The sequence below is a fragment of the Engystomops pustulosus genome, chromosome 4 (genome assembly GCF_040894005.1).
Source record: "Engystomops pustulosus chromosome 4, aEngPut4.maternal, whole genome shotgun sequence".
NCBI classification, from domain to species: Eukaryota; Metazoa; Chordata; class Amphibia; order Anura; family Leptodactylidae; genus Engystomops; species Engystomops pustulosus.
This window is the reverse complement of record NC_092414.1, coordinates 151,591,052-151,706,547: the sequence shown is the minus strand read 5'-3', so window position 1 is coordinate 151,706,547 and position 115,496 is coordinate 151,591,052. Positions and strand designations below refer to the sequence as shown.

Genomic DNA, 115,496 nt, shown 5'->3' with positions numbered 1-115,496 from the left:
TCATGGAGACAGCTTGCCACTCCCCAAATTACATCACGGGGAGCGACAATCTTAGCCAATATGGCGGCGCGTTTACCATTACGGGCAGTTTTGCTGCCCGCGGTGCTAGCACTGATCATGGGCGTAACAGGCGGGTGTTTTCTGCAATGTACAGCAAACACTCACCTCCTATGGAAAGGGCTCAGCCTGTGAGCCCTCTCCACACAGCGGCAGCTGATAGTTATAGTATGTCACATGTTGGTAAGGGGTTAAAGTTTTTCCTACGCTGGAGTTTATTTTTTACTTTTTCATACATCCACATTTGGATTTAAAAAGATACTGAAAAATTATTGCCCTGCTAACTGTAAAATAACTAATTTTGGGCAAACAAAAGACACAAATGTAATAGAAAAAGAAATGTTTAAGATAAATGAACCACCTATGGTTTCTGGACCAAAACAAACATGTGTCAAAGCCAAATGGTCATAGATCCAAGTAGAAAATTCTGTATGTTCTTAATCAAACTGCACTGGTCGAAACAGCACACAGATGTAGCACTAAATAACACAACTGGCTTAATCCACTAACCAAACATGATAACTCAGTCTGCAGTGTGAGTGAATGGAGGGAACCACCCATTTTGATAACTAAATGAGTTAACTCCCTTTAAAGAGGCCCTGTCACCCAAAAAAACCCCACAGCTATGCCATTTTTAGCAGTGATGAACTGCTATCTTTATCAGAAACCTCTGATACAATGAGCAGACACTGCAGCACCATAGCCTCAGAACGCTGGACCAAGCTCAAAGCGGCCGGGCGTATCCATGTGGGGGGCAGTCCGAGGCGCTGCTTCTTCCCCAAACTGCCCTTCCAACTCCATAATCCAGTGGTAAATGCCACGGCTTCATGCAGCAGTCGCCGCCTCCTAGTCTCGCCCCCCCCCCCATGAATATGCCCGACCGCTTTGAGCTCGGTGCGGCGTTCTGAAGGCACGGGCGCTGCAGTATCACTGCTAAAAATGGTGTAGAGTTAGGAGCTGCTTACTTAAGTTTTTTGATTGACAGGTCCTCTTTAAGTCATGTTGACTAGTGCTGCATCTGTACTAAGACATGAAGTATTTTGTTTTTTCTTATGAATTTAACTCCTTAATGTTCTATGACGTACCTGTAGGTCATGGAGATGTTAAAGGGGTTTTCCCATGAAAGAAAATTCTCACATTTCAATGCCCGTGATGTCATGTGGCTCATACCTTTCTGCTCAGCGGTCTTTGGAGTGCGAGTCTCTGCCCAAGGTCTTCAAATAAGTGAGTGTCTATACTATTTGACTATGGACTACGCTGAATATGCGAACAAGATGTATGTTTTATAGTGGCAACCCCCTGGAATAATATTGTGTAGCAAGCTCTATTTTTTGAACAAAAATATGGAGAATATTGCAATGTATCTGTAAATATGATGCACCTACGAATATTGAGGTTTAAGAAAAAAAGTTATTTTTGGCTATGGTCTATATTACTGGACATTGTTCAAGGATGCGTTTGTGTGAGGAAGTGGAGATCCTCTAGTCCAGTGATGGCGAACCTTTTAGAGGCCGAGTGCCCAAACTACAACAAAGACCCGCTTATTTATCACAAAGTGCCAACACAGAAATGTAATTTGTGATTTATACTCCCTTCTCTGTCACAGTTTTCATTGATACCAGCACCTGAGGACACCAAGAAAATAGTCCAAGGTTGAGCTGTCACTTTAAAATAGCTCTGTGCACAGCAAGTCCTGGGCTGTCTGGGACTGCAGGAAGACACCTGGAGTCATCTGTGGTGATGGCCTGAGTGCCCACAGAAAGGGCTCTGAGTGCCACCTCTGGCACCAGTGCCATAGGTTAGCCATCACTGCTCTAGTCCAAGACCAATTTTACTCTATTTCCCTCTACACATCTTTTGATATTAGATAACTAGTGGGCTATCATAGAAGACACAGAGGTAGATACCAGGTAGGTAAGATGCTCATAACAGTAGAGGACAGTTATAGTTATAAATATAGCGAAAATTGGAAATGCAAAAACAAAAAAAAGTGCCAAGTCATTAAGGGGTTAAATTGTATAGCACAATACATGAAATAATGGAGCTCTGTTAAAATAATACTTTTGGAGTTCACCTGTATATTACCAACAAATTGCCCTTTTATGGCATGAACCCCTTATATAGAACAAAGGTCAGGATCGGTTGCCATTTTGTGACCTTATATTTGACTATTAATATATATCCGGAGATTGAAAAAAAATTTGAATTATTAAAATTACAGGCTTTGTATATATTAAATATAATATTAAAAGAAAATTGTTACTTACCTTGCTCAGGCATTGCACATAATTATTTATTTACATAAATAATTTCAAAAGTTGGAAAACCGTATCCCCAAACATAACACTTAAAGAAAAAAAAATTGGACAATAGAAAAAGGAGATGATGACCAAAGAGGACAATTTCTAGGATCAAAATCTTTAGTAAATATTTCAATAAATTCTCCATAATTTAATATTTTAAAATCAAGTCTATTTATTAAGTCAAGTTTCATGGAAAAAAAATGAAATTTTTACATATGTTTGCACAATACTTTTTATTTATTTTTTTGCAATTTTTAGTAAAAATTTCAAAAGTGAACAAAAAAAATACTGTATAAAACACAGTGGACATTAAATTGACAGTAGTATTAGATTTAATTTGCTGCGCTTCTGCTTTGTTTCCCACAACTTGACATACTGTGGAGAGGTTCAGTGCATTTCTGTTCAACATTACAATTAGAAAATAAAACAGGGTTTCTTGAGTCCTTACCACCGAGAAAAAAAGAAAATAGAAAAGAAATCTGATACACAGTTTAAGGATCTATCACATTGACAAAGCTACGAATAAACCACCATGTTCAAAATCAAAATCCCACCTTATCCATTCAGAAACAAATGCATTCAATTTATTTCAAAACTACACTAGGTTTTTTTTTGTTTTTTTTTAATAATTTTTATACTTTGCACTTTTTTTTCATAAGATTATTCCAGAATTCTTTATAGTTTCCTATCTACCAGACTGGGATTTCATGTACAAAATTGTTTCTAAAGTGTAGAAAAAGATGTAAGTTTCTTTTTTGGGAAAAAAAAATACCAGACACTGTACAATTTTACAAGGAAGAAATTGTGTTTCTGTTTATCGTTGCTGGCATTTTGAGATGAGAATGGAGGTGTAAACCTTTTAATTTATCAAGATCTTTCTGCCAGACTAAAAGAAACTACCAAGTCAAGAAATAAATGAAAAAGACCAAAGTTCTACACACAAAAAATTCCATTTTGTTGTCAATACCATAGCCACATGTATGTGGGAATTGAGAAATTAGAAGGCTCTTGGTAATGCCCATACAAAGACATGCAAAGCAATGAATGCATGAAAAATTATATCTCTCCATATTAGAATTATGAGATGAATACAAACTTGGGTATAGTGGGGGAGTATTTTTTTCTAAATCTAGTGACCAGGTAATAAAATGTAATAAAATAAGGTTACCTTTTTACCAAGCATTAGTGGTTATGCATACAACAGCTTAATGCTGAGGACACTACCCATAGGTAGAGGCAGGGCAGGTTACCAGATCTTCCCACTACAGCAGAGAATCTACATGAACTTCGTGCAAGCCAACAATCTTAGAATAGGCTTGCTTTATTAAAACACACCCCGTAAAAATTCTCTCGACTTAGCACTAACAACTTAACGGAATTTTTGAGAAAGGGCCACAAAAAAAAAAAAAAAAAAACTTTATCAAAAAACCAAAAGAATCCTGACATCCAGAGTGGTTGTAGGTTTCATACACTTGTAGTCAGCTTGCAGAACATTCAAGTCTGTGAAATAATAGAGGCTCATTGGAAGAAAAAAAAAAGTGTGAGCTCTTCAACCACCTCTGGTCCTAAGACGTTTAGTAAGGAAAATGCAGATGGATACTATTTCCAGCTAATGAAAGCATCTCCCGCAAAAAATAGATATATATTTTCAGTCGCCTTTATACACCAAATCCTCGGTTATCCTGAGTATGTCACTTAAACAGTAATGTCTTCGTTAACAGTTGAAAAAACCCCAAAACAAGATTTATAATACAAAGTAACATATCCATATTGCAATTATTGTTTTTTTTTACAATTGCACATAGACTTATGCTTGTACATTATAATTACATGTCTGCATATAACAAAGTATGTACATTGGCAGGAGATGTTCTCCAATGCTGAAGTGGCCTCTACCTTCCTTCGCCATTGATTGGCAAATGGGGAAAAATACAGGTTTTGTCTTCAGCGAAGATCCAGTAAAGACAATTATCACTGAAAGTGAACTGGAACTGAAGAAAACATAAAGGGCATAAAAACAAGTGGTGACGGTTCTAATCTTTTATGCCGTTAGATAGGTTAAAAAAAAAAATCTTAAAAATCTCTAGTTAATTTCTTCATCAGGAGATTGTAGTTAAACAGTTTTAAGAGAAAATATGTTACAGAACTCCTCCTGTGTACGCGATGGTAAGTTCCTGACTCCGCCTCCTGACAGGATCCAATTCTTGGTTGCAATAAGGGGAACAGTGACGATTTGTAGGTATTTCTTTGGAGTGATCTTTCCCATGGTAGGCACTAGGAAGAACCAAAGGCAAAAAAGCTGCAGTTAACGTCTCATGTGTCCCATCTGGTATGTTTCCCGTGGTCTCTGGCGTGGAGGTTGTTGAGTTGTCTGTGGTGGCCGCCTTCTCTTCAACGTGCCTGTAAAAAAGAAAACATGCAAACTGTTAAACACAGAATAAAAAAAATGTATATGAAAAATTATAGAGGATTGTTATCTAAAAATTAACAAAATAAAAAAACTATATAAATTACAACTTCTCAAAACCTGTAACCAATGTTATTGAATGGCAATGAAAATGGTTATTTCAAGGTTTTTTGTGTAGATTTTGTCATTAAAAAATTGTATTACATTGATACATGGGTGTCAGGACAATAGTGTAATGTTCCTCCCAGGCACATGTCAAGAGGAAAAGGATTACGCTGTTAGATTTTGACAAGCCCAATTTTGTTGTGCATAGGGGAGATAAGATGTCATAAAAGGTTCCTTTTAGCGCTTTTATACTTCCCTCTTCCTATGCAGAATGCAAGTTTGGTCAGAAGTGCATCTGTACAGAGCGGTCAGAAGGAAAAGCCAAAGGCCAAACAAGTATTTGGCTGACATCTACTTAATAGGTAGTCTTGAAAAAGATAATCAGATGAAAAGGACTATAAAGTAGAGGTAGTAGGCAGGTTATGCAAAAAAAACTCAGACATTAATCTTAGAAAGCTATAGAAAAACTTAAAGGAAACCTACCATCAAAATAAAGCATGATAAACCAAGGACACTTACTCATAGATCCAGGCACTGTGACTGTGGTAATCTTCTAATATTTCTTATTTATGGCCTGCTTCCTTCTAAAATCAACTTTTATAATTATGGAAAGAGCCAGAAGGGCTCCAGGGGAATTACCAGAGCCACTCTGTAATCAAGCTTCACAGGCTACTACACTGTCTTACCCTTCCCCTCTGTAATCTCAAACAGTGGGAGGGGGAAATGCTCCTTGCACATTGTAACAGCCTGCCAAGCTGCAGCAGGGAAGGGCTCTGGTGACGCCCCCCCCCTCCTTCCTCACTATTCCTGAACAAATATAAATTGAGTACAATGAGTACAAGCCAATATAAGGATTCTACAGAAGCTATACATTTCCAAAGATTAGTACTTATATTGGAATCTGTTATTATTATCTGTGTTATTTTATGTCCTCACCTGGTAGAGGTTTTGGTGGAGGTAACTTGGGGTTGCTACTAGGTGTATGAACACTGCATATCTTTATAAACCCAGCCATCAACATTATCAGTGCTATCCCCATTAGGAGTACAGCCCACCAGTGCGCCTAGAAGAAAAAGAGGAAAGAAGAATCCTTAAAGCACAAGCAATACATTGAATGCAAAGATTTTACTATTAACAATGTAAACTGTAAACCAATTCCTTAGAAAGAAAAAAACCCAAAATCAATACAGATTAATTTCAAGTCAGTCACACAAGTTAGTTCCAAAACTATTTTAAGTATAACCAAAAACAATGTGGGTTCAAGGTGAAAGACATCCCCTGAGGAGTCTACTGCTAACTTACTCAGGGAAGTCCTACTTGCACAACATCCAACCATCTTCTGAGGCAACGCAGTAGCCGTGATGATTTTTTTGTTGTGTTAGTGGCACATTATTTGGCGACTGTGCTACATTTAGGAAGCAAGTGCCATAACTTTATATTTTAACTACTCTACATAGACCTTTAAAAGCGTGCCAACTTATAAAAAGGACATATTTTATAAATTATACATTGACTTACACATATATATTGTGGCTGTCTCTCATCCACCAATTTGGCAACATTCAGCCAGGGTTCCTGCTACAGATATCAATGTTCAACCATTGTAAATGACCTGGTATAAATTCCTACTTACTGATCCTGTTCTAATCTATATTGTCTGTAAGGAGCGACATTCAGCAGCGCGTTTATCTACAAAATTCTACAAAGACTTCGTAAGGCTCTTCAGATACAAATGATTTAGAAAAGCAGCAGAAGAAAACACAGCAATACGTTTAGATACAGCAGCTTTGGGACACATAACTGTGACTGTACATAAAAATGACTGTACACATCGCACACAGATGTTTAATACTTGCCAATCTGGCTTTTGGACAGGATTTTGAAAATTGGTTTACAGATTGCAACAACAGTTACATGATAGTAGGGATTGTATAAAAAGTAAAGGTTTGTCCCACCATTGTAATTTAGCCCCTATCCACAGGATTAAGGCATGAGGTTATAGATCAATTAAAGGTCCGACTATTGGGAGAAAGGGAGACACAACATTCACCTGTGACTGGCCTTAATAATATGATGTTGAATTAACAGAATGTCGGCCATTGCAGTCCCTCAGCTCTCCATCATAGATCTGCAACTTAAGGCGTTGTCCAGGATGAGAAACATATGGCTACTTTCTTCTAAAGTCCGCACCACATTATTCCATGGGAGGCGAGCTGTATTCATTTACACGGGACTGAGCTATGTTTTGTTGACCTCTTTAATGTCACGTTACACCAGGAAGAGGGTCAACGGAAGGCTCAACCAAAATTATATGACAGTATATGATGCTTAGTACACCCAAGTGTTCAATTAGGTTTTATTTAGCTGCAAAGCATAAAGCACTGTATTCTGCAACTTTCCGTACACATGAAAGGTATAACAACATATAAACAGCCACATAAAAAGCCTGACTGTGCAGCTGGTCCCTAAACACACTGACTTTTATATGGAAGTACTTCTCCACTGAAGCTGGAACATATCCAAGTTATTACACAGTCAATTAATTGAACTTCATTTGCAAGATTGTTAAAAGCTAATATTACAAACTTAATATAAAAAGGGGTAAAAACTAGTAATTAAAAAAAAAATTGTAATAATAATTTCCATACATACCACAATCCATTCAGCAATGTTCTCATAAAGCTCTGGGTTGAAAATGGCTTTTTTCAACCTTGCTAGTGGACCGTCAGCATCAACCAACCGGCAACGCATGAACACATCACAGTAGCCTTTAAACTCATTGCACGGAGATCCAGGCTGTAGAGTTATCGTTTTCCCTCTGAAGTAGGACCTCCATACCTCAGAGCCAGTACTGGCACATGTATGGGGCTTCACTGCAAGCGAATATAGAATATCAGCAAGATATAGTAAATAATGTGTAATGCAACCTAAAGCATTTTGTAAAATATGTTACAACTGAAACCAGACCATGAAGGACCCAATTTTAGATGTAGATGGCCAATGCTTAGAGCTAAGTAACACTCAAAGACTGTGAATTAGCATATATACCCAATAAGATTGTTCTCTGAGTGGTTAAGCCATCTACGAAGTTATTTGATAGCAGCCTATTGTATTCCTCCTACGGAGAATAAACACTTGGTCTCCTTGATTCAACATCTATAGAGGATGTTTTGGTGGACTTTATGACAGCCAAACATGCGTTGAACTGAAGTATAACAGTTAACAAAATTGAGGATAAAGGCAGTGTACACCACACAGATTATGAACGCTCCTGGGCCAGTATATGGTGGGTGTCGGATACACAGCTATTGGCCAGGACAAGCAAGTGACTGATTAATCAAGTGTGTATGGCCAGCTTAAGACAATTGAGCTCATCTATGCCAAACATACATTGTCCAAATAAGTTTGTAATGGCGTATTAAACTCACTTTTTTCCATACAGCAGACATGGCACAACTCCTTATCATCTTTCCCATCAGTACTGGCACAGGTGCATTCCTCCAATCCATACTTCTCACAGATGGATCCTGCACATTGCTGTGTAAAGAGAAAAGGAGCATTAATAAATGTCGTCACGGTCCTATGCTACCTTTTAGGTCGAGAGCCATAAACACAAATCATGATCTCGGTGGGATATTGCAGGTTTGTAATATGGAGTACAGTATACATAAGTTCTTAACCAGCATTATCCACCATAACCTTTATGTTAACATTTTCTGTATATATTCTTTTACAGTAAAGGTAAATTTACTGATTAAAAAAAAAAAAAATTAGTTTTAGCACAGCTGGGGAGAGCCTTTGTTAACTTTTGCACTGATACCTGTACCATGCTGCCGGCTTCTTCCTAGCTTTAGATACAACTTGGTATATCTATCATCCCTTCTTATAAAATCATACAGAGCTATACCAGAAGTGGGTGGGACTTCCTAGTTGTGACATCAGCTAAGGGCAGCAGGACAGCATGTTTCTAACTGGCTGACCTGAAGCATGTGATAAGTTGCATACTTGTCACATCATGACTCAAGGTCCTGTTTCCTTAGTTGGAATTGCTATTCTCCTGCACACAGCAAGCTGCAGAATGCACTCCTCTCATACTGCCCATCCCAACAAGCTTGGCCTACCATCCAGCCGTCCTGTACGGATTCACAAGGTTACAGACAGAAGGTTAGAAGCCTGGGGGGATAAGAGCAAACCTCTGCTAGCAGCCAAACGCCAGCAGATAGCGAATTAGAGTGATTTATTTATTTTTTTTAACTATGATTAAAAAATATTTTAATAGTTTTCTGTCATTTAGCCATATAATATAAAGCCATAACAGAGTAATAAAAAGACAGAAAACAACAGCTGTTCAGAGTAAGGCTGACTTGCCCTAATGCACTCCAACACATTTTACAGGTTCTCTCTAGATCCAAACTACATAAAAACAAAAATATTGTAAGCCTCCTGTACTATACTGACCTGTACTGACCCAGAATTTCAAGATTTGCATGGTCAGTATTTGGACTATAATAGTAATTCACAACCAGGAGTGGAAACTGGTTCTCCGGGTACACCAGTCACTCCAAGGTCATTCCCTAAAAGAAAAAAGATCTTGCTTCCCAAAAAATTTATGAAATGGCTGGTCATGTATGGTGCTCCATCACATTTATGGAGATAGCCGATTGCTTGGCTATTTTGCGCATTCCAATTAATAATGAGCTTAAAGACAACCAGCAGCAGTATTTACTTGGGTAAAAGAGACCTTCTCATAATCATGCGCATAGGGAATAACTTGAAATAACTGGGTCTATCACTTTTAAGTAAAGGAAAAAAAAAAAAACTAAAATTTGTTCTGCAATTAAAAAAAAAAAAAAAAAACTCAATGACCTGGAAAAAAACAAGCCAAAGTGATTTAAAAGTAAAAGCCATGGGGTTGAATTATGTTATCTGATATTTACCCCCTTGATGCAGACTTGGGTTTCACGGTTGCACTCAGTAAGGTTTTCACGGGGCTCAGAAGGAGGACATTGTGCAGAAAAACCATTGCAAGTTCCCATCTTTGCACAATCCGATTCTTCACGACATTTCTGAGCACTGTCTTTGAAGACACACTGGGCTGTACAGCATGGGCCCTGACTAGGACTAAAATACATAATTTAGATATTAAGTACAATCCATGAGAAAAAAAAGATGATGATCAATACAATACTTAAGAAGACTATCAAACATGAGTAGTTATCATACATGGTGCGGTCATTTATGGTTTTATACAAGATGACTGCCGTTGTCTTTAGGCAGACATGCCCTTTTTCCCAGTCAGAGTTTGCGAAGTCTTTTCTGACTTGCAGGCTGCTTTCCTGAGAAAGTCAGCTCCGATTAACAAGAGACCCACAGGAGGTGGTGAATAACACAACAAAGGCACCAAGCCTAGAATGGAGGGCACCAGGTCTGATAACTAATCATGTCCAATAGAGGGTCACTTTTCTTTGTTCTTTCCTCCACAAGACCACTAGGCACATACATACCTGCAACGCTTCCCAGGTTTTAGTTTGCACTTCTTGTCTTCTGGTTGGTTGGCATCATAACAACACTCGTCTTTACACTGGTCACTGTATCCACAATCACACTCTTCTCCTTGTTCAACCAGACCATTACCACAGATAGGCTGGCCAGACTCTGTAAGAAACATACTATAATTCAATATGAAAAAATATACTATATTAAACTTTATCAAGTATATATTCAGTTCATTCATTGATTTTGTCTGTATCTAGGAACCAAGAACAAAATACTGTCCCCGCATCACATCTACAGTGTGTATAAAGAAACCCACAAGGTGCCATGCAGTTGTCATCCTCAGTTTTTAACTTAGGAACTGCATAGATATAGAGCACATGTTCAAGAGCTTCACTTTATTTTTTTTACAGATTTAAAAATAATAGGAAAAATTTAAAATAAATGTGTAATTTACAAATGGGTCCAACTGCCAAGGACAGAAAACCTGTCCGGAAGACAGTACTTATCGTGTGAATGGTTCCTTGCTGCAGTATTAGGAATTTGATTCCTAACCTGGATGACAGGCTATGAAGATTATGTCAGAGGAGTTGTAAAAGGTAGATTGAGAGCTAGTTGGCCTATCTGGTGATGAAACTGTTAAATTAGGCTCTCTACTATCAGATGGGTGGTCCTGGGATAGGGCACAAAGCATGGGGTAGCCCATCTGACAGTAGAGAGACAAACGTAATATAATTCAGGAGATATAGGAAAAAATTACAACCACGAAAAAAAAATATGTCCTCAATTTTTAACTGTCACAACTTTTGTCCCTTCACAGGGAAAAAAATAATTAAGGAGGTGGCAGGAGGATTTTGCAACTTATTCTGTGTGAAACAGTGGAGGTAGAAACATACATACCAACGAAACAAAAGTTCCTTTTCTTCTCCAAAACTTGGCTTATATTACGGACACTGCAAATCGAGAACTTGTTGTTGTTCAGCTTGTCCCCGGATGTAGCTCTGGCATACATGATAAAGTTACCATTTTCCTTAAATCCCACATTCTTAGACTCTCCTGGTGTGCATTCAGAGCCAGAATCATGCTGCGGAGAACACACAACAAGTGAGCATCTCAACACAAGAGGAGAACTTTGTTATTCTGGTAAAGGAAAATGCAAGATTCAGAGAAAAACAAAGTTCATCATGCAAAAAGCAGAAAGGAATTTAGATAGAATGAGAACGTACAAAGATGTTCCAAGTAACAAAAGCTTCACATTCCTATTTTCCAAAGACTCAGGCAGGTGTATAAGAATTACAGCTCTATCACGTAAAACTAGAACACGGCAATGTATGCAGTAACCAACATGAGCGGAAAGATGAACAGAGAATGGAGAATAAAATGATTTATACAAAAACGGAATTGAAGGTTTATAAGGATCCTTCTTCCACTTGTTCAAGATCAATGTAGTTTTTGTGTATATTTTACTTGCATTTGTTCTCATCAATGTATGTGAACCCACTATCTATGGAACTTTTGATAGTGGGTTCACATACATTTGCAATATGCAGCAAATACTTAACGGCTATGGAGAGGGCTCAGCCCGTGAGCCCTCTCCATGCACCCGCACCCGGCATGTGACGTAATACTACGTTACATGTCGGTAAGGGGTTAAGGGGCCACCAATTTTTTCACCAAAAAACTATCAGCCCCCACTCAGGTTAGGTATAAAATATCCCCTGTAGAATTGCTCTTTTATGTTAAATCTTGCCAGTTTACCTACAAAAGTATACCATCTTCAGAGTGAAATGCAATGGAGTCTATTTTTCATTGAGACAAAAAAACGCATCGTACGGACACACACATTGTGGAAGACGCTATGGACATGAATTAGTAAAGTAAATGACCGTAGACTTGCAGTACAATATCCATACTACAAATTTGCCTAAAATAAATTGATAGCACCACAAAAGTAGTAGTGCAGCCCTCTGAGCCCCCTAAGCATTTTTCATACTGAAGACCTATCCTCCCATACTTATGGTCCATCTTGAAGATAGGTCATCCGTATAAGAATGCCTAGAAGTTCTGAAAAGTTCCTTAAAAGGCTACACAACATCCTGCAGCAGATAATCCAGGTACTTACAGTTTGTGGCATACAAGCCTTATTTAAAATGATCTATAACACCAGCGTTTACCGCAGATGTACTTATGGCACAATAGGGAATTACTGTACTGTATGTTCAGTTCAGTAGAAAAGTCTGGGATCTGAGTTTTGTATCAAGAAAACAGACTGTTTAACAGGGGCACAATAGTTCAGTGAAATAAGGCCTTAATATGATGGATCCACATGAAGAACCACATAAATATTTCACTTCCAATGTCCTATTGAAAAAATTATGATCAATAAATACAGCACAGCTTTCCTGCTATGGGGCCCCCAAAGGTAAATTAAAAGGTCTTTGAAACATAATTTGTTGCATACTTACTGGGGAGCCAAAATTATGTCCGACTTCATGCGCAAACGTGATATGAGAGACTTTGGGGGGAACATGAGAACCATAATTCTGTACAGTGATGATTCCAGTGTTCAAAGACTTTTTCTTTCCATCTGAGTAGAGCTTACTCTTTTCACATATTCCACCCGAGCTTCCTAAAAGTAAAATTAAAAATAATATTTTACACCAAGACCATAATCATTACAGCAAGCTCAGAAATATTTTGTGCATCAGTCATATTTTCTTTTGTAGGCAAATTGCACATGTACTCATCAATAAAGCCACAGAGTATTGAAAGGAACGGACAGATGACAGCTCCGACACCACCAAGCTCCCCACTCAAGAAAAAAAACAAACATAAAACACATAGGCCATAATTGCAGCGTTAAACTCTCAGTACAGGTGGTCCCCTACTTAAGAAAACCCGACTTATAGACGACCCCTAGTTACAAACGGACCTCTTGATGTTGGTAATTTACCGTACTTTAGTCCTAGGCTACAATAAACAGCTATAACAGTTATCACAGGTGTCTGTAATGAAGCTTTATGACAATCCAACATTTTTAAAATCCAATTGTCACAGAGAGCAAAAAAAATTTTGTCTGGAGTTACAATTATAAAGTATACAGTTCCGCATACAAATTGAACTTAAGAACAAATCTACAGAACATATCTTGTACGTAACCCGGGGACTGCCTGTATTCTCTTCATCTGCATGTCACACTAATGAAATGTCCTACACAGAAAAAAATGTGCATGAAAAACTGAGAAACCGAACAAACTTTGACAGAAATCTGATGGAACATGCAAGTTTTTTTTCCTTTGAAACACTCTTGTTAAAAGGGGCCATAGTCCCTTGCACACAAATTAGCATACAACCGAGTACAGGAGAAAGGAGAGGTGAGAACTCCACATTCCTCCACCGAAAAGTCGAGCGGCTGCACCGAGCTCACCGCATTGTGACGATTGCCATAGACGTCAATGGGAGCCTTAACATGGCCGTAGCAATAGCCCCCATATGTTTCTATGAAAAGGGCCTAAGGCTGTGTTCCATGTTGTTTTTGGAAAAGTTCAGCAAGGAAATCTATCAAAGCCTATGGAGGAACGGATGCCACTGCAAAGTACACTGACAGGGTTCCCATAAGCAGCAGTAAATCACTAATCCTTACAAAGGAGGCAGAAAAGAGATGCCAACATAGCCTAAAAGTATCTTTACCCACAAAAACAAGCCACTATACAACTACTTTGATGGAAAAATAAAGTTATGGATCTTTTTTCCCCACTGCCACGTACAAAGCCACTTTCCATGCTGTCAACCCTTTCTGCCATCTCCTAGTTAGGTCTCCTTTGTGTCTACAGAGACAAATTTTCAAAGATTGGCTTTGGAGGATTGGGCTTATCCAGATTTTAAAAACCCGTCAAGCAAATTAGCCCCCCAAAACCAAACATATTTTCATAATCTGCCTTTTAAAAGCATTGCCCCCATTCCTTCATTGTCCCTCTATATGCCTGTAAACTTAAGCAATCAGGTACTAAAGCTGTATGCAAATGACCTGAGAGATGTTCAATGAGTCATTATCATATTCAGCTTTCCAGCTTATTCATAAGTAAGAGGCCCTAAACCAGCTCTGTCAACCAAAAAATATTAAAGTTATATCTCCGAAAAGATGGCGATGCAAAAACAAATGAGATTTTCTTTATATTCGTTTTTTTCCTGTAAAATTGTAAAATATATAAAAAACTATATAAATGAGGTATCACCGTAATCGTAGTGATCTAGAGAATAAAATATTATAGTATTTTTAGTGTACTGTGTACGACCCCCAAAATATACAGAAAAAAGAACCCAAAATTGACAGTTTTCTTTTCCTCCATACATTAAAGAGTTAATAAAATCTCATCAAAAAGCTACAAACCCACTAAAATGAAGTATTTGTAAAGTGCATCTCATGTCACAAAAAATAAGCCCTTATATGTCCAAATTGCCAAAAAAATAAACATTGTATAGCCATTATAAAGTGACAATGCATAATCTGCTCTGAATGGTGCAGCTTCTCTTCGATGCCCTGGCATGTGCCCATACAGCAGGTGACCACCACATATGGGGGATTGTTATACACGGGAGGGATTGGGTATCAAATTTTGTGGAGCGTTTTGGTATTTTATCCACTGAGAATTTTTTATGAAAAACACATTAATTTAGTAAAAAATAAAATTAATTTCAAAATTGCATCCGATTTTCTTTTAACCCCTGTAAACCAATTAAAGGGTTAACAAACTTCATAAAAGTTGTTTTACGTACGTTGAGGGGTGTAGTTTCTATAATGGGGTAATTTATGGGGTTTTACTTTAATTTAGGCCTCTCAAAGTGACTTCAAACCTGAGCAGGTCCCTCAATAGCAGGATTTTGCTTTTTTGGTGAAAATGTGAAAAATTGCACCTAACGTTCAAAGCCCCATAACAGCTTACAAAAATTATAGTATGTATAAAAAACCATGGAGGTATAAAGTAGACATTTGGTGAATGTTAGTTATTATATTTTCTGGTCTTATGACTCATGTGTGGAAAAAGTAGAACATTTTGAATTTCGAAAATTGCGAATTTTTCCAAATTTTCATCAAATATCTGATTTTCTCATAAATAAATGCAAAACATACCACCAAAATTTTGTAACTAACATGAAGTACAATGTTTCACAAGAAAACAATTTCAAAATCACTTGGATATGTTAAAGCGTTCCAAAGTTATAACCATTTATAGTGACACAGGGCAGATTTAAAAAAATGGGCCGTGTCAGGAAGGTGAAAAGTGGCTTCGGCGTTAAGGGGTTAACATAATGGGCCTTTCATGTAAATTTGGATGGCTACTGTTCATCACTACCTGTGCCCTTCAGTGAAAACATATGCTCAGATGTGGTTGAAGGTTATCTCGATAGCCATGATGGCTTTTATTTATCTTCATGAGCCAACTTCTTCAGCAACAACCTCTACTGAGACTTCTGTCATGTATTCACAAAGGCTGAATACACATTTGTCTGATAGTGTGTAAAATGTCACTTCATTAATGAGATCCTCAAGTCTTCACTTTCATTCTGGCCTAATACACTAAGAGCAGGCACCTCCACACCTAGGCAGGTCCACAATTGATTGCAGGTCTACAAATAGCAGCAGCCCTCTAATGCCCTCTTCACTTTATACAGAGAAGTAGCAGGAGGAGCAAACCATAACAAGATATGAATTATTTTAGTGGGAACAATACAGCATTGCACCTTAAGGCACATCCCTGCTATAATGTTAGGATAAATAGCTGGAGAGCCACTTTATACCACTACATCTGCTATTGAGTAGAGAGCAGCGAGACAATTTCCTAAAGAGAAAGCAAGTCATTTATCCATCAGTAGTCACATGCTCGTACCATACCGTACTAGCCTGCGCTACAAGTGGAAAGTCGTAAAACAGAACTTGCATTGTTCAGGAGTCATCTCTCAGTGAGAGGCTCCCGTAGCCTCAAACTCGGAAAACAGCCTTCCCTGCTGTAAGAAGACACCTGAAGTTAGCTCATTTTTATTCCTAATATGTGAGCCGAACCATTACAAAAATGACTGCACTATAAATTCATCCTTCCTGTCAGGAATAAATTGGATGATCACCATAGAAATAGTATGAAGGGTTTCAGGATAATAAAAAGCATGGTTCTGTCCAAAAGACACATTTTCATGTAATTAGTAAATTGTGAAAAATATATTCATTAAAGAGAACCTGTCAGGCATATTAACCCCCAAAATGAAATATACGTATTTTCATAAACTGGCAATAGAAGGCATTGCACCTACCCCTACACTGTCCATCTACATGCCTGTAAACTTAACCAATCAGGTCCTAAAGTTGTATGCAAATGATCTGAGATGGGTTCAATGAGTCATTATCATATTCTATAGTCTAGATTATTCAAGAGTGCGAGATTCAGCCACACACCCAGTGCTTGACTGACAGCCTTATAATGATGTGCCACTCCTGGTGCTGGTGGCCATACCCCCTGAAGTCTGTATGTATGAGATACTCCAGTATGCGTCTGACAGCCTGTATAATAATGTGACACTCCTGGTGCCCTCCTCTATGTGCTCCCTGGTGCTGGTCCCCCCTGCAGCCAGTGGGTGTATGAGATACTCCTTTACAAATGACTGACAGTCTGTATAATGATGTGACTCCTGGTGCTGGCTCCTCTGTCTGCTTCCTGGTTCTGGCTGCCACACCCCTTGCAGCCTGTGTGTGTATATGAGATACTCCTATACACATGACTGACAGTCTGTATAATAATGTGACACTCCTGGTTCTGGCTCCTTTATGTACTTCCTAGTACTGGCTCCTCTATGTGCTCCCTGGTGCTTGCGCCCCCTGCAGCCAGTGTGTGTATGAGATACTCCTATGCTAATGACTGACAGTCTGTATAATGATGTGACATTCCTGGTGCTGGCTCCTCTGTGTGCTTCCTGGTTCTGGCTGCCACATCCCCTGAAGCCTGTGTGCATATGAGATACTCCTATACACATGACTGACAGCCTGTATAATGATGCGACACTCCTGGTGCTGGCTCCTCTATGTACTCCCTGGTCCTGGCTTCCACGCCCCCTGCAGCCTGTGTGTGAGATACAACTGATACAGGATGCAGTCATATGTATAGGAGTACACAACATGTCGGGTACTTCTGTAGGCGACACAGCATGTCAGCAGATAAAGCACAGACACTAACAATGCTTTACTATACATTACACACAGACATGAGCAGGGGGCTGATGGGGGGGGGGTGGATAGCAGGGGTGACTTTCTCCATGTGCTGACCTCATTTACGTAATAAAGAAAATATGATTTTACAATGATTAAGTGTACAAATTGACTAGATAAAGCCTGGTGAGCTGTTCCATCAGGTAATGTTGAGAGAATTAGTCACAGAGACCTGATGACAGGTGTCCTTTAAAAGAGATATTGAGGCAGATGCATTGTAGCCAGGACCTACCCATCTAGCACCAGCATATAATAAATCCCCCCCCCCATATTTATAATTTTAAATGCAGCTGTTTAAGTATACGGCGGATACTGTAGATTTTCTACAGTAGAATTGTAGGTAGAAAGTGCACATTGTTTACAGGGATATACAGGGCATCGGTGGCAAGGAGTTAAATTCAATCGACATTTTAATGGATCCGTTAGAAACCGGTTATTGTTTTAGTGGCTTTAATAGCAGACGTCCGAGTACAGTCGGGAACTGGGCCTAGGTTCGGTTCAGCAGAGTGGGATTCAGGTCAGTAAATCCCCCTAACACATGTACCAAAGTGCAGCAGTGAATTCTGCTGTGTGACCCATCACTAAATGCAAGTCATATCATGAGAATTTTTTTTGGTGCAAACCAGTCTTGAAAAAGCATAAGGTAATTTGCAAGAAATTCTGTCAGTTCCTACAGCGGTTTGACAGTAATTCAAACAGGCAAAAAATATAAGACTAAGAATCATCCAGCTCAGGTTGATTAGTCCTGTCTGGACAATTCGGAAAACAGCAGACCGAAGCAATCCAGCTTTCCCAAGGTCCCGATTGTTATTATTTTTCAGCAAAACCACTCAGCTCAGCGATTAAACAAGATATGTTTCTGCATCAGTGTAGCTACAGCATTTTCAAGGTATGTTTGGTTCATAATGCATGACATCAAATGGTAGATTTCTTAAAAAAATAAAATAAAATAAATTCAACAGTGGTCTTCCATCAGTGCAATATTGTGGCTCACACTTTTTAAAGCTACAGTGACAGAATATATATAGGGCAAGCATGGGATCATATGAACAACAAGGATACTCCTTCCTCGATATAACTAGCATACAATAGCAAAAATTGATCAGTTGATCAACAATAGTGCATTTTTATGTGTACAATTCATTTTATAGTTCATCCTTTACCCAGTTTGGGCATGTTTTAATAAATGTTTATTCACATTATACCTGACTGCCACCTATGTGTTCCCTGACCAAATATTTATATTACCTTACGAATTGTCCATTATTATATGAATTTTACACATGCACTGTTAAACTGAACAAGTTTTTGCACTGCATCCATTTTAGAAATTTGTAGAAATGTTAAATATACATTATATTTGTATATCTACAGTACCTGATGGGGCTCCAACCCATGCAAGCCCAAGGACACCATCATCAAAATCTCTGTCTGTAAATACATAGGCCAGGCAGTAATCGTCATGGTTCTGTTCAGAGTTGAGCTCCAGGAACTTTTCAACTCCAATATTAGGAAATCGAAAGGGATTTGAGGGATCTCTTTCATCAGCTGTAGTGTTTATCTGGAATAAAAATACAAATATATTTACTATGCATAAAACATACTTTCTTGCTTGAAAAGGAAGAATGGGGAAAAAAAACAAAACTATGGAGCACTTGGCTTTCACTCCCGTCAACGAGATTTACCATGAGAATGATTTTTGAGTCAGCTTTGCAGCACTTTATGAGATTCTTCACATGTGTCTTTATAACTTGTTTTTTGGCAAAAAATAAAGTATAAAACCAAAAAGTTGCACGGCCCTATTCTACTACCAGAATCGTAGAGCAACTAGTAATTTTTCTGTAGCTAGGCTACAGAAAAGGGTTTTTTGTTTTTTTTTGCTGAACATGTGATCCAGAAAAGCATGGCCTCAAGGTGCATAACTAGTAACATATGGTGGATGATATGGGATATACATGACGTATATTTTTATGTCTTGCAGGGCATCAGTTACATATACTTAATTTTATAGGCATATGAGTAATATGAGGGATTACAAGTAACAGGGTCCTACAAGAAAAAAAATAATCTTTGGATCAAGTTTCAGATCTTTGGTCAGTAATAATTTACCATACAGTAGGTTTCTTAGCCATCACTACTAAGAAACAGGCATTAGGTTCCTGGTGTTTACAGGAACCTAAAGTCTTTCCATCTCAGAGTGACAATTCTTTGTAACAAAAAAAAAAACAAAAAGAAACCTTAAAACAATGGCGCAGACTATAGTACTTACTCGAATACGCTTCACCATGAAGCTAATGTTTCGAATTCCCATAAAATCTGTTGATTGATAAATTGTATCAATTGCTTTCACGTGGCTGGATATCTGTTAAAGAAAAAAAAACATATATTTTAAAAAGTTAAACCATAAAAAGGACCAGCTGACAAGTGAGATTGTGATACTCAAAATTTTTGTATCCAATTCTGAAGCTGAAATCTGCTCTATACTACAGTGCAGCACCATTTAGAATTGCATACAAACAGTAGCCGGCAGGGACGGGTGGTGTTGCAGCAGAATGGGAGTGTGGAGAGAGGAGAGTATAATAATAAGCTCTTTAATAATTTAAATATATTCCTAGACAACTTTAAATGGACATGCTATTCTTCCCTTTAACAATCATTGAGATCCTTTCCATGACTAATGAATATAATGGGGTCCTGGGTTCAAGTCCCATCCAGGTCAACATCTGCAAAGAGTTTGTATGTTCTCTCCGTGTTTGTGTGGGTTTTCTCCGGATCCTCCGGTTTCCTCCCACACTGCAAAACATACTGGTAAGTTGCTTTGATTGTGAGCCCCATGGGGACAGGGATTGATTTAGCAAGCTCTGTGCGGCGCTGGGTAATGTGTGCATGCTATATAAATAAAGAATTATTATTATGGATATATACCATCAATTCCCATCAGATTTCAGAAGGACATTTGTCCCTCATATAAATGGCCCTACTCTAAATCCATGGTAAAACGCATAGCCGGTTCAGGCAATACTTAAAATAGGTTCCATTCAGCTGAAAAGGACTTAATGTAGTACGTTCTTCTACAAGATCCATCCTCCCTTTATGGCTGCCACTTTTAATTTAGCTTTACGTGTTAGGATGAAGCATAACACAGTATTATTTTATAAGCCTTTTACCCAAAGGACGTCCAATTCTAAATGTTCATAAGACCTTTCTACATTTTCTTGTGTGACTGGGTTATTTCTAGTAAGGAGACATGCTAAATTCATCCCTTGACATCAACACACAGAATGAAGGAGGAAACGGCTCCAGCAAAGAGCACAAAACGGAAATTCACACTTTTCAATATAAATTACCAGTGAAAAGCCAAGCACTGGTCTGAGCCTACAGTCCATTATAGTAATGATATCTCACGAGACACCAACTGCAGCCGGATGATAATGTGCTCAGAAATACTAAGGGTCAGAGATATTAAAACTTTCTGCACTTCGGGAGAGTTGCATCAGGGGAACACAAGACAAGAAGAAAATGAGGCAGATTAAAAACGATAGAGGAAAATGTTCAATCTGCTGAATAAAGTGGATACAAAAGGATAGTAGAGAGGTGTTCTATACAAGCCCTTCAATTGTCAATGTAATTATAGGAGAAAAGATTCTCCTAGATAAAGACGCCAGCCATTGAAACTTTATATAAAGCAAGGTAACCAGCTTATATTAACCTTGCGTTTTGTCTTAGTTCAGCAAGAATCCAAAGTCAGTTCCTAATTTACATTACATTATAGACAAACTATCAACTCTCCAATGATGCCACAGAAGACCTATAGATTCTTTGCCTAGCAAAACCTAATAGAACAACATTGAGGACATTTATCTACACTAGTGGTAGATGGGGACTGTGCGTCATCTAGAGAGTCTCCAACCAGAAAACTATAAAAATTAGGCATAGAAAGACAATATACTTGGTTCTAACTGTCAATTTGTTTACCTCCCCAAACAGGTTTTTACACATGTTTGTGCCCCATACATGCCCTGAAAACTGACAATGGAGGTGAAGAATTTGTGGCTTACAGACGGCATCCAGGAAGTAGCTATTTTAGGAGAGAGACAGGGGAGGTTGGTAATTCAATGGAGATATGTGGAGCAGATTATATGGCATCAGTTAAAGGATATCATATGCCACCATACCATGCCGACGCTGAGGAAAGAAAAAACTTGAGCATTGCCAGAAATACAGCACAGCTGCCCAGCGCAATATGAAAGGGGGAGGGGTGAGGAGGGCTACACCTTCCTTTTCTCCTGTAATAGGAATGCTACCGTGGTCATGAAAGTGTTAATACACTTATTAAACATTTGAATCTTCTCAGATCATTTTTGACAGTGAAAAAAATAAGGTGGTGGGAAGATGGGAATATGATGGTCTGCTATTAAAGCCCATAATGCTACAAATCAATACAACAAAATTCAAGTAATTAATCTCAGAATGGAGCTTAAATAGTTTGCTTTGATGATGTACAAAAATGTATGGGCTTTCTTAAGTAGGTGCAGTTAACTGCAAAATGGCCGACGACGGCCACAGGATACAAGTCCCATGATCCCGCAGTTATCAGTAACTGCTCCTCCCTCTTATGCTCTGCTCCCAGTGATAATAGACTTTCTTGTTCTCTTACCATAGTAACTGCCATCACTACACATTACCCCACTGAGATGATGTGAACACCATGATGATCACATGACCTGCCCAGACAGGTGCAGGACATGTGATGTGGACATGTGACCAGCAGCCACCTTGTGTCCTGTGTCTCCTCCATGGGGACAAAATCGACAGACTGATTAAAGCACCAGTAGCTTTTTAATTCTTCATTATAGTGTATGTCAACACCATTTTTCTGCTAAGGGAAGTAAATTTTTAAACAACTAATTATACATTTGCTAATATTTTAAAGACTCATTTGAATATGAATTATGCTTATTATGGAATACCCCTTTAACCTGGTCGCACTGCAGATAATTAATGTAATACTAAACCTAAATAAATACATCCAATCAATATGCAACATGTATATTTGAACAGTATATCAATACCATGGCATACAATAATGCATAATATCTAATTATCTGAAATCTGGAGCAGTTGTCTGTACTGTAGAATTATGCTTTGCAGAATGTAAAATTATTATTAGGCAATCCTATGAGAGATGAGACCTCTTTTAAGCTGGGGGTCTAGAGTATGAAAATCATCACCATAGATAGAGAAGACTTATTTTTTATCAACGTTTTTCTTACAAAATTGATCATAATCATATCTCAAACATGACATTCCTCATAAAAAACCCAATCAAGTTGCACGTAGCACAGCTCTCTCAATATGCAAAAGATGTTACCTGGGCAATGACAGCTTCCCTGGTCTCTCCGTATCTTCTGAAGAACAGATGGTCAGTCTGGATGTAGAGCTGGCAGGTATTTTTCTCTGCCTGCGCTGCTCGTTTCTTCCTAAGGATGACTGGACCAGATTCTTCATGCTCTTCTAAGTGTTCCTAATGGCAATTGCAGATGAAAGGAATAGAAATCACACTGTTTTCAATAAAGTCAAGGTATGAATGAATAGACTGAGCAAGCACAACTGCCAAGTACCAAAACTGGTATTAATGAGAGAGATCAGAAACATAAATAGCTCTGCTAGTTATAACTAGCTGGAAAAAAAAAACCTATGTAAATCAGCAGTATGTGGTTTATGTTTAGGTGTGGATGTGCCCTAAATGTTTTTGCAGTTTTGTCCATTTAACAGGTGAAAGACATTAACTGAACGGGTGAATTTGATTTTGAAGGGGGAACCTACTCCACAAGTGTCATTCACCCGTTCAGTTCATGTCTTTCACCTGTTTAATTGAAAACAGTTTTATCAATTTCACAGGTGAAACATTAACTGAATGGGTGAATTTAGTTTTGAAGGAGAAAGATGTTCCACAAATTTCATTCACCTGTTGATTTGATGTCTTTCACTTCTTAAACTAAGTAATACCATCTAAAACCACCCCAACACTAATTGCGATGCAGTTCTAACTGCAACGTGTAACACACCCTTAATCCTCTTGCATGAAAATGTTTTTTTGGGGGATTACAATTGGCCCTACATGATCTCGGACCACTTAAAAGATCAATGAATAAAAGCTTACAAATATTTCTTGAAGATTTGAGATATGGAAGATGAAGTATTATGGAAGTGGAAGAGATGACACATACTGGACTTCCTGTCACTTACATCTGAAGAAGTCTAGTATTTATTACAAGCCACAGCCGTTAGTCTAAACTACCAAAGCAGTTTTAATAACAAACACCTTCAGCATGGGAAAAATAAAATGTAGATATTACTGACGAATACTAGATTGTGATATACCAGTATACGAGTTCATCACCAACAATGTCCTACTGTGCATCAAATAAAACAAGCACTAAAGAAGTGGTCTTACCTGTCTCGCCAGTTCGCTTGCTTCACTTTGAGCCGACATCTGATACTTTTTCATTCTTTCAAACACAGAGTGATCCGCACATCCCCCCTGAGCTCCATATTTATGAGGATATTCTGAAAAGCAGAAATTCAAGAAGGTTACACAAACCTTCCAAGTTTGACAAAGAACGAAAGCACAATAATACCACTTTCACAGAAATTGTCCGACTATCTAGAAGAGCGAGAGGCAATTTACTTCATTTAATAAATAGCAATCCCATAAGCATACACAATGACTTGAATTGTGTTTATAGTCATATATATGACATCTGCCAACAACCATACAGGGTGACCACAAAAGTATGAAAACATCACGTTTTATTTCATAAATTTGTAGAGAGTATACAATAGGAATGATATTAGCATAAACAAGGGACCATATAAGCATGGCTGGCATCAGCATTTGGCTTACCCCGGCAAGTGCCGGGGACCCAGGGCTCCCATGGCACACGCTAGCCCGATCATAAAACTCAATTACATCGGCATCCTTGTGTTGTCGATGTAATTGAGAGCTGGCGTGCTGGTGAGGGTGACGGGGGAGCGGTGCTGCAAGCTTATCCTAGGGGCACTCAACTGCTTTGACAGGCAGAGCGTCTCTATGCAGGACACCGGCCGGCGACGTGAGGAGTTCACGCCACCAGCGCTGAAGATTGTGGCCCCAGAAGACATACGTGCTTGAGGTAAGTTAGCATTTATTATTTTTCTACTGCCCACTATATGGTACTTAATGAGCATTTAATAAATTCATGGGGCAGGGGGATGTATATTCCTAATTAATTGTGCCGGCTGTTACAGTTAAAAGTTTGAGGGGCTGTATATTAATTGATGGAGCAACTGTATATTAACCCCTAAGGATGCAGTGTTTTTGTGCATTTTTTTGGTTCCCACTTTCTAAAATCTATAACGTTTTCATTTTCCCCCCATGTACAGAGCTGTGTGAGGGCTTTTTTTCTGCATAACAAACTTTACTTCTCAGTGATGTTATTTATTATTCCTTGCCGTGTACTGGGAAGCTGGAAAAAATTCTAAATGTGGGGAAATTGGCGAAAAACGCATTTGTGTCACTTTATTGTGGGCTCAGTTTTTACCATATAGGTTTTATTGTATTTTAATAAATTTTAAAAAATGAAAACTTTTTCAAACTATGGTGTAGGAGCCTGTGGTGTAATTTTTGCTAGATGAGCTGAGGTTTTCATTGCTACCATTTTGAGGACTGTGCGACTTAAAATCACTTTTTATAATAAAAAATGTTATGTGATGTAAAATGGTGTAAAGGTGGCGTTTTAGATAATTGGGTGCCATCTTCCATTATGGGGTTCACCGTTAGGAATAACCGCTTTTTTATATTTTTATCAGGCATTTTGAGAAGCAGTGATGCCTGTTTTTGTGATTTTTTTTACTGTTTATTTACCGGTAGTTATATATCAGTTATAGGAAAAGAGGGGTTAATCTTAATTTAACCCTAGATGGCCTGATCACTCACTCGTACCATATACTGCAATCCTACTGTATTGCAATATATGGCATTTTTACATAGGATTCGTTACAATGTGCGCATGAACGGTGTAGTGTGCCGTTAAGAGGTTAATTCTTGGAGCAGTGGTCTATTTATTCATTAAATTGTGTGTTTTTATTGCCGCCACATGAGTTTACTGCTAAGGGGCCCACTTCGGCTCCGTTGCCCAGGGGCCCACCGATTCCTGGAGCCGGCCCTGCATATAACACTTGATCATTACACACGACACAACACACAGCATTATTCTGATCGCTATTTTGCATCAGTATTTGTAAGCCAAAACCAAGAGATGATCATGCTGAGAGAAAATACAATCCAAAGTTTACCACATTTCTGTGTTTAGGATCTATTAGTGGTTTGGCTTAAAAAAAAAAACAAATGCAAAATACGGATCACAATACTGACAGAGAACTGGACTTTCATACTTTCAGCCCTAGAAAGAAAACAGCAATTGAAAAGTGGCCTATTGTGGCTTTCAGAACCAGTTCAAGTTCCATTAACAGAAAAATGACATTTTTGCAAAAATCTCTTCATAAAGTTAAAAGTATCACAGAGGCTGAAGAGCAGCAAAATTCATATTAAATCAATGTTTTCTATTTATCTGGAGAGCTCAGGCTTACCCCTTTCTGCCTTGATAATAAAAGAAGTAACCATTAACAGTTTATTGATTTCACCAATTTTCTTTCCTTCCATGCAGCAGACATACTTAACGAGAAGCATGTTAAATAAAAAGAAATTTTGTTTTCTTATTTCTTTCACTAAATTTTTGTTCTATTTAAAAAAGGTATTTGTGATGTGCCGTACCCCCCTGGGGGTATCTACTGTCAGCTTAATAAAGTTTTCACTGACAACCCCCAAAAACCATCCTTCCCCGGAGTAGCCAATGCGACCTCCGCCCTGGCATAAAGGTTGCTCACAACCCTGAAAGCTTGAGAGACCTCTTTTACTAGCCACAGTTGGAGGGAGAGGGCAAAGAGGAAGAGCTAGGAGAGCAGAGAGAAGATAATAATGATGATGACAAAGGAACTCTGATGTTGACATGATTTGATGGCGTTTGCTGGCAGGGAGTCAGGTATACTTTTATATACTTTTGTTAATTATAAAAGCAGACTGAGGATTAGTATTAGAAAAAAGGGTGAAAATGTGTGATCCAAATAACAAGGTTCCCTTTAAAACACCCCCTGCAGCCTCTAAACTTGAATCCTCTCTGGCACAATAGGACTCGGCTCCTTTTCACGTGACTTTGGAGGATACTTTACTAGGTAAACAAGTGAGATTTCACATACACACATGTGGAATTCTAGTTAGGACATTTCATTACCCACCTGAAGATGCTCACCGTTTCATAGAATAAAATCTGGTTAGAATCTTTTTTTAAAATTATTTCAATGTTAAAAAACAACAAATCTTTTTAAAGTCAATAAGTATTTTTTCCTTTGTTCATTGAAGCAGTAAAATGTAGATAGCCATCTAAGAGCCAGTGTGTTATATGAGCTAAAGAAGCACTCAGAAGACTTTACATCCCTTTATCTTGTTACTGTAATGTTGTTGTGCATAATTGCACTGTACTTGTCCTCATATGACCCAAAATTTAAATAATGTTATGGACAGAATGAATACGGCCTGCAATTTAGAACTGTACGCGTGCTCATACGGATGACTGCCATCTCTCTTGACATGCATACACTGGCTGTGAAGCCAGAGCACAGAGGGCCTCTGTAACACGCCCATAGCCCTTCAGGCTCATTAGCATGATTTTAGATGTTGATTTGTGATATTTAGCAGGAAGGAGGCCATGGATAACAAGTATTAGAAGATTACCACAGTCACAGTGCCTGGATCTATGAGTAACTTCCCCTGGTGCATTAGGCTCGACTTTGACGAGAGATTTCTTTTAATAGGCAGCAGTATCAGAATATATGCCACCTTATTGCTGGCTCAGGAACTACGACAAAGACCATGTCTATAGTTACATATCTTTCAGCCATTGGAGATTGAGTCATAAGCCTATTACTGCTTCCAAACATCACAAGCTGTGAAGAAACATCAGTTAACCTGGGAGACCACATTATTAGTAGCTGTAATTGGGCTGCTATCATTCTAACGATTCTGTCATGGCAACCGCTCACCCTCCTCTGAGCAGACTTTAAAAAGCACACCCTTTGTGATCCAAAATATACACATACTGTGGCCTCTCTATTTGATAGCAAACACAAAGCCATTTGCAATGTAAGGTCTCCTCCCTAGCAAATAATAAGATTTCAACCATGTCCAATGCAGTAAATACTTTAGGAAACATAGTCCGGTACTAAACCTATAAACCATGGAAGGAGGAGTACATTGGTTCTGGAGCATGTGGAAACCCCTTTAAGACATATGCAAAAGAGCAGTAACACCGCCATGCCCGCTGGCACCTATAAACATAAGATATGCCAATCTAGTTTTCTAGTTCAGGGTTATTTCAATCTTGGTTATGAAATTCAAGTAAATGTTGTGTGTAAAATGTCCACTGTGTGAATATAGGCTAAAAAACGTACAGAATTAATTAAGCTCTATGGCACCAAAATATTAACGCTTAATAGGTTTGGGACCCTAAACACCAGCTATAAGAAGTCAGGCAGGCAATTTAGTGTTCCTAGGGGTTCTGACTTCAAGCAAGATGTGAGAAACTTGGGGATATTATCATGTGCATTATTTTTTTTATTTATTTATTTTTTTTTAGTGATTGGTTGTTTGTGAACGAACCGGCACAAAAAGCCAGCTCTTTCAGGAGTTATGGGAGTCGTCTCTGCCCGAGAGCTGACGTCTGCTCGAGTCAAATAATCCCGCCCCAATAATGTGGCCACGCTCCCCTTAAACCTGAAAATTTTAAGTTAAAAATTGGGTGGGGATAGGTAGCTGGCTGCCTGAAAACGACTCATTATATAATTACATAAGGAGCTGTTCAGGAGCCAGAAGAGCTGGATCTTTTTAATGAGTGGAGCCTAAAGACCCAGAACAATATAAAGAGCTGGAATGCCCATCACTACTGTTTTTGTCTTTTTTGAAGAATTCTTGCTACTGCTATTTAATAAAAGCTGCAACTTTATTGTAAAATGTGAGCAATGTTATAATTGTGTAGTGAAGTTAGTATGTCCCTTTTTTTTTTTTAAAGGATTTTGCGGTTTCCTATGATTTATGTAAATCAATGTCACTTTTTTTCAGCTTGTTTTACATGACTCTGGGAGAGGAGTCATGGCAAGGTAATCAATACTCTATTTAAGCAGCAGAACGTCCTCCATTAAAATAAAATGATGAGGTCAGTGCAGAGACAGTGGGTTGCAAAAGTATTCATACCCATGAATTTCTCATTTTAAAAAAGTTACAGCCACAAACCTAAAGTATCTTAAAGACTAACTAAACATTTGAAGCATATATTATTGCAGAAATCAATGGAACAGGTGATAAATGTAATCGTAATAAATTCCATCCAGTAAAGCAACTTCTCTGCGTCAGATTTCTTCTTTCTCCTCTAGTAAGCAGTTTATCTGAAAGCCTTCTGAGGTATGCCCCATATAGACATCTGGGAAATTTGCATACAAGATGGGACAAGGAAAACCACACCTCTTTTGCTGCTGTATAAGGCAGCCCCCTTACCATCAAGCATGACTTTCAGGAAGCCTAATGACATGAGGGATTAAAGCCAAACCAGCTTATCTATTCCAGAAGAAACAGATTCCGAAATTCAGACAGCACTGTTTCAATGTGGTTGCATCTCTTCAGTAAAGTGTAGGGAACTTGTTTAGTTGAGTGAGAGGCTTTTTATTAGAGTCAGGGAATATGTTTGACTCTCAAAGAGTATGACTATTAAGTCATGCTTGATGGCAAGGGGGCTTCCTTACAAGGTAGCAAAAGATATGTGGCTTTACTTGTCCCATCTAGGAAAACTTATATGATTATTTCCCAGAATCTGCTATTGGAGCATCAATGGCTATTAGTCTCCACACGCCTGCAAGGCGGCCTTAACTGGCAAACTCTCTTTAAGGAGAACTCTTACCCCCTGACCCCACTACAGACATCTTCATATGGAGGTCCAAGATTAACACTTTAAAAAAGAATATTTCCTTTTTCTAAATATTTAAAGGATACCATTGAAACCCAGAACAATTCCCATTTTAGAGGTAGGAGTTGGACAAACATTGACAATCTATAGAAATAACCCATTTAGCAACTTTATCGTTATAGTCATTTAGTTGCAAGCATAATGCCATGACTGGTATTCACAAAGTAAAATATTACAAAGTACCGTATTTTCCGGACTATAAGGCGCACATAAAAGCCTTGGATTTCCTTGGAAATCCAAAGTGCGCCTTATAGTCCGGTGCGCCCTATATGAGGGCAGCGGACCATACTTACATAGGTCCCCGCTACCGGAGACAGCAGATCTCCAGCGGGAACTGCAGACCACGCGGCACAAACAACTTCTGCCGCGTCGGTCTGCAGTTCCCGCTGGAGATCTGCTGTCTCCTGTAGCGGGGACCTTTGTAAGTATGGTCCGCTGCCCTCCTCCACCTCCCCCTCGTCGCCGCGTCTCGTCGGGTCTCGTCTTCGGGTCGCGTCGCGTCTCTTCTCGTCGGGTCTCCGCTCCGCCCCCGGACCCTGCGCCTTATAGTCCGATGCGCCTTATATATGGAATTATTCCATATATAAGGCGCATCGGACTGATGCGCCTTATGTTCCGGTGCGCCTAATGGCCCGGAAAATACGGTAGTATTTTACCCCTGAACTACAAGCTGGACAATGAGTTTACCCATGAAAGAAAGTTCTCAAATTTGATTCCTCTAGTAAGGTTTACACAAAGATTATATTTAACCTATTACTTTGCTATTTTAGTCAGTTGTATTGGCGTTTTTGGCCAAATCACTCAGTGATGGTTAGTGTAAAATTACAGAGTGTGGTCGGGGACTCCCTAAGCAGACCCTTCATTATTATTGTGTGCTTTAAGATTTAGCTACCCTTTCATTTAGCTTCTGAACGTTCTAATAGTATCAAACACACAGAGAGATTAGTAAAAAAAAAAAAAAAAAAAAAGTAAAGTAAAAAAATTCATCTTTGTATCCCATATCCCACATATTTTAGAGCTCTTTACAAGCAAGTATAGCACAGACAATGTAAAAGGAGTAAAATTTGGATTCTTGGAGCACATTCACTCATTTACAGATTTGAATTTATAAATATGCATAGGTTCTAGACTGGGAACGGAGTTGCTCATATAAGCACCTTAGAGTTGGAAAGTCATTCAGTGTTTCAATGTTGCAATGGTAGTGAAATAAATGTCTAAATATAGCAGGGGATCAATGCAATCTTCCATAAACCAGGGAGACTGTGTATAGTAATTGTTCTCTTTTCAGCGCAGTAAGTTTTATCAAGCTGTAAAATTCTGGATACAAGAATGACTGGCTTGATTATTGTACCCTTAAAGAACAATAATATAAAATAAAATATAATTTCATCTTGGAAATGTTCCCTGATCTACAGGGTGGGTCAAAAGTCTCAGGACACCCTTTTTTTTCCAGAGACAAGAGGGAAAAAGAATTATCTGACGACACAAAGCTGCAACAACCAGGAAAGTTCTCTGTGATGCACAGCTGTGTCAAGTGAAGCCGAAGGAGCTGGAACCAACCGTTTTGAAGCTTCATGAGAAGTTATGGAGAAGCTCTGGGGGAGATTCAGTCAACTTTCAGATGGAAAAAGCTTGTAAAAAGCCCCAACTCCACCTGTTTTGAGCTTTTCCGCCTTAAAACTTAAGATGGCATCATCTAATATTAACTGGATGCTATCACTCCCTGGTCAAAGGGGTGTGTCCGAAACCGTAAGCATTAATTAGATGACATTTATGTACATTGTAAGTAGTAATCCCAGATTCATATTGTATTTGTTTGTTTAATAGCACATAGGGAATAAAATTATTTACCAATAGTCTTGGCAAACCCTATTTTTTGGAGGTTTTCAAGGATTTTTTTAATCACATATTTTGGATAGGGCATAAATAGTGATCAGTTGCTTGAAGAGGCTGCAATGCATTTCGAGCCGTGATCGCGCTCAGGCAAGCACACCACAGCATGATGTATTGTGGGCTCTGCAGCTCAGTTTATACAATAAAGAGGTGAAAGAACGGCATGACATCGAAGGCCTGTGCAGGTAAATGGATTGCTTCAAAACAGCTGATCCGCAAGGTTTTCTGGTATGGGACCCCTGCTGATCCGATATCAAGGATCTTTCCATAGGATGACAAATTGATAAAAGTAGTATTTCAGGATAGATTTAAGTAAAAGGCTGGAAAAACACACTATATACACACATATACATACATACACACACACACACACACAGTGCAGACCAAAAGTTTGGACACAACACAAAGAGTTTTCTGTATTAACGCAACAATCAAAGTTGTAGATTAACCCTGAAGGCATCAAAACTTTGAATTAACAAATGTGGAATTAGATACTTAACAAAAAAAAGTGTGAAACAACTGAAAATATGTCTTATATTCTAGGTTCTTCAAAGTAGCCACCTTTTGCTGTGATTACTGCTTTGCACACTCTTGGCATTCTCTTGATGAGCTTCACATCACAGGTGCCCTGTCAGGTTTAATAATTGGGATTTCTTGTCTTATAAATGGGGTTGGGACCATCAGTTGTTGTGCAGAAGTCAGGGGGATAAACAGCTGATAGTCCTATTGAATAGACTGAGGGTGCAGTCACACATTGCAGTTAAAACTGCATCACACTCAGTATTGAGGTGGTTTAGCTGCAGTTTTGTCAATTTAACAGGTGAAAGACAAACTGAACAGGTGAATGGGATTTGTGGAGTAGGTTTCAGTTCAAGTCTTTCACCTGTTAAATTGACAAAACTGCACCTAAAACCACCACAATACTGATTGTGATGCAGTTTTAACTGCAACTTGTCACCGCACCCTTAGCTTTTTTTCTAGCAACAATAAAATTCTGAGTAAAGAAAAACGAGTGGCCATTATAACTAAGAAATGAAGGTCAGTCAGTTCAAAAAATTGGTAAAACTTTAAAAGTATCCCCAAGTGCAATGGCAAAAACCATCAAGCGCCTGTACACTTCCCACTTTAGTAGTTCTAATCTTTCTCTGTGCTACAGTCATTGCTGTTCTCTAACTATGATCACCACGTTTTGTGTAAAAGCTGTTTTAGTAGTATGGTGTACCTTGTGCAAAAAAATATCCATCAATTTATGATCAATGGAGATAACATTATTTTTGAGGGAAAAAAAAATAAATCAAGTGATCATACATTGTTCTCTAATTTTGATCTTGTGTGTGTAATATATACACATACACTGTACTCTAATATACAATAATATAATATTATATTTCTGTATGTCCCCTATGATTTGTAAAGTGCAGCAGAATTTGATGGCGCCATAAAGATTATTATTATTATAGACACAATATATATTATATTACATTACAGTTTATTAATAGGGATAAAACACCTGTAGTAGGCTTAGAAAGCTTACACAAAATTCTTAGTACATCCTTTGAAGACAGAAACCAAAAGCACAAGTCTGAATTGATAGCAATTTACCTCCTAAGGTGGAGTTTTCCTACCACAAACTGCATTGTACAGAAGGATTGTGAGAACAAGACGAGAACCAATATCAAATGCAGCATGCCAGCAACCACAATTGTCGTTGGTTTATCTGCTCGTATCAAGCAGTGGACCTTCAAGCACCATAATGTAATATTAACTTGTGAAGCAATACAGTAACGCTCATGTACCCGAGACTCTTTACCGCGCAGGAGATTTGTACAACAGAAAGAAAAGTAAAAGTTTTTTCTTTTTAAGATGTGATATTTTCGATATGCTCCCTATAACCTCTGAATGGGCTATAGCTTCTTGGTATTGCAGCTCAGTTACATGCAACGTGAAGGATTAACATGACATCAAAGGCCCGTGAAGGTCACGGTACTGCTGCAACCGCTTCAAACAGCTGACCAGGGGGGTTATGGGACCCCTGCTTATGTTATCGAGGATCACTTACATTCGTTAGATAAGTAATCAATTTTCTCAATAATCAATATAAACACAATTCACTCCTTGGGAATTAAAGTTTTTGGCTATTTTGGGAAAAAGAAAAAATAAAAAAAAATTTTTTTTTGCCTTCCCAGTACTTTATGTCTGCCTGGGTCTGCTGTATTGTAGGTCTGGCTTGGGGGTCTCCAGTATTATACCGTCTGGTTTTATGGGGAGAGGGATGTTTCCAGAATTATTCACGTCTGGTTTGTGCACTGCATCTGCCGTCTGTTAGTTATTGGACAAATACAGTATTCTGTGTCATTTGTGTTGCACTGTGGATTTCTGCACATTTAGGGTTATGGAGTCGGCAATCTAAGGAGTCAGCGTGAGCAGATTTTTGTGGAAAGGCATGACTAAAAATGCAATTCAAAACTTCTCTATTATTCACCCCAAAAATGTGTGAATAAATTGAACAGAATATCATCATTCCCTTATAAAATTTTCTTTATGTAGCCCATGTGACCATTATTCATGCGACTTCTATCATTTTCAGCTTAGGGCATTACAACTGTCCATTTTTCATCACAGTGTTAAAAGAGTTCTGTCCGATTTCTGTTGTTCCAAGTTGGTTGGCGGTAGTTCTCCCAGTAACTATGTGTATATGCACATGTGTCATATACAGAACACAGAAAGGGGATATTGGCATAGCTGCTTCTCTTCTTGCACTCACTGCATAGCCAGATATAATCACCTCTGCCCATATGGCAGTAATAATAACAATTAAAAGACTTCCTTGCATTGTTATCTCTAGTCATTCTTCAATATAATTCAGAAACAAAAAGCCCCGGCATTTACAACAATCAAAAAAATCTCAGGTGAGATACTAAAAACAACCAAAAACAAACCACAGAAATTCAGATGGAAAATATGTCTCTTACACTTGCATGCGGGACAAGGAGTGAATAAATTAAAATTGGTCAGGGTCTCCGATGACACCCGTAGAGCCATTAAGGCTCTGTGTAGCGCTGCGTAATCTGTGTACGCTATAGAAATAAAGGAATTATTATTATTTAAAAAGGTTTTTAAAGCCATTTTTTAGCAAATTGTGGGGATTCAATAATATAACAAACAGTTCCAGCCTGAGGCACACATATAAGTGCAGGTGGTCTACTATCAGTTAATGTGATGGTAAATTTACTTTAAGAGGAAACCTACCACTTCTGAAGGAAGGTGTGAGATGTAAACACCGGGCACCAGCTCAGGGTGAGCTGGTGCCGGAGCTTACCTTAGTGAGTGTTTTAAACCGCTATATCGCGGTTTAAACACATTTTGATTTACGTCCGCGAGGTAGCTTCGGCGCTGCGCGCGCGCCTCCATGCGAAGTGCCGGAGGCGTCACGCGTGCACGGCCGCGCGCAGCGCCGAAGCTGCCTCGGGGCTGTAAATCAAAATGTGTTTAAACCGCGATATAGCGGTTTAAAACACTCGCTAAGGTAAGCTCCGGCACCAGCTCACCCTGAACTGGTGCCCGGTGTTTACATCTCACACCTACCTTCAGAAGTGGTAAGTTTCCTTTAAAAGCCAAATTAATTTTATAAGGGTCAAAGTCAAATCCAGCAGGAACCAATAACTGTTGAAATTATGACAGACTTTGGTGTTTAGTAGAAAAATGCTGAATTTGAAGCTAAAAAACGGTCTATAAATAAAGTGAACATATTAACATGCCTTATCAGTCCATATGTTTACATGTCAATGTGCTGTCCCTGTGAAGTCCACTGTCACACAGACTTAATGTCAGAGGGCAAGAGACACTGATTGAGAGCAGGGTTCCCAATTAATGGATTGGCAGGTCCGGAAAGTGTCCTATCACCCAGAGGCCACACTGCATTTTTCCCAGCAGAGTAAAAACACTTTCCAGCATTTTTGGGGATATTTTTAGTCACCAGGTGAGTTTGCAGCAGATTGTATATAGTGGACAAGACACTGAAGAATCACCAGCTGCCACAAAATAAAACTCCAGGAATAGGATTTCAGTGGACGGGATCTGCAGTTAGCAACACGTTATTTTCTCTTTATTATACATCTTGGAAAATACATTTAAGAGTGTAATTGATGACATGCCACCATCCTCTTCCACAAGATAGGAGATAGGTGTATAGTCGCTGGGGGTCTGACACCGTGACCCCACCTCAGGAAACTGCAGGATATGGGAGTTCGCTAGACCAACACAATACCCGAGGGTCTTCTCGGGTGCTCCTGGATTGTTTTTCAAAACAATTATGATAACAGGAACAGAAGGCTCCAGAAAACAGTCAGGCCGGCGCCACACGTGGCGCTTTTGTCTGCGTTTGCAAACGCCATAGAAACGCCATAGAAACGCCGATGCGATCGGGCCGAGGCCCGCCCCGGTGGGCGCGACTTTGTCTGCGTTTGCAAACGCAGACAAAAGCGCCACGTGTGGCGCCAGCCTTAGGGATGCCAGGGATGAGCAGACAAATATTTATGGACACATTACACTCCCTGTGAAAGCTAACAGGCTCCATAGTTTATGTGCATGTTCCTATATATCCATGTACATCATTATTTCACAGATGACGACCTCAGATAGTAAGGCAAAGTAAGCGCTCCATAAAAATATGCAGGGAAATTTTAGAAAAATAAAGTATAGTAAAATAAAAGTAGGTATACAAGCATCTAGCACAATACTTACTGATATCATCTTCATGATACATAACAGAATGAAATGGAACAGCTTTGCCTTTGAAATATCTTTCTGCTGGCTCCACGTAAAAGGTGCCTTGAGGGGTCTTTATAAATCCTTCAAATCTGCCGTTCAGCACAGATCCATGAGATAAGGTCCCATGTTCACCTATTAACACAACATAGAACCAAGTCAGCATTGTGGTAGCATACAGGAGTGTGCAACATATATTTTTTTTTTCATATATAAAATTGTATTTTTATTAAAAGTTGAACAAACATGATGTGATGGCACATGTCAGCAAATAAACAGGCAGTAAAAGATTTTTTCTTTTTTTAAAACAATACATACAAATAAAGAAAGGTAGGAAATGTCGGATCCGAAAATACAAGTTTTCAGCAATTTGCTTCTTTAACTAGGGATTAACCCTTCAACAAACATATTTATTATATAGCGATTCTCCGGTCTAAGCCCTTACCCTATAAAATGCAGACAGGTCTAGGACCTGAACTTACGCAACCAATAACCGTATGTGGTGCCTGAAATTGTTAGCCTCATAGAGTGTGCAACATATTAACCAAATGTAATCAAGAAACAGAGAAGATAAAGAAACCTTCACATTCAACCACAAATTACAATACTGGGAGAATTCTCTAAGGAAAGACATCACAACAGAGAACAAAAAAAAAAAAAAAGATTGTATTAAAGCACACTGTACATGGATACCTGGCTGAGAGGTATGGGCTTAAAATAATTTAAAATAAAATGTACATTTTAACCAAAGAGACATCAACAAAACATGTACAATGCTGGACTGCGGACTTTGCAGATTATGTTCCAATAATCAAATTTTTTGATAAATGGCCAAATGTATTATCCCATTAAAAAGCAGGTAGACTATTGTGTGTAATCTTACAATTATATGACCCAAGTTTTATTTATACAATTGTGTCATAAATGTGTCAAATCCTGGAGAAAGTAAATAAGCAACAAGCTAAGCAATTAATATTTATATATAATTTATTTGTTAAAGGGGTTTGTATTCTGTCCCAAACCATAGGATGGATCAATAATAGTAAATCAGTGGAGGTGCGACAGGCATTATCCCTGCTGATCATTGCCATGCAGACAGCGCCCATTCAGGCGGTCCCCTACTTAAGAACACACGACTTACAGACAACCCACAGTTACAATATTGGATAACTGGATATTGGTAATTAACTGTACTTGTATGTAACCCAGGGACTGCCTGTACTTTATAATTTGAGTAAAAAGCATACCGCTCCGTTCCTAGTGCACTGGCTGTATGTAATCTGGCTTTACACCACCAAATTACTAAAAAACTTAAACATTTTCCTAGTAACCAGGGACAGCTAGTATTGTGATCTTAAAGGGAACCTGTCAGCAAAAATGAAGCCAATAAATATATGGCAGTAATTTATCAAGACAAAGTGTGACCTGGTCACACAGGTGCACAACTCGTTATATTACAGACAATAATCAGAGCTGTGTGATATAACGAGCCGTGCACCTGTGTGACCATGGTCTGTTATCTATCCACTAGGAGTAAACATAAAAGCTTCCTATAGAATGACAGCAAGCAGAGGATCTAGAAAACCCTGAGGAATTGATACAGAAAGCATATTGGAAAACTGTATAACTTTTTATCATAAAAGGAATGACAAATGTGCTGTAATGGAAAAACCTCTTTTAGTGGTAGATTCACACAAGATAAATGTATTGCAGAAATTGCTTATACTTAAAATCAGTTCTGTTTTATCTGAGAGTCTGTCAGGGACCCCGACAGCCACAGTTTTCAGAAGTTTTTAATAATGGCAATATTGACTAAAAGAAATAAATCATTTTGGCTACACCACTGTTATACCTACTGCAGGGCATGACAGAGCCAATAAAACATATTACAAAAGCTTCAGTCACTAGAGCTGTAAATGTTATCACAACTACTTACCAAAGAGCTGCCCAGTGTATATGTGAGAGGTGTCATAATCTAAAACCTCTCCTCCCATTTCCACCTTTAAATCAGAAGCGAATAGAGACATATCCCTCTTCATCCGAACATTGAATTGCCTGGAAAATAAAAACAGATGTATGAAATTAGCGTGCTGAATTATGATGTAGATAATGTACATAGTGTTAAATGACACGGGATAGCGCCTTTCCCCTATTTTATCAAGGCCAAAGTCTTCCAAAATATCGGCAATATTGCAGTGGGAAACTATTACAAGTGCAGTATATACTCAAATAGAAAGAGGATTGTACAATGGCTCTGATAACCTGGTCATCCTAAATAATTCAGCACAAATCCCATACCATAATACAGTAACAAGTGATCATTCACACTGGCAGCACTTGGTGGCCAGGACTCTTCTTAGAGCACATACATACAGCAATGCCAAGTGACCACCCTATAAGATGGTAGAGCACTCTAAATGACTTGGAAAGACGTACGGAGACAATAACATTTGTGCACGGTTTTGTTTACGAACATTAGATATCGGCTAAAGACTGACAAATTTGTCATCAAAGCCATATTCCTGTACGAGGACATTAATATGTAGATGCGGTGGTTGTGTGCTGGAGCTGGGCGCAAATGTATGAACCAGGAACACTGTCGCCTGCAGCTGCTTATTAACCTGCTACGTCCTATTGAAATGCAGAGAATATAAGTAATTGGATTGCTTCAGTCACAGATATGTTATTTACTATATAAATATGGCTTAAAAAGGTTTACGTTTTAGCTTTTAAAAATGTTCTACCAGCTGAGGTCCAAGCATTTCCCAATCACTGCTCAGTTAGGCCTCCTGCACACGGGCATTGATTATGGAAATGTGCTAGCCATAGTTTCATCAGCAATGTATTTATATGTGCAGAACACCCAAGGTAAAGTTTTGCCGCAAGTTCTATTCCTGTCTTGTGGACCTCACACGCCGATAACCAGGGGCGTAACTTGAGGGGATGCAGAAGGTGCGGTCGCAACCGGGCCCAAGAGGCTTAGGGGGGCCATAAGGTGTCACTTTCCCACATGAGAAGACTAGTACTATAAACCATACATTACAGTATAGTCCGGGGGATCTGGCACAGACTTTGCACTGTGGCCCATCAGCTTCTAGTTACGCCACTTCCGGTAACATGTGGATCACAAACAATGGGTCACCATTCCACAGTTTGCTGCCCATCAACGTACACGTGCACATAGCCTTACTGAGTTTTATAATACTTGACCTCTTGCCACTGCTGGAATTTTTGAGTTTCTCTCCCCACCTTGAAAAATGCATTTTACACCTCTAATTTACTCTTTCGGTTGATATGATCATGGAGATACCATATTTATATAGGTTTTATAAAGTTATAATAGATAGGAAAAAAAAAAAAAAAAAATTTTTGTTTTTAAAAATGTATTTGTTTTGCCATATTCTAACGCCAATAACCTTTTCATATTTCGGTGTACGGTCTGTGTAATGTAATTTTTTTGCAGGACCAGTTGACGTTTGTTTTCGTTTCTACAATTTTAGGGACCGTATAACCTTTTGATCAATTTTTATAGAAATTTATAGGTCTTGGAAAATAGTGCCCAAAACGCCATTTTTTCGCCATTTCACATAACAGGGCTCAGTCGAGAATAACAGGATTTTATATTTTGATAATTCAACCCTATGGAACACAACAATACCAAACATTATTATTTTGTTCGAATGGGCGTGATTTGTAATTTTGAAAAAACCTACATTTTTTACTGTATTTATAGTCTCCCCTAGGATACTTTAAACCTATACAATCTATTGTAAATTCATTGGGTCTCACAGAAGGCTCCTTCACAGAACCTGCTATGACAGCCATGGAACCCTGTGCGTTAGGGTGCTGGCTGTCATAGCAACCAGCTAACGCCCACCAATTAAGTCAGAGCTAGATCCAACATTGTGCTGCCCATGTGACGCAGTTATAGCATTTCATGGTACTTAAGGGCTTAACACCCAGGATCAGTGCCAGCACCGAACACAGCCGTGAGCCTTGGCTGTTAGCTGCATAATACAGCTAACACCCACTGTGTATGGAGTGGGCTCAGCCGGTGAGCCTTCCCCATACATCCTTAACAGACATATGACGTACATTATACTCATTTAACTAATTAGCATGATAATTTGTAAAAGATGCCGTTTTGGAAAATAACATGTAGACTTTTTTCCTTCATGTAAATTGTTGCTCAATGCGGAAAATAAAATAATGATCCCGTCACTTTACTTTTGCGGATTTCCCATTATAGCAGGCAATGGCAGGATTATAAAATTAAGTGACTAACGCATAAGAATCTAAAAAGCATGTGTAAAGAGGCAATTTTACTGGCCAATGATCATCTGAGTAGACTTGGATAGGATCAATGACTTGCGTGGCCTTGTCAGAGACCGGCTTATTAAATGATGATACTATTTTAGAATCGCTTACAGAGGAAGCACACCCCCCTCCCCAAGGAGCTGGAGCTGCATATAAAACGTATGAAATGATAGACTGGAATGAACACAAGCATCCCTCAACTTCCACATCATGTGGCAACTAGCATGAGAAGGAATTTTCATGTACTTATGCCAAAAATTAAGCTAGACAATCTGCAGCAGAAATCGAAGGCCATCACATTTATGGGATTAGCCCCCATTCAGTGGAACTAATCCGCTGGCCTTTTCCCTGCAGAATCCACACGGATAACAAGAGAATGCAAATGACTAGCCCTGAATTATCATATCTGCTGCGGCTGTCTGTGTTCTTGCTAATAAAGATCACACTTTAAACCTCATAAATTGGTGCGAGTCAGACATCATATCTGGCATCGTGTTATTTAATAACCCAAAACTGAATTCTCTCAGTTATTACAATAGAAATTGCCTACACAGCACAAACACCTTGGGCAAGCAACAAAGCATAGCCTCTGGCCCTTACAGATGTTCTATTAACATGCTAATTCACTGTATATTCATCGGGGAGATAGAGGATGAGATACATTATAAGACGGAAATCACAGTTTTGGCTTTTCACGTTAATTATTCCTTTTGAAGAATTGTGAATTAACTCAAGAGTGGTCCAAAGAACACAGCCATGTCATCTGGTCGGGTTTAGCTTTTAGAAACGTAAACGGTTAAATCTGTACAGGAGGCTGCCATAATGGTGGCCGATTGCAGTAATAAACAGGCATTCATCCAGACAATTATTAGGCCTTCCATAAACACTCAAATATAGACATGGAAGCTACAATTACAGAGGGCCTCTCAAATGAAAGGAACAAAGAGCCAAAGGAATGAGGAGCCCCCGAGTTGCCATGTAACGGTATCCCTCTCATGTCCTGCCGTTCCAGATTACAGTTACAAAGCTCCAAGGTATGGCGTTACGCCCCGCAGAAGCCCTCTTCACAGCAGGAGAATATTTCACAATCTACAGCCCAGCAGAAAGAGCAAGACTCGCTGCTGCTGCCATCTCCTCCCAGCAATGCGGCATCCATCATATTTATATACAGGCCAACAGAGACTGTCAAAGGGCGAGAAGCCGTAATGAAAACATGTACAAATAGGTTCAGGCCAAACATTATTTAGGAGACTGGCTACGCTTTATTGATTTGACTTCAAAAGGTCAATAAAAACACTTTCAGAATTACCTTTAGACGTTCCATAAAAAAATGATAATTGAAAACGTGCCATGGGTAACTTGACTTCTAGCGAAACTGATATAAAAATAAATAAACAAAATAAGGAAAAGGAAGACCCGGAGCAGAAGTGTTCTCAATATCAATTTGCCAAACCTAACTGGTCTTTCAGACAGACAATATGTAAGTTTTCTGGACAACACAATGTATTTGTTGATGATATCATAAAATGATAATTAACCTCTCGAAAAAGAATCTGATTTTCTACACAACTCTATAGAAGTAAATGGTGTAAGTAGGGGATGCTTGATTAAGTGCGACATTCCTTAAAGGACACCTGTCATCAGGTCTGTGTCACTAGTCCTGTCACCTCTACCTGTTGGAGCAGCTCACAAGGATCCCATCCCAGCCTTTATCTAGTTATTTCATACATTAATCATTGTAAAATCATCTATTCTTTATCATGTAAATGAGGCTGGTCACATGGTCAGAGGCAGTGATGTCACCCTGTTACCCCTCCCCTCTCTTCCCCCTGCTCATGTCTGTGTGTAATGTATAGTAAGGCATTACTAGTGTGTGCTGCATCTGCTGACATGCTGCATCCTCCTAATATACAGGTGAGGGACAGACATCAGCTACACATGAATCTGGCATGTTCTGCTGTAACATGGCTGCCTGGAGCTGCTGTATCTCTCCTATACGCACACACAGGCTGCAGGGGGCGTGGCCACCAGCACCAGGAAACACATCATTATACGGGCTGTCAGTCATGCACTGGGGGTGTGGCTGTGCCTCCCACTCATGAATAGAGTGGACAGCTTGAATATGCTAATGACTCATTGGACATTTCACAGGTCATTTGCATACAGCTTTAGGACCTCATTGCTTAGGTTTACAGGCATGTAGAGGGACAATGAAGGGATAGAGGCAATGCTCTCTAATGGCAGTTTATGAAAATATATTTAGTTTAGGGTGGTTATTTTGCATGACGGGTTCTCTTTAAAAGGGTTGTACCAACTATTTAAATTATTCAAATGCAAAGATTAGGAAAAAACAAGATGTTCAGTGGAAGTTCCGTTCTCACTAATTAATGGATAAAAAGGTTATTCATGTGTTCCATTCAATTGTTCATGCGTTCCATTCAATTGTATATTAGTTTTAGGGATACCCGAGCAGTGCTCTGCAATATCCAACACCTATTAAAAGGAGTCAGGGGATGCAGGCGACCCTACCCAGTCATCCTGTGGATGGGGGATAACAAAGGAAATCTACCATCAAAATTCAGCCTGATAAACCAGGGACACTTACTGATAGATCCAGGCACCAAGGCTGTGGTAATCTTATATTTGTTATCCATGGCCTCTTGCCTTCCAAAATCAACTCTTAAAATTATGCTTGTGATCCAGCCCAGAGGGGCTCTGGTGAGCATTTGTAGAGCTCATCAGGGCTGTAAATACACAGGCTGTCACAATGGGCAAAAAATGTCTCATAATTTTAAAAGTTGATTTTAGAAGAAGGGAGGCCATGGATAACAAATATAAGATTACCACAGTCTTGCTGCCTGGATCTATCAGTAAGTGTCCCTGGTTTATCAGGCTGGATTTTCTTCACACAGGGAATTCCTTTTCAATGTATTTAGAAAATATTATATCATCAGTACGACCTAATGGCTTTTCATCATTACCTTAACACCCAAATATTCAAATAGCTGTGATTTTCATATAAATTCATGAAATATCATTTTCCAAAGACTACCGAGACTGATAAAATGACACACATGTGGTAATCCTTTGGCTTCCTATTAGCCGTGGATAATTGAACTTTTAAGTGCCCGACTCTTAAGTATTCGGAATAAAAATAATAATTTTTCCTAAATATCTTTAAACATATGCAAAATGTGACTGCTATTAACATCAAATAGCGGCACTTAAGTAAAAGAGTTAATTTGAATATAATTGTACAATGTTTCCTCAGAAATCTCATTTACCCAAGTTATATCCTGGTGGGATTGGTAAAAATCACAGGGTTTGCCTGCAGGAAAACAACTTCATTTTATGTACATGTAGAGTCATTCCCAGGAGCCTCGTCATGTTGTCTCCCTCTAGAATTTCTCCTGGTGAATGAATTTCATCCAGTTTTTTTTAACTTGCTTACAAAAGACAAACAAACAAAAAAAAGATCACTCTTAATATATCTTTTTAACCTCCTAAATGCTGGATCATTTTTTAATCTAAAAAGGTTTACCATTTAATAATTTAAAAAATGGATTGTTCATTTTATTTTTAATACTTTGTTAGGATCAGGACATTATTAATTGCATAATTTACCACACGTCAATTTATGAGCTGGTGCATTGTATTCACCCCGCTGGGCACATTGCGCACTGATAGGCTCTGGCCTTGGATTGTGCACCATGATCAATTCTCCGCCAGGTGCTATATGGCATAGAATTGTGCTATATCTTGTGCCTGATATATAAATAGCTGACACTATACAAGCTCCATGATTTTTCAGCCAGATTTAAATTTTTTTTTGCCAAAAAAAACAATTTTTTTAAGAAATTCCATATTTGCCCCTCAGCATGCTAGTTTTTAATATTAAGCGGTGTTCAATAAAATCCATTTCTGCTGCAGGCAATAAGAATCCTTGGATATGACTTACTGCAATTAATCAGGAAAACAATAGATACGGAACAGAAGGCATAACGTTTTAGCCGCCATCAGGGAGCCCAAATACTTTGCCATTCATAATGTGATCTGTAACCTTTCAGTGAAATGTCACTTATTAGAGAGCACAGACTTGTCTGCATGAGGGGCCAAGCAGGAATTTCAAGTTCACATCTCATATACAGAAGTTGACACAAAGCACTAATGGTAATATAAATGCAGATCATTCCTTTGTTTCACAGGATCCAATCATTTGTTCCCTGAATGTACTTTGTTATGTCTTCAAATGACAAGTCAATATTTATAAATAAAAACCAAAAACAATTCGACGTCGTACATAAATAAATACTGTAGAACATCTAACAATAATATGTTCCAGAAGAGCCAAAAAGCCTCTTTGAATAATCACATAAAATACCAAAAGAAGAAGCAAAAGAGGAAAAGAAACACAAGGCTACAAAATGAGTAATGGAAAAGTGATAATCTTTATTACATATCAAAAGACATAAAAACTATATAAAAAATAAAAGATAAATGCATCACAGGATGAGATGGATAATGCACGCCAGGTAATAAGTCCTGATAAAGTAACGTATCAAAAGAGTAGTACAGATAATAAGTAATATAAGGTCACAATAGCACATATAATATAGCAAGAGGTAATAGACCATAGACACTAGTACACGTATACATGCTTACAAAAAGCAATAAGGTGAAGAGTGTACCATAGCTACCAACAGATGTACGTCCAACGTGACAAAAGACATAACATGATCAGTGACATAAATAAACGCCAAAAAGTGGCGAAAATAACACTGGAGAAACTATAGCAGATTATTACCTGGTGTGCAACCCCGACGCGCGTTTCAGCCGCAGCAGGTCTTTGTCAAGAGCATGTAAACATAGATAGCTCTGGTGTCATTGGTCAGCACCAGGCGCTTGTGATGAGGTGACAGGTGGCAGGTCCCGCCTCCATCTTGCCGATTGTAGTTTTTTTGAGAGCTGGAAACCCTGGTTGCTATGGGCCAAAAAAGGTACTAAATGAGGACCAAGAGGAATGAATACTTTGAGGAATAATTCCCAGGGACACCTGGAGCAGAACTATGGGTTTTATTTTTTTTTGTGTTTAGAATGATGGTTACACTTTAAAGCTAAAACATGGACCTTGAGTGTTTCTGGCTCCAGTCCCTTATCTAGTCCACTCTGCAAATCACATCTAGAATTTTAGCAATGTTAGGATGGACAAGATCTAAATTAGGGTCCTGATAAAACGTCCTTCCAAATTGTGAAACATACTGTAAAGCAAACAGCTTCCCTACTATTTTGTGTTGTGGAAACAACCCTATCCGAAAGGCCTTTCCTTGAAAGATTAACCTTTCAAGGGTCCTACTCTAAGAGATCCGGGATGTCTGGTAGAATCCCCGGGTCTAAAAGAGAACTCGCTCAGAACCAAGCCCTCTTTGACCAAAAGGGAGCCAATCAGGATGATCCTTATGTGATCCTGTCTGACCTTCTTCAAGGCCCTTGGGAGCAGGGCTAATGGTGGACAAGCGTAAAAAAAAGGAATGTTTTCCGGCTCACCTCCATCCTACAGGACATCGTGCTCTGGAATGTGTACAGACCCTGACATTTGAACACTTGCACCAAAAAATGTAATTTACTCCGGCACTGGCTGTATTCTGTTTCAAGTCTTTAATTTTCTTATAGTCCAAGCATTACATGATAAAAGCAAATATCAAGCCAGGCATCACCGTGTGTATCAGCAGGATACAAGCCTATGCATTTTCAGTGTACCGAGCACTCTTAGTAATGGTATAAAAGACAAGTGTGGATACTGGCTTGATATGCTAGTTACCCCACTGTCCTAGGCAGACCACATGTTAAGTTTGCAGTTCTGGTATCTGCCGGAAGTGGGGCAAGGAAGCAGCCAGCTCCATACAGCGCCCGTAATAAAACATGGCTGAGCCGCTTAGGAGAGGTGCTCCCCAGCTCTCAGGCAGGCACACAAACCTGTGGCCACCGAGCCCCCATCTCTGTTGTGACTCCCAACAGGGTAAGTGCCTGGGAGTAGCGAGCATACAACCAAGATACAACACAAGATGGCCGCCGACCCTAAAGTCACAAGATACAGGGCCTGGAACCACAGGCAACTGAAATTGTGTACACCAGGACTGATAGAGGTTGGAATTTATCCGTGAAATGCTGTATTTTTGTTAATAACAGTGAATTAGAGAATGTATTATTTTGTTATCCCAAGTACATTTAAGAAGCTCGTCTTCGTAGGGATACCTCTTTAACTCAACAGATATTAAGCATCAATGGCGCTGAATAATGAAATCTGCCAGGTATAGCACTTGGCAAGTTTGGTTGACCCAACAGACATTAAACAGCCATAATATATACATTACACTCAGAGGGGAGCATTAATTACTTGCAAGTTTTTCTTGTTATTCTTGTTTGATCAATTCTTGAGCTCTAGGATTTGGCTGGCGTTATCAAAAAACCTGAAGAATATACATAAATTTTGTATAATGGAAATTAAAAAGGCGCAGTTGCATTTTACACATTTTTAAGGCCTATTGAGCAAAAATTAAGTGCAATTTTAACAGGGTGCAATTGATTTACAATTTGTGTGAAAGTCATTCCCACTATTGTGCGAGGCGGTCTGCTAGGGTCTCAGGTGTTCGATTCCTGCTATTCTCACATTGATCACCAATCTAAAGTGTGCCTTCACAAAAAAGAGTCAATAGCATTCTGTGTAGTGAAAAAATAAGTTCATTTTGCCTCTGTGGCTTGCACGGCTGTATAAATATTAGGTGACATGCCGTAATCATATTCGCACCTAGAGGCGGGTTCTAAGGAATTAAAAAGCTCAACTACAGTTTGAAATACAACATGACACACAAAGGTCACATTCCCCTGTATTAAATCAGAGGTACAGTAGGGCCCTATATACCACAGTGTACACCTAGCAACAGCTAGAGAAGATGTTATACACAAGGTCAAATCCACATTAACAAAACAAGTGATCATAGAAAACAGAATAAAAATCCAGAAAATGGAGCCAAAATATATTAAAAAGCTATTGTGAATAAACTCAACTCAAAGTGCCTAGGGTTTCATAAAATGCAATTCTCTATGGATGATACAGGAAAAGAAGAGGGTTGCAGGCACATAACCATCTCATCAATTTTGCCATTTACCAAAGTTAAAATGCCAAACAGTTCTTACAACAAGTCTGAACAGGGTCACAGAGCTGTATGTGGTTTGGGATGTTACACATCCGCCATCTGTAGAATGATATGTATCACACATGAAATGCATCTATATTACATCCTAATCTGACAGACATCAGATAACCTTGCCGCTACTGTTAATGAAGCATCACACTGGAACACATTTTAGATGAAGTTATCTTGTTGAACTGATTATAGGATAATGTAGCTAATAATAGAAACTGTGCGACCTTAAGCAGCAATGTCAAATGCAGACACTTTCTCAAATCAATGGTAAAGCCTATACTCCATGACTACAGCTCGTACATGAGGTCTGGACCAGCAGCAAGTATTACTGTATTCCTGCCTGCAGCACCAAAACTAAAAGAATAAAGTTATTAACACTAAAACATTAACTCCTCCTATAGACCTTAAGCTATGTTCACACTGTTTTATATTGTCAGGAAAGTAAATCTGCCTCTGGTGTCCAAAACAACCATTGTAACCAAAACATTTTAAAGTTTCCCTGTGGTATTTAGTCTTTTTTTACGAATAAATGATAGAATGAAGCCACTCCCTCTTGCTCTAGGCCAAGTGTAAGCTACTTTCATCCACTACCCCACATTCACACTTGAACCAGTTACCCACAGGAAAGTCCGATGCAATGTCAACAGCCGTCAACACTTGCGTTTACAAAACATGCGCATCAAATGCACTTGTAAATGCAATGTTAACATTAGTTAACAGTTTGTGTTTTGTAATCGCAAGTGTTAACAGCTGTTAAATTAGGCAAAACTCTTCAGATGTTGCAATGAGTTTTGAAATGTTTGCGTTAAAATACAAATGTTAACATGTTAATTCTTTAAAAATCAGGTTTTCTAAAAGCAAAATGTTAAGTACAATGTTATTAGGCAAATCTCCCTTCCACGGTTGTATTGTGTCACAAAATGTAAACATCAGGTGTGAACACAGCTTTAGGCAACAGGATATAAGTTGCTTCAAGCGAGCATTGCGGAATCGTCATTGTCATCAGTATCAGAAGTGGCGTCCTGACAAATGCGTCTAAAACGTATGTCATGTTACTGTGCATTTTCCAGCTTTGAAAGTTTTGTTTCATTGATGTGTTAACACTGCAGCAATAAAGAGACATGCTTTCAAAGCTGTAAACCGCATGGTAACATACTGCACGAGTCAGGACACCACATGTGAATACACCCTCAGTAAAAAAAATTACACATTTTCCACCAAATTTCTGTCAGATTATGTTTCGTTGGGGAGATTTATCAGAACAAAACTGCTCTAGTTGCTCATTGCAATCAATCACAGCTCAGCTTTCATATTCCCACAGCGGTTTCTAAAAAGAAAGCTGAGCTGTGATAGGTTGAATTAACAACAGTTTTGCATTTTGCTCTCAGATAAACTTCTCCCCCCCATGTCATTGTGTCATTTGCCATTTCAATCAGTTTTAGGTCTCTCGCCCATTAATGATATCTCATACGAGTGTAGTCCTAGTTTACATCAGATCGCAATGGACCAGAACTCTTGGGTGTAATTAGCATGCGATAGCGCTTCATGTGGCGGCCTATACTGAAGCTCTGCCCCTCCAGCTCCACCCAATACATCAGGGGGTCCAAGGCAACAGATGAGGCTGCGCTGATGTATTTGCTCCCGGTATTGCCAATGACCGTTCAACACGAATTGCAATTACTTCAGGGCTTGTAAGCTAGAAAACTGGCATACAAACTCTGATAAATGTGTATACTTACACATACAAACAGAGTAATGTGACTAGTTCTGACAATACCGTATTTTTCAGACTATAAGGTGCACAAAAAATCCTTTAATTTTCTCAGAAATCAAAGGTGCGCCTTATAGTCCAGTGCGCCTTATATATGAACCATACTTACAGACAACAGCTGCTTTGAACTGTGCACAGGTCTGCCACCTGCTGGCCATTCATCCTTATAATCCGGTGTGCCTTATAGTCCGAAAAATACAGTATGTAATGGGATATTACTAGTACTGCAGTACATATAGTGATAGTGTATATACAGGGGCACTACTAGTACTGATAAAATATATACAGGGAAATTACTAGTAGAGTAGCATAAATAATGACAGTGTATAAATGGAGGATACCCTCCCCCTAAAAGCGGAAGTTACATCACTGGGGAATACCCAGAGTATATGCTCAGTGGAGGTTGGAGATGGATGCCATGCAGTTGCAGTAGTTGTAGTTCCTCCATTATATCCCCTAGTGCCTGCTGCAAATTCACCTAGAACTGTACACTAAGTGCATACATTACACACCACAAAAGATATTACAAAGTAATAAAGTAAACACTTGGGTAATGAGCCACCAGCGGTTACAAGAGTCAGGCAGCTGAACGCCATACACCACATCTGTGTGGCTTTATAAAAATGCCAGACATGTATAGTGTGAAAAGAGGCTGTGCATATTCTGCAGCATAATGAGAAAATCCATTATTCAGTCTGTATACATAAGAATCAGGAAAAGTGTGGACAGGATCAAAAAACGGAAGGAAAACACAGGGCTAATCCACAGAGCATTGCATGGATAAATAACACGTACAAGCCGCTATAGAGAGAACTAGAACACAATTTGTACCGACACATCATGGTTTGATCCAGTCGCATAAGGTAATGTTGTTACACATTGTGGAACTGGATTATAACTTTCCTTTTCAAAAAAAATGTTTTTTTAAAAACCAATAAAAAAAACCTTGTGCTTATTCCACTATGTGTATCCAAGAAATTGCTGCTTGTCAGACAGTCTGCTAGGGCGATACGTCTCATGTGCATACCTGGAGCTAGAACACACTGTACCACGCAGAACCGTACAATCTCTGGAGGACTCATTTTTACAGTGTATGAGAGACAGTCAAACACCAACCACAAAGCCATGGGGCAAGGATAATACCAACCAGGAGGTAACAGACACAAGGCGCAAGGGCAAATGGTTACGGGATTACAATTTTAATGTGCCTTAAAAGGGAACCTGCCATCCAAATTAACCAACACACCCAAAATAAATACTTCATAAAAAACTATGATTAAAAAGCATTGCCCTTATTTTTATATGGTTCCTTTCCACGTTTGAGATGATATTTTAACAATTTGTAAACTTACATGCATCTCACCTGATGTGAGTCCAATGATAACAATGAAGTCCTGCATATTTAATATGACATGTACTGCCCTGCTTCCTTGTCACTGATTGACATGTCTTTCTACAAACATGCTGCTATATGGAACTAGTACTTAGGAACCAGCAGCAAATATTCCACTACAGACATACAGCTTCCTTCATTTTCCCCTACAGGGGCTGTAGGTAAGGTAGGTAGAAAGGTGTACACAATTCCTTGCGGGAACAGAGACAGACAGGGTCTGTGTGTGACTCAGCATTGCTACACGATTAACCACTCCCTCAGAAAGGTGGGGGCCGAGAGAGACCTGGCTATGCGAAGAGAAATCAACCTCGTGCTACCCTCAGAAAGTCACATGTGTGTCTCAAAAATGAGGGGGGGCAGGGTTAGCAGTGTCAGTAAGGAGGTGGGGTATACAGACTCTACTGCATCTCCCCACCTACACATGGAGTAAACCCAGATACACATTTTAACAATATATACCGTATTTTTCGGCCTATAAGGCGCACCAAAAATCCTTTAATTTTCTCAGAAATCAAAGGTGTGCCTTATATATGAACTTGTACAAAAATGTACTACAGACAAGATGTACTGTACATTTACCAGTGTTTAATAGCTCCATCCTCAGAAATTTCCTGCACCTTCCCACACAGTATACAGGGTCCCCAGCCCCTGAAGTGCCCTGGCACCACAACTAACAATGTGCCCATCCTGCCCTCCCCTAGCACGGAGAGACCGGAGCTGCCATAGTGCTGACCACAGGCAATCATCATCATCATCATCAGTAAACAATCCCCCATACCTGACAGCCCTGTAACAGGGGAAAGAGAAGGAGCCACAGGGAACCCCACAGGAATAACACCCTGGCTGAGGAGGGAAGGAGAAGGGTCAGAGGGAGACCACTTAACCCCTGCTGCATCACCCTGCATTAACCCCCAGCAGCCCATACCTCCGAGATCGGAGCTCTCTGACACGCTGAAAACAAGTTTCCCGGGAAGTGTAGCTGGCTTGAACTGTGCACAGGTCTGCTGGTCATTTTTAGGTACTGCATTTGATCCTGCGCCTTATATTCCAGTGCGCCTTATATATGAACCTAGATGTCTTAGCAGGCATTTATTAGAGGTGAGCCTTATAGGCCTAAAAATACGGTATATATGCTCCATGGGTATAAATGTTAAATAAAGTTATCAGGGGGACCTGTTGAGGCAATTATAAACCCCAAACAAGCCACCATTTTGCCAAAATAATAATTGGGACAACGATGGTTACACTTATTTTATTCAATTTTATGCGGACAAGGATAATCCTAATACAAAGAATCCATCAGATAAAATGAAGGACATTTACCAGTTTTCTGTTGTTCAAGCCCTGAAATAATCACAATGCATTGTGAAACGCCAGGCACTGTAAATAATTTTCCCTTTATGCCACCTCCATGGCAAGTGGGCTGAGGGGCCTGAAGGCGGCATGGTTGGCGTTGGAGTTGGCCAGCACAGGGCTTTCCTGACCCACACACACTCGCTACAGCCAGCAAGTGTGCAAGCCTAAATGGTTCTCTTAGGAGAGAGCTCCTGCTATGTGCTCCAGGATTCTTCCTGTTCAGAGGGACCTTGGAGGGATGCTGCAATAATAATCCAAATTTCCCCTTCCCTTCAACCATATTGGTAACCTTGAGGTGCTGATACGATTGAAAATGCCAGCAGAGTAGTTCACAAATTGCAGCTTCACCTGCTGTGTTGGCACTTTGCATGGGTTTTGGTTGTTTTTTGTTCTCTAAATGGTTCACCATCAATGCAAGTATGGCTTATTTTACAATTCACTGAAAAAATTTATATCTAAAATACCCCTTAGTTTATTTTTATTAATCTGAACAACCATTAAAATGGGTTGCCCAACTGATAAAAAAAGTTCAGCGGGGGTGGGTAGGTTTTAAAAAAAAAAAAAAAAAAATCCTGTACTCACATTGCAGTCCGGTTCCTGCACTAAGGTCTGCTGTAAACAAACATGGCATGGAAACTCCACTCCAATGACTTTGGGGCGGCCTGGTTGCTCACCTCACTGCTGTCCCGGTTTCTAAAACAGAAGACGGATGGACATGCTAGGCTATCCTGAAGTTGTTGATGGACCTTGGCGCGGGACACCAGGAGTGCCGAGGCGGGCAAGTGCAGGTTTATTTTATTAAGTCCTCCCCAGCCTGGCTGATAAATATTTATAATAGTCGGACAACCCATTTAAAAGTAATGGTAAATGGTCAAATAACAGAATTATGGGTGGGTTCATGTTTTTGACATCCATACAATTTTTCAGCAGTACCAAGCATCTAGAAAACTAGACAACTTGCACGGAGAATGATATATCAAAGGACTACAAACCATTGGCGAGCGACACATTCCATGTTAGATTAATGCCCTCTAATTACCACATTATTATTGTAATATCTCAATCAAAAAGAAAATAAAGAACAAGAAATTGTACAAAATTGTCTTAGTTCAACTTTTTTTTCACTCCAACTTCTAAAATACCTTTAATGAGCAGCGCGGATAGGAAACCAGATGAAATCAGAGCTTTGATGTAAAATGCACTCTGTCTTTTCACCTGATTAGAACACATGACCCTACCTCCACGACGCTTCTGCGCCCTAATAACGCTCCGTCTCATCAGAAAATGGCAGGCTGATTAAAAACACTTATGATAAGGCGCCCGTTACTACCTGCATTTTGGTACATTGCAGATTGAACAAAGTGACAGGTTGTGATTTATTCATAGATATGGAACTTAACCCAGCAGATTTTTAAACAATATGACAAAATATTCCAGCACCATATACTAGAGACACCAGAGCAAAAAAACACAAATACTGGAAAACCTCAGAGCAGACAATGCTGGAGATCCCCAGAACATAAACTATTAATACTGGAGACCCCCAGAACAGACAAAAAAATCATCACCTTTTCTGCACCTCCCTGCAGCTTTGTCTCTCCTCCAAGTGCATGAATCTTGAACCCATTACATCACAGGTTATCAGTCTGGTGCCTTATCAGCTACTATCATTTTCCAAGTAGGCTGTGGTGTTGAAACTTTGCAGGATCGTGTTAAGAACTCTGAGTGATCCCAGTTTCGAACTACAGATATAACAGGTAGAAAAGCAGAAAAGAACAGATCTTGTTCTTCTCGTGCCGTGTGGGTGTGAAATTTTCATGTAGCCAAACTCTCAATAATTCACAAGTCACTTTAAACTGCAAAATAACATCAGCGTTCTCACTAGCTCTAAGAAATAAGCTGGCGACATGAATCATCTCCATACCATTGCTTCCATTAACAAGCACCAGACACAGACTTGAATACAGTAATAAATGTCGTACAATGGTTGCATCCCCAATTCTCAATCGATACTCTGACTGATCAGCCGTGGAGATCTAGATTTATAGTCAGAATAGATTCATCTTGATATATATTTATATGTTGGTTAAGGAGCATAGAGGGCAAAGAAAAGAAATCATAACAGAAATATAAATCCCTGACCCTCCTAATGACCCTCCTCACCATAATAGCCACTTAGTGACCAGCAATTTTTTCAGATTTTCCTTTGTCATATGCCAAGACCCATAACTTTATATTTTTCCATCAATGTGGCCATAGTTGGGTGTGGCACCATTGTGGGGTTTATGAAACCATGTGGAATAAAGGTTATTCTTTGGGTTAATATGATTAAGGTAGTACCAGTTTTTTTTTTAGTTTTTGAAGCTTTACATGATAAAATCACATAATAAAATTGTTTGTAATCAGCGTGTAGTTCTGAGCCCCATGGACAGAGCGGGATGAGATAGCAATCCGCACGGAATCAATCTCCCGAAGACAGTATTAAAAATCCAATACTGATTTATTACTGCTACGCATTTCGGTCCGGTACCAGGACCTTCGTCAGGTCTGACTTTTGTTTCCCTTCCCCCAATTGGAGTTTTGAGGTCGGTAAACCTGCCGACTATCCAACCAAATCCCCCTTCCAGGTTCATCTTCATTTAAAAATTGTGTCATCCTCCCCTTCAAAGGCCCATAACATTATTTTAATTTTCCACCAAAAGAGATCTGTGATGGCTTGTTTGTTTGCAGAATGAGTTCTTGTACATATAGACATTTTGATGGCTTTTTAATTCTACTTTTTTGGAGATGGCAAATCTTTTTTACACCATTCAGTGTAGTGGACAATTAATACAACGGTCGATTTGGTCAGGTTGTTACTGATTATGTATAATTTTTTTGTTTTTTTTGGGGGGGGGGGGGATTTTTCTTTTTTTTTCATTTTAGACAAATGCAATCATTTGATTGCTTGTATAATACACTTAAAAACTTCTAAATTGCATTTTATTAATTATACAGTATACGGCAACCTATTAAAGAAATCATCTGAATGGGAACATGGCAAATCCTTTGGCATCTGCTCACAATAATGTAAATTTTGTTTTTATGTGTTGGAGGTATGGAGGACAGGCTGTGCTGTGGATATGTAGATGCCTATTGGCTAAATGGTCTTACACACATATGATGCCTGAACAAGATCTAATTATATCCTGCTGCAGGAAGAAATAGCAGTGTCTCTATATGTACAAGCGAAAAATGGAAAGCAGCATGAGTCTCCGTACATTCTGATAGCCCAGTAATAGCAGTAGTAAACCCACTCCAACACAGTTAGTTAGACATGTAATGAACTTGCTTTCAAGTAATTATTTATGCACAATTTAAGGGAAAAAAAAAAAAAGAAACATCGACAAACAGCGGGAATAATTGCCATGTGTTTAACATGAGCTTCCGTTGGCACCTTAAATACAGAATAATTTTGCTATTAACATATAAAAGGACGATTCTAAGATTACGCCTAAAGGTAAAACAGAACTCTACATCATACAAGACCCTCTTTTATATCATAGGTTGCAAGGATTAGAGAACTCATACCATCCACCATGTGTCATGTCATGAGACTAAAAGCCCCGTGAGAAGTCATGTGGTTGTGTCGAGCAGCTAGAAGAGAATAAAACCAGCAAATGTGCAGCTGACTGAAGGAGAGCCAAAGTTACATAGTTCATCAGACATGGAACCGCTATGAACTTTCTGTAAAAGTTCCACAAACTTATTAGTATGAACAAGAGGCTGCATATGACGGGTAACCAACAAAATAGAGCTTTGACCAGTCTCCAAAACATAGGAACTGCCACCACAAGGTGGCGTCATTCTATTACTCTACTGCTACATTAATATATGAATCCGTTATATGCAAAGCAGACTTGTGGCCAGGTAGTAAGGAAAGTAAAAGAAACCTCTGCCAAAAAGGTTTTTACAATTGGATAATTCACAAAAAAGTACAGGCGCATATGGTGTGTTCAGGTTCAGAAGCGATTGATGCGGGAAATGGTATATACAGGGGGCAGTTTTATCAAAGCAGTAAAGTCTTGTCACAATACAAAAACCCATCCTTTAGAAAGGGATAACATTGATGTTGCAAACCCCCTTCACTGCAGAGGACAGCCCTGGTCTCAGGTTCCCAATTGAGTATAAATACTATATATGCACCAGGCTATTCAAGCGCATGCACAATTCAGCCAGAGGAAAGGTCATGACTTTATATTTTCACTACACATACATTGGGTATATAGTGATGCTGCCATACTCTGTAGAAAACAATTCAAAGGGGTATTCTCATCTAGGCACAAAATTTGATTTAATTCACAACAGAATCGAGATAGCTGTCCTTGGATACGACCACCTCTGCAGGAGAGATTTCACAAAGAAACAAAATCATTTTTGCATATGAAATGACTGTGGGGTACTGCATGTCCCACGGCTGTCCTGTGTGGATGGGAGCTGAATCCAGGTTGTCAGGAAGGGGTATTTAGCGCATGTCTGGCCACCCTGCCATTTCAGTTCAAGGGACAACATGCCCACATTTATGGGAAAATTATTTTTTAATAACATCCAACTGAACACATAATTGAAGTGTGAATGCCGATATGGGAACACCCTTTAATGCTTTATTATACATGCACCAGCACTTGAGACCAAAAGTAGAAGACATATGATAAGTGACTGGGGAGAATTTTCAACCCAGTCCTACAGTCTACAAAGAAATACAACTAGTTATAGAAATGGTAACTATCTGATAGAATGTCATTTAATGAATATTTTTATTGTACAATTTATTAGCCAGTAAATCATCATTTGCAAACATTTCTCCCCTGCTGGACATCCCCTTTTAGGACAGGAAAGCCCCCAAGTTTGCTAAAATGGTTAACAGTCTACCTACCAGAACAGTGCCGTCAACAAAAGCTGCAACCACAGATTTCATCATCTGTCGCATCACAACACAAACTAAACCAAAAAGCAAGCTCAAAACACATGAGCAACTTAGATTTCCAGAAAAGAGCCAGAAAAAGCAAATAAAGGTTCAAGGTAAAAATGTTACATATCAGAACAAAACTATTTGGGTGCGAACCTACCAAAAAACTTAACAGACAACTTGAAAAGCGGCACATGAAAAATAAGGTAAATGCACATCATGTAGAAATGTGCCCGTGAGCACTATATACTGGGAGGAGAGACTATATCCCTCTTAGTAAGCTCCAGGATCCCAGCTAATGCCAGTCAATACAACCAGCGTATTGACAGAAACGCCTTCAGTCTTAAATCCCCGGGTGGAGATTACGAGGGAGATTCCCGCACACAGAACCTGCCATCAGAGCAACTAAATAAAGACAATGAGCAGCTATAAGGCCTGACAAAACCTCCAACTCCATATCCGTGCAGGCAGAACATGCACAAAATTACAGCAATCTATACAAAAAACTATTTCAGGACCACCCACTAATACTAAAACCAGAAGGGTCCAGTATTTATGATCCCAGGACATGTACAGTATACTGTATGGGAGAGAAGGAAATAGCAGCATCTGCTTCCCTGCATCCATGTTAGCCTTAGAGACATAAGACACTGCAGTTCAACTAAGGACAAGAAATGTGTAATCTAAAAGAATCACTCAGTGAACTCAAGTCCTAGTCACTGCATCTCACCGACCAGAGATCTATTCAAATGAATGGGCCTGGAGGACTCTAAATGCAATTGTATGCTGCACAGTGGCTGGACAACGTTATCTTTCCATTAGAGAGCCTTTGATGAACATGGAGCAGACTGGACACTACTGTAGTAGGAACTACCCTGGGCTTGGTTGGATTTTTCTTTTTACAGTCACCACCATCAGATGGCACAGGGTTATTTTTTTTACTCTTTAAAAGAAAAGTTGTCCAAAATAGGGCTTTTTTTGTATTCTCAAGACACAGTGAACCTCTTTGGCGCTTCAGGTCACTGACAGCTTTGGTTTGTACATAAAGGCTCAGCCGAAAAAATTCCATCTGAGACGACTCCTTTAATATTACCATAAGGAGCCCATGGAAAAGGTTCAAGTGATCAAAAATAATTTTAAAAATCCCTTAAAACCCTAGAAAGAAATCTTCCATTGGCAGATCGAGCTGTTGGTCTATATAGAAGTCAATTACTAAGGCATCTCCTGCAACATAAACGCAGTAAGAATGACCACGGTGTAGACCCGCTACTGCATGGTGCGGGGTAAACCGGAGGCTCAGCCACAGCTTTCTGAATATTATTGAATAGAGAACACATGAACATGTCAGTCAGATGCCATCAGTTTACTTCATAAAGAACATTAACAGCAAGCATTCAGAGCCAATTCATCCAAAATATATTCTTATCCGCTGGTGACATGAACACGGGCTACCCCTCCCTTTAGCATGAAGTCACCCTTTACTTCCTCCAAGGTCCAGTAATTTAGACCCGTCTTTAAATACACGATAAACTCTGTAGGAGGTCATCTTAAACCACATTACATAATGCCAGAGACTTGCACATTGCCCATAGCTTACAGTAAATGCTTGTTTTTCCTCAGAAAAGGGAAGTAAAACAAAATCAGTGGTAATAAAAGCTATAAAAAAAAATAAAGTAACTGCATAATAATACAGTCACACACACTTTCTGCTTGTATTGCATTTTGAACCGCAATGAAACCAGAACGGAGAGTGGCTTGTGATCCACCGAAACAAAGGCAACCGGGAATGAGCACCACGTGTAAACAATGCAAAACACATTGCTAGCGATATGTGTGACATCACCCTGATGGGAAGCTGAGCAGAGCTAAAATCACACTGTTACCGCCATATTTAGAAGTCACTGAGGGCCTCAGCCCCCAGATGTTCACACCTAAGAATTTCTCACATCTATACATGCCAGGTTTTGTGAACCTTGAGGAAATAATTGTTCCATTTGTAAGGCTGTTTCTCTTCAAATCTATATTAAAATCCCAAAACTTTAAAAATATGGAAACCATTTTAAAATGTCAGAGTAAGGCTAGATACACATCGCACATGTGCCATTCATTTTTTTAACATGATGACACTAAATGCAATACTTTAAAATAAACCTGTGGACACTGATCCATTAAAGAAAATCTACCATTTGCTTTTATGCATTGAGAACCATCATACACTGATGCAGAAGCATATCTTGTTTAGTGGTCCAAGTGGTTTTGTTAAAAAAAACTATTATAACATTCATGACCTTGGGAAAGCTGGGTGCAAACTGGCTGCTGTGTTTCATGGCTCTTCCTGAACTGTACAGACCGGACTAATGAACCCGTGATGGATGACTTATATACAGCAGCTGGGGGATAGAGCAGTGATTAATTACTTGTGCATGTTATAGACAACACAGTGATTACATCATTCTCTGGAGCAGTGCATAATTAGGGTAAGAGGAGAAGCTTCATTATCATCATTCTATCATTGCTTTTGAAGCAAAACCATTCAGGGATCAGGGATTAAACAAGATATGATCCTGCATCAGTGTAGCTACAGCATTCTCAAGGTATATTTGGTTCACCATGCATAAAAACAAATGGTAGATTTTCTTTAAAGTACTGTGCAGCTGATCAGCTATAAAGTAGAATACACCGTTATTCCACACATCACTTAGACTATAGTTAATTGGACTTTGGTGAAAACTGGAAGTTAAACTGATGAGAGAAAAAAAAAACCAAAAAAAAACACAACACCACCAAACATGTCTGGTTTATTTCCTCATCAATTGACATGTGTACAGAGAGCCCAAGGCTGGCAACCCACTATTTTTGCATATATTCCATCTAGATCTCACCTTCCTGTTAACACAAGTCTGTTTCCGCTATTATGAGTGGTGTACATATGTTCATATTTGATAACACAAGTTACTCATATGTCCAATGCTTAGATCTGTTCTATCTAATCTGTAGTAAACTCACCGCTCATAATTGTCAGTGTTGTACAAGTCTGGGTGTACTGATAACAAGTAAGGAGGGGGGTTGGGAAGTACCAGAAAGGAAACAGGGAGTGATGGGTTACAGTGCAGATAAAACAGGTCTCCTCTATGACTGGTGGACAGGGAGTGTTACTGCAGGTATTAGATACACATTCTATAAGGAGTGGTAAGGAATGAAACGTCATATGGTTTCTGGGAAATCACCTCTGTACTAAAGCCAAAACGAAAAGCAGCCACTAACAAAAGGTCCAGAAGGGTAATAACACTCCCCTTAACATTTTTGAGGAGTATTTTTAGCCAAGGAGGAAATTTTCAGTAATGTATATAGATAACTCCTACACGTTTAACATGTAAGAATACATACAATGCGATTTTCTGTGTTTAAATAGCTAAATTAGGCATTTATAGAAAAACCTGCTCCATACATTAAAAGGGGTTGTCCGTGACGGTCTGAAAAAACAAAATGGTGGCCAGAAGGGGGTTGCTTCAAAAAAATAAACATTTACTTACCTCCCGGCACCCTCCTGTCGTCCCGCGATACCATTGCTCCGGTCCTTGGCCCATGTAAACAAAAGGGGCAAGGAAGCTGCGCTGCAATTAGCTTCCGCCTGGGCGAGGTGGCCGACCATGCCCACCCATCAGGAAGCCAAATGTAGTGCAGCTTCCGTGCCCCTGTTTAGGAATGGAGCAATGGTATCGCGGGACGACAGGAGGTAAGTAAATGTTTATTTTTATTTTAAGCAACACCGTCCCGGCAACCATTGGACAATGGACAATCCCTTTAAACCCCTCCAGACCAGATTAATGATGACTCAAAAGAACCCCAGATCAATCTATTACTGGTTGCTGTGTTGTATGAACTAAGTTTTTTTAAATTTATTTATTAAATTGCAGTTTTTTTTTCTTTTTGGGAAGAGGGGACCTTAAATTTTTCCTTCAATTATCCTTTTTTTAATAGATGGTGTATATATATATATAAAAAAAATAAAAAAATAAAAAACTATTTAGCAGGGAGCACATTATATTATACGTCCCTTGCTGTTCTTCTATAAATCATATACAACAGTGATCTGGTAACAGCCCATATTATCACGATTATCAGCGTTCTATATACAGAGATATGCAGGGATGATGCACATAACATTATCTACTATCATATGGAATCCCTGTAATGTCAGGATCCCCCCTGCAAACTCGGCTCTCAGCATGGGCTGCTGTGACAGGGCACTGATGATATCAGTGCCTTAGCCTGATCCCATACAGTGACATCAGTGTGACAGCCTGACCCTGCTGACAGCCCTGTGTGCAAGTTTAAAGAGAACCCGTCATGCAAAATAACCCCCCTAAACTAAATATATTTTCATAAACTGCCATTAGAGAGCATTGCCTCTATCCCTTCATTGTCCCTCTACATGCCTGTAAACCTAAGCAATGAGGTCCTAAAGCTGTATGCAAATGACCTGTGAAATGTCCAATGAAGCATTAGCATATTCAAGCTGTCCACTCTATTCATGAGTGGGAGGCACAGCCACACCCCCAGTGCTTGACTGACAGCCTGTATAATGATGTGAGGCTGTATAATAATGTGCTTCCTGGTGCTGGTGGCCACGCCCCCTGCAGCCTGTGTGTGCATGTGTGTGTGTGTGTATAGGAGAGATACAGCAGCTCCATGCAGCCATGTTACAGCAGAACATGTCAGATTCATGTGTAGCTGATGTCTGTGTCTCTCACCTGTATATTAGGAGGATGCAGCATGTCAGCAGATGCAGCACACACACTAGCCATGCTTTACTATACATTACACACAGACATGAGCAGGGGGAGGAGAGGGGAGGGGTAACAGGGGTGACATCACTGCCTCTGACCATGTGACCAGCCTCATTTACATGATAAAGAATAGATGATTTTACAATGAATAATGTATGAAATAACTAGATAAAGGCTGGGATGGGATCCTTGTGAGCTGCTCCAACAGGTAGTAGTGACAGGACAAGTGACACAGACCTGATGACAGGTGTCCTTTAAATCCAAGCTACAAGAACTTAGCATAGTACAGATACAGGCTCAGGTAGAGGAAGAGGGGAGAAAATCACCACAGATTTATCTGCCTGGGACATTTTTTAAGGAGTAAAACTACCTTTATAAGTGTTATATATGTTTGTATCTATATTTAAATGATACATACACAAACACATGCATTCATATATACATACTGAGGTTTATTTATCATCAGTAAAAAACACACAGGACTATTTCTACCATCTCAATATACTGTAGTGGTGTAAAACTGCATAGTCAATCCACTACACTGCTGGCATATGTGCTGCGACTTTCTATGCACTCTTTTGCAACTTTTCTTGCAAAAAGTTGCCTACTGCAAGCACAGTAACACAAATTTAACCCCTACGGGACTCAGCGTCTTTTGGCCTTAAAGGGCACCTACCACTCCGATTCTACCTATAAAAGGTAGAAGGGGTGGTAGGTGGATGAATGGGACGTGAGGATAGCCCTTTTATTGCAGGCATATGTAAAAAATTTTATGCGGCTACTGGGGCGTGGAGTAGCCGGACATGAGGCTACTCCACGCCCCAGTAGCCACGTTACTCCGCCTACCATTTAATCTTCGGCGTGCAGCACCTCGTAGCTGCGCGCCCTCGTCCGAGTCCTCCGGTATCTGCATGCGCAGTAGCTCCGGCCCCGGAGGTGGAGGAAATGAAAATCATCAATTTTTAGGGAAATTTTTATGGTTTTTTTTTTTGGTCGTTAACCATACCATAAAAAAAAGTATATTATTTTTATTCTATGGGTCGCCATGATTACGAAAAGACCTCATTTATATAGATTTATTTTTTCCCATTTTTACTGAATTAAAAAGTAATTTGGCAAAAATGTTGTTAATTTTAGCATCACCGTCTTTCATATGCATAACTTTTTTATTTTTCGCCTCACAAATCTGTTTAAGGGCTTATTTTTTGCGAGAAGGATTGTTCTTTTTAGTGGTATTATTTTAGAGTGCATAACATTTTTTAAATCACTTTTTAGAGCATTTTTTTTAATAGGGCATTAATTGAAAATTATCTTTTTTTAGCTTTTTTTTTTTACGGGGTTCACTTTGCGGTTCTAATAACGATTCTGATTTATTATGCAGATTGTTACGGATGCAGGGATACCAAATATTTTGGGGTTTTGTCTATTTTATTCAATTGTACTGAGTAAAAACTAATTTGGAGAAAATCTTCATTTTAGCATCACCATCGTTTCATATGCATAACTTTTTTATTTTTCGGCTGACAATTCCGGTTAAGGGCTTATTTTTTGCGAAAAGAGTTGCTCTTTTGAGTAGGCTTATTTTAGAGTGCATAACATTTTTTAAATCACTTTTTAGAGCATTTTTTATAGAACGTTTTTGCGTTTTTTTTCTCCAGCGTTTACCGTGCGGGTCCAGTAACGATTCTGTTTTATTATACAGATTGTTACGGACGTGGCAATACCAAATACGCAGGGGCATTTTTGTGTTTTTTATACTACATTATGTATTTTTTTTATGGGAAAGTGACATTTTAGGGGCTTATATTTTAATGTATTTATTTATTATAATGTGTAATGTTCAGTGTTTTTCATTTTTTTTTTTTTTAACTTCTACATACTTGAACCAGCGATGCTCTGATCGCTGGTTCAAGTTCAATACACTGCTCTACAATACTACTTTATTGTAGAGCAGTGTAATCTGTCTGGCATGCTTGCGCATGCTCAGACAGTTCGCAGTCAGACCCGGAAGGGATCTGACTGCCAGGGAGATCGGGCAGCTCCGGGGCACATGCCAGTCCTCGGAGCTGCCCAGAAGTGGATCCATAGTGCAAAACACCCTTACACGTCGCGGTCATGCTTGACCGCGGTGTGTAAGGGGTTAACAACCGCGATCGGAGTCGGCTTCGATCACGGGTGTTAGCGCAGGCTGTCAGCTGTGATAGACAGCTGACAGCCGCTGCTTCTGGTGCCGGCTCCGTTCGTGAGCCGGCGCCAGAAGCAGGACGTTATAGTGCGCCCCTGTGCGCTTAGCATGTAGCCCCGGGGACGTACTATAACGACCTGGTGCACCAAGAAGTTAATAAAAGGCCAAAAATTTTAATAAATCTTACGGGCAGTGGAGCTGCAAAGATCTAGTACAGTGCCAAGGATCCGCCTAATGAGAAATCACCCACAGACCGACTAGCGGAACTTTTCATCTCCTATCTGCTCTAACAGCTGCAAAAACTGGTGCAGGCCTCGATGCACACAACCAATGTCAGAACACAGAGCAGCGAGAACGTATCAGCTGCACTCACCGCTACCCGGCCTCCTGCACCAATGATCCATCAGTTATGGATGTTCTCATTGGACTGTCAGGAGGGTGCGGACCAGAACTCATGGCTTGATGGGCTGCATGTAGCCTGTCGGCACGGGTTGTGTACCCTTGTACCCCTTTTAGTTTAGATAAATGTGACTGCACTTTATGTACTTGCTCATTAGTAAAGCTCCTCTGCTATAGATTAGAGGAATAATGCCATGGGAAGGAATGGCCACATTTATCTCTGCACTGCTAGAGTGACCAGGAAAACAGGACTGTGGACACCATTTTGGTGGAGCTGGAGTCAGCGTTTGGAAAACTGAGGTTTGGCTTAGGGCCTCCACAGCCATACTGCAAACGTAACAATGGTCATAATGACCAAACAGTTCAATTTTAGTTTTGTCAGACCACAGGACAGGTCTCGCAATAATTAAGGTCTTTGTACCAGTGTACATTTGCAAACAATCTGTCACAATCCTTTAGTTTCACAGCGTTAAATGACACACTCTTGCCAGCTTCAGCCATCATTTTTACAAGGTCTTTTGATTTTGTTCTGATTTTGTTTGTTGATATTTGTCTTTTTATATGTAGTGTATGTAACCTTCTGGTTTTCACTGTATCCAATCAAAAAGTAATGTTGCAATATTATGTAATGTCTGGAGCAGTGATGCACGAAACAATTTCCCGACGGGATTAATAAAGTTTTATTCTTTTCTTAAAACACTGCCAAAACTGGAATAAAGGTATATAGTGCAGTTACTTATAGGGCTGTCTAAAAGTCAAAAACCATGGTTGCTTTCTGCAATGGAGCTGCATACAGAGTCCAGCAGAGTCCGCACGCCAGGTTTGGCGCTGTTTTTAGAAGAAAAAAGCTTTGTTTTTCACCCTCAGGACAACCCCTTTAACAGTTATTGGACAAATAAATAATGATGTAATAAATACCATAAGTTCTGCATTTATCCCGAATTTGCAATAATATTTAAAGGAATTTTTCCAATATACTGTAGACACTAATCTTTAAAATAACAACCGAGGGCCCATGAGACTCATGATAATGGAGCGGTGGGACGCTCACACATTAAACCCCTTATAAGCATAACAGTTCAGCAATGACCATAAAAGCTGGCTCCTACCTTCCATGGGCATGAAAATCCAAATGTACAAACTGATCCTCGTGGGACACTGCTCTTTTGGCACGTTGGTGTTTTTGGTGTAAGGAGTCCATGTCATAAGACAATCCTTCATAATGCTTAATATAATTATTCAATTTGTTTCCATACTGACCTGAAAATAAACATAAAACAGAAGTTAATTCCATGTAACATACAACAAGGTGTTGCTAGTAGTTAAACATACAGTACAACATTTGGCAAGTGTACCAGTATGGTTTACCCAACCCCATACACAAAACTAAGCCGTTGCCTCAGGCATTGCTGACTGCGAGCCAACAAGTCATTTGATATAGTGACACAGCAATGGCTGCAAACGTGACTGTTACATTTATGTTTGGTTTTTGCACGTGAACACATTCTGCATATATCCCGACTGTAGTGTAACTAGTAGTGTGTACTAACAAAGGTACATGTCAGGAAAAATGGATAGGCTTTTTATACATACTAATAGTGTGATCTGAACAAGCCAAGAGTTCTATTTCACAGCAATATATAATATATATTACACATACATAGATGTATATTTACTCTATGTAATTTTAACCCCAATTTTTTTTGCGTCTCTTTGACAACTGTATTTTAATGTAATAAGAACAAGGATTAACAATAAAGCTTGATTGCAGACACCTTTGATAACGGTTACAGCTGATCATTTGAACCTGGGGCTAAAATACAGTATATTACCAACATCCAGAGGTCTGTTTGTAACTAGGGTCGTCTGTAAGTCGGGTGTTCTTCAGTAGGGGACCTCCTGTACTTTAGTTCCAGGCTATAATGAACAGCTGTAATAGTTATCAAAGGTGTCTGCAATTAAGATTTATTGCTAAAGGGGTATTCTCATCTGGGCATTCACATTCAATTTAATCTGCCATATATAAACATTTCTGCAATAAGATGTTATTTAAAAAAAGAAATGTTCCTGTGTGAAGATAATTTCTCATAAATGTAGTCATATTGTACCTTAGAAACGAGATAGCTTCCTTGGATATGGCCACTTCTGCTGGAGGGAACGCACAAAGAAAAAAGTTTTTGTATATGAAATGTCCAGGAGTTACTGCAGGTCCCACAGCTGTTCAGTGGTAATAAACGCAGAATCCAGGTGGTCAGGCAGGACTCAATAGCGCATGTCTGGCCACCGCTCCCAAAATGTGAGGTGGTCACATCCGAGGAAGCTATCTCGTTTCTAAGGGACAACATGACTACATTTATGAGAAATTATCTTCAAAACAGGAACATTTTTTTTAATAACATCCAATTGAAAAAATGTTTACATGCGGCAAATGAATTAAATGAAATGTGAATGCCCAGATGGGAATGCCCCTTTAATCCTGGTTCTTACGACAACCCATTTTGGCTGGGGTATATAAAATATTCAGTTTCGAAAGACATACAAATTCAACTTATAGGCAGTTTGTTCTTAAATATATTTCCAAATCCTCCCACAAAACAGTCACTGGTTTCAGTGTGGACCTTTGCGTGAACAGCACATGAGGTCATCTAGTTACATGCCCTGAGACAATAATGAGCATCAGTAGTCGCTCACTGACTACATATAACATCTACAGGTTGATCACACTGGGCATCTGTGCCATACAGTGCCAGCGCTGCATAGGCTGACTGTGGGGAGATGCCAGCAGGTATGGACATACAAAGATGTTTATCGTAGATGACAGATGGTTTCTGGATTGCTTGTCATTTATTGACAACACTACAGTAGAACTATGACATTATTATGATACATTTCATGGTTGTCAAGACTTCATGACAGTTGTTTCATATCCCTTTAATCTGGAATCTGACAAGTGTGACCCAGTGCAGTAAATGCCTTTTTAAAGAGCTGCAGCTACAGTGAATAAACTGGTGTCTACTCACTCATTTGTACACGGATATTGTAAAAAATCCAAGAAATGAAAAAACCTAAACAGTTAACATCTACAATAGCCCCCCCCCCCCCCCAACCTGTCCTTTAAAAAAATTGTTTGTGTGCAGTGATCCTTTATTACTTAAAGGTTGGGGACTACCGATTTACAATGATGATAAAATGTAATGTTCTAATAAAAAGAGCTATTAGATCTCTAAAAGACATTTTAGATATCTAAATATCAACCCTTCACCTGTGACGCCCCTTTATGCCTTGCCAATTTTCAAGTCACCAGGAAACCTTCCACCAGACAAAATTCAAGCCACTAACAGCCTCCTCTCCTTTAAGATTCCAGTCCTTGTTTCAAAATACTAAAGAAGCAATTGTCCTCAAGGAAGGACATCTGTTGTTTTTCCTTATCTTCTTGTAGCTACTTGTTCCTTTGAGAACATCCCAGTAAATGGATTCTAATGTCCTCTAATCTTTTGTCCCTCTGGGTCTGATGCGGCTTTGTGTATTCATTTATCTTTCATGCATGACAGCTTTCCTTCATCTGAATTCTTCTATCACTTTTTTTTATTCAGGAAAGGTTCGACACCTCATAACTAACCAACTTTGGGTTTTAGACATTAGGATATGTGATGTTAATGAGGCGGAATATCACGTGCATTGACAAAACAACAGTCGCTTTCATTTTCCAAATGCTGGCCTTGAAAATTGGAAACAACGTATTAATGGCTCTTATTTGAGATGCTTTACCCTTACATTGAGAAGCAATAAGTGCTGGAGAGAGAAACTTACTGGAGAAAACAGTAATGCACTAATCTGAACTATGGCCGTGATATGTTGTACCCTATAAAAATACAGTAATATTATAACATTACTCGATGTAGAAGGTAGTCAGTCAGTGTAAAGACATTTCCAAAAACCGAACATTAAGGGTTTAACCGCCTGATCACTAGAATGACTACACTACATCTGGGCATCATGCAGCTCAAGTGGGAGATCATGTTGAGTACATGAAGCATGAGTCAAGGTGTTGCTAATGCTGAGGATTTTCCACCTAGAGGGTGTGATTCATTACTGCTGGGTAAATAACGTACAGTATCGCTTCCTGCTCAGCACTGTTACTGCACACACATCAGTGAATCAGCAACAAGACCTTGAGGGAATTCACAGCTTTTCCCAGAAACATTTTTTTTTCCTAATTTAATCCTAGAAACTGTATAATGGACCTCGCAACAATCAGTGCAAGCTAAAATGCTAAACCCTGACCCTTACAAACATTACAATTTAGCCATGACTACAATTCCCATGTAGCATCTCCAGAATAAAAGCCGATGGGCCCAAAACATTAAAGCACGAATGTCATTTTTAGCTGGTTAGAGGTTCCAATAGCTTAAGCTATGTCCATTTTAAAAATGCCTTTGTCAGCATCCTGAATTATTTCAGTAGTTTATTATTACCCCTCCCAACTTCCTGCCATGTGTATTGAGCAGGAAGGGGAGGGGATGTTGTGCAGGAGAGGGAGAATGCATGAGGAGACACAGGCACAGACTGCCGCAGCTTACCATAGGCTATTGTAACTTGTCAACAAACAAAAATAGAAAATGACATTCATGGTGACAGATTCGCTTTAATGTTTTGTTTTTTCATTGCAACATATAAAAAGTGGTAGTCACAGTACCTGTAAAAGTTTGTTTCTTACAAGTACATTTCAGAAATGCCATATTTGTAAAGTTTTCTTTTTAATCCAGTTTTGCAAATCCAGTTTCACCGGTCACCAAATAGATCAATGGTCCGTTTTTGAAGCTTGTGTGTCGAAGGCATGTGAGTGGCCAGAGTTTTGCCATCTCAGCCATCTGAGTGAGCCTCTAGGAATGACTTGAACAGATAGCAAAGGGAAAAAAACAATTGTGTTCAGGGAGACTTAAAGTACAACTGTAAAGTATAAAAACTTTTGCCTAAGGTTACATTCACATTGGCATTTCCCGCCGTACCATAGCACGGCGGACATACATCGGCGCCAGCGAGAGGAGGACTTGAGCACTGCTCACCCCCGCCCCTCTCGATTGATTAACACGGCGCAGTATGCCCAGAAAAGATAGGTCATGTTCTATCTTTTCACGGGCTACGGAGTGGTACGGCGCTGCACGCCTGCTGCTCCATACTGCTGCAGTAGGGTGCCGTGCGCCCATTGCTCTCTATGGGAGACGTATATAGGCCGTATATACGCCCCCCCCCCCATACAGCAGTGTGAATGAAGCCTAACCCTGCACCAGGGCTCTGTGAAGGCCCATAGATTCATAGATTACAATGGCTTCATATTGGATAATACAACTTTTATCAAATCAGCACCAAAATTTTTTAACCCAGAGTTTGGCATCAATAGTTACACGAAACTTAAAATGACAAACAGGAGCATGTACAAGACCAGGAGGAAGTTTGATATTTTGCGCTTTGACGTGACATCTTGAGGGTTGAGGCTACAGTTAGACACAAATCTTATTAGACGCTCTCAAACAAATCGGTCTCAAGATATTCATCCTGGAGACTGCGGATGGCCAAATCGTACACGTGACTGAATTATACATAGCTTTGTTTTCAAAGTAGAATGGCCAGTGATAAGTCTAAGAGCCAGGCTTGCATACTAGTTATGCAAATCCTCCGTAAAAGTGAGTGAAAATGAAGAAACGTAGAGTCGGTGGATGTCTGGGAAATTACTTTGATGAAGTGATGAGCCAAGGAGATAAATTCACATTTGTGCCATTTCTCTGCTGCCTTAAACCGACTAGTTCCCATCCAAAGTGTAATGATGATAATGCATGCTGCCAATCACCCCTGGAGAGCCAAATTGTCATATTTTATCAGCAACAAGAGTCGTTCTGTGTGGAAATGCACTTTCAAGGAGGCTGTTAGATACTCCTCATAAATGAAAGGCATCACATTATGATAAATGAGACTTCCAGTAAGTAACCTGGCATACTCTAACATACACAAGGATAGACGAGAGGGACCCTCTGGGAGACTCTTTCCAGTCACTGCATTGAAAACTATTTATAAGCATCGCATTAAATACTAAATCAACTGAAATGAATGCAATTACTAACAAATGCTAATAGTTTGTTTCCCAAACATTTCATGTCATTTATGCATTTTACTTTATTGCTGGAAAAACAAAACCGTCAAGTAAAAAAAAAAAAAAAAAAATCTAGAGAAGGAAAATTTAAATTGAGAATTTCTCCAGTCCAGCTTCAATGCTCATGGTCAGATACAGCGCATGCGCAACAAACCAAGGAAGCACCAGAGAGGAGTTCAAGCAACTTATCGCACTCATTTCTAGGTAGACATATTTTTAATAGTGGTCAAAGACTGATATGTTACAGGGGCGATTTGGGACACTAAACCACAAGACCAAACTATTTAGTGTACCAAATTGCCCTCACTGGTGCCTTTTATAGGAGGCAAATATCTCATCCTCTCTTTCCTTCAAAAACTTTAAGCAGCACATCTTCAGTCAGTCGAATAGCCAGCGTGGCATAATTTGTCATGGAAACTACAACATGGTCATTCCTATCTAATGCTACATTCCCCCTTTTAGCCACTGCTATAGTGAAAATGTTTAATAAAATGACATGCATTATAATAAATAATATAGCACACGGCTTTATTGCATGCTTATTTCTTAATAAAATAATGTCATCCAAATGTCAGAAAGAAAATGGGAAAAGTAAAATAAGTTTTGACAACTTGGTGGGAAATCAAAGTATGTGAATGAAGGATTGGGAGTATCTGTATGTATTCACATGTGGTTTTATTACATTCCATCTCATGGCAGCACACCCTCAGGCTACAGATAAACTTTACTTGTAAAATTACATCTCCCTTTAATTGTTTTCTCCTACAGGAAAGATTTTCACACCAACATTTATCATAAAACTAAAGAATTAGTGTTCATCATTTGATATACAAAGTAAAAATCTCATCTAAACACTAATTTGCTGATGGAAGACTAGTTAAAATCTCTTATTAGTCATAGATAAATTGGGACCAGTGGTGTCATAAGCACTTTCTATCTAACAGTAGTATTTAACTGTGACACGTATGTGGAGGAATTCATAAGTTAAACTGAATCTGCTGAGTTATGGTTAGGTTAGATTTTTTTTTTACCCCACGGAATTTTTTTAAATTTTTTTTTAATAGATATTATCACAAGAGCAAATACTTTTTAAAGATATGAACACTGTAGTTTGAGATTTCAGAATCTACGCCAGTATTTTAATATACCCCATCCATCTGCTTGGCTTTAATGCCTACAAATCCTTTCCAGGCAATTAAGATGGGATTCCCTCTGCCATTACAAGGAGCCAAGGATCTTTTAGTTATGCTATGTAAAAGCACAAAGCTTTTACATTTAAGGTCACAAAAGAAGATCAGACCTATTGCAGAAGGAGCAAGAGTCTTCAAAATGTTAGAAAACTACTAGGTCAGATTAGCACCAAAAAAAAAAAAAAACACAAAAAAAAACACACAAAAAAAAAAAAACCTGTAAAACCTCCCCCCAAAAGCAAAGTTTGTTGGTAACAGTTGAAAACTCTAGTGACACAAAAATGCATCATTATTAAGTAAAGCACATTACCTACTTAACAACCCAATATTATAAGGGAAAAGAATGCAAATAAAGTTGGATCCAGTCACTGATTTTACACATTTTTGAACATGACTGTTCACAAATTCCCTTTTCCTCCTCTGTAAACATTTCTAGACAAAGGGCACAGCTGAGAACATGATTCCCCGGTCCCCGCTGGGACTAAAACTGGCAGAACTGTAGCATCAAACAAAGATATTCTCTTTGCACAAAGGCATCTGTATTCCTTTCCCTGTTAAGGAGGCAAAATTCCCCTTGATCAAACTTGTTAAAACTATTTTTCTACAACTATTAGAAAACATGAAATCATAGTGCTACTACTACCGCAAAGACAGGACTAGAATGTTTTTCTCCAGACACCTGCTAACCAGAGAAACAATGGAAATGTATCAAAGTGCAGGGAAAAGCATGTATTTACAAACAAAAATGCACCAAATTTGGCACAATTCTCTAGGCAAGTTTATCTTCCATAAGCTCCTTTATAGCTGGTAAACACTGTCCAAAAATAATTTTAAAAAAAGTAAAAAGAAAAAAAAACACAAATTTAGTTTAGACCATTTACGTAATAATCTAGACACTTCACACCTGCAATGATAGCTGGGAGAAGTCTCTAACACACTGAAAGACACAGATTGTACTTGTTGATACAGGGCAGGTTATAACACCGGATGCCAGCAGACAAGCCACAATGTGACATGAGGGAAGTCCCAGGGAGGTGGAAATACTGATCAGCATCAACAAAAACTTTTTAAAAAGTTACAAAACTTGTCTCAACCTCACTCTGGTACAGGGTTAGAATGGAAAAAGAAGTTCTCAGAACATACAAAGCCAAGTTCACACCCGAGTCCATCGGGTTCCGTTACACAATCCATTATTAATGGCAGGGAGAAAAAAAAAAAAAAAAGTGTGCGGCAGTCGGTCTTTTTTTCTGCCATTTACAATGGATAGATAAAGGAAGGTCCCAAGTCTAAGAAGTACAAGAGTGCTTACATTCACCTTCAGTTTTAGTTTCCATAATGCTCTCCTTAAAGGGGTTATGCCATGAGCAAACTTGCTTTAAAAATCCTCCCAAAGAGATGCAAATATTCAGAAGATGTTCTTATAATGGTTAATTTCAATACAAAATACCTTTTTATTTGTTATTCTGGTGCTTGTGCGGCCTCTACTCTGTGTCACCAAGGAACAAATGTGGGAGGGGCCAAGAAGCCGCATGCACAGCACTGAGGCAGTTATACCACGCGCTGGCTTTCCCTACACCACTGATTGCAGAGTATCCTTCCCCCTACTGTACTAGTCCCTGCACTTACTAATACCCAACATAGAAAATATAATGGAAATCATGTGTCTTTATTATTACCTATACCAAAGCCCCACTCTTTTTCCTGTACCTTCCCATCCTAGTCACATTATACTTACATTACAAATAAATGTTTATATAAAACGGAATATTATTTATCTCATTAAAAAAGTTTCATATGGGCCTTATCTACTAAATATATCTTACAGTAAAACGGCCTATGTTGCCAATAGCAACCAATCATTGCTCAGCTATCATATTTCCAAAGCATATTACAAAATCTTAGCCAACCTATGTTTGACTACTGAGGGCGACAGACATTTACTGTAATTTTTCATGTGTAAAGCTAATTATTCTCATAATTTTTAGACAGGCTTTTATTTATTGGGGCTTATTTACCAAGGGTCCCACGGCCGCTTTTTCCGTCTGTTTTTTTTCCCCCAACGTTTTTGGGGATCGCGCTGCTGGGAGAGGGTTTTAGAAGAGGATTGCGTTGCATGCAAGCAGATTTTGGCGCATTGGCTCCGGCTTTCATGCGACACAAATCAGGGATGGTCCGACGGATTCGGACTGAGCGTGGGATTTAACTTAAAAGTTGTGTCGCAAGCCAAGCACTTACATGCACCAGGAAGAAGAAGGTGAACTCCAGCGGACCTGAGCGGGGAAGCGACACATGCAGGATATTGGGCGCACAATCTAATGTGCATTACAGTCGTACACTCTGGATCGGGGAACGCGCATGGACGGGTAAGTATATGTGTCCCATTATGTCCATCTTTCCATCTACTATCAGAATGGAGGACGATCAGTTGAAAAGTCGCATATTGTTACTCAAATTACCTTCTGTCCAGGTACAGATTTCGGCCAAGTGGGTCGAACTTGCACAAGTGAAGGTTTACAAGCTGCCCAAAATTTCTATAAGAGGTATAGACCCCCAACCATCATGAGAATAAGACCCCCAGAAATTCACAGAAAGAGGTCCTAATATCACTTACAGTGTTCTGCTCCTTCATTCAATACTATGGGAGGTCAGAAATTGCTGAACACAGCACTCAGGCATCTCCACCACTCCTATTCACTAGAGGAGAGTGCCACAGATACCAGAGCACAGTGCTCAGCAGTTTCCAACAATCTCTTAGGGTGCTGTCACGCGTTAGTGTTTGCATTCCGTTTTGTAATGAAATTAAAACGCACTGGTGCGGCCTTTTGCATTTGCGTTTGTATGTTTTATCAGCACCCAGTGTCTTGTATTGTGTAAATGCAAGACATTGGGTGCTGATTGCCGATTGCATGCATTTGCATACAAATAAATATGCAATCGACCGTCGGCCAGCCCAGTGAGTTTTGATTCTGTTTCAAAGGGTTAACGTGGGACGTGCGGTTATATGGTGCATACTTGGACAGTTCCTAGTGCGTTTTTAAACACACTGAAAACACATGCGTTTTTGCAGGTTTACCATAAGTTTGGCTGGTTTGAATGCATTTTCTTTATTACAGGAAATGTAATCATTTATGAAAATGCTATCATTATTATTATTAATAATAATAATAATGATGCTTACACTTTCAGAAATGAAGAGAAACGGATTCAAAACAGCGTAATGCATGGTAAACACATAAAACTGCATGTGTTTTCAGTGCGTTTAAAAACAGGCTATGATAAATGGACCAGAAACGCATGTGACTGCACCATTACAATTGAATGGAGTGGCAGGATGCTCTCATTTGCTCTGGGTCCCATTCAAGTGATCGTTCCTGCACCTAGACCCTCAGGCCACTTTCACGCATGGCGGTTTTTTTTTTGCGTTTTAAAAAGAATTAGGGAAAAAAAACATATCCTAAATATGTGTTATCACCAAAATGCATGCATTTTTCCTAATGCATTTTATTATGCAACAAAAACACAACAAATATGCATCGGAAAACGCATGATAATCATACTACATCAAATGTTCCCTAATGACCATAGTGTATAATATGTATAAGTTATAATACATGATAAACACTATGTGAATTAATAGAATTTATAACCATAGCACACATGTGAAATATTACAAACACATGTACCTTTGCTTCTAGCTGGTCTTCATGATGGGGTTTCAATGTGTGTGAAGGGGTCTTGAAGTTGTACATCCAGCTTTTACACTGCAGAGCTGTACACATACTAGTTTTTCTGCCCTGCTAAGGTGCTTCAGTATGGGGGAGAGTGGGGGGCATGGAGCAGAAGGACCTCGAGCTGCCTAAGGGGAAGCTTTAGTTGTTGATAGCACATCTCTGCTTACAGTACACAGCAGAAGCCAGAGGAGAAAGCACCTACTGGCACTCAGTGCAGCATCAGAGACAGTTCTGACACCACCCGAACCTCCTGACATGGGACCAGGAGGGGGCTGGCCCTACACCCTGCTTTCCTCAGTTCTTAATACCAGCAACCAATATAAAATAAAAAGTTCTTGAGAACCTGATAGTTTTTAATAAATATAAGATGCTAAATTGACTTTTTAAATGCATTAAAAACTTAACTAAATATGTTTAGACATGGTGACATAACCCCTTTAAATAGAGAGTGTGATGGAAATCCAAGATGCAGATGTGCACTGAACCTAAAAGATAGGGCACCAAATTTTTAAAACTGTTCATAAATTTACTCCTTGCACTCACAGTGCAGAAAAGCCATGAATCCTTAGTCTTTATACATCACTATGACTATACACTTCATGTAACTGTTTTATTTCTGATTACTACCATGAGATGAAAGCTGCCAGGCTAGTCACTATATACATCCTGTATGTACACTATACAGTGTTCAGTGGATTTACTTGTAGGAATCTCACTGGATCTGCTGCTAAATTACTTAAAGGGGGTTTCCCACGAACACAAGTTATGCCATATCCACAGTATAGGGCCCAAGTTGCTGGCCGGTGGGGGGTCTTAACCCCTTCACGCTCCGCGGCGGATATATCCGCCACGGAGCGCAGTGACTTAGCGCTCAGTGGCGGATATATCCGCCACGGCGCTTATGCCGGCTCGGCTCTGGATCAGAGCCGAACCGGCATCGGGAAACACGGGGTGCCGGCTGTAACTAATAGCCGGCACCCCAGTGTAACACCCGCGATCGGAGTTGTCTCCGATCGCGGGTGCTTAACCCTTTAGATGCCGCGGTCAGCGCGACCGCGGCATCTAACAAGTATCTGGGGGGCCTTTCCCCCACGATCGGCCCCCCCGAACCGTTTTCGGGGGGCGCCGATCGTTGCTATAGTAACTCTGGGGTCCGATCTGGTCCCCAGAGTTACTAGCAAGAATTGCCAGTAAGATGGCGTCTGTGACGTCATCTTACTGGCACAGTGCCAGCCTATGCAAGTGCATAGGCTGACACTGATAATACTCTGCAATACATGAGTATTGCAGAATATTATCATGAAGAAGCAATCAGAAGATTGCTTCTTCATGTCCCATGGTATAAAAGTGAAAAAGTAAAAAAAAAAGTTATTCAATAAAAAAATAAAGTCATAAATCACTAAAAATGCCCCAAACCCCCAAAACATATAAAGAGACATATAACTCAAAAAAAAAGTCTAAATCATAACACAAACCCCACATATATAGTATCACCGCGTCCGTAACAACCCGTAGAATAAAAGTAAATCATTATTGAACCCCCACGATAAACGCCGTAAAAAAAAACTGTTATAAACCCTCCAAAAATTATGATTTTTACCTTTTCAATCCCACAAAAAATGCGACCAAAAAACCATATGTACTCAGACATGATACTGGTGCAAAGTACAACATGTCCCGCAAAAAACAAGCCATCAACCAGCTCCGTAGCCAAAAACGTAACAAAGTTATGCCACTTGGAAGATGGCAATACAAAAATTATAGATTTTTCCCCACATTAGGGTTTTGTTTGACAAATTTAGTAAAACGTAAGAAAATATATTCATGTCTGGTATCCCCGTAATCGTATCGACCCATAGAATAAAGATAACAGGATTATTAGTCTATACGGTGAACACCAAAAAAAAAAAGTCAAAAATCCAGTACAGAATTGATGCTTTTCTACTCCTGCCCTCAAAAAAAGTTCCTAAATTTTTAACAATAGGTGATACCAACCCCAAAATGGTAACAATGGAAAAAGCATCTCATCCCGCAAAAAAAATGCCATCACATGGCCCCAATAACGAAAAAGCGAAAATTTTATAGCCTTCAAAAGGGGCCAATGAGGAAACTAAAATCCTGGCAGCTGCAGCGCCCTCCTTCCCTTCTGCGCCTTGCTGTGCGCCCATAAAACAAGTCACAGCCACATGTGGGGGGTCGCTGCACTCAGGAGAAATTGCAGAACAAATTGTATGGTGGGTTTTCTCTTTTTATATTTTGGAAATGTGTAAATTTTAGTGCTAAATGAACGTATAAGGGAACAGTATGACCATTCTAAATTTCACCTCCATTTTGATTCAATTACTATGAAGATCTCAAGGGGTTAACAATCTTCGTAAAAGCTGTTTCTGATAGCTTGAGGGGTGCAGATTTGAAAATGGGTAGATTATATAGGGGGTTTTGATGCTAAATATGTAAAATTTCATTCAAAACTGTATTTATCCCCAAAATAGTCAATTCTGAAAATCCGGAAAAGCGCTATTCTATTTGTAAGCCGCGTGACATCAAAATAAATTATCCAAACATTTCAGAAATTATGAAAATGTAAAGTAGACAAATGGGAAATGTTATTCAGCAACTTATTTAGGTGGTAAATCTATCTGCCTGAAAACGCAATGATTTTGAATTTCGAAAATGGCAAATTTTTCAAAAAATTTATCATATTTTCTTTTTTTTGTAAATAAACGCAAAACTTATCTGCCAAAATTTACCACTAAAATGAAGTACAACATGTGGGGAAAAAACAATCTCAGAATCGTTTTGATAAGTAACAGTGTTCAAAAGTTATAACCATATAAAGCGAAGCAAGTCAGAATCCAAAAAATCGGGCTGAGCCTTAAGCTGTAAAATGGCTGCGTCCTTAAGGGGTTAATGATGAGACCCCCACAGATCACAACAACAAGGGTCGCGCATGACCGTTCTGCTCCATTAATCTCTATGGAGCTGATGGAAATTGCTGAGTGCCCAATGGATAAGGGATAACCTCTTCAATACACATCATGTGCATTTGACCTAAGAGCTTAAGTAATGTTGTTAAAGGGGTATTCCCACGGAGATATGATTCTTGAATATACTCAGGATAACAAAATATCACACTAATTCACTATTAACAAAAATACAGCACAGCATTTCACAAATATAATTCTAAACTGTCTCTATCAGTCCTGGTGTATACAATTTTGGGTGGCCGGGGTCCGGCCGTAAATCTCCCATGGTCAGTCAGGGAAGGTTCTTCTCATGAACATTAGAAGACAAGCTCACACACTGACACTTCCTGTCAGTGTGGGAGAGGGGGGGTGAAGGGGCACTGTGTGTACTGTGTATATGTTATAGCTCAGATGTAGCAGGGCTGAAGTGTGTCATTATGTGTTGTATGCATCTCATCATCTCAGTCAGATACTAGTAGAGTGTTCAGTGGCTAAATGAAAGTGAAGTTAAACCTATACCCCAATAATCTAAGTACATTGACAGCGCACAGCTTCTCATACTACAGAGGGATGATGAACTTTCTGCTTTGAGAGTCCACGCCTACCATGACCATCACCGAGTGATAGTTTTATTTATGTTTTTGATCCTGAGTAAAATTGTAAAGTAAAGGGATAAAATTATCTATATTGTGTAAACATCACTAGGGGGATTCGAATTTGAGAATTTTCTTTCGTGGGCAAACGCCTTTAAGAAATGGGAAAAAGTCCTTCAGTAGAACTACTGCTTCATTCATGAGTACATGAAATTTCACACGTGGTCAATCCATTTTGCCACCATTTTCAATCAGGGAATATACCCAAGACATAGCATATATACTGTATTATACACACACACATGGAGATGAAGGTCCAGTCAATGCAGGAGAAAGATTCATCTAAGATTAATATAAAATACTGTATTAAAAATACAATTCTTGCCTGGAAGCAAAACGTTAAGGTGAAAGAAAACGAAGCTTTGCCTTGAGAGAAAATTCGAGCTCATCACTCATGGGCATGCTATTGTTTCGCTGGCGTTTTTAAAAGCTGCCAGTAAGGAGAATTCCTCCCCCATACACATGCAGTTAAATCCACTTGATATATGAAAAGAGGAAAAAGAAAAAAAAATTACAAGCGCTGCAAAACCTCGGAGCAAAAAGAAAATTGCCAGCAGGCCGCACAGACAGTATGATAGGGGAACCTACACATCTAGAAACCAAAAGCCATTTCTCATGCATACTAGATTACCAACTGTAATAATGTTATGTTTGTGCAAACTAAATCCAGTCTGTGGCCAAACAAATAGGAGAAGCAGATATTCCTGCTGCCACAGGAAGTGACGCAAAGGCCATTCACACTTGCTTTTGTAGCTTCCGGTTCGGTCATGTGGTGGAAAACAGGCCAACCCAAAAGTAAAGATCATATAAGATTTATGGTACTGCTATATTTATTACTTGTTTTGATTATCAGTCAATGCCATTGTGCAGATGCCATTGTGCCCTACGAGGCATAACAGACACCCCCCCCCCCCAATGATCAAAGGGCTTCCAAATCATGCATTATTTGTTACCATGACGGGATGACGCCGTTTCCCATCCCCATTACTAATGAGTATATGTCACTAATGAGTACATCTACAGCTCTAAATATATTTCCTAAAAGGAAAGTTGTGGAAGCTACCCAACTGGATAGAAATAATAGCTTGATAGCCAACATTTCCAGAATGTCTTCTTTATATTGACATGGTTTTTTATGAGTCTTCTCATTTTTCTAAGATGTTATTAGGCTTACAACTTTAGGGGCAAATTTTCTAATTTTCATAAAAAAAACACCAATACTCACATTAGAGGGACAACTCAGCTTTCAAGTGATTTTGAGAGTAAACCCCCATAAAATAACCACACTATGGAAACTACACTCTGCAATGTATGTAAAACAACTTTTACAAAGTCTGTTAAACCTTTCACAGGGTTTAAGACCACTGTAATTGTCTGTGATAGAAACTGTAATACAAACTAATTTTTTTTGGGGAGAATACATACATTCACGCCAATGGAATGTATACTTTCACAATGGATTAAATGCTCTGCAAAGTTTGATAACCAATTTCTTGTGTGTGCACTAATACTTCACAGGTGTTTGTTAAAGGGGTATTACCATTTCAACAAATAAATGCCATTGTTTGTATAATGAAAAGTTATAACATTTTCCAATATACTTTCTGTATCAATTCCTAACGGTTTTCTAGATCTCTGCTTGCTGTCACTCTGCAGAAAGTTTCATTGTTTACTTCCAGTGGACAGAAATCTGACCATTGTCACACAGGTGCACAGCTTGTTAGTATCATATAGAGAGTAAGCAGAGCTGTGTGATATAATGAGTTGTGCATCTGTGTGACCATGGTCAGATTTCTGTCCACTGGAAGCAAACAGAAGCTTTCTATAGAATGTCAGCAAGCAGAGATCTAGAAAACCGTGAGGAATTGATACAGAAAGTATATTGGAAAATTGTATAACCTTTCCTCTTAGAAACAATTTACCGAAATGGGAACAGCCCTTTAACTGCACACGGCTGGACATTGAGTAAAAGCAGCGGAATACAGAGCAGATTTCTATTGTCACATTGTACAGGCTATAAAATTGTATAATATATATATATATATATATATATATTTTTTTTTTTTTTAATTTTGGTAATACTAACATATGAGGGCTTATTTGCATGGCCAAAAAAAAAGAACGTACAGATACTTAGAAACGTCATAATGGGGGTCTATAGCTTATTTATGAGGTGTTATTAACTATTTAAAAGGCAAACACATAAAATCATCAGATTTTCTTATGGATTTTTAGCACTTTATAGGCTGCTCACATTAACACATTTATATACCTCATTTATATACCTTGTATACTCTAGTATACAGTAAGCTGAGGTTTTCAGTACAAAAAATGTGCCAAAAAGACCTGGCAAAAAGATCTTTACCGCGTGTCACCCCTTTCATCCTCATAAACTGTAAGCTGCAGTTTATAAAGCTTTATTATACAGGAATGGGATAGTCACTACCAGGATTATATGCAGCCATTCATATGTGTATATATAAAGAATGACTGGACCGTTATTCAAGCTCTTATACCTCGTGTCCCCCTTCATCCTCATAGTCTGTAAGCAGGGAGAAGGGGCTCTCACTCCTATTGTTCCATATGACTGTTTGTACTCTTTAAGGTAATATTATATTTGCATATGTCCCCTATGATTTGTAAAGCACTACTGAATTTGATGGCCCCACATAAAGATTATTATTGTTATTATTATTATGCTTTGTGGCCGCCCTGGCAGATACTTAGGAGGCCGAAGCCTCTTGATGTATCCGGCATCAGAGGAGCAGGGATTTCATCATACGCTGACGCTTCCCAAGGTCTCAGTCTAGTATTGTATAATTTTGCACCCAGGACATAGCAAGGAGTCTGCTCTAATACAAGGCAGTAAACACAGGACAATTAATCATACTTTGGTTTATGATAGGCCAGTAAAGTACCATGTAAATTTTGAGATTATACACAGAAAGGTGAATAGACAGGTGTCCCTAAAGTATGAATTTAGAGCATTCTATCTTATGACGACAGCGAAAGACCTTTTATTAAGATCCCTGTAGAAAATTATTTACAGGAGTAACTGACCATTTTAATGAACAGCTGTAGAAACAAATAATTACAGGTATAAAACAAAGTTATCAAAATTTACCAAGTCATGAAAGAAAATGTTACATAAGCCTTCTCTTCTTAGAAGATGAAATCTTTGCATTACCATAAAGCCCATGATGCCTCAGCAGAGTTGTGCAGCTATAGTACCATCTTGCCTGTAGGGAGAGGATAGTGAGCATTTCCTGCCTTTTATATGGTCATAAATATTATATTATATTAGGGTGTTTGACAATTGCGGTTAAATGATAATAGGCCAATAAAACAGGTTATTCTAAAATCTTACAAACTATACTGCAATCACTCCATAATCTACTTAAAGAGAACCTGTCATGCAAAATAATCCCCCTAAACTAAATATATTTTCATAAACTGCCATTAGAGAGCATTGCCTCTATCCCTTCATTGTCCCTCTACATGCCTGTAAACCTAAGCAATGAGGTCCTAAAGCTGTATGCAAATGACCTGTGAAATGTCCAATGAAGCATTAGCATATTCAAGCTGTCCACTCTATTCATGAGTGGGAGGCACAGCCACACCCCCAGTGCATGACTGACAGCCTGTGTAATGATGTGAGGCTGTATAATGATGTGCTTCCTGGTGCTGGCGCCCCCTGCAGCCTGTGTGTGCATGTGTGTGTGTGTATAGGAGAGATACAGCAGCCCAGGCAGCCATGTTACAGCAGAACATGTCAGATTCATGTGTAGCTGATGTCTGTGTCTCTCACCTGTATATTAGGAGGATGCAGCATGTCAGCAGATACAGCACACACTAGCCATGCTTTACTATACATTACACACAGACATGAGCAGGGGGAGGAGAGGGGAGGGGTAACAGGGGTGACATCACTGCCTCTGACCATGTGACCAGCCTCATTTATATAATAAAGAAAAGATGATTTTATAATGATTAATGTATGAAATAACTAGATAAAGGCTGGGATGGGATCCTTGTGAGCTGCTCCAACAGGTAGAGGTGACAGGACTAGTGGCAGAGACCTGATGACAGGTGTCCTTTAAGACTCTAAATGTGATGTAAGCAGATTATCTGAGTAAAACTTGTTTACCTTTTGCTAATCACCATCTACAGCATAGGACGTGATCTCTTCTGTATATTGCCAGGGCCTACACTGGGTGACAAGTCTATTTCAGAAAGATTTACCAAAATCAATAGCGGTGAATAAAATGTTATGCCCGAAATGCCAATATCCAAATCTCCCAAATACAACAAGTCTGACAACCTGACAATATCTAAAAGTGAAGCCACACAGCACAGTCTGGAGATGTCCTAGACTAATACTTTATCTGAAAACAGTTTCATTGCCTCTAAAGACAACAGAAAACTTTTGTATAACATTGAAAATGCGTTGGGGAAGTAAAATTACACCAAGAAACAAAAAAGAACAAAACAGCATTAGAATTCACTACCAGACTATATTCACATGACCGAGCTGATCCTCAGCCATGAAAAACTGAGGTATTCATTCTGCAAATGTAGATTTCTCACATTCTTGTGAATAAAGTCTTCAGCCAACCTTCTCTACTAGGCAGCTATTGTCTGTAGATACATTGCTACAGAGGGCAGCAGCTGACCGTCCACTCACATGTGGAGGTCATGGCATTTTCTGGTGAGGTCATCGTTTTATACATCTTAAACTTCCAAGAAAGGAAAGATTTAGGAATAGGATTGGAAGTGAAAACGGAATCACTCTAAACAAAACGGGCAGATATGACATTTCTAAAGATCCAAGAATGGATTTCATCATTGAATTTGCATCTAAAAAGTACATTAACAGTCTCACTTAACTGAACAGGAAGGGAGTGGCAGCAATCAGAGAACAATCTGATCTGTTTTTTTAGTAGTTATCTTTGTGATTATTTTACATCCTATGGACATTAAATGAAAACTAAATACAAATTTTTATTTAATTGTGTCTTGCTATATTTTAACAGTAACTAAATATTATGTGTCCCAAGAGATCAGCCATGTCCACATTTCCCCTAATTACCCTGTAACCAGCTTTAAAAATTGACAATTAAGGTCCCCGAACCTCTCAGGCTCATTAGCATCATTTTAAAAATTGGTATTAGAAGAAAGATGGCCATCGATAAATTTACGAAGATTACCAGTGTCACAGTACCTGGATCTATCAGTAAGTGTCCCTGGATTATCATGCTTGGTTGTGATGGTAGATTTCCTTTAAGACAACTGGCTGTAGCAGTAGCCTCTCCTCCCTGTTTTCCCTGAAACAGAATAACACACTGCCAAGCCCCACCCTCTTGGCAAAGCCCACATCCCTGTGCTTTGTTTGCAGTATGCTCTGAAATGACCCTGACAATTGTGCAAGTCATACAAACACAGCAAAAGCGGCCATTTCTTCTGTACTCAATATCTTTAATATCTCTTTAAATGAGCATGACAAGTAAATTAACTTATACTAACCAAAACATAACTGATTATTATTGGAGTGATTTCCACCATGACAAGACTCTCCCTATTCTTGTGGATAGGGAATACATCTCTTTGGAAAAAGCCTTTTAAACTGAGAAGGTTTGCATGTTTCCAGTATATTTACTGCAAGTCAAGAGAACATACCTATCAGCTATTACATTGCAAAGTAGATTACAAAAAAATCATATCCCTAGGGGCATCATCACGTAACCCCATTCACTCGCACTACTCTCTCCTCCACTCCAACCAGGTACTTCAAGAAAACCAGTCACGTCTAGCACAGACAGATTGCAAAACGCATTGCTGATTAAATATCAGCGCGCCACGGAAGGGGAGGAGATGGAAACTTCAGCTGAACTTTAATTAAGAAAGTGTTTATTTGAGCTGTGTGCACGATACACAAGACAGTGTATAAACAGAATCCTACATGGACTCAATAAAGGAAAGGCAAATACGAAGATTCTTAGAGAGCACGTTACCAGACCCAGCTCCGTTACAAGGAAATCTACCACATGGATGCAGCGCTTCTAAACCAAGCTCACTTACATACGGCTCTGTGCCATCTGAAACAGGGTCCATTGTACTTTTTGCTTCCAACAGCTTAGTTTTGTTTTTTTTTTATTTTGGGAAAAAATAAGTCTTAAAAATTAGGAAAATAAGCCTTCTGGCAACATCAGCAACTATTATTGATGCCTCCATTTGGTATCCCTGCCCACCTCCTCTCCCCCTCCTTAGCCAGAGAGCCGGTAACGTCAGAAGGCCATATGCAATTCCCGCACATGTACAGTCATCTCGTTGAGTAGCCAAATGAGAATAGAGGCGTTTATTAATAGAGGTAGACAGGAGCCCCTGAGGTTTATTTGCATAATTTTAAAAGATTTTCTCCAAAACTAAGCTATTAGAAGCAAAAAAAAACTAAGGACCCTGTTTACTGAGGCACACAGCAGCACGCAAGTGTGCCTGGTAAATAAGATCTGCAACAATATGGTACATATCCTTTAATAGGGGCAACCAATCTTCAAAAGACAGCGTTTAGGGTGATGCCACGCGTCACGTTTTTGGACCGTTTTAGAGCATGCATTTTTGGATGTTTACCATGTGTTTGGTTGCTTTGAACTTGTTTATCTACATTTCTAGAAGTAGTGTAGACAATTGTGAAACAGATCAAATCCAACCAAACACAGGGTGATGCCACACATGGTGTTTTTGGTCCGTTTTTAAGCATTCAGTTTTTTTAAACCGCATACGTTGTCATCAGTTTAGACTTACCGGCTATGGAGAGGGCTCAGCCCGTGAACTGGTTAATTTAACAGGCAAATGATTTTGAAGCAGAAACCTGTTCCATGATTTGTCAAATTCACCCGTTCAGTTCATGTCTTTCACCTAGTAAATTAACAAAACTGCACCTAAAACCACCTCAAAACTGATTTTGACGCACTTGTAACTGCAACCTGTGACCGCACCACAAGAGCAAACCAATTGAATTTTTTTTTAAATGGAAAACTATTTAGTACATTTATATATTTATCTAAGGGGGCTGTCCCATAAATTACTTTTCTGTGCTATGGTCTGTTTGATGGTCCCATGTGAATGGGGCAGTGGTCACAAATACCATCACTACTCTGCTCAGATTTATTTCCTACTGCTTGGATAGTGGATGGCTTTAACTTTTCCTTAACCACTTCTTTCTTCTATTGTCATATACATTCAACTTAACTTATATACTACATAGTGATTATACATATAGATTAGTGACTAATAGAATACAAGTAGAGATGCCATTAGTTGAATAGCTGACGCCTACTGCCATCGACTACTTATGTTATTTTACACTCTAGTCTAGACATGTTATACTAAGTAATCATGGTCAAAGGTATAGAGACTTTACGACTTACAGGGCTGCCCATAATAACCACAATAAGCAGCAAACCGGATGGATGCACCAGTGATAAGTAGCAATGTAACCACCACCTACGCACAGGGATAACTGAAAGTGATGCATTGCATTTATTACAGTGGCTATTCAAATGCCTCACACTGTAATGCCTCTGAGCATATGGATTTTCTACATCCATACATACTAAATAGACACCATAGTTATGTTATGTAATGCAGAAAATGGCAGTACTGGGAGTCATTTAAATTGGCCATGATATACAATAGTGGGCGCCATAGTAAGTTCCCAGAACTGGGAGGGATGTGGAGGTTACTTGGTTGTGTGCGAGTATTCCCTAATGTTATACACAATAAGCATACCTCAGCTGCAGTCCTACTCCCAAACAACGGCAAGCGCTTCACTGGAGAAACTAATGAGATTGGGCGGAGGTGCGGCTCCCTGCGATAGGAACCCCACGGATCACGAGAATGGGGGTCTGATGTACCCCCATTGCAGCACAGAGATGACCAGAGCAGCCAGTCACAGTGCATAGGACGGGATAGTGTAATTCATGAAGTTACAGTCCAAAAAAAACTGTAGAGCTGAACTGTACTCATAATTACAGTAGAGCGCTTTTGTTTTGCAGGAAGAAGGACATGTACAAAGGGCTAATCTGAATAACAGTAACAGTGAACGGAACTGATACAAATCCCATCGAAATGTCCAGTAATAGCATTGCAGGTTTTGGATCTGTAGCATGCCCTCCTAGTTTCTGTGTCGATACTAAAAAAAATTTGCGCTGCCATCTCCCTTCTCTCTTTTTTGCGGATGCTGGTTTGTTATTCTATTAATTGATCCTTAGAGAATTGCCCAGCTCTCCAGAATATTTTGCATTTCTACCTTATTCTAGAAAATGTAAAGAGAAAACAAAAAATAAACCACATACCGACCTTTAAAAAAGATAAAAACAACTACAATCAGACTGGAACGTAGCTAAACATTCTCCAGATATCAGCGCTCAGACTTCACATTTCTGAAAATTTAGTGTGTGTGGGAGTTGTCAAGAATGTGTTGTGTTATTGACCAGATGAGTCAGAGCTCCATAAGAGATGAATAAATTAATCAGCGACGGTGAGCGCACAATGTCGCTGTGCCTCGTGGTAGCAGGAGAGAGAATTACCCATAATGCCACGCTCTTATCCAAAGGAAGAAACAAAGGGGGCCGGAATGTAAACATCAGTCTCTAGTGCATGTCGCAACTGGAGAAAATAACATGTCACAAGGGTCAAAAATTATTGAAACATGCAATGTGTATAGGCATTTAAATGTTTCTAGTCATTTATATCTGGCCTCTGCTTTTATGGAAAATAAAAATAATAATAAAGAGAGTCACAGCGGTTGTTCAGTCAATAATTGTATTTGACAAACACATAACTATATATAATTAAACCCTTAATGACATTTTGTAGCTTGAGGGTGCGACCATACGTTCAGTTTTTCAGATGCAGTTTTTGATGCTCAAACCTGGAATGGAGTAAGAGTAGGAGGAGCAGCACCTTTCAATTATCGGTCTCAACTCATAATCATCCGCACCTGCTTTTGGCTCTAAAAACTGCATCTGAAAAACTGAACGTGTGGACGCATTAAGACGCATTCTCCAGTGTTACCATTTTGGGGTGGGTATCTCCTATTGTTCCAAATTGTTGAGGGCAGGAGTAGAAAAGCATCAATTCTGTAGTGGATTTTTTTTTACTTTTTACAAATAAAGCCTAATATTGGGGGTGGGGGGGGGTTCTATCAGTTTTGAATCGCCATCTTCCAAGTAGCATAACATTTTTGGCTATGGAGCTGGTTGATGGCTTGTTTACTGAGGGACATGTTGTACTTAGCAACAGTATCATTCTGGAGTACATGTTTTTTTAATCACTTTGTATTGCAATTTTATTGGGATGAAATAAGTATAAGTCATTAATTTTGGTGGGTTTAATTAACTTCAAGTGTTCATCATGCGAGTTCAATAAGGATCAATAAGGTTGTTACAGACACAGTGATGCTATATATGTGGGTTTTGTGTTATAATTTAGACGATTTTTATTCAAGCTTATTTTTATTAACTTTTCTATTAGTTCCATGGCAAATTAACAAGCAATCATCTGAGTGTCTCATAGGCAGTGCCTGTAAGATGTCGTCTAAGGAAAGCCATGGGGTCCTGATCGGGCCTCAGGGCTGCCATGATGGCGATCAACAACCCCACCCCCCACCCCCAAGATGATGCGGGGAGTGGAGACTCCTGCCAGGCAAGATAAATGATCAGGTTGCGGTGACCATGACAAAAAGTAGCAGAAACAGTACACAGAAGAAAAATAGTATACACCAGTAATAAATACATAAGATTGCAATGATATGATTTAACACCTAATGATGGTAGCTGTAGACACCCTCAATGTGCCTTATAAGGTATGGCCGAAATCCATGTCTGCTGAATCCCTTGTGATAGGCAACATGGCATTAGTCCGTACAAGTCATATGGAAACAGTCCTAATACTGTAACACTCAAAAACTTTTAATTAACATTCATTTATGCAAACCTTTCCAAAAATAGGCCCTGTGCAAACTGGTGCACATAAAAATTATCATAATTCTAATAAGACAAGGTATTTTCTAATCCAACTAAAAACCTCTCACATACGATGAGCACCTGCTCAGTAGATCGGAGGTGGCAATAAGAGCAGTGCTCCCCGACAATACAAGAAACATGTGAAAGCCAACATTATTTTTTAATGAGCAAACTGGAATAACTGAGATGTGTTTGCTTTGTACACACAAATGAGTAACATGACAAACTAAAGATAATCTACCCTATTATTCAGCTACAGGCACCTCTACTTAACCTCCAATCTCCATTGACACACATTTGATGGATTTTTCGTAAGGGGTACACCATGTCACTAGAACAGCATTTTACAAAATTGCTAAAGTATATATACATATAACCTTTATTTAGCAAGGTTTAGGCATTTAGAATAATTAGAGATCATCATAGACTGTAGCACAGAGTAAGATTATAACCTTCAGAAAATTTAGTTATAACAGTCACCAATCAGTAGGAAGTGCACAGGCCTCTGCTAGGAAGGAACCTTAGAAATAAGCTAAAAAGCTATTGCTATATGATATTCTACTCGTGTTTGGATATAATCACACAATGACATTAACATTTCGGAAATAGAGTTTTGTTCTCCAATTTTGATCTCCAGTTTACATTTTATTCCTGAAAGCTGACTGCAAACCAATTCCCAAATAGCTCAAACTGCAAAAGGGGTAGGATATTGCCACAAAAATAATAAGTCTTGTGGACGAGATCCTAAACCTGCATTTTTCTTTTCTTTTTTTTTTACTTTTTTTAATTTACTTTGTCACAGATTTAAGGTGCGCATACAGCAACTTTGACACAGATTACGAGTGCCAATGTTTCTAAAGATCTGAAGAGAGTAGGAATAAGTAGCCTTTCATAAAGCTTCATAAAATAGACACAAACCTATACTGTATAATCTGTACAATCATACAAAAACCTCAATACTAAAACATTGTACACCTGTAATGGCTGTGGACATCTAACGTTCCAAACAACTTAACAATGAAGGAGTAGTAAATAAAACTTTGACTGCATAAAAAGCCAAGGGAGAGACAAAGAAAAGCATGAGCTCAGAATTCTGAAAAGGAGGAAAATTGCAGACATCAATAATTAATAGGCTGGATTGCATGGGGACTACTACAGAGAACTCGGGGGCAGCGGGGGATTCTGCAAGCTATCTGGAAAACAGGAAAAAGGAAGGAAGCCTGCAAGACAAAACCAGCTACAAAACAAGAAACACAATGACAGCACCTATTATTTCAGCTGTCCTCCACACTTCACAGGAATATAAGCTGACAAAAGCCAAATAGGGTCACTCATTTCAGTCTATTTAGGTTCTACTAAGGTAGAAAATAAAAGAAAATAATAGAAACACGGCTTAAAGGGGTTTTCCCACAAAAGAAAATTCTCACATTTCATCAATTTCAAGTGATGTTTACACAAGATAATTTTTAACCCCTTACTTTTACAATTTTACTCAATTTTATTGCTGTTTTAGCTCCTAAGCAGACACATTATGATCCCTTTAATGCTGTGAGATGCTATGTGGTTAGATAATCGGGGTCCAGGTTAAAAACACTTTAATTTAGCATCTGAACATTGTACTAGTATCTAACACAGAGAGAGAGGAGACAGATCAGAGATTTGATTATAAAATATTCTCAGCTCTGCTACATTTCAGCTAGACACACAGTGAGATCTGATATGCCTACCTTCCCCTCCCCTGGATAAAGACATTATCTGTCTGTAGTTTTACTCACCTCACAATGTGCTTGTTGCAGGCAGGAAGTCTGTGTGAGCTAGTCCTGGATAGTGATGGGAATTCCGGCTTTTCTTAGCAAGCTGGATCTTTAGGCTCTGCTCACTAAGAAGAGCAGACGCTTCTGGCTCCTGAACGGCTCCCTATTAAATATACAATAGGGAGCCTCTGACCAGTCACTCACCCCCATCAATAGTCCTGGAATTCAAGAGTGGGGCCTGCAGGCAGAAATAGGTCCAGTGCAGCGTCAGACAGGAGAAAAATATGTCTTCTCTGACCCTAAAGTAAGATTATTAACAGTCGGAACCAGGGGCAACAAGAATTGTATACACTAGGACTGATAGAGGAAGGTTGGAATGATATGTGTGAAATGCTGTATTTTTGTTAATAACAGTGAATTAGAGAATGTGTTATTTTGTTATCCTGAGTACATTTAAGAATTTGATCTTCATGGGAATACCCCTTTAAGGCTTCATGCAACATGACCATTAGACTTTGCCGCAAAATGTAGTACAGGTCCTAATCCTACTTGGATTGCGGTGACATCAGCTGGCGGAGCCGATGTCCACCAGCCGAGGCAAGGTGGTTTTCCGGAGGTGTAGTGCACACACACGTTCGGGCACACAAGGGTTTGGTCACCAAAAGTTCCATTTGCAATTCTATTTAGAAGCATTGCAGAAATGCATGCATTTTTAAACGTCACCATGCATTTAGATGGTTTGAAATGGTTTTTCTTCACTGCTGGAAGTGTAAGCAGCCATGAAACTGTTGATACTGCTGCTTACCCTTGCAGCAATGAAAAAAAATGCTCTCAAATCAGCTAAACACATGTTCACATGTAAAACATGTTTCTGCAAAGCATTTAAAAATGAATCACGTGCGAATGCACCCCAAGCCTAAGGCCACCCTCACATGGGCTTTTATTTTTCTATTCTGCAAAATCTGTCCTCATGGCACCATGTGAGCAGTCACGCAAGGAGTTTACATTGCATTTAGAACCGGGTGCTTGTTAGCAGTCACAAACCACTATGGTAGCGCATATGCGATCGGACTGAGCACCATCCCGGGAGTTGGATTACGTTTCTAAATGCAAGAGAAATGCCCTTTGTGACCACACACTATGGCTCCAACTTCACCAAAGAGGTTAATAAGTCTTCCAAGGATTATATTAAAGAAACTGCAAAAATTATGTGATCCTTGTCACCAGTCATAGGTTGAACAAGCGTTTAGATTGTTCTATATAGACACAAGCTTTTTGAAAGCCAAGAAACATCATAGTATAAAAGTTAAAGGGGTTGGCCAATTCAATAAATTTCTTCCATTAGACATAACTCTGCATGTATATGTACCTGTGTTTTTGCCTCCTGTGAGAGCTTCAGCTGTTCTCCCCATGCTGCACTCTACATGTATACACAACTTCCTATTTCTCACTCCTTCAGTCCCTCCTAATGGCAGCCTCCAGTATGTTTTTTCTCTCCGGCCATCTCACTGACATACACAGGGAGAGGGGAGCAGCAGTCACAGGGGCTTATTTACTAAGGGTCCACGGATGCAGTTTCATCAAATTTTCCGATGTTTTCAGGATTTGCGCCACTGTGACAGGTATTTAACTGGGGGTTGTGTCGCATGCAATTAGATTGTGGCGTGGCTGCGCTGGCTTTCATCAGACAGAAATCGGAGGCGGGCCGTTGGACGATCTGACTGATTCGGACTGAGCGCTGGATTTAATTTTCAAATTATGTTGCAAGATCAAGCACTTACATACACCGGGAAGAAGAAGGTGAACTCCGGTGGACCTAAGCAGGGAAGCGACACATGCAGGATATCGGGCGCACGATCCATTCCGGTCGGACAATGCACTTTTGGGGATTGGGTCAGGATGGGTAAGTAAATGTGCCCCATTATCTCCTGCTACAGGCCCCTCCTATTTATCAATGTAGAGACATGTATACAAAACATCCAGAAAGAGTTTGCAGACAGCACTAAAGGAAGCGTATGGGATGATAAATCAATTGGTGAAAATTCAGTCACAAACCAGTATTTTACTAGCCAGGTAACCCCGACTTAACAAGGGTCATCTGTCCAATAGGGTGCTGTCACACTTACCGCTAGGGTACGGCGGAGGGTCTCGGCCCGATCGCATATGCGTTTCTATGGTACCCAGAACCCAGAGTCCAACCCTCGTACCCTAGTGCTGTGTTTGTAAATGCAGCGCTAGCGGTATGTGTGACCGCATCTTTAGGGTATAAATTTGCTTCTGCAAACAAAGTATGTGTTTATTTAGAAAGTAATTCAATATAATCAATGTTATATTTATATATAATATACAAGTATAAAATAAAATTTTTATTTATTAATAAACAGGGCCTACAGACAATGTAGCAAAGCTGAAAGCATTCTGAAATACAAATGAAGATAAAATTAACATGTAATGTATTTCAGTCAAATGTCAGAACACGTGGATATCATGCTTTACAATAGTGATCAAAGATGGCAATGTCCAACAAAGCAGCCCTTTATGTAATGTGTACAGTCTATTCAGTTCATATACATTAAAATTTGCTAAAGCATAGATCAAACTATCAGAAAGGATAAATAAATGCTTGTATCAGCACTTTCATGAATGGCCGAGTGCACCTAACAAAGCTAGTTGTGATGTGCCGTAGACCCTCCTACACTACAAAGCCTGGTGGGAAGATGAGCCATTGTCTGTTCTCGCAGTGTCAGGGGCGCTGCTGTGTGACAGCACCAGCCATCAGTCATGGGAAGGAACAATAGGCTTTGTCACTTGTATAAATCTTCAAGTGTACTGCACTGCCTTTAAGAAGGACACTGAAAGGAATCAAAATAACATCTACAAAATATAAAACTAGCTAGGTGTGGTACCCGAGATCATGTGAACACTCCCGCTATTTACTCTGCCCATTATTTCACACAAGATCTTAGAATTCCTTCTAACACCCACACATAAAAAAGCTTCAATACATTCAAGGATACAAATCTAACAAATGACAAAGCTGCAGATGTCTGACAATTGTCATTTTAGCTGTTAAGTACTATAACTTTACATCAAAGATCCACACATTAGGCTCTGGTCAGATTATAGTCCTGGCTTGTCTTCTTAACAGAGTTGTGACAGCTCCAATGTCAAATGGAACCACAAATCCTGATGGATCCTATTGACCTATAGTGGAGTCTGTCAAGTTTCTAGTGAATTGGAGTGGAAACCAATAATACTCATAAGTAACGCTGTAAACTCTTCAACTATTGCCATCAACAATACCAGATCCTGGCACAACAAACTTTAACAGAACCCAAATGTCAAGAAAACTCATCCTGCAGCTTAAATAAAAAGGCTACCAATATCTCACACAGGCATGTAAATATTTTATGGAGCAATTTAATAAATGTTTAGAACTTCGGATTAATAAATTTGGATTAAAAATTCCTCCCCCTAGGTTAAAAAAGCAGCTTGCAACCCCTTCACAGATCCAATTTTTCCAAACCTTTATTAGACTTATTCTGGATAAATTGGACCTTACACCACCTCACATGTGGAGATGAAAACACCAATTTTGTAGGGGCTGCTTCACAGATTAAGGAGCACTTAATCTGTTGTGGAGAGATGAGTCCTGACCATTGTAATCTGACAGAACATAAAAGCGAGATGCAAATGCCAGGTAAACGTAAAGGCAGACAACGCATAAATGCAAACGACACATAACCAAAGCAAATGCGATGTATGCGCAAACACCATGTAAACATCATGTTTTTTGTTTAGATCGCTTTTGCAGTAGCATTACGTTTGAGATTACATTGCATATGTGTTCATATCATGTTTACATTAAGTTATCATATTTGCGTTCACATTGCCTTTGCTCTCACAACACGTTTACGTTCACACTGTGTGTACATTCCATTTACTCACACTCCAGATCACAGCTCCCTACCGTTCATAGTAGCTTCTCTGACATTGCCTCTTGCTGATTGGACAGTATGAGAGAAGATTAGCATAACACACGGCTCCAGCTCTAGCTCCTCCTCTCTGACAGAACACAGATTACAGTGGTCAGATACTGGGACTGATATCACCACCAAACCAGGTGGTGAATGCTCTTCTTTAAAGGGAACCTACCACCACAATTCTACCTATAAAAGGTAGATCGGGTGGTAGGTGGATGTATGGGACGTGAGGATAGCCCTTTTTAGAGCTAATCCTCACGTCCCCGCTAGCGTACCATAAACTTTATTGCCCTAATATGTTAATTTAATTAAGCGGCTACGGGGGCGTGGAGTAGCCGGACACGAGGCTACACGGCGCGGCTACTCCACGCCCCAGTAGCTGCTTTCCCCCGCCTACCCTGTGATCTTCGGCGCGCAGCTCCTGGCAGCTGCACGCCCTCGTCCGAGAAGCCGGAGTTCTGCGCATGCGCAGTAACTCCGGCCTCGTTCCCGAGATTGCGCATCTTGGCCGAAGTTGCTGCGCATGCGCAGAACTCCGGCTTCTCGGCCGAAGATCACAGGGTAGGCGGGGGAAAGCAGCTACTGGGGCGTGGAGTAGCCGCGCCGTGTAGCCTCGTGTCCGGCTACTCCACGCCCCGGTAGCCGCTTAATTAAATTAACATATTAGGGCAATAAAGTTTATGCTACGCTAGCGGGGACGTGAGGATTAGCTCTAAAAAGGGCTATCCTCACGTCCCATACATCCACCTACCACCCGATCTATCTTTATAGGTAGATTCGTGGTGGTAGGTGCCCTTTAAGTTGCAGTTTTTGTTGCACTAGGCAAAGATCAGATGACCCTTGGGTGTTTTCTTGTTTCCAACAGACTAAAGGCTATTTCATCAGTACAAGGGCGTGGACAGTGCTGGTCTGACTAACATTTCCTCCAACAAGTTTCAACATGTCCAGTACAAATGGCTATTTATGAAGTTCTCAGCCTGGTCTGAGCATTTAGTTCACTAGAAATAAGTTTGCAGGTTTAGAAGATGCAAGCTTACATGTTTACAAATACTAATGCACACAGTAACATTACATAATCCTATACAAAGCCATAAGAGAACTCTTGTGACAAGGTTGATTAATTTACAGCTATGTTATGGTCTCCTTAAAGGGGCTGGCTGTTTAACCTTATGTATTTGGTAATGTGTCCAATAGTGGAGGGCAGGGTATTCGATGTATATTGGTAAAACCAGTTAAGAGTTCTGTAGCCTTTTCATGATATGTAAAGTGAAGCTTCCTATATTTTCATGACTATCATCATAACGTCCATGCAGGGCGATTGCTCATGGACTGTTAAAGATCACCCTTGATCTTTAACTTATATCTTGCCTTATATCTTGCCCCGCACTCTTACACATTATAAAAACACATGACGTAAAGTGGCCAACCCCTCTAAGGATTCATTTGCCTCTGTATGGCTTCAAATACGTATTTGTTGTAGACTTAGTGATATACATGCCCACCGCTGTAGTCAACAGGCAGAGGACAGCTAAAGGGGTTCTCCACTTCAGTACTTACCACAGACAGAATTCTGTACACAGGAAACTTCCTGATGAATGACATCAAGCAGAGATTTAGAAAACAGTGACAAATTGATATACAATTGTCCAATGTACTTTGTGTAACTTTGCATTACACAAACAATATTAATTGTGAAAGTGGAAAACCCCGTTGATGGTCATGATGTCAAGAATCTACATTTTGGGCCTAGGATTAGATACTATTTATGTATAGTTTGAGTCTAAATTCTTATGTCAGTAATATTTAAAAGGTATGGTCCCAACTGAGCAACTAAATGTTATTGTTTCTATAGTGAAAATAATGTTACACCTCACCATATATAAGAGTATATGGTGAGGAATAACCGTCCGGCTAGGGAGGTAAATTCATATGGAAGATGCAATTACTCAAATACAGAATGAATAATAGGGATTGAAAGGGATTGTTAGTAAGGAGGAGGGGGACAGACCATCAGTGCTCCATGTTAAAAATGCAGCCTGAAAAACCAGCGACACTTACTTATAAAGCCAGGTACCACGAATTAGGTAATCTTATTATTATTTGTTATCCATGGCTTCCTTCAACAATAAATGTCTCAGGAAGGCGTTTCCAGAGCCCCTCAGTGATGTCTTTTCACTGGATGTTACACTGAGCAGAGCAAGGGGAGGGGGAAGATTTCGTTAAAGTAGAAAAAGTAAACATAAAGCAATGGTACTTTTTCTACTTTAAGTAATTCCTGATTCATTATATAAACTAGAGGAATGCAAAGAAAAATACAATGTTCTTCAAAAGCACGTTAAGAATGCAAAAGCACACTGACAATGTCTTGAGAAATTCTACCTCGAATGTATGTGTGGGCGAAGTGGGAAGTTGACAATGTCTCTGGATACAACCTACTTCCTTTATGCATCATTAAGATGTAGCGCTCTACAGCTCCGCTATAAATGTGATCTGACTCCTACATCACTGAGCAAACCTCCTCGAGAAAAACAATAAGATGTTTATTCAGTATAGTGTAGGGATATGCACACATAGCTTATGTGTGGAGAGCATGCCCATAGCTCTACATGACAGTGGTGCACGTTTTTAGGTTCCCTTTAAAATCTATAGAATAGCTTAATGCATATGGCCGTGCATAAAGGAGTATGATGGACACTAATGGAAGGAAGAAGAGCCGACCAAGAAGCATATAAATCAAGGATAAGGACATGAAACCTAAAAGGCCAACATGACAAGACCAAAGAGGCCATATGGGTAAGGTTTTATCTTTGCCCCCTACTGAAATGAATGGTAGGCAGATTCTCAGTATTTTTTCTTCTCCAGTTGCGAACTTGTAAAGACAAGTAAGTGTGAGCTTTCCTAAATCCCTCTATTCCAGCACATTTACCTAGACTTTGGACAGATACCAGCTAACAAATATTTCTTATCTTTAGATGTTAAAATTTGACTACATGTGATATAGCATTACAGTAAACCTAGTCCAAGTCTCCATAACCTCATGTAACTAATAATGACAAGCAGTTTCCTGCAGTGAAAGATAAGGCCTGGAGCAAGGGTGTGACTGCAGAGCACATGACATCCTCTACTACACCCTCCATTTATGGCTCTACATTATTTCATCAGATATACCATCACTTTTCATCCTTTCACTTTCATCCTGCTCCTTTGGTCTCTGCTCACACAGTGCCCAGGCACTCTTTGAAGTTTGCCACCATTAAAGATCTTTTGTGTTTGTCAGACAAGATTCAGGTGAACTTAACAGGAAAGGTCATGACAGGTAAACCATCCACAATGAGGATATTTTTCATGAAAAATATACCAGTCTTGATGCCTTGTTCGATTGTATGAGATATGCCCAAATGATGAACACCAAGGCATCTCTGGGCCTCTGATGACAGAAAGGAAATCTACACCTGTTAGGCATAGCGCCTGCATTTTTATGGCATAAATTAGCACGTACAATAAGCACTATGCATTAAAGTGTCGAGAAGGGCTCAGAACAGTAAAGAATCTCAAGTCATCATAAAAATCAAACTTTTTGGGGACATGAATCCCATGATGAAGTCTCCCGCCCCTCCGGCACCACTGGCATATAATTTTCCACCAGAATTGAGGCGCAGCTTTTAAACTTTCAAAGTCTGCTGGCTGTTACGAGTGCGCAAGAATGCCCAGCACCGCCACTGTCCTCCGGTGGCCAAGCCACCCTTCACCCTGTCCACATTCCATAAAGGGGGAAATAATTTGAGTGCCTGGCAGTTCACTAATCAGTCTCATTTCAGGGCTTGTGACAAGTGTCCCTGACCCCCGTACACATAGGTCTTTCTCTGATGTCAGGTGTACTTGTTGGCAACTCAGTATATGTCCCCAAGATTACCAAGTGCTAATATGGAATAAATCCACAAATCCTTGATCACGTTATAAGCTTAGAGTGCTGCTATCTTTTCTTTTTACTACCATATTTCCAACAGGCTATGTACACATCCTCAGAGCTTCCACCTAAATAGTCAACAAAAAGTTTCTCAATGTAAGGCAATGACACATGATCTATGAAAAACAGGCTGTGTGGTGCCTAGATATCACAGACCAGCAACAGTGCAGAGGATGGACTTACATGTACCAAAATGACAAACACTGAGATGAAGGACCAAAAGACCCCTTTCAGTCTATGGGATGTTTAGACTTATAAGTGTCCTTAACACCAAATATCTGGTACTTTTGTAAGCTTTATGATTCTGCTTCTTTAATGGAGCAGAGTGACAGGTGTGAACCTTGCCCAATACATGATAAAATCATTAACTCTAAAATCTAAATATTGATGATGCTTGGAACTAACAATTAAGTTGTAGCACCTTAACAATCTGCTTTAACAAACGGAAACAAGTTAACAGAAAAAATATTTACTGGAAATGTCACAATATTCAATAAACAGAAATTCTTCCTAGAAATTCTCTGAATCAGGCGCTTAACTAGGAGAGGCAGATCCCCATAGCAGACTTCTGAATGGGGTCCCCCTTTCCACAAATATACATATTACACTCACATACATAAATAAATAGATATATATATATACACATAAATATATATATATATATATATATATATATATATATATATATATATATATATATATATTATACATACATAATATACAGTTCACTCACATACACAAAGTCATGCTCTTACACACATTTATACTCACATATAGAGCATATACACACGTATAGTATATACACACCATATACACATCAATGATACACACATATACAACATATATACATCACATACACATCACATATATGTTATATACATATTATGCTGTACAATTTGCAGAATAATATGTATATAACAGTGCACATCCTCCATTCTTTAGTGTAAGGCCGGATTATGGGGCCCCCCAGAAACTGCGGGCCCCAAAGTGGCTGCTACCACTTGAGTTATGCGCCTGCAATGAATGTAAATCCTAGGAGAATGACTATTCCCATTACTTAGGTTCAAAATAGTAAATTCTCCTTAACAAGTTAGGGTTCCAAACATCTTCATTCCTGGCTTCTTTCCATCACACTATGCCTAACCAATTCTATAGATGAACGGCAATTACAATGGTAGAGAGTCACATCCTAGAAGTAAAACAACAACTTACTAGAAACATAAAAGAAAACATACAAGAACAGGAAGTATTTGTGGCTTCAGACAAGAGATAATGTGTCATATGTTGCTTTCTGAGCCATGTTACTATATTGCTACAATATATCACACTCACACACAAAGGAAATTAGGACATAGCTCTACAAAACCCATGCTGACCATTTCCCATAAAAAAAAAAAATAATAAAAATGACATCATTCCACTAACAGGATATGCAGTGACTGCAGCAGAAGAGGCTGGAAGATGACTGACTTATCCAGATCTCCATGTCGCCTCTGGGTGCAAACCGCACAAGAATATGGTAAAAAGGACCCTGAAAAACCCAGCACAGAACCTTTAATAAGGAATGATAACATTCTGATCCACTATTTTCCATCAGTGATAAGACAGGCAGCCATAGCCTGCACCATGTAAACAAATGTACATAGAGCTCATACCAACACACACCAATAATGGAAGGAAGGGGGAACACAATGGGTTACGCAGCTCGCTTGTGACTAAGTGGGAAAGGGGAGGAGGGAGAAAAAAATCAGGCAGAAGTCACAACAAATCCAGCAGATCCACCGTCTCCAGGTCCTGGAACGCCTCAAAGCCTCCATCTTTCCTTATTCTCCCCCACAACCGCCTACAGAGGTGGGTGCTGGGAAGTCTGCAGCAATCCTCTCCTACACTGGAGCACTGTCCTCTCCTGACACTGAGCACAGGGAGCAGCAGACACAGCACAATACAGAGCACAGGGAGCAGCAGACACAGCACAATACAGAGCACATGAGGCAGACACAACAGAGGAATACACCGGTGCCACACCACCATGACATGTGCCAGAAGCGGGCACTGGGGGCAGGTGACAAAGAGCTGGTGAACAATGGGCAGGAGCTGCGCCAATAGACGTGTGTGCCGCAGCCAATGGGGGCAAAAGAAGAGAATTTCTCCACTGAATGTAAACAACAGTGTGTCTGGGGCAGGCGCTGCCAGCCTGGCCATGTGCCCTGCTGCACTTGGCAAACTAATGGCTGGGTGTGGGCAGATTATTACACAGGGGAGGGGGCTGCACATGCTGCTCACCGCCCCCTCCTGGGATAGCCGGGCTGCAATAACAGTGCAGCGGCCCCGTAGTCCCCCTCCCATCTCACCTCCCGAACTGGCCGCCCAGGAGAGCAGGAACACGAGCCTCAGGATCGCCATGTTCCCCGGGTGTCAGCAATCACACATGGACACGATCCGCGGCCGCGGCACTCAGCGCTTTCTCCCCTGCAAGCTCCAGGGGAAAGCGGAAGCTCCCGGTGTCCCGACCAGCTCTATCCGACGAGGGGTAGGGAAACAGTCAGCACTGCCTCCCCTGACGTCACACGCGCTAGCCCCGCCCACACGATGGACCGCCTGACAAATACTGAGCTGCCCCGGTTAACCCTTTCTATGCCTAGAGACAGATGTGTTTACTGGAAGCGGGAACGTTCTTCCATACAAACGACTGTTCATGGTTCCCTCACACACATGTCCTCACAGGCCTATGATAAGCACCTTCTATGGGGAATTTACTTTTAAAATGAAGACTGATAGAACGTTATATCCACAAACACCGGTCAGACTTGAGCGTCATGTATATTATGGCTTAGGCTGTCACTACCGTCACTTACCTCAGTGAAAAAGTTTATAATGGAGGTTGAACTTAATTAAAAATCCAATTGACATCAATGTAAATTTTACACCATGGGTTATGGTCAGTTTGGCTGGTATCCGTTATCCATGCGGAGGAAAAGTACTGGAGCCACCTTCATTTTTTCCATCCCAAAATAAGACATAGATAATGGATACGTGACTAAATGGAAGATAACGGATGACATAAAATTTACTTTAATGTCAATGGGATTTTTAATTGATTAATTAGACCTCCATTCATTACCTTTTTAATGGAGGTAAGGAATGGTGTGAAATGAGCTTTACGCTACACAAAAAAAGGCATATGTTTTTAGTCCGTGTTGTGTCACTATTGTAATTTTTTTCACTACCGTATGACACCTCTTTTTCACATCCACAAAGAAAAGAAAATCTTGTCAAAAATTAGATGCCAAAAAAACCTGAGGGAAGGGATGTTCCCCCTGTCCCTACGTCAGGTCTGGCCTAATATAGCCTGTTACTGGCACAGACTATAGGTAGTGTACAAGTGCGGGGCAGGAACATTCCATGATGGTCCACAATACCACAGGTTCCCTCATAAGAGGGTGAGGCCGCGACACACGTTTTGCTAGCATTGCGTTCATAAGGCGACGGGCCTCAGCTCGATCGTGCCGTTTGAATGTAGTTTTGAAACACAATTCAACGCAACAGGGCAAGAAATAGCCTGTGTGCCAGAAAATCCTATATCAGTGATGGCGAACCTTTTAGAGACCGAGTGCCCAAACTACAACAAAGACCTGCTTATTTATCGCAAAGTGCCAACACAGAAATTCCATTTGTGATTTATACTCCCTTCTCTGTCACAGTTTTCATTGATACCAGCACCTGAGGACACCAATAAAGCAGAAAATAGTCCCAGGTAGCACTGTCACTTTAAAATACCTCTGTGCACAGCAAGTCCTGGGCTGTCTGGGACTGCAGGAAGATACCTGGAGTCATCTCTGGTGATGGCCTGAGTGCCCACAGAAAGGGCTCCGAGTGCCGCCTCTGGCACCAGTGCCATAGGTTCGCCATCACTGTCCTATATTGTACAGAATATTGTACAGAATACAGAACACAAAGGGCGGGCCTCAGCTCGATCGCATATGCATTTCCAGTGAAACACATGCGATTGGTAACCAGGCCTTGGTGTCTTGCATTGTTATGAACGCAACGCTAGCCGAACGTGTGACCGCGGCCTAAATGAGCCATGAGCCAGGAATTGCGACTTTTTCAGGGCTTGTACACCAATTTTCTAGCATACAGTTTGCCATCACTGAAAATCACTCATATAATATCAACATGGAAAAAGTTCATCCAATTAATCCCTTACATAATCACACATTGAAGGGCTGAGGGCGCCTTCCCACGTAGCGTTTTTCTCACGATTTTAAACGCATCTAAAACGCAAGTGAGAGGGGGGTTTGCCTGAATTGCATGCGTTTCCAATGTTAGTCATGCAGATTTCTGCTACTTGAAGTTTTATTGTGGATAAGCATGCTGATTTTATTTTACCTTTTTTCATCTGTTACCCAACATCAATTCTGAAACAAATTGTTGCAAAATACACATCAAAACAAAAAATCTGCTTATCTGGTGTAGAAATGTGATATGCTAATTATTGGATCGCACAACAATTACCTCACTGAAAAAAATGCATTGTCGACATTGAAGGTTAGCATTGTCGAGATTACAATCACAAAATCACATTAACTTAAATGCTACTGTAGCAGCTTAACTTGCTGCAATTCACATGCATAGTGTACAACCTGAGGCCACTACTCACGTGCTGTTTGAATGTAGTTTTGAAACACAATTCAACGCAACAGGGCAAGAAATAGCCTGTGTGCCAGAAAATCTCCCCCAGTCTTCTGGGTGCAGTGGAATTGGTTTACTTTGCTGCGCCACAATATTGAAGTTACTGGCGCATGGACTATTTCCTGCAAGGCCACATTCCCTTTTACCTGAGAACATGCCCCTTTTTTGGTGAATGCCTAAAAATGGTCTTAAATCTTAAATAAATGTAGCACAAGGCAATTTACTCCAGTATTCTGGCATAGGCAGATTCAGGGACATAACTAGAAGAGGCAGGGCCCCATAGCAGATTCTACCCCACGCCTTAGAAAATATACATATTTTATACACTCTTCCACACATTTTTACACTCATGTGAACACATTCATACACTTACACACTCAGGGCCGGATCATAGGCGGGGCTCCCGGGGCGCGAGCCCCGGGGCCCCCACCACTTAGCCCTTTAAAGGGGCCCCCACCAAATGTGGGCGATTCGGGCGGTCACACGACCGCCCGAATCGCCAACAGTGTAGTTGGCTTCGGGCTCCCCGGCCGATTCGTGCGATGTTCCTCACTTTCGTCTATGGCAGAGCGAGGGAACAATAAGTTCCCTGCTCTGCCATAGACGATCGCATATAAACAAAGATGGCGGCCCCCTGCTAGCGGCGCAGTGCGAGAAGGAAGATGATGACGGCGCGCATCAGGGGAACGCTGGAAGGTGAGAACAATTTTAGTTTATCTGTGACTGTATATAGTTAATTATAGGGGGATTGTCTGTATATATTTATTATGTGGGGAGGGTGTTGTATATAGTTGTTATGGGGGATTGTATGTAGTTAGTTATTATAGGGGGTCTGTATTTAGTTATAGGGGGTGTATAGTTATTATAGGAGGACTGTATACAGTTATAGGAGTGTATAGTTATTATAGGGAGACTGTATATTGTTATAGGGGGACAGTATATAGTAATTATAGGGGGTGTATATAGTTATAGGGGGACAGTATATAGTTATAGGGGTATATAGTTACTATAGGGGGCTGTATATAGTTATAGGGGTCTATAGTTATTATAGGGGACTGTATATAGTTATAGGGGGGCAGTATATAGTTATTTTAGGGGGACTGTATATAGTTATTATAGGGGGACAGTATATAGGGGGAGCTGTATACAGTGATTGCTGGGGGAGCTGTATATAGTGATTGCTGGGAGAGCTGTATATAGTGATTGCTGGGGGAGCTGTATATAGTGATTGCTGGGGGAGCTGTATATAGTGATTACTGGGGGAGCTGTATATAGTGATTGCTGGGGGAGTTGTATACAGTGATTGCTGGTGGAGCTGTATATAGTGATTGCTGGGGGAGCTGTATATAGTGGTTGCTGGGGGAGCTGTATATAGTGATGTCTGGGGGAGCTGTATATAGTGATTACTGGGGGAGCTGTATACAGTGATTGCTGGAGGAGCTGTATATAGTGGTTGCTGGGGGAGCTGTATACAGTGATTACTGGGGGAGCTGTATATAGTGATTACTGGGGGAGCTGTATATAGTGATTACTGGGGGAGCTGTATATAGTGATTACTGGGGGAGCTGTATATAGTGATTGCTGGGGAGCTGTATATAGTGATTGTTGGGGGAGCTGTATACAGTGATTGCTGGGGGAGCTGTATATAGTGATTGCTGGGGGAGCTGTATACAGTGATTGCTGGGGGAGCTGTATACAGTGATTGCTGGGGGAGCTGTATATAGTGATTGCTGGGGGAGCTGTATACAGTGATTGCTGGGGGAGCTGTTCATAGTGATTGCTGGGGGAGCTGTATATAGTGATTGCTGGGGGAGCTGTATATAGTGATTACTGGGGGAGCTGTATATGCTGATTACTGGGAGCTGTATATAGTGGTTGCTTGGGGAGCTGTATACAGTGGTTGCTGGGGGAGCTGTATACAGCGATTGCTGGGGGAGCTGTATATAGTGATTGCTGGGGGAGCTGTATATAGTGATTGCTGGGGGAGTTGTATACAGTGATTGCTGGTGGAGCTGTATACAGCGGTTGCTGGGGGAGCTGTATACAGCAGTTGTTGGGGGAGCTGTATACAGTGATTGCTGGGGGAGCTGTATACAGTGATTGCCTGGGGAGCTGTATACAGTGATTGCTGGGGGAGCTGTATACAGTGATTGCTGGGGGAGCTGTATACAGTGATTGCTGGGGGAGCTGTATACAGTGATTGCTGGGGGAGCTGTATACAGTGATTGCTGGGGGAGCTGTATACAGTGATTGCTGGGGGAGCTGTATATATAGTGATTGCATGGGGGGCTGTATATATAGTGATTGCTGGGGGAGCTGTATACAGTGATTGCTGGGGAAGCTGTATACAGTGATTGCTGGGGGAGCTGTATACAGTGATTACTGGGGGAGCTGTATACAGTGATTGCTGGGGGAGCTGTATACAGTGATTGCTGGGGGAGCTGTATATAGTGATTGCTGGGAGAGCTGTATATAGTGATTGCCGGGGGAGCTGTATACAGTGATTACTGGGGGAGCTGTATACAGTGATTGCTGGGGGAGCTGTATATAGTGATTGCTGGGGGAGCTGTATATAGTGATTGCTGGGGGAGCTGTATATAGTGATTGCTGGGGGCTGTATATAGTGATTGCTGGGGGCTGTATATAGTGATTGCTGGGGAGCTGTATATAGTGATTGCTGGGGGAGCTGTATACAGCGGTTGCTGGGGGAGCTGGATACAACGGTTGCTGGGGAGTGGTATGTAGCGATTGCTGTTCCTTGTCTGGACTACATTCGATGGGGGCCCCCACCATATTTTGCGCCCAGGGGCCCCCACCAACCTTGATCCGGCCCTGTACACACTCATTTATATACTCATGTGCACACTGCTATGGCTGCTACCACTGTAGTTAGGCTCCTGTGCAGATTGCTACATATCCCCAACGGTTCTGCTCTTTTGACAAACGCATAAACCAAGGCATCAGCCACTGTGTGTTTTTATTTTGGCATCACCTCTATTAAATACAATGTTGATTTGACATATAACAGACCATACAACATGCTTGCTCTCAGCATAGGATATTTGATATTATTGAAACTTGTGCTGCAGTTGTCAAGAGCCATAAAATTATCATACTTAGTTCAAAGAAAATCTACCCTTTGATTTGATGCATTGTGAATCAAACCTTGAGAATGCTGTTTCTACACTGATGCAGAAGCATATCTTGTTTAATCTCTGCGGGGTGTTGTTTTGCTGAAAAAAAACAATTATAAAATTCAGATCCTTGGGAAAGATGGATGCCTACATAAACACATTACACACAGAACTTTATGAACTGTGCAGACAGAACTAATAAACCTGAGCTGGATCACTCATAAACCGCAGCTGGGGGATGGTGCAGCGATTGATTACTTCTGCCTCTCAGGATATCATAATGATTACATCATTCTCCAGTACAGTGCATAACTAATGTGAAAGGAGAACCTCTAAGCCAGGAAAAGGCGCAAGAGAGCTTCATTATAATTTTATAATTGTTTTTTCATCAAAACCTCTCATCTCAGTGATTAAATAAGATATGTTCCTGCATCAGTGTAGCTACAGCTTTCTCACTGTATGTTTGGTTCATAATGCATTAAATCAAATGGTAGGGTTCCTTTAAGTAATTAAAGTATTTGGCTACATCCACACAAACATTGTTCTTGTTTTTTTCAATGCCTGGCACACTGCCCACTGTACTAGAGTAAGAGCATTTTCAGGCCACGTCACTAAGGGGTTAACAGTCCCATGTAGCTTCTTTTCCATTTTTATTGTGGACCTTGCACAATGATGACAAAAAGGCCACAAACAATGTACCATGTTCGTGTGCAGGTAGCTTTTAGTTGCAGCAACATAGTACTATATACATTTACCCTTACACCCATTTTGAAGGGGAACCTGACACCAGAGACCTCATTTTCACTAAAGACAGATTGTAAAAGCCCATGACACCTGCGGTGCAAAAATGCCTGTCTGCTTTTTCTAGCCATTTGCATTACAGTATAATTGTGTGTTCTAACTTACTCTTCTTTTATTTTTTTAATTTTTTTTTAATTTTAAGAAAAGCATTACAGAATACACGATGTACATACATAAACAGTTCCTTTACATCAAATTCAGCGAGAACAGACTATTTATACAATTTTTAACCCCCCCCCCCCCCATCCCTCCAATCCCTGGCAGTTGACGAATAACCTAGACCTAAAGAGATACATGGTGTTGGACCATCTACTTTTACAGATAAACAAGAGGAGTCTTTGTAATTTTCTAATAGATACTACAAGGGCTGTTGTTCACTAGATCTATTCAGCCATAAGTCCCTCATCCTATCTCTTTTTACACCACTATCAAACTCCTCCTGTCTCTCAGCAAAAAAGAGGATATCCACTTTATCTTACCAAACCTTGATGTTAGGTGCCTCTCTATCCTTCCAATGGCTCAGTATCACTAAGAGACCTTTTAATACATTCGCAACACACCTCAGAGAGCAAATTATCCCCTTAAGGACGCAGGGTTTTTTCGCTTATTTCTCGCTCTCCACCTTCAAAAATCCATAACTTTTTCATTTTTACGTGTACAGACCTGTGTGAGGGCTTATTTTGTGCGTAACAAATTTTACTTTCCCGTAATGTTATTTATTTTAACATGCCGTGTACTGCGAAGCTGAAAAAAAAATCCAAATGTGGAAAAATTGAAAAAAAACGCACGTGCGTTGTGCGCTCAGTTTTTACGACTTTTACTGTGCACTCAAAATAACACCTCAGCTTTATTCTTTGGTTCGGTGTGATCGCGGTGATACCAAATTTATATAGGTTTTATTGTGTTTTACTACATTTTCAAAAATTAAACGAATGTGTACAAAAAAGAAAAGAAAAGATTTTTTGGCCATCTTCTGAAGCTAATAACTTTTTCATACTTTGGTGCACGGAGCTGCGAAATGAGACGAACTTTACATTGCTACCATTTTTATGTTTGTGCGACATTTTGATCATTTTTTATTCCATTTTTTATGTGATGTAAAAAGGTGTAAAAGTCGCATTTCGGACAGTTGGGCGCCATTTCCCGTCTCGGAGGTCACCGCCGACCGTAACCGTTTTTATATTTTGATAGATCGGGCATTTTGGGACGCGGCCATACCTAATGTGTCTGTGATTTTTACTGTTTATTATGTTTTATATCAGTTCTAGCGAAAGGGGGGTGATTTGAATTTTAATATTTTATTAATTTTTTTTATTTTTTAAACTTTTTTTTTTCTTTTTTTTCCCCACAATTTCTTAGACCATCTAGAGCAGTGATGGCGAACCTTTTAGAGACCGAGTGCCCAAACTACAACAAAGCCCCGCTTATTTATCGCAAAGTGCCAACACAGAAATTTAATTTGTAATTTATACTCCCTTCTCTGTCACAGTTTTCATTGATACCAGCACCTGAGGACACCAATAAAGCAGAAAATAGTCCCAAGTAGAGCTGTCACTTTTAAATAACTCTGTGCACAGCAAGTCCTGGGCTGTCTGGGGCTGCAGGAAGATACCTGGAGTCATCTCTGGTGATGGCCTGAGTGCCCACAGAAAGGGCTCTGAGTGCCACCTCTGGCACCAGTGCCATAGGTTAGCCATCACTGATCTAGAGTACCATCTAGATCAGTGATGGCTAACCTATGACACGCGTGTCAGTGCTGACACACGTAGCCATTTTCACTGACACGCGGCTGCCTGAGAGTTAAGTTTCATCCTACATGACCAGGTGCAGTAGCCGGGAGGCTGAGAGATTGCACTGAGCTTCCAGCACCCCCCTCCTCCTCCCCGGGCCGACCTCCCCATGTGTGAGCTGTGCCTAGTGTCTCCAGTCAGCACAGGTATCAGCATGGGGCACAGCAGGAGAGGTGACCCGGCCATACACCCAGGAGGCTCCTCTGCAGCTCCTGATAGTTGTGGTGGGGGGAGGATGGCAGCAAGTCAGAGGTCACATCGCTGCTGCCTTGTGTGATGTCCCAGCAGCTGCCACCTCTACACTGACCATCTCCACAGCAGGGGCAAGGGAGGACAACAACTCTCATCAAATAGTAAGTAAGGTCAGTGAACTGTATGATAGAAGACAGTCATCAGGACTTATGTGTCAGTTTTGTGACTTACAAGCCCTGAAATAATTGCAACGCCTTGCAAATCGCCAGACATTGCGATTATTTTGCTCCTCACACCTTCTCCATGCCAAGATGGCATAAGGGAGATGCAGACAGCGGCGCCTGCGCCCTCGCTATAACCTGTGAAGTTTCATGACAGAAAGTTCACAGGTTACTAAGCAATTCCACACTTGTCTGATTGTAACCGATCTATTACAATGTGTGATTTGCACATAGTAATAGATGATTGGGAAAATCCCCATATACTGCCATACTGTAGAATGGCAGTACATGGTAGGATCAGAAAACCTACGGTTAAAGTACCCTAGAAGTTAAATAGTATACAGATTTATTATTTAAACTATAAATATCACAAAATTATGTTTTTTTTGTCATGGTGACACACCACCCGAGTTATGCTCGGTTTTTTGGCGAATTTTGACACACCAAGCTCAAAAGGTTGCCCATCACTGATCTAGATGGTCAGATCGCTCCTACCATATACTGCAATACTTCTATATTGCAATATATGGCATTTTTGCAGCTCATTCATTACAATGAGCCACTGGCCGAGGCTACCGAGGCTACCATGGCAACCGATGACGTTCGGGGGCGCGGCGATCGGAATAAAGATGGCCGCCTTTTAAATGCCGCCGGCGACTTTGCCGGCGGCAACGAAAGGGTTAATAGCGGGTTATTAGCGGTGGGGGTTTGCTGCAATATGCAACAACCCCCACCTCTGTATGAAGAGGACTCAGCCCGTGAGCCCTCTTCATACATTCCCTATACATCTGCGCCGTAGAGCTACGGCGCAGAGCGTTAAGGGGTTAAACCTATTTTTGAACCCAAGAAGCAAACCTGTAGACTTGGAGGAATATTGCATTTAAATACTACTTGTAGTCTGTCAAGAACACCTGTCCAATAGCGATGCAGTTTTGGACATCTCCATAACATGTGAACAAGATCAGCGTCTATCAGGTTGCACCGTGGGCACTTTTCTTCACTTTTTTTCCAGAAATGATTCATTTGTTTTGGCGTCATGTGCACCCTATGCACAATAAAAGTCTGGGAGACAATGTAGGACATATTCTTAATTATATTTTTGGTCATATGTAATGAGTCCACCCATTCCACCACTGACAGATCTGTTATATCTTTACGCCATTTTTCAAAACATTCGTGGGGCCGGGGGATACTTCTAACTTACTCTTGCATCCTGACAAATCCTGGGGTAGTCACAGGGGTTGGGCTTTGGTATGAATGCTTTTCAAAAATCAACATGTGACTTGCCTGAGCTGCAGGCTGCCTCCATCTTTGTGCTCCTCCCTCTCCCACTGGTGTCAGCTCACCAGGCTGTGTGTGACCTCTGTGAAGGAGCAGGAGGAGGAGCTGTACAGGAGCACAAAGGTAGGGGCTAAGATCTGAGGAGTTCGTAACACAGACAAGTCAAATGTTGTTTTTTTAAATGCATCCAAACCAAAGTCCAGCCCCTGTGACAACCCGAGAATTTTGTAAGGGTGCAAGAAAAGTTATAACACACAATTATATTTTAATGCAAATGCTTCTGCAACTTGCCTTTAGTGAAAATGAGGTCCCTGGTGACAGGTTCCCTTTACCTTTTGCACCAGTCGTGCCACTTTTCAAAACGTTGGTGTAGGTCACTGCTGAAGTCTACTGCAGGTCGCACCTGGTGCAGATTTCATTACTGGTGCACAAGTACTTTTTTTAAACTTCAGTAAATAAGTGACATGTTATTGATTTCGGCGGGCCACAGTACGGAATTCAACCTTTGCAATGCAAAGGTTAAGCTCTACCCATGGCGGGTGGCAAAATCACAGCACATCAAATTAATACTTCAATTTACTATGCTTTATTTATTTATGTGCTACAGAACTGGACATACAGGCAGTTAAATAATAGAAGGGAACTAGATCTTTATCTGCTGCTGCATTACCAACTTTGGATTTAGCTGTCTGTATCTCCGCCATAAGCCAGAGCTGAAGATAGGGTTTTCTGAAGTGACACTCCCCCGGAAACCACTAGACTTGACTCATCTCTTGTAAAGATGATGTGAAAAGAGTCATATCTGCTTGACTTTAGGGGAGATTTTTGTGCGTAAATGGGGGAGATTTCATACAAAAGAGGAAATTCTGGAAAAGACATTTCATACCCTACCTGAGGGGACAAGTAGTTTAGGGGTAAAACCGTGTGACAGGTTCTCTTTAAGACTACCTTTACATCTTGTTTTTGGCCTATTTAGTATGTGGCAGGCGGGAGATTCCTAACTTGTCCCACTATAGAGCTCTATAGTGAGATATGTTCCCCTCGGCAGCAGACAGTTATTGGCAGCTGCAGCTTGGACATTTGGCTCACGGAGGGACATGGATCTGTATCTGATTCTATTGAAATTCATTTGTCCCTGTGCTGTATGTTGAATCAACGGATAGCAATAACATGCATTTGCATTTTGGCTAAAATCACTTTGGGAGCTTGTTTGAACAGTGTTTATAATGTTGTATAAATGACAGGACAGTTGTATTCGGCCATTTTTTTTGTAAACTGTAGTCAGGACATGACTATTATACTTCTATGGCTACATAAGAGTTCTCCAAGCATGCTCTGTGACTGTACAGGAGTCGTCGTGAAGGGAATGAAAAAAGTTAAGCTATGGCGTCCCAATGGTCAAGTGATGTCTGTAAATAGGCCAGACAAGTGATTTCTACATAAAAGAAAGTGTCAGGTGGTCAGTGGTCAGAATGAAAAGTGTATATTTGATATAGATAGTAACATGGATAAAATAGTTGAAGAGTTAATTAACGCAACAGGTGATCTTCTTATGACGCATTAGTGCAACCTATTTATACTTTACATAGCCTGTAGGTATATGTGGCTAATACAGTGACATAGAATTAACTGCACTTTGCTGCGAAAAAAGATTAGATCTAGCTATGAAGCTTCTTGAAATATGGTACACAGTTTAAGGATTAAATTCATACACTTAATCATTCACTAAGTATCTGCTCCATGAGAATGGCAGCAAATCCTTAGATCAGAGACACCATCACTCAGCTCTCCCTGGGACAACCTTAAAGACTCACTAAATCTTTAAAAATAATTAGCAGATCAGGGTAAAGGCAAGGTACTAATTCCCAAATAACATGACACCACTACAAAGCTGTAATAAGGTAACCAAGGAAATTCACACTTTTAAAAATCAATTGAAAAACATCAATCTAGCAATCAAGATCAGGCTCATGTCAGTGGGTTCATGCCGCATGTTTACACTCTGTGAAGTCTCTGAGGTACTGGCCGGAAACGTCACAGAAACCTTTAACAGCCATATATAATTTGAGAGGTAAAAAGATAAGTTTAAAGGGATAAATAGACCATATTAATAGAGTATGAATTTACTGTATGTATGTGCGTATATACTATGTATATATGTATGTGTATATATAATATAAATATATACATATATATATATATATATACAATCAATGAAAATGGCAGCACTCCAAAATAGTGAAAAAAACTTGGTGTTTATTCCACCTCCCGCAACGTTTCGGCTGTTGTTCAGCCTTTGTCAAGCCTGACAAAGGCTGAACAACAGCCGAAACGTTGCGGGAGGTGGAATAAACACCAAGTTTTTTTCACTATTTTGGAGTGCTGCCATTTTCATTGATTGAATATCCATGGGACTCTGACTGGTTAGGGTCAAGGATAGCACCCATTGCAACCTCTCACCTGGACTGTGCTGCTGCTTTTTCGATTATATATATATATATATATATATATATATATATATATATATATATATATATATATATACACACACACACATATATATTACATGTGTGTGGGTGTGTGGGTGTCTTTATGCTGTATGCTTGAATATGATCTGTCAACCCCTTCAAAATGTAGCCAGTTTGTAGCTTAAGGCTCAGACCCATTTTTTTTTAATCTGACAAGCGTTGCTTTTTATGGTTATAACTTTTTAACCTTTTACTTATCAAAGCGATTTTGAGATTGATTTTCGTCACATTGGGGCTCATTTACTAAGGGTCCGTTGGACGCATTTTCGTCAGGTTTCCCGACGATTTCCGTTTTGTGCCAAATTGCCCCGGGATTTTGGCGCACGCAATTGGATTGTGGCGCATTGGCGCCGGCTTGCACACAACAGAAATCGGGGGGCGTGGCCGTCAGACAACCCAACGGATTTGGACAAACTACGGAATTTAATAAAGGATTTGTGTCGCAAAATCAAACACTCACATGCACCGGGAAGAAGGCGGTGATGCAGGAACTCGGGCGCACGATCTTCATGAATCACGCCAGACCAGAATCCTTGTCAGACAATGCACCGCGGGATCGCGACAGGACCGGGTAAATAAATCGGGTAAGTAAATCTTCCCCATTATGTACTTCATTTTAATGGTAAAATTTGGCTGATAATTTTTGTGTTTATTATAAAAAAAGAAAAAATTATTAATTTTTTGAAAAATTGGCCATTTTCAAAATTTTAAATGATCTCGTTAAGGCAGATAGTTTTCCAACCTAAATTAGTTGCTGAATAACATTTCCCATATGCTTTACGTTTTGATAATTTTTGAACTGTCTGTAGCCCTCAACCTATCAGAAACATCTTTTAGGAAGATTCTTAACCCCTTGAGATCTTCATAGTAATTAAATCAAGGGTAAGGGGGCCCCATTCAGATGCTATGACTAAGAACAACGTAAAGGCTCGAAACATGTCAGCAATATGCACTTACTTGTATGAAAAAGATTTTAATAATTGACGAGTAAAGCAAAAAGTTTTATCATAGTGCTCGATGAACTCCATTTTTTTGTATTATCGGCCCCATTCAGAATTCTGCTCTTGGGCCCAACTTCTCCTAGTTACGCACCTGGTCCAGGTATTGAAAAAATTGTAGTTTGTGGTGTCGCAACTATGAACTCCGTCCATTTAACCCCTTCCCGACATGTGCTGTAATAGCATGGCGTGCATCAAGTGCGGGTGCATGGAGAGGTCTCACGGGCTGAGCCCTCTCCATAACTGGTAAGTCTTTGCTGCAAAGTGTAGCAAACACTTACCAGTAAGGTTGATGCCACACATGGCATTTTGAACACGTTTTTGGGCCTTTTTTGAGCAGTTTTTTGAAAACGCATGCATTTTTGTCCAGTTTTCCGAATTTGCGCAATTAAAACGGACAAAAACGGATGCATTTTCAAAAAACTGATGCATTTTTAAAAAAAGCGGCCCAAAAACGTGTTCAAAACGCCATGTGTGGCATCACCCTAACACTCGCAGTCGGGTGTAATCCCATCCTTCGCCACCGGCAAAGCAACCGTCTTTGTGATGATTGTCACTCCCCATGATGTTATCAGGGAGCCGCCATCAGTCGTCATCAGCCGGTTCAGAGACTTTAGCCTATAGCAGAGTGAGGGAGCAGTTCCCTGCTTTCCTATAGACAATCAGCCTATGACAAGATGGTGGC

General features: G+C 39.9%; 1 protein-coding gene across 2 annotated transcripts; it reads right to left on the bottom strand.

Moving 5' to 3' along the window:
* Positions 1 to 2,922: 2,922 nt before the first annotated feature.
* ADAM10 (ADAM metallopeptidase domain 10) lies at positions 2,923 to 101,741 on the bottom strand. Of its 2 annotated transcripts, none has more exons than XM_072148114.1 (16): positions 101,526 to 101,741; positions 65,867 to 66,017; positions 38,330 to 38,448; positions 36,370 to 36,528; positions 24,078 to 24,190; positions 22,992 to 23,144; positions 19,890 to 19,982; positions 18,998 to 19,181; positions 12,831 to 12,994; positions 11,266 to 11,449; positions 10,377 to 10,527; positions 9,810 to 9,993; positions 8,301 to 8,409; positions 7,525 to 7,745; positions 5,809 to 5,935; positions 2,923 to 4,760 (listed from the first exon to the last, which is right to left on the bottom strand). In XM_072148114.1, the coding sequence occupies exons 1-16, from the start codon at positions 101,575 to 101,577 to the stop codon at positions 4,666 to 4,668; spliced, it is 2,259 nt and encodes a 752-aa protein (XP_072004215.1). In that variant the 5' UTR covers positions 101,578 to 101,741; the 3' UTR covers positions 2,923 to 4,665. The 2 variants fall into 2 exon arrangements, with proteins under 2 accessions (XP_072004215.1, XP_072004216.1); XM_072148115.1 differs by lacking the exon at positions 101,526 to 101,741 and adding an exon at positions 69,454 to 69,511.
* Positions 101,742 to 115,496: the final 13,755 nt, after the last annotated feature.

Bases quoted from the DNA above. Each gene is read 5' to 3' on its own strand.
- ADAM10 (XM_072148114.1), bottom strand. From the start codon at position 101,577: ATGGCGATCCTGAGGCTCGTGTTCCTGCTCTCCTGGGCGGCCAGTTCG. The intron at 10,528-11,265 runs GTATGTATGTTT...TGTTTCTTACAG, and splicing joins AAGGAACTTTTGTTTCGTTG to AGTCTGGCCAGCCTATCTGT. The intron at 8,410-9,809 runs GTAAATATCAGA...CTCTTTACACAG, and splicing joins CCCAAGTCTGCATCAAGGGG to CAATGTGCAGGATCCATCTG.